The following is a 144,179-nucleotide window of genomic DNA, read 5'->3' as shown; positions in this document are numbered from 1 at the left end:
CACACACTGAGTAGCCCCATTCTCCCGCATTACCCACCAAGTATATCCAGGTCCCTGAGCAAAAACAATCCCACGAGTGGGCTTGCCTTTTCCCGAGGGAGGAGCAATCCACACTGCCTTCCCCATCCATTTCCCTGTGTGTACTACAGGGACCTTATCTCCTCCCACAGTATGAAGGGGTTTGGTTTGGGCAGGACCAGGACGGTTAACAGATCCTCTGGTGTTAATTAGCCAAGTGGCTTCTGCTAAATTTATATCCCAGTGCCTCCATCCCCCATTGTCCAATGCTCTCAACATAGTCTTCAACAGTCCATTGTATCTTTCAATCTTTCCAGACGCTTGTGGGTAATAAGGGATGTGATACACCCACTCAATGCCATGTTTCTTTGCCCGGGAGTTTATGAGATTATTTCGAAAATGGGTCCCGTTGTCTGATTCGATTCTTTCAGGAGTACCATGTCACCACAAAATTTGCCTTTCAAGACCTAAGATGGTATTTCGGGCAGTGGCATGATTTACAGGGTACGTTTCGAGCCAACCAGTAGTTGCTTCCACCATGGTGAGTATGTAGCGCTTGCCTTGGCGTGTTCGTGGCAATGGTCCAATATAGTCAATTTGCCAGGCCTCACCATCTCGAAAACTCAGCCATCGCCCTCTGTTCCAGGGAGACTTTACTCGTGTGGCTCGCTTGATTGCAGCACATGTTTCGCATTCATGAGTGACCTGTGAGATGGCCTCCATGGTCAGGTCCACCCCTCGATCACGAGCCCATCTGTACGTTGCATCTCTCCCGAGATGCCCGGATGTTTCATGGGCCCATCGAGCTACAAATAGCTCACCCTTGTGCTCCCAGTCCAGGTCCAGCTGAGCTACTTCAATTTTAGCAGCCTTGTCTACTTGCTCATTGTTTTGATGTTCTTCGGTGGCACGGCTTTTGGGCACGTGGGCATCTACATGACGTACCTTTAGAGCCACGTTTTCCACTCGGGCAGCGATGTCCTGCCACAGTGCAGCAGCCCAGATGGGTTTACCTCTGCGCTGCCAATTGGTCTTCTTCCACTCCTGTAGCCACCCCCACAGGGCATTAGCCACCATCCAGGAGTCAGTGTAGAGATACAGTACTGGCCACTTTTCTCGTTCAGCAATCTTCAGGACTAGTTGGATCGCTTTTACTTCTGCAAACTGACTTGACTCGCCCTCTCCTTCAGTGGCCTCAATGACTTGTCTTGTGGGGCTCCACACAGCAGCTTTCCACTTCCGATGGTTTCCTACCACACGACAGGATCCATCAGTAAACAGAGCATACCGCCTTTCATCTTCTGGTAACTCGTTATATGGTGGTGCTTCTTGGGCACGAGCCACCTCCTCAGGCAGTGCTCCAAAATGTCTACCTTCTGGCCAGTCCATGATCTCTTCCAGGATTCCTGGACGGTTGGGTTTTCCCAGTCGAGCTCGTTGCGTGATTAACGCTACCCATTTACTCCAGGTAGCACTGGTTGCATGGTGTGTAGAAGGGATGTTTCCTTTGAACATCCAATGTAGTACAGGCAATCGCGGTGCCAAGAGGAGCTGTGCTTCTGTACCAACAACTTCGGAAGCGGCTCGAATCCCCTCATATGCTGCCAATATCTCCTTTTCAGTTGGAGTGTAGTGGGCTTCTGATCCTCGATATCCCCGGCTCCAAAATCCTAATGGTCGACCCCGAGTTTCACCTGGTATCTTCTGCCAGAGGCTCCATGTGAGGCCATGCTCCCCAGTGGATGTGTAAAGTACATTTTGCACATCTGGTCCTGTCCGAACAGGCCCAAGAGCTACCGCCCGAGCTATCTCCTGTTTGATGTGCTCAAAGGCTTGTTGTTGCTCAAGACCCCACTCAAAATGGTTCTTCTTTCGGGTTACTTGATAGAGAGGGCTCACCAGCTGACTGTAACCTGGAATGTGCATCCTCCAAAATCCCACAAGTCCTAAGAAAGCTTGTGTTTCCTTCTTGTTGGTCGGTGGAGACATAGTTGCTATCTTGTTGACAACCTCCATAGGCACATGGCGGCGTCCATCTTGCCATTTTATTCCCAAGAACTGAATCTCCTGTGCTGGTCCCTTGACCTTGCTTTTCTTTATGGCAAACCCAGCTCTCAGAAGAATCTCGATTACTTTTTGTCCTTTCTTGAACACTTCTTCTGCCTTGTTGCCCCACACAATGATGTCATCGATGTACTGTAGATGTTCAGGGGCATCACCCTTTTCCAGTGCAGTTTGAATTAGTCCATGACAAATAGCGGGGCTGTGCTTCCACCCCTGGGGCAGTCGAGTCCAGGTATATTGGACACCCCTCCACGTGAAAGCAAACTGTGGCCTGCACTCTTCTGCCAAAGGAATTGAAAAGAATGCATTGGCGATGTCGATTGTGGCGTACCACTTGGCTGCCTTTGACTCCAGTTCATATTGGAGCTCTAACATATGTGGTACAGCAGCACTCAGTGGTGGCGTCACTTCGTTCAGGCCACGATAGTCTACTGTCAACCTCCACCCTCCGTCAGACTTTCGCACCGGCCATATTGGGCTATTAAAAGGCGAATGTGTCTTACTGATGACACCTTGGGTCTCCAGTTGACGGATCAGTTCTTGGATGGGAGCCAGAGAGTCTCGGTTCATGCGATACTGCCGTCGGTGCACGGTCCTCATAGCAATTGGCACCTGTTGTTCTTTAACTCGCAACAGTCCTACAACAAAAGGATCTCCTGAGAGGCCAGGCAGATTAGACAACTGCTTGACCTTCTCTGTGTTCACACTGGCCACACCAAAAGCCCATCGGTATCCTTTTGGGTCTTTGAAATACCCCCTCTTGAGGTAGTCAATGCCCAAGATACAAGGGGCTTCTGGGCCAGTTACAATGGGATGTTTTTCCCACTTGTCCCCGGTCAAGCTAACCTCGGCCTCCTGTACTGACAGTTCTTGACATCCGCCTGTCACTCCTGAGATCCAGATAGGTTCTGCCCCTCTATAACTTGATGGCATTAATGTACACTGTGCCCCGGTGTCGATTAAAGCCTGGTACTTCTGTGGATTTGATGTGCCAGGCCATCGAATCCACACTGTCCAATACACCCGATCATCCCTTTCTTCCTCCTGATTGGAGGCAGGGGCCCTCTATTCCTGTTCTTGGTCAGAGTATTCACTGTCTGACCCTTGCCGTGCCAGGCCGGAAACTCCTTCATCAGGGCCAAGGGAGGTGATCTCAGTCTTCCTGTATCTGGGAGATCACTGATTACTTTCTTGCGGTTTCACACCAGCTACATTAACAACCTTCTTAGATGTCTTCTTCTTGGCAGGGGTCTTTCCTCGCAATTCATGTACACGAGCTTCCAACTTGAAGGTGGGTTGACCATCCCACTTCCTCATGTCCTCCCCCTGGTCACGCAGGAAGAACCAAAGTTCGCCACGTGTCATGCGCCTAGGTTTCCCTTTCCCTCTGACTGGGGTGGAAGAGAACTGATTTCTTGGGGTGCTCCTGACATCCAGGGCGCTTGCCCATAGAGATGAGGAGGTACCAAGACTCTCTTCAAAGTTCTGAAGCCAGGAAGAGACTGCCTCCACAGTTGGCGTACATCTTAGTCCTTCTCCCATATCCATTTCTGGATAGTACATCGCAGCCAAGCCGGCAGAATACGAGGATGGCGCACCTTTAATCACCTTCCTCCACATGGCCCGTGTGCACAGGACATCCTCTGGATTTTTAGGGGCTTCATCATTATCTGGATCACCATAGATGACTTCCAGCACTGCTAATTCTCTCAGGTACTGGACACCTTCATTTGCAGTAGTCCACTTCCCTGGGGAGTTGTCCATAAGATCTTCCTTGAAAGGATACCTTGCTCTAACACTTGAAAGGAGTCATCTCCACAGACTGCAAATTCCTGTTTCTTTTCCAATTCCCCTTTCAATTCCTCGATCTCTAGCAAGGGAACCCAGCTGTTGGGCTTCCTTACCTTCCAGCTGCTGAGCATCAGCCCCATTATCCCAGCATCGAAGCAGCCAGGCAGCAATCCGCTCACCCGGCTGGCGGCTATAGTCTTTCCGCAGATCTCGCAGTTCTGATGACGTCAGGGACCGGGTAGTTTCTGCCTCCTGTTTGAGTTCTGTTATTCCCTCTTCTGACCCCTTTGCTGAAGGACCCGCTTCTTCCTCTTCTTTCTCGTCCCTTATTAATCAAGGGTATAGGCCTGTTGTTCTCCTTGTCCACTGTTTCTTTTTTACTACTGGGGCAATCTCTGCTGTTGTTGTTATTGTTTGAGTTCCCATCTCCACCACAGTCCTTTGAGAGCACTGAACTGCAGCTCGATAAGCACAGGCCAGGCCCCAGTACAGCGCTAGGAGTTGCTGATTTTCACTGGGATAGACAAGGCACCCTTCTATCAGGTGTTGTGTCAGTTTTGCGGGGTTGCTTGCCTGTTCAGGGGTAAGATCCCAGGCTACAGGAGGTGATAACCGTCCTAGGAATCTGCCCAAATCCTTCCACTCCCCCTGCCACCCAGGGACAGGCCGCCTCAGGGCACATTTTGGTATTCTCTCACCCAAAATTTGCTTTCTCTTACACCAAAAACCTACCGAGCTCCACACAGCCCACAATAGGCGAATAGCATTAATGAACAGTATCAAAGAGCTAACATAAGGATTAATAAGTACTTCGGGAGCCTGCAGAATAAAACCACTCATGATGTTCCCAATTTCTTCCAGCATGTTCCCGAGCTTAGCAAAATAAAGATAAGCAGAGCAATAAACAAACCCGTGACCAGCACAAGAGCTTGTCGCTTACTAACTGCTATAGCTATAGCACAATTAATATAAAACTGCCGTTGTCCCGCCCCGCGTTGGGCGCCAAAAAAGACTGTGGTGGTTTGACCTTGGCTAAATGTCAGGTACCCACCAAGTCGCTCTATCACTTCCCCCCCTTTCCCCTTTTTTTCTCAATAGGGCAAAGAAGGGAAAGAAAATAAGATAGGACAACAAAACAACCCTTGTGGGTAAAACAACCGCAGTTTTAATATAAGCAAAGCGAAGCAAAGGTCCGCGCGCGGAAGCAAAAAAAAGAAAACAGATTTATTCTCTACTTCCCATGAACAGGCGATGTCGGGCCTTCTCAGGAAGCAGGGCTCCAATACGCGTAGTGGTTGCCTCGGAGGACCAAGGGTGACCCCACCCCCTTCCTCCTTTCTCCCAGCTTTATACTGAGCAGACGTCATATGGTCTGGAATATCCCTTTGGTCAGTTCGGGTCAGCTGTCCTGGTTGTGTCCCCTCCCAAGATCTTGCCCACCCCGTCCCACTGTGGGGGGGGGGGGGGGGGAAATGTCGGAAAGAGCCTTGGTGCTGTGTAAGCACTACTCAGCAGTAGCCACACCACCAGGGTGCTATCGACACCCTGCCAGCTCCCAACATAAAACACAGCACCATGAGGGCTGCTACAGGGGAAAACCAATTCTGGCTCAGCCAGACCCGATACATTAACCCAAGAATTAGCCCTAAAACCGCTTTTAGCTGTACACGATGAAAAAGCGGCGCCAGCATTTACAGGAATAAGACAGGGACCCACGGAGCCCTATCCAAAATTTATTGATAGACTACATGCTGCTAGTAATGGTAATCCTGACTGAAATGATGAAATGAAAGCTAAATTTCTTGATATGCTTGTTTATGATAATGCTAATGAGAAAACTAAGAAAGTCTTAAGTGTCTTACCTGCCTGCAGCCGAGCCCGGCACCGCGCTCTCAGCTTGTTTATTTTACTACAGCTCCCCCTAATAGTATACCAAATAGCTGGGGTGACTCAGGATTTGGATCAGCACTTACTCCTCAAACATTTTGAGCTCAGACAGGGAGACAAAGTCGACCTCTGATAAAATGTGCCCTCACTAAAGCCGAAGAATCTGTTGAACTGACAGGCATTTTACATACTGGTGCGGATGTGACTGTAATGTCTGCAACCAGATTTGCTGTTAGCTCGGGTAACTCGAGTGCTTTTCGGGGTTGGTGGTCACGCTGTAACATTTCAAAGCAAAGATCTCATTCAGGTAAGGGGCCCACAAAACCGGGTAGCAAATATTCATCCATTTATATTGGAAACCCCTGCTACATCATGGGGTCGTGACTGTATGGCTCAATGGGGAACTCAAATTGGATCAAATTTGTCTTAATGGCCACTGCAGCACAACCCACCCCTAAACCCACCCTGCAACTAACCTGGAAAACAGAATCACCTGTGTGGGTGGGTCAGTGGTCCTTGCCAATGGAACAGTTGTGCCACCTGAATGATTTAATTCAGGAACAATTAAGTGCAGGACATCTCGTACCTACCACCAGTCCTTAGAACTCGCTGGTGTTAATTATTTGAAACAAAAGTGGTAAATGGTGACTTTTACATGATCTCCGACACATTAATGATGCCATGGAGGATATGGGTACGTTACAGCCAGGAATGCCCTCCCCAACAATGATTCCCCGAAACTGGCATCTTGTAATAATTGATCTAAAGGATTGATTTTTTTTACCATTCCCTTGCATCCGGATGATGCACCTAAATTTGCCTTTTCTGTTCCCAGTATTAATGTTAGTGAACCTGCAAGACAGTACCACTGGGTTGTTTTGCCACAAGGAGAGAAAAACAGCCCCACGATGTGTAAGTGGTTTGTTGCAAAGGCTTTGAGCCCTGTTAGAATGCAGGTCCCCCAGGCTGTTATATATCATTATATGGATGACATCCTTATAGCAGCAGAAACACAGGAGATCATGGAAAAGCCTCTTGCTTTACCCAAAGACTCAGTATCTCAAATGGGGTGACAAATAGCACCTGAAAAGGTACAGCGATCATCACCGTGGCAGTACCTGGGGTGGAGAATTTGTGAACAGACCATTGTCCCCCAACACCTTAAACTTAAAACTGATGTTAAGACTTTAAATGATTGACAGAAACTGTTGGGAGCCATAAATTGGATACAGCTGTTGTTGGGCCTAACTAATGATGATCTGCATAGCTTGTTTGATATTTTGCAAGGAGATCCTTCACTGACATCACCCAGAGTACTTACAGAGAAAGCAAAACAAGATCTCTACTGTGCAGCTAATGCCATCTCAGAAACACGGTAAGCACGGCTTTCACATGCATTTTTTCAACCAAAACGCCAGGGCAATACAAAACCAGTTTTCTTTATCAAGGTGTCAGGCTAAAGACATCATCGCCACTTGCCCTGAATGCCAGAAGGACTCTCTCTCTTCAACAGCCAGTGGTGTCAACCCTCGGGGACTCACCTCCTCAGAATTATGGCAATCTGACGTCACTCGCTTTGCTGCATTTGGATCATTAAAATAGGTGCCGTCAATATTGCATCACTTCTCATCACAGATACCAGATCAACAAGAAGTCCAGGGCAAGGCTCAAGTGTTAGCAAAAACCCTGGAAAGTGGTAACTGGGAAGGACCATATCCTTTAATAACCTGGGGAAGAGGTTATGCTTGTGTCTCCACAGGTCACAGTCCCGGTGGTTACTGGCAAGGTGTGTGCGACCACACCTGAGGCGTGAGAGGCAGCTTTTGGTGGACACTCAGGAGCCGGCTGTGGGTGCTGTGGGTGCCCCTGTGCCGACAGTTCGTGGTCTCTTCAACTGATCATTTAAGCAGAATGGATGGGTAATGCTTGCTACTGCAATAGGACAAAATACACTATCTCTGTCCTTAATCACACTACAGTTGCCAACTCTTTTAAGAGAAAATGCTAACAGTAATTGCAACTCCTTGATGAAACATATAGGCTTACTAGTCACTAGTGAAAGATGTAGCTTAGACAAAATGTAGTTATTAATAAGGATGAAATGCTATAAGAATGTGTGTATTCAACTTTCCTTGTTTAGCAATATTAAGAATTAAGAACCGAAGTGTTTAACCTTATTAGAAACTCCCTTGGTTTTCCCCCCTGAGTGGTGGCCAGGCTTTGGGTGGAACCCAACAGGAGGATGAAATCAGATGTTTCCGCTCAAAGAAAATTGCCAGTTATTTTGGCCTGCTGAATTAGATATATGAGGCTGGACCTGCTTGCAGCGATGTTGGATGCCTCACCTACGGATGGACGCATCGCGTAGGATTTCCGGTTTGCGAGGAAGGGTGCTCTAAATTCTCGCTGCATCCAGGGTTCCCCAGCAATTGCGGATCTGAATGTTAGTACCCCATTAAGTAAGTGTGCTATTCTGTATTTTCCTTACTGTTTATTTTTGTAGTATTTAGTCATATCCCGCAAAGTAGTGAAATTAGCCTACTCTTTTAACTAGTAACTGTAACTGCTGTTTTGTTTCTAGCCTTCTGTGGAACTATTTTAAGTATGCTGTGTTTTTTGAAGTTTGCCTAACCCTTAATTGATAAAGTCTCGAAATAAGTGTTGCAGGTGCAGCTGCAAAACAAAGAAAGGGGAGATGTGGGAGGCATTGGCCTGTCAGCCTTACACAGCCTCTGAGCAATAGCTAGGCTTTGATGAAGAACAGGCCTTGGAAGACAGATAACAAACTGCTGAGCTGTGCCAAGGGGGCAGGCAAAACCAGCGGACAGCTGTAACACTGAACTGTGAAAAAGCACTAAGCTGTGAGAAGTTACCATCGCGGTAGGGTGGAATGCGCCAGGTGTGGTGGTGCAATTCTTACCCCCCTGCCCCCCGCCCCTCTTTGTTGGGCTGCTTGGTGCTAGGTGCGATTCCACCCACATCCCCCAAGCTATACACCAGTCTGTGGAGATAAGGACTGACAATGTTAACGAGCCTGGCTCCTGCCCCTCCCGATTGCTCGGAAACAGCTATAACAGTCCATCATCTCCTAAGGGCCTGGCACACCTGTGCCTGGGATGTGGTCAAATGGGAACAATAACAGAGTCGCACATTCATCAAATTCTTGTGCAACTGCTGGAAGGCACAAGAAGGTATCTGACAAAAGTCAATTATCTTGGACCCTGTTATTGATTAATTGTAATTTAGTGGGAAATAACCACTTCTCAATTTTTAGTGATCAATAATAAATTTATTAGCAAGCGGCGAGTGAGCAAAACAGCGCTGGGTGTGCCGGGAGTCTCTGCTCTACCAGGACACACACCTGACCCGGCAGAACCGAGTCCCTTTCTAGTGTAGGCTTCATCCATATTCATGATGGGCGTACCCTGAGGGGTCTGCAAAGGTGTAAATAAGTTTTCCCGGGCTTTTCTCCCGTTTTCGCAGGCTTTTCTCAGGTTTCCGTCACAGAAGGGGGGATGACTCAGCACAAGTGGTTTTGTAGTGGCTTGAAGATGGGGGCCATTTTAGCTCCCTTCTAACAACTGATTTTAACAATAGAAACTATAGACATATATCTTATTTTCTATTTACATAAGAGAATTACAAAACTGTTTGGCCACAACATCCTGACTACAACTTCTTTTTCCCCTTGAGATTTGAATAACAAATACCATATATGTTTTATTACAGACCCTATAAACTGTGACCACCAGGGAGACCCTTTGAGCTCTCCTGGATCGCAGTGGGCCTGTGACCAGCATCTCCCCTGAGCTGGGACGCCTCTCAGGTACCAAACCCTTAAGGTGTCGTCTGCTCCAGACAGAAGGCCAGGGCGAAGTCCCCTGCTCAAGCCTCAATTATTGCCCATTGAGGAATGCCAAGGCATTGTGAGTATTTGCTCTAAACTCAAGAGGGAAATTTTCTTTGAGCTAGCTTCTCTTTACTGGTGTGTGTATGTGTGTGGGTGTAATAAAACAGATCTGCAGATCTGCAGCTTAATCTGGCTGCCTGTTCTTCAAGCAGGCAGCTCTCTTACATCATTGGCAGGAGTTGAAAAAAAAAAAAAAAAACACAGAATCAGGGTTCTAACATACAGGCAGGTATATGGGCTGGGGAGCCAAGTTCAAGCTAATTTGCCCCCAGACCACATTCTTTTGGAGCTGCTAATGTGGTTTGTACTTCTTAGCCAAAAGACAGGGAACTGACATAATTGTAGCACACTGACTAGACAGCTCATAAATGTTGTGTCTTTTCCAAAGAAGGAGGATGCTGCTGTGCCCTTTGCAGACTTTCTCCTCAACAGGCCATGGCCTAGAGCTTGCCAGTTTTGTAATTTGTGATGTGCTATGTAAACACCGCGCAGCGCATGTGTGGTATAGCTGCCCAGATGCTTTATTTGATTGCATCTGGAAGTACATGGGCAACAGTCTTGGTAGATTTAAACTACCCTTGCTCTAAATGTCTAGACCCAGGAGTAGGAGTTTCAGGTTGAGAGGAGGCAATGCAGAGTGTGTAACAGCTCAAACATGCAGCAAACTGCATTATTTTAGCCTGAAAACTGTTCTGTGCATTCCCCAGTGCCTGCATGTAATAAAGCTGTGCAGAACATGGATGTTTTATGTGATGATTACCTGGAGACTATGGTTTCTTTGGGATCAGAGATTTTCATTCATTGAATGGTTCTGCCTGCTTTAATATGAAGGAAGTGGAATGTTTTTATTGCAAAAGGAAGGGGCATGTGAAGAAGGTTTGTTGGAGGAGAATCCAAGGTGAGAAAATGTTTTCTGAAGATTAGTGGGGTCAGGAACTCTATGTGCTGGGAACTCAAAGAACAAAGAGCCCTTGATAAAACTTAAAGTGGGTCCTCAGCGACAAGAGGTAGAGTTCCTTGTGGACTCAGGAGCCGAAAGATCTACCATTCAGGCTCTGCCTCCAGGCTGTAAAGTATCATCAGAAAAAAATCAGTGTAATAGGGGCTAAAGGTGAACCGTTTGAGGCCCCGGTTCTTCATGATGTGATTGTTGAATCAAAATGCAAATATGTGATTGGAACATTTTTATTATTACCAGAAGCAGATTATAATTTACTTGGACGGGATCTGATTATAGAATTGGGAATTAATCTGGAAGTAGAAGAAAGAGAACTCAAAGTCAGATTATGCCCCCTCACAGTGGCGGATGAAGAAAAGATTAACCCAGAAGTATGGTATACCCCAGAGACAGTGGGTAGATTGGATATCACCCCCTTCGAAGTCACCATTAGGAACCCAGAGATCCCGACTAGAATCAAACAGTATCCCTTACCGCAAGAAGGCAGGAGAGGCTTAAAGCCTGAAATAGAGAGACTCCTTAATCAGGGGCTATTAGAACCTTGTATGTCACCTTTTAATACTCCAATATTGCCCGTTAAGAAGGCAGATGGGAGTTATAGATTAGTGCATGACTTAAGAGAAATCAACAAAAGAACTGTAACCAGATTTCCTGTAGTGGCGAACCCCCATACTTTACTTAGTCAATTGAATCCTGAAAATCAGTGGTATAGCGTAATAGACTTGAAAGATGCTTTTTGGGCATGTCCTCTAAAAGAGGAGTGTAGAAATTATTTTGCTTTTGAATGGGAAGACCCAGATACCTTTAGGAAACAACAGCTGAGGTGGACAGTTTTGCCTCAGGGTTTTACTGAGTCCCCTAACCTCTTTGGACAAGCCCTCGAACACATCTTAAAAGATTATAACTTGGGGGAAGGTGTTACTTTAGTACAATATGTAGATGACCTTCTGTTAGCAGGAGGCAACCCAGAGATGGTACGAAAGGAAAGCATTAAGTTGTTAAATTTCTTAAGCCTCCAAGGATTAAAAGTATCCAAATCTAAATTGCAATTTGTAGAAGAAGAGGTGAAGTATTTAGGTCACTGGATTAGTAAAGGGAGCAAGAAATTAGACCCAGAGAGGGTAAATGGAATTCTTTCTCTCCAGGCTCCCAAAAACAAACGACAGGTTAGGCAGCTCCTTGGACTACTGGGGTACTGTAGACAATGGATTGAAAATTATAGTACAAAAGTTAAATTTTTATACCAGAAATTAACAAAAGACGGGTTGCTTAAATGGATCCCAGACGATGAGGAAAAATTAGAAAAATTAAAAACTGACTTAGTCAACGCTCCAGTATTGAGTTTACCAGATATAAGAAGGCCCTTTTATTTATTTGCCAATACTGAAGATGGCACGGCATTTGGGGTATTAACCCAAGAATGGGCTGGGAAAAGGAAGCCTGTGGGATACATATCTAAATTGTTAGACCCCGTAAGTAGGGGATGGCCAACATGCCTCCAGGCGATAGTGGCAGTGGCCTTGTTAGTAGAAGAGGCTAATAAAATTACATTTGGGGGGAATCTGAAGGTGTTGACTCCTCATAACATTAGGGGAGTGCTTCAACAAAAAGCGGACAAATGGATAACAGACGCCAGGCTCCTCAAATATGAAGGAATATTAATACACTCACCAAAGTTAGAGATTGAAGTAACTAGTCTTCAAAACCCAGCACAATTCCTATATGGGGAGCCAAGCGAAAGTTTAAACCATAATTGCCTCCATACCATTGAAGAACAGGCAAAAATCAGGCCAGACTTAGAAGAAACAGAATTAGAAGAAGGGGAAAAGCTGTTTGTGGATGGATCCTCTAGAGTGGTAGAAGGAAAAAGAAAATCAGGTTATGCAATTATTAGTGGAACCCCACCCTAGAGGTAGTAGAATCAGGACCACTGAGTCCTAGCTGGTCGGCTCAAGCTTGTGAACTATATGCAGTACTAAGAGCGTTACAGATTTTAAAGGAAAAAGAGGGAACCATTTATACAGACTCTAAGTACGCCTTTGGAGTAATTCACACTTTTGGAAAAATTTGGGAAGAAAGGGGACTCATTAATTCACAAGGAAAAGGGCTAATACATGAGTCTCTAATTATCCAGACTCTCCAAGCATTAAGAGGTCCTAAGAAAATAGCAGTAGTGCATATAAGAGGACACCAACAGGGAACCTCACTACAGATCAGGGGAAATATTCTAGCTGATCAAGAGGCAAAACGGGCTGCACTACTAGCATTGATGGTAACAGAATCAAACACAAACGAAAGAACAGACCCCACCAAATTAGGATTCACGTTTACTAACCAAGAGAAAGAAAAATTGAAACAAATGGGAATTAATGAAAAACAAGGGGAATGGGAATTACCTGATGGGAGGAAGGTTCTCCCGAAGGCAATGGCTTGGAGAGTTATGAAGGATTTCCATACTAAAACTCACTGGGGAGTACAAGCATTGGTAGACCAGTTTGCTATTAAATACATGTGCATAGGAATTTATAATGTTGCTAAGGGAATAATAAAAAGCTGTTTAACTTGCCAGAAAATTAATAAGTACCAATTAAGAGAAAAGATTCAAGGGGGACAGGATTTGGCATACAGACCATTTGGAAGAATTCAAATCGATTTTACAGAACTACCAAAAGTAGGACAGTACAAATACCTCCTAGTGTTGGTAGATCATCTCACTCATTATGTGGAGGCCTTTCCCACTGCTTGAGCTACAGCAAATACTGTGATAAAAATACTCTTGGAAAACATCATCCCTAGGTATGGAAATATAGAAGTAATCGATTTGGACAGGGGTCCCCACTTTGTGTCTAAAGTAATCAAAGAGACATTGACTTCCCTGGGGACCAAGTGGGAATTCCACACTCCCTGGCATCCACAAAGCTCAGGAAAAGTAGAAAGAATGAATGGAGAAATCAAGAAACAACTTACCAAATTAATGTTAGAAACAAAGATGTCTTGGGTTAAGTGCTTACCCCTAGCACTTCTGAATATCCGGACCCAGCCCCGAACTGATACTGGAATATCCCCGTTCGAAATGCTATATGGTATGCCCTATGATATGGAATTTCCCACTGATCACCCAGTATTGGAAAAAGACAATTTGCAACCATACTTAATAAACCTCATGAATAGGAGAAAAGAACTACGCAAAAAAGGGATGGTAGTACAGAGACCTCCATTAGAAATTTGTATGCACTCCATAAGACCTGGAGACAAGGTGTTAATAAAAACTTGGAAAGAATCCTCTCTTACCCCTCGTTGGGAGGGACTGTTTCTTGTTACACTCACAACAGAGACTGCTGTCCGGACTGCTGAAAAGGGATGGACTCATGCTACCAGAGTGAAAGGACCCTTAACGCCTGATCACTGGGAAGTAGCTGAAACATCAGGAGATCTGAAGCTAGTGTTGCGAAGGAAGAAGGACTAAATGAGTAATATAATATTTTGTAAAACCCCTAACTGTGTTTGTTATCCTTTTGTGAGTTTTAAATGCACTATTTGTGAGGAAAGTTGGTGGGCGCACTGCGTCCACGGCTATTCCCCAAAGGAATACTGTGACCAGTGCTATAAAAGAGAAAGAAAATTAACCAGTCATCAACAGGAAAAATTGCGTGCATACCAATGAACCTAAGCCCCATAACGTGAATATAGTACAAACTCTTTGCAAATTCCAAATACTCCAAGTGCCCTGTACGATCCCACAAGTGAAAGCCCGGAACTGGGAGGCGTTTAGGTGTCGACAACGAGACCCTAACCCCAAAAAATACGACTGCTGCCGAGAAGATGGAAAGCCCCGCTGCTCTAAGGAATGGAGTAGGCGGAGGAGGCAGAGACGTATGGAGAGGGGAAAATAAGAAAGGCCTCGAAGCAACCAGTTCAGGTGATTGTTGTGGCAAGGAGAACTGGAAAGCATGGGGAAGGAAAAGATCTGAGCATGCAAATCCTGTCGCAAGACAGAAAGGGGACACGTTTGTACAATTAGCTAGTAATTGGAAGATGAACCCACCAACTCTCCTCACTATAGTGGTCATTTGGGCTGTGGGGAGAATCGCAATTTTGATGTTAAACCTCCATTTTATGAAACCCCTAGTGTTATTATTAATTGGGTTAACTTTCGGACCATGTATATTTAACAAGTTTGTGATGTGTTAAGATTTGAAAAACAAAATTAGTTAAAAGAAAAGGGAGGAATTGTAATAAAACATATATGGTATTTGTTATTCAAATCTCAAGGGGAAAAAGAAGTTGTAGTCAGGATGTTGTGGCCGAACAGTTTTGTAATTCTCTTATGTAAATAGGAAATAAGATATATGTCTATAGTTTCTATTGTTAAAATCAGTTGTTAGAAGGGAGCTAAAATGGCCCCCATCTTCAAGCCACTACAAAAACACCTGTGCTGAGTCATCCCCCCTTCTCTGATGGAAACCTGAGAAAAGCCTGCGAAAACGGGAGAAAAGCCCGGGAAAACTTGTTTACACCTTTGCAGACCCCTCAGGGTACGCCCATCATGAATATGGATGAAGCCTACACTAGAAAGGGACTCGGTTCTGCCGGGTCAGGTGTGTGTCCTGGTAGAGCAGAGACTCCCGGCACACCCAGCGCTGTTTTGCTCACTCGCCGCTTGCTAATAAAATTTTATTGATCACTAAAAATTGAGAAGTGGTTATTTCCCACTAAATTACAATTAAACAATAACATGTGTATGTACCCTTGTTTCTGTGTGTGTATGTCCACTCTGTGTTCATTCTATTGAATCCAAACACCTTTGTTTCTGTATGTTTGTCCATTTTGTTATGTGCATGCATGTGTATATGTATATATAGGTACCGTTAAGTAAGTTAGTGTGAATCTTGTCATTTTAGAATCTGAATAAGTCGCTTTTCTTTCTTTTAGTATCTCTGAATTATTTTATAATAATAAATTGCTGTTAGTTATTAATAAACCTAGATTTCTTACTAAATATTACCGTGTCAATACTTTCATCCGCGACAAATTGGCGTAGTCGGCAGGATGACAAGCAAAATCACCGAATACTTACAAAAACACGGTATCCAACCAAATCCCACCTTCCCAGAAGATTGGGCTTATAATAATTGGCACAACTGGGAAGAGGTAGAAAAACAGTTAACTATTGCTAGAGGTGCAACTAAATTTAGAAAAAAATAAAGGTATGACTTTTAAAATGTTGGGAGTGTCTGGAAGCTGCCTGTCATGAACGAGAGAAGGTTAATCGTAAAATACAAAATTTACAAGATGAGATTACAGGTCACAAATCCACCAATCTGCTGTTATGGATTAAAATCGAGCAGCTGCAACAGCAACTTAAGGAATCCCAATTGAAACAACAAAAGCTGGGGGAACGCGTTGAAATGATGCTAATGCAGTCTCCAAACCCCCCCGATATCGTTCAAATCAGAAAATTAATTGTGTCCCCTGAAGACTGGGATGGTAACATTTGGAGTGATACACATAATGACGACTCAGACGAAAATAATTATTTGCAGCCGCCTGAGTCTCCCCCTCTTGCAGTCAGACCAATTATTAAAACAGAGGAAACAACAGGACCTCGGGGTGGTGTGAGAAGTCGCATCAGCAAAACAACCCCTTTTGATCCAATTCAAATAGCCCATTTACAAGATCGTTAGGGCCGTAAGCCTGGAGAAACTGAAACTGAATACCTATGGAGAGTTTCTCTAAACGGGGGAGATAGAATTTTACTAGATGGCAATGAAGCCAGTGGATATTGGGGTCCTGGTGTCTTTTTGGATGCTGGTCCCAACCCCCCGAATGACCCCCACTCACTAACAAGCAGAGTGGCATATTGGGCTGGTGGCATTGATGCCTTAGAGAGAGGAGAACCTCTGTTAATACCTATCAAATCTCTAAATGACCTCTCCGCAGCTTTTACAAAAGCTGCCTGTATTCAAGCCATGCATCAGCGTAAACCTACTGATGTTCCTCTTTCGGCAACTGTAGCTCCTGCTATACTTAAAGTACTGATAAAAGGAGCCCCTGCCATGCTCAAACCTTTTCTCATTGCAAAACGGGATGAGATCCAGAGAGACTTAAATTATAATGAATTGGTAAATCTAACACAAACTGTTGGAAATAGTGGGGAAGAAGAATTAGAACCAAGAGTATTACCCACTTGGGCAACTTTAGTACATGAAACTGTAAATCATGCCCGAGAAAAGGGATGGGATGAAATTCCCAATGAAACAAAGAATATAGGTCGCACTGTTAGGCAAATTAAACAATTGCATCAAAATAATTCTCAGGAACAAAAACCCTCTGACCGACAATCTAGGGGTCAGGAGTGGAGAAATGAACTGTGGAAGCAAGCATTGTCACTAGGAATTCCTAGAACCGCGATTCAGAGACAGCCTACCGGCGTCATTCTGAGTCTGATTCAGGCATTTCAAAAAGGTATCGCTCCAAATGCTCCAGCTCCCCCGTCGCCAGCTCCCAGAAAAAAAAAAGATAACCCTTTTCTCCCTCAAGAGGATCAGTTGCAAAACACAAGATCAAAAAACTGATAAGGTCCGGACGGCAACTGGGCCTGCCAGTCCGGCAAGTAGAAGCTTATCAGTGGATAAATGAGAACGGCCCTTACATTTTAATTCCAGTTGGTCCTCAACAACAATTAATAAAATTTTTGATTGATACTGGTGCACAAATTTCAATAATTACACAGCGAGATGCCAATAAGCTAGGCATACGACCTGGCTAGTGAAAGGTTAAAATTACCGGAGTTACAGGAACTAGCACTGTGTGCCAGACAGCAAAAGTTAATTTACTGCGCCCTGGCGAAAAACGTGTAACATCTCTTCGCTTTGCGATCAAGGAGCATTATGAAAATATCCTGGGTTTTGATGCACTGAACGGCCGGACCTGGCGTTTGCCAGACGGCAGTCTGTGGTCTTTTGGTTCAATTGCCAACCCCAGCCCTAATAAAAATCAACAAACTGCCACAGTGCGTGTACTCCGTGCAGCTCCAGCACTTCCCGAATCAAAAATTACTAATGTCCCACAGTATCCAATTTCTGCTACAGCACGAACTGGAATTTCTGAAGTAATTGCGGACTTAGAAAAACGGCAGATTATTTCCCAAACTCCCCATACAATTCTCCTGTCTGGCCAGTCCATAAACCAGATGGGAGGTGGCGTTTAACAGTCGATTATCGGCGTTTAAATGCCAGTACAGCCCCATTGACAGCGGCAGTCCCCAACATTGCAACTTTAACGGCTACACTGCAAGCCGCTGCACATCCTTGGATGGCAGTGCTAGATGTAAAAGACATGTTTTTCATGGTCCCTTTAAAGGAAAAAGATAAAGAAAAATTCACGTTTACAAGGGAAGGTATCCAATATACCTTTAACAGACTCCCACAGGGATATAAACACCCACAATTGCCCATGCTGCACTTGCTGAACTTTTACAGACAGTTTCACTCCCTGCAGATGTAAAACTATATCAGTATATAGACGATATTCTAATTGGAGGACCCTCTCCTAACAAGGTGGGAGAAGTGGCAGCAACAGTTTGGCAAACATTGCATGAAGCAAAAATTGAAATTCCACCTGAAAAATGTCAGGGACCAAGTAAAGAAGTGAAATTCCTGGGCACTTGGTGGATTGCTGGAAGTGCAGCAATCCCACCAGATACTCTAAATAAAATAGAACAATCAGAAATGCCCCAATCTAGAAAAGAATTACAACAGCTAATGGGCACTTTAGGATATTGGAGAAAACATGTACCTGGATTCTCCATCATTGCCCGCCCACTTTATTCACTTTTACGAAAAGGAAAATCGTGGACATGGGATTCAGAACATGAAGAAGCAATTAAAACTCTAATACTGGAATTAAAAACATATCAATCCCTAGGACCTGTTCATCCTCGTGACCCTATTATAGCAGAATGGGGTTTTGCAGAACATGGTACTTATTGTAACTTATTTCAAATCGGCCCTGATGGGCCAAAGAGACCTTTACTGTTTAGCTCAACTGCATTTAAAGAGACTGAACAAAGATACTCAGAGTGGGAAAAGGGTCTTTTGTCTCTAGTCCGTGCAGTTAAACAAGTTGAGAAAATACGTCAAGAACAAGCTGTTCAGACCAGAGGTCCCTTTAATTTATTAGACACAATCCTAAAAGGGACTGCTCCCCCAGAGGGAATTGCACAAAAACCTACAATTAGGAAATGGTATGCCTATCTAGTGGGTGTGGCAGATGAAATGCAATTAAGTGAAGGACACACAAAAGTTTCTAAATTGCAAATGCCCATTAATACTGACCCCCTGGCATTACAACAACCATTCAAACCTTCACCAATTTTAGATGCACCTCCCTTCACTGAAGATTCACCAACCGAGGGTGTCTGGTTTTCTGATGCCTCGGCAAAAAGAGTGGATGGTAAATGGCAATATAAAGCTGTTGCATTAGAAATCAAAAGAGGCAAACAAGTTATTGAAGAGGGTGAAGGCAGTGCTCAAGTAGGAGAGTTAAGAGCAGTTGTTTTAGCAGCACAAAATGAAGCAAAAACCATTTATGTAGCCTCTTATGCTGTCTGGGCAGGTGCCACACAGTGGCTTTGTCAATGGGAAGCCCTAAACTGGGAGATAAATAAATCACCAATCTGGAGAACTGAAGACTGGCAATTACTATTAACCATGGCCAGAAAAACACCATTCCAAATAGGATGGGTAAAAGCTCACGCTAATGACAACAAACCAGCTACAAATTGGAACCAAAGGGTGGATGAATTGACAAAAATTAGGAAAATAGACATTGAAGATTCCTCAGACCCCACATGGTATCGAGTAGGAGAATGGTTGTGGGGATTCAGAAGGAGTCCCTGCAAGAAAATGGACGTGTGAGCAATCCTGTGTATGAGCGAGGATGTGACGAGGGACTGACCCTGGAAGAATGAGGAAGAACCCAGGAAGGTAAACAGCTTCAGGGTGTTGGTCTTGGCAGAAAAGAAGTTTGTAGAATGTCGATGTGGCAGTCCTCATCCAACCAGAAGAGAGCCTAAGGAGCATGTGCAAAGCTACCTGTCAAATCAGAAAGAATTGTACCATGTGATTGTATCTTGTGATTCTCACCTTCAGGATAAAAGGCTTGTCCACCATATTAAAGAGGCATTGCTTAATCACTGTGTGATGGTTTGCATGCGTTTAACTCCCGCATCAATCTTCTGCGTCTGGCGCCCGAACAGGGACCAAATCAAATTAGCACAAGTCCAAAAGGGACTTGGTGAAGTATTATCGCGGGAAGGCCGGTCGAAATTCAGCCAGACGCTGCCCCGGTGTCTGAAGGTGAGAATCAGCGCGCTGTACCCTTAAGGAGCCGCGAGAGGCGGCAGCCGGGGAGGAATGGGGTCTACGCTTAGTAGAGACGAGCAAGCAGTAGTAAAACTCCTCCAACTAATCCTCTCTGTGAGAGGGATAAAATATGACAAGTCCGCGTTAGAAGGCTTATTAAAGTGGAGCCGAGAGAAGGGACTTATCCCCAGTACAGGGCGTGTATTTGAAGCCGCTACCTGGGAAGCCACAGGGAAACAGCTATGGGACTCGGTCAGTGATGGAGGAAAGTCGGCAAGAGAAGTGAACAGCTACACTGCGCTATGGAAATTAATCCGAGAGGCGTTACAGGAGATGAGTAGTGAGCGTACGGCTGCGGCGTATGCCGCTGCAGCTCTCGGGCCGGCCCCTAATCTTGATATATCAGCCACGGCGCCGCTGCCGCCGCTACCGCCCTGCCCCGACCACGGCCGGAAGGACGGTCCGGCCCCTTCCCCCCCCTCAGCCCCCTCGCCCCGGAGCGATGAGGGAGGGGGGGCTCTATGCCGCTTGCAGCGCCCGCCGCGCTGGGTGAGCTGAAAAATCCGTTTGACTTAATGTTTGTGCCGCCGGGGCCGCGGCGAGTGGCGGGACCTAAATTCAAAACTGCGTCATCAGGGGCGGGAAGCACCGGAAGGGTGTGTGATGCCAACCGGAAAGCGACTGAGGAGAAACCGAAACAGACCAAAGACGCCAGTAGTGGGCGGGACCCAGGCGAGGGTGGGGATACAGAGGACTTGTGCCCGCCCCTCCCACCCTCACAGAACAACCCCTCGGGAGAAGAGAGCCCCGCCTCACAAGCCGGCTCTGCAGACATTGAAACCTTACTCCTGCACATTGTAGACAAGCTTGATAACTTAACTGTATCACAGGCAGAGAAGAGGGAGCAGAAATCATATACCTTTTCGTCAAATACGAGACCACAGCCATCTGCTCCTCCGGATCCATCACTCGAGTATGCAGTTCCTGTGCCTGCCACTGCGCCCTCATCATCTCACCCTGCAGCTTCGCATCTTTTTTCTTCACAGGCGCAGAGTGCCTCTGTAGCTACGCGCCGATGGAAAGGAGTTCTTAAAGATGCTATAATAGAAGGGTCTTTTCTCCCAGAAACCGTACAAGCATTTCCAGTTTCCTTTAATACTGTTACTAACGCCAGTGAGTGGGATCCCTTCGATTGGAAATTTCTTGAAAAGGCTAGGGCTTCAGTAATCCAAAATGGTCTTCATCACCAATTGACCAAACAAATCATTCACTATATCTTCTCGTCATCGCTGTTAATTCCAAAAGATATTGATCAAATAGCGGCAGTTATTTTAACTCCATCTCAGAAAATGTTATTTGAAAGCGCATGGTCGAAGTTAGCTAATGAAGAGCAGGTTCGTCCGGGCCCACAGGGTGATCCCCTTCATCTTGTCCAAGCACAAATGCTATTGGGTACAGGGCCCTTCACCGCAGTAGATCTACAGGTCAATCTCTCTAATGAAGTGTTACGGCTATCACAGTCAATAGCCTGTCAGGCCCTACTGTCTGTACCTGACACAGAAGGCAAGAAACGGGACAAGTTTGTAACAGTAAAACAGGGACTAAATGAACCTTTTTCAAAATATGTAGACCGTCTTTATCACTCCCTAGAACAACAATCTGACATGACCCTAGAGATGAAAGAAAAGATGTTCAAGTTAATGGCCTTTGAAAACGCTAACCCATCTACCCAGCGCCTGCTAGCGACCCTCCCACATGGAGCATCTGTAGCTGATATGATTGAGTTAACCAACCGAGGAATGCAACAGTCTAATGTTGCAGCCTATGCCGGTGCAGTGCGTGAAGTGGTTGCACCATGGTGAACGCTATAAAACAAGGGGGAATTTTCTGGACGCACCACATAATCAACTAGCAATGACTTTATATATTCTTAATGGTGTTTTGATCTCTGTAGTGTTTGTGGTTTTATGGTGTGTGAGTGATAAGTGTAAGAGGCCTCTTTGTATGATTGTTCTGCGTGTGTCAGACGCAGCCCAGCTGCAGCCATAGACACTCAGGAACCAGCCGCAGGTGCTGTGGATGCCCCTATACCAACAGTTTGTGATTTTTTCAATTGATCAATTAAGCAAAATGAAGGATGAAATGCTATAAGAATGTATGTATTCAGCTTTCTTTGTTTAGCAATATTAAGAATTAAGAACTCAAGTGTTTAACCTTATTAGAAACTCCCTTGGTTTTCCCCCCTTGAGTGGTGGCCAGACTCTGGGTGGAACCCAACAGGAGGATGAAATCAGATGTTTCCGCTCAAAGAAAAGTGCCAGTTATTTTGGCCTACTGATTTAGATATATGAGGCTGGACCTGCTTGCAGCGATGTTGGATGCCTCACCTACGGATGGACGCATCGCGTAGGATTTCCGGTTTGCGAGGAAGGGCACTCTAAATTCTCACTGCATCCAGGGTTCCCCAGCAATTGCGGATCTGAATGTTAGTACCCCATTAAGTAAGTGTGCTATTCTGTATTTTCCTTACTGTTTATTTTTGTGGTATTTCATCATATCCCGTAGTTGTGGGTACTGCAATTACCTTACTCTGGTAACTGTAACTGCTGTATTGTTTCTACCATTCTGTGAAACCTTTTTAAGTATGCTGTGTTTTGGAGTTTGCCTAACCCTTAATTGATGAAGTCTCGAAATAAGTCTTGCAGATGCAGCTTTACACAGCCTCTGAGCAATAGCTAAGAAGAACAGGCCTTGGAAGATAGATAAGAAACTGCTGAGCTGTGCCAAGGGGGCAGGCAAAAACAGCGGACAGCTGCAACACTGAACTACGAAAAAGCACTAAGCTGTGAGAAGTTACCATCGCGGTAGAGCGGAATGCGCCAGAAAATATGGAATATTAGTTCAACTGACCCGTGAAACTAATAATGGACCAGCCTATACCTCTCAAAAATTTGGTTTTTTTTTTTTTTTTGTTGTTGTTTGTCAACTCTGGGGTATACATCACATCACAGGTATACCACGTTCCCCTACGGGGCAAGCCATAGTGGAGAGAGCACACCAAAACTTTAAAGGCGCTTTTGCAAAAACAAAAAGGGGGAGAGAGCTTGGCTGTTGCAGAATGACGTGCAAAAGCAGTGTATGTGTTAAGTTACTTACGGCTCACAGGTGATAGGGAGGAACCACCAGTAGTAATACATAGTATGGGTCTGAAATCCAGTATAAGCCAGTGTGGAGATGGTGCTTTTGCTCAGTACAAAGATGTTGCTATGGGAGAGTGGAAAGGACCTGTGGAACTAACAATGACGGGTCGAGGCTATGCCTGCGTTATTACTGATACCGGCACTAGATGGGATCCATCTTGCTGGGTGCGACCTTGGAAAAGAGATCAAGGTTGTGATTCTAAGCCGTGTGATGGTTCTGACAGTGATTAATGCTCATCCAGCAAAAGTAGTGTTTCCCTGACCAGACATATGGGTAACTATAGCTAAAGAGACAGGTCAAGAATCCTTCTGCCTTTCGATGGCTACTCCGTCGGACCCATTCAGAACATGCTTATTGAGATTCCCTCACTTTGACCCACAAGAATTCATTGGGTTTGTGTCAGACGATAGTTGGGAAAAATGAAATTTTCACAGGCCAATGCCATTGCTCAAATTACCCAGGCAGGCACCAACACCACAACCTTTTGGCAAGGTCAACTTATTACGAGCAAAGAATTGTGAAAAGGAGTAATCATTGTAATTATTGCGATTATTGTGCTTGCTATTATTTTGCCATGCTTAATTCCTTGTGTTAGACAATCGCCGCAAAAAGGGCTTAAAAGGAGTCTGGATTGCTCAAAAACAAAAAGAGGGATATGTGGGGATTCAGAAGGAGTCCCTGCAAGAAAATGGACATGTGAGCAATTCTGTGTATGAGCGAGGATGTGACGAGGGACTGACCCTGGAAGAATGAGGAAGAACCCAGGAAGGTAAACAGCTTCAGGGTGTTGGTCTTGGCAGAAAAGAAGTTTGTAGAATGTCGATGTGGCAGTCCTCATCCAACCAGAAGAGAGCCTAAGGAGCATGTGCAAAGCTACCTGTCAAATCAGAAAGAATTGTACCATGTGATTGTATCTTGTGATTCTCACCTTCAGGATAAAAGGCTTGTCCACCATATTAAAGTTGGCATTGCTTAATCACTGTGTGATGGTTTGCATGTGTTTAACTCCCGCACAAATCTTCTGCAAATGGTTACATCAAAAATTAGGCCACACAGGTCGAGAAGCACTTTACTTTTCAGCCCAAAGCCGGGGATGGCCCCTCAGTAGGAAAACATGTGAAACCATCCTCACTGAGTGCCCCCAGTGTAAATTAAAATTGCAGATGGACCACCCTGCCAAAGCACCACCTTTACACATTAAAGAGGGGAAAACTTTGTGGTCTACTTGGCAAATTGATTACATTGGTCCTTTAAAATCCTCTGCTGGGTACAAATATATTTTAACAGGTGTAGAAATAATATCTGGACTCCTTACAGCTACCAAGTGCCAAAAGGCTAATGCACAGAATACTATCCGAGGCCTTTCCTCATGGTTCTCAATTTTACCTGTCCCTGATTCTATCCAGAGCAACAATGGCTCACACTTTACTAGTAAAGAAGTACAGGAATGGGCAAAGCAAAAAGAAATAAAGTGGGTATTTCACACACCTTATTACCCACAATCTAATGGTATAGTTGAACGAGCCAATGGACTGCTGAAAAAATATCTTAAACCACATGAAGGACAATGGGACAGACGTCTTTCTGAAATTTTACAGCAGTTAAATAATCGGTATGGTCCCTATGGAAGTCCAATTACTCGAGCCTTCTTAACACTTTCTTCAGAAACAAACCTAAATAATGAGCACAGCTGGTCCTCAGTGAAAGCAGGACAGCCTGTGATGGCAAAAATACCATCTGTAGGAACAATACCAGTAATCCTGGTCAAACCACGAGGATTTCTAGCATGGGATGCTATTGATAATAATGGAATAAAACATAAAATCAGTACTAGATGGATTTATCCAGCATCCTAAGGGGTAACCTGTTCAGCCTTCCCCCCCCCGAGACCGTTCTCTTTTCTTTCCTTTTCAGAAATAACCGACTCCACCAACGACAATGTGGAAGCAGACACCATACCCAGCAAGTCCACCAGTAGCACTGTGGGAACAACCCTCATCTTCAGTATGAGACTCTTTGCAGCATTGCACCTACCCTTTCTCTCCCTCACCATCATACCTCGATTGCTACAACAATGCTGTCTATACGGCTCTTCTTCTCTCTTCCTTTTTCTGCTCATGAGAGTAAAGACACTTACAATAGCTCACACATCAAATCCTTGGGATCTTGCATTACTGAGATACACTGGAAGCATCAAAACACTACAAGGCAGGTCTAATTGGTCAACTTTCCTCACTACACAGAAGGTGACAGGATTATTGCATTTGTCCTCACTATACGCAATGCTTCAGTGTACAACATACACCCAATCCTTGCATTAGGACTAAATCACAATGGAAACATACTCTGTCCCTCAGAACATAAAGTATGGGCCCACCAGAAGGAGGGGAAATGGCAAAATTTGATGTAAATGCATGTACTGTGCGAGAACAACGAGGCTTCATTTGTGAAGGAAATACTCTTGAGAAGACATTTGTCTTGATACTGAACAAAACATTTGTCACTTTGAGATCCACCCAAACTAAACCCCTGAAAGCGTAGTCATATATGTTGGAAAAGGATGTGTTTGCATGCGAACACGATGTGATTCCTTATTAATAGATGGTACTGTCCATACGACTCCTCCAACATCCTGACTTAATCGACCTCCTGCAACAAGCACAGAAAACTGGACAAAAGACTCTTATCACGGTCCAACATGATATAGAAAAAATACATCAAGTGTTAACAAGAGTCAAAAGGGATGGAGAACATCAGTGGTGGGAAAGCTTATTTGGATGGTCACCAACCGCAACAGGACTGTTTAACTCCATGTTCCACCTGGTCATGATTTTCTTAATTCTAATTTTAATATGTTTACTGCTCATAATTGTATTGTATATTAAGGTTTGGAGGATGGTTAAACAGATTACTCAGTTACAAAAGTATCCCCGTGTGTACACCATCCCAAAATAATTTTTTTTTCTTTTTGAAGCAAATCAAACACAAAATTTCCTTCAAATGTAATTGGATTATGGCATCCTCTGTTTATAGGCATAGAGGCAATAGGCAACCACACTGCCACTCTATGGACAAGATAAATTGACTTTAGTCACGGGGTGGATTGTGGTGGTGCAATTCTTACCCCCCTGCCCCTCGCCCCTCTTTGTTGGGCTGCTTGGTGCTAGATGCGATTCCACCCACATCCCCCGAGCTATACACCAGTCTGTGGAGATAAGGACTGACAATGTTAACGAGCCTGGCTCCTGCCCCTCCCGATTGCTCGGAAATGGTTAAAATGGCCCATCAACTCCTCAGGGCCTGGCACACCTGTGCCTGGGATGTGGTCAAATGGGAACAATAACAGAGTCGCACATTAATCAAATTCTTTTGTAACTGCTGGAAGGCACCAGAAGGTATCTGACAAAAGTCAATTATCTTGGACCCTATAAACCGCGACCACTAGGGAGACCCTTTGAGCTCTCCTGGATCGCAGTGGGCCTGTGACCAGCATCTCCCCTGAGCTGGGACGCCTCTCAGGTACCAAACCCTTAAGGTGTCGTCTGCTCCAGACGGAAGGCCAGGGCGAAGTCCCCTGCTCAAGCCTCAATTATTGCCCATTGAGGAATGCCAAGGCATTGGGAGTATTTGCTCTAAACTGGAGAGGGAAATTTTCTTTGAGCTAGCTTCTCTTTACTCTGTGTGTGTGTGTGTACGTACCCTTGTTTCTGTGTGTGTATGTCCGCTCTGTGTTCATTCTATTGAATCCAAACACCTTTGTTTCTGTATGTTTGTCCATTTTGTTATGTGCATGCATGTATATATGTATATATAGGTACCGTTAAGTAAGTTAGTGTGAATCTTGTCATTTTAGAATCTGAATAAGTTGCTTTTCTTTCTTTTAGTATCTCTGAATTATTTTATAATAATAAATTGCTGTTAGTTATTAATAAACCTAGATTTCTTACTAAATATTACTGTGTCAATACTTTCATCCGCGACACCAGGGAATATGGGGAATTAGTTCAATTGACCCGTGAAACTCATAATGGACCAGCCTATTCCTCTCAAAAATTTGCTTTTTGCCAACTCTGGGGTATACGTCACATCACAGCTATACCACATTCCCCCACGGGGCAAGCCATAGTGGAGAGAGCGCATCAAAACTTTAAAAGCGCTTTTGCAAAAACAAAAAGGGGGAGAGGTCTTGGCTGTTGCAGAACCACTTGCAAAAGCGGTGTATCAGTTTAGCAGTTCCTGTCGCGATAACATTGAATTTTGGAATCCAGGAGAAATCATACCGACCTCCGTGTTAGCACCAGGAGTTGGCGTTGCGAATGCTTTAACTACTTTAAATAAATTAGGGTGTTGGCTTAGCAAACAAACTAATGCTACTTCTTTGGCTTTAAGTGGTCTTTTAACTGATGTTGATAGTGTCAGACATGCTACGTTACAAAATAGAGCTGCGATTGACTTTTGCTTCTAGCGCAAGGACATGGTTGTGCTGAATTTGGAGGAATGTGTTGTATGAATCTATCCGATCATTCAGAATCTGTTTTTAAAAGCATTCAGCAATTGAAGGATGGAGTCAAACGCTTAACAGAAGATGATGGCTTGGACTGGCTGACAAGGATGTTTAAAGGTTGGGGATTATCTGGTGGGTTGATAACATTAGTCAAAACTCGGAGTAGTCCTTTTGATTGTAGTGACTGTGCTCTCAACGTTGCCTTGCCTTATAGGCCTTCTGCAAAGGGCCCTGCAGAGGACTGTCGGTGCAATGTTTTTAGCACAGGAACACAGGGGAGTCTGGATCGCTCAAAAACAAAAAGGGGGATTTGTGGCATCGCTGGAGAACAACGGACATGTTGTGAGTGATCCAGACCAAGGGGCCTCGCTGTAACAGCAAGCTGCAGCTGTGTTCAAGGACATAAACAAGGCCGAGATAGATTGAGAAACTACATTCCTGGGCAAGAGATAAAGAAGCTGGACTGTTGAAAACAGGATGCCTACCTAGTGGGAGAGCAGCACGTGGACACCACACTGGGACCAATCATCGAGGGCAGAAGGGCGCGTGAACAAGTAGCTTTAGCCTATTAGCAATAAGATAGCGGCGTGTGAAGCTTGAGATAGAGTATAAATTGCTGTGTAGCCTTTAATAAAGTGGCACTAACTTGATCACATTGGTTGTATAAGTTGTGTCCAGGACTTCCGTGTCAGCAATACTCTAAAAAACACTCTTAAAACTTTTGCCAGAAAAAAGACTCACAGTAACAACAAACAGACATTGTCATGTGGCTTTGCCCACATTAAAATTTGAATCATACTATCAACAGAAACCTATTAAAAATGCTTGTCTGGCATAGCTGTGTTAAGCACAATACTTAATAGCAATTTCAGGACACCTAAAAATACACCTGATGCTACGGTACTTTGAAGCACACTATTGAATATCCTCCCCCCTTCATCTCGATTAGTGTAAGGAATTGTGCAGCTGGTTAACTGAGAATACAATAGTCTTGTATTTGGACAGAAATAATTGCAACACCAGTTGTTTGGAATTGATCAAACTTTAAATCAGATGAAACTTGGTTTTCTCAAAATCACTTTGTACTAAAGGTAGTTTATTCAAAGTGTTGAAAAATTCAGGTTCAGAAGGGTATAATTTCGGTTCAGATAGCAGCATGATGTAGGAGTCACACACTAGGTGCTGTAATGTTTGCACAAACATTTACAGGAGTATTTCTGTTCTTGTTCACAATATCAGCATGCAGAAGACAATTTAGGCAGCACTGGGTGAGATCACTTTGCAGTGGTTTAGGTTATTCAGTCCACAGAAGACCCAACCTTTTACACCCAGCAATTACTAATCCACCCCACACATGTGGTTCCATAGGGTTTCATCCTATCACTAGTGCAGTTCTGCATTGATTAGGTATGGCTCTGTTTAGGCATGCTACAATCAATGCAGCTGAAAATCTTTCACTATATCTCCTTTTGCACTGAATTTGGATTCTGTAGTTTCCTTGTTTTCCCAACACCAACCTGAACTGAGATCATGTCTGAGAACCAGCAGATACAGGCTCAAGAAAAATGATATTGCAAGGCAGAAAGACCACAGAGCAACTCCTGGAAGTTTGCAAACCTATTCTTCACTGGCTTACTAACTCAAGATCTTATTAAATATCACTTCTTGGAGACCATCCAGGGATAGGAATGACTTGGAGTACTCCCTACCTTAAAAGTTCTGGTGCTTGACCCATTTCTTACAAAACAAATATGACATCAATTGAATACCTAACCTTACATTTCAGCTCACTAGCAACAGAATGCTTGTGGCTCTCAAAAAGCTTTGGCTCTTTAAAATGTAATAATCCATCCTGTCAGCTGAATAACTGCTACTTCCAACAGCCCTGGTTTGTAAGGTTAACTAGGCCTCTCATGTATGCAGTTTCCAGGTTAGCAATGGGATCCACATGTACTGAAGTGCCACATCCTTGGCAGCAGCAGCTCACTTCTCTCCAGGCAGCTTGGGTTCTTTTTGGAGACGCTCCCCAGTAGTTGTTTCAGTTGCTGCAAACTTGTCACCTTTTTAAAGTGTTGGACTCAACAACAGGTCAGGCTGATTGGGTGCTACCTAACCCACTTCTTAGTGATGAAGTGTACACTCCACCACAAGTCCTGTTCAGAAGGCAACTACTAGCCTTTAAGAATGTGATTTTAATTTTTTGCTGTTTTGTTTGGTAGAGATCAGTGATGTATTTCCTTTAACCACCTTTAAGAACAAATCACCAACATCTGAAAAGCCTGTCCTTTATATTTTTATGAATGAAAAGTTACGCATGTCCCAAAATACAGAAGTTACTATGAAGACTATTCAGTGCTTCTTGATAATGTGATTTTGAAAAACTGATATTTCCTTGCAAGTTTTTGTTCCTATAAGTTTTTTAGCAAGATATAATAGCTCAAGAGCTGATGGCATAGCTTTTCTGCTGCATGAGAAGAAGCCTATCTGAAATTTGATTTTAGCTGAGTGATTTTCAGACTAGTTTTCAGCCAGCTCATAAATGTTACATTTACCTAATATCTGCTTTAAATCATACCAGCTTGTCCCTCCACTGAGAACAACCAGGCTAATACCGCTTCAAAGACCTTGGCCTCTACAGTAACGTACCTGAAATACTAGGACTCTCAGCCTCCTTTGGCTGATGGGAAATTTTGAATCCATGTTTAATTCTCTAAGCCTGGAGATATATATATATACACACACTGTCACATCTTCCTTGTTTAAATTTTTCTTTCATGCAGTACTGAAGACAAAATTGGATTGCTGCTTACATTCATCCACTGAAAATTTGTTTCCGAACACCTAACAGAAAGGGACTACATTTCCTCCACCAACATAGTCTTTGCTTGCTTGGCCACTTCTACATGGATATAATCAAATCTTCCAGATAATTTCACAAGTGCTTTGATCTGATGCCTAAATTTACAGTAATAGAAAAGAATGTTGTTCTCTGAGATGTACAGCATACATCACCTTCAGAACACAGATATGGTCATTCCTCTGGCTGCTGAGCCATAATTTCCTTCTTTTTTCTAACATCTGTGACTTTGGGTATTAATAATAATAGACATAACTGTGATTCTCCTGAACATACAAGGTTGCTTTGTTAATGACCAGAGAATGTTTGGATTGCCAGAGGCTCTCCTCAAATACTCTAGCTTCCAAGGACAGGATGCTAGTCAATACAGTAACTTTAGAAAAAAAGCTATGACTCACTCTGCTTCTCTGGCAAACTCAACTGAGAGTGTTTTATTTCCCCAGTGCTTCCTCTAATTTGGAGCAGGACAACAATATCACAGATAGGCCAATGCATATTGTCTACTGATCTTATTTTGATGCAAGTATTTCAGGATCATTATAGTAAGAAATATTTTTTCATTTATACAAGAACAGAAATAGAATATCTTGAAGATCACCAAGAAACCAACCATTGGCCTTAGAATCTCAGGTGACTAATCATTCCCTTCAGACATGCTTATGAGAGTTATTTATGATGGCTTACCTATGTGCTCTGCAATACACTTGGAAACCTCCAAGAGCACTGCAGGCATTGCCAATTCTTAAGTAGGACAGGCCAACATGAGCATAAAATGTTAATTTATAACAAAAAGTTAACTTCAGTTATAAAATACAGAATTGCCCCAAACAGCTATTTTAGACTATGCCCTCATCTCCAGGTCTTGTCACAGATGCTGCACTCTTTTGCAGCCTAACCACAAGTACAAACTTCTGCTGCATGGCATACCATTAGGTGCTCTTGATAATCGATCTTTGAAATACTTTGGTTCAATCTCTAGTCAGAATTAAGTCATGCAACTAAAGCTGCTGAAGCACCACATCCTTTCCTGTAACCATGCATAAAACTGCTTTAGGGAACATGAAAAGCAGAAACAAATCCTCTGCACATATCACTTCCCTGTGAGAGGATTTGTTGCCTTCACAGACCTCCATACTTAAAAAAAACCCTAGTAGCTTGGGGGCAGAGGCCCTGGAAAGAAGCACTAGCTGGCTGCAGGCTAGTAGAGAGTGGTCAAGGGAGCTGGTGTGCAGGGCTACAGAGGCCAATAGGCTCCACCGGTGTGACGGGCTGACAGGGAGTTAACAACAAGGCCAGAGCCGCGGCAGGGAAAGCCAGCGCTGCCTTAGAAGCTGCCCGAAGCAGAGGCTGCTGCCCCCCAGCCTGCCCCCGAGAGCCACGGTACAATAGAGGAGGCAGATTTCACCCAGAACAGCCCGCTTCCGCCAGGCAGCCACCGCTCAGCTAACCCCAGGGGAAGTCAGATAGCAGCAGTCCCATTCTCTTTCCCTCCCGCAGAGCCTCCCCTAACAGCCGCAGCCCAGCACATACCCTTCCCAGCATGCAGCACACAGCAACCAAACAACCGCGTTGTACATCCAAGGGAAGAGGCGGTGCCCTAACCACCACGGGACAGCGAGATGAAAAAGCAGGAGATCGCGGGCGTGGCCGGCAGAGAAGGGATGAGGCGGAGCACGAAGCTCCGTCCACTCCCCTCCGTCGAGGGAACCAGGGCGACAGCCAATGGGGAAGACGCCCCGCGGGATGGAAAGGCGGAGCTTCAGGAGGCCGTGGGGCAGGGCTGGAGCTGAGTTGCTGCAGCGTTACCGCTGCTTGTAAATAGATCTCGTCTCTCGTGACGTATCTCTGTGGGGGTATTATCCGTTGTGGTGGTAGGTTAATGATCCCAGGCAGCGGGCGCCGAGCAGAGAGGAAGTGATTCCTCTCTGTTATTTCTTCTCACCTCTGCCGTCTCGGTCGGGATCCAGCATATCCTTCCCCCCTCAAGTGCCTTCCCCGTCCCTCCATCGTTAAGATGGCTGATGGTGGGCAGTGAGGCGGGGCTGTGGAGAGCTGTTACCGGCCGGCGCGCGGCAGGGCAGGCAGGGGTGGCTGACGGGACCGGACAGGAGTAGGGTGTGTGTGTGCGCGCGCGTGGAAAGCCGTGCAGCACCATGTCCGCCTTCGACCTGGAGGAAACGTTGGAGGCCGACTGGGTAGCCGTGAGGCCTTATGCCTTCCAGGAGCGGGATAAGCACAAATTCGTTTTCATCGTGGCCTGGAACGAGATCGAGGGCAAGTTCGCTATCACCTGCCACAACCGCACGGCGCAGCGCCAGCGCAGCAGCTCCCGCGGCCTTTGCCGCGGCGGCCCTGCCGGCCCTGAGGCTAGAGCCGCCCCCATGGCCGACATCACCACGGTGAGTAGGGTCCCTGCCTGGGGCACGGACTCCGGCCTGCCGCGGGGCACCTCGCGTCCCCGCGCCGAGGCGTGGCTGCGGGGCTCCGAGCGGGGTGCGGTGACCGAGGCGCTGCTGAAGAGCCCGCTGCGCGCCAAGAGCAGCCCGGCTCGGAGGCCGCTGTGGGGCCTGGAGGCGGCAGGTGCCGCCGAAAAGATCGAAGCGCTGAAGCTGGGGAAGGAGGAGGCGGCCGCCGCGCTGTCGCTGCCGCCCTCGCCGCTGCAGGCAGCCGAGCCGGCCGCTCCCGAAGCGGAGCCCGCGGGGGAGGAGTGCAGCTGGGCCGGCCTCTTCTCCTTCCAAGACTTGCGGGCTGTGCACCAGCAGTTGTGTTCGATAAACTCGGAGCTGGAACCCTATCTACCTGCCTTCCCCGAGGAGCCCTCGGGCGTGTGGACGGTGCTATTCGGAGCCCCCGAACTATCCGAGCAGGAGATGGACGCTCTCTGCTATAAACTGCAAGTTTACTTGCGCCACAGCTTGGATACCTGCGGCTGGAAGATTCTTTCGCAGGTGCTCTTCACTGAGGCTGGCGACCCCGAAGAGTATTATGAGAGCCTGAGTGAGCTGCGACAAAAGGGGTACGAGGAGGTGCTGCAGCGGGCCCGCAGGCGAATCCAGGAGGTGAGGCTACTGCATGGTCCAGTGTTACCTTTTCCTTACTCTATGACATCTTATTTAATTGTTCTCTCCAGCTGCTCCCCTCTACCTTTGCAGAATTAATCGATCCATGGGACAAAGAAAAGTACAGGAAAACTGCCTAGTTATTAAAAAAAAAAAAAAGCAAGCTTTGAGAATCAAAGTAAGAAAATGAGGTTTAACCTTTTCAAGGTTTTTAGGGTCAGGATTTAAGAAGGTGCAGATTTTCCTAGTCAGCTAAGTGTGGCTCAGTACTTTATTCTGTGCAATTGAATGTAGATGTTTGTGAACGAGAATCTGATGGATTTGGTAAGGTTGCTCACAGATTTTTGTTGTTGTGTTCCTTTGCCACCAGGATGTGTTGTAGTTTGAATTTTTCCGTTGAATGGGAGCAGCAACATGTGTTTATTTTGACAGTACAATTTAAGCATTTGAGGCTAAAAAGTTCTAGGTTCCTACAGGCTCTGGGTGCTGAATCTGCTATTTCAGGTGAGATGATTTTTTCCATTGGAATCGGAGTGACTACAACTTTTGTTCAGCTGGTAAGTTCTTAGAGTTGGGATTTTAAAAAGCAAGCTATCTAGTCCTAGCGAGTATTTACTGCATTGCCATTGCTAGTGTCTGACAAGACTTGCATGTTTCAGAACATGCCATCTCTTATACCATATACTGTTTAGACAAAAGTAGTTATCAAAAACTCCTCCTCCTGTGGACCGAGGTATATGAGGACCCAGATTTTCCTAGTGAAAAAGGAGAATTTTGCACTTGTTTTCATGTTTCGGTGGCCTTGGTCCAGAATGTACCTGGATCTAAGTGCAACTATGTGTATGAGTCATGGATTTTTTATTTTTGCAAACACCATCTAAATTCTATTGTATGGATATATATCAAGTTTGGCTGCTTCAGCTGCCCACATATCCTATCGATATTGTCTGTTCAAAAATGTGTGGTGGTAAATGTTTTGGTTTTTACTTGATGGAGTATGTTTGCTGTTTTTGATGTCATAGTTTTGAGTCTTTGTAGGATTTGGGCCCAGCTTTTCCTTAGTGACTGGAGTTACAGAGTATGAGAAAATTGGGGTTTTTATCAGTGATGAAATCATGATAAGGGCATCTCAATGTAGCATTGTCAGGTAGAAGTTTATTTCCAAACTGTTGTGTTAGGATATATCATTGTGACTTTTCTTTTTTTTTCATGGCTGTTTAAAGGGCTGAATTAATCATTAATTTTGGTATACAGCCAGTAATTTATCTAATAGTCTTCTGCAGTAGTTTTAGTCCCGAGAATATGAAAGCATGTTGTCATCCACTTTTTGACTGCAGGAATGCTTGGGAGTGTGTGCTTAGATTCACTTGGCCTTCAGCTCAGCAGTTTTCATAAGGAGCTGAGCAGGACAAGAGAAGTTCCTGTTAAGCATGTGGAGTTTGGAATCCGGGTACCTAACTCGGTGCATGGTGTTTCTGAGGAAACTAAGTCAGAATTACTGTGTAGGAACTATTTGTTTCTTGGAGAATCCCAACTTCTGTTTTGCTGATAGTACTGGTGCTAACAAAACATAAATCGGTTATCAAGAGGCAACGTAAGCTTTATCCATCAGGATCTCTTAAACTACAACATCTTATTCTCTGTTAACATTCAGAACTTGGTACAGACAAAATGGCAGAGTATATTTGTGTATTTGACTACAGTACAACCTTCCTTTCCCATGATAACCAATCCAGTCATGTACCTAAAGTCAGTACAGCTGTATTACTGTCAGTTGTGTAAATCAATTCTTCTTTAATTAAAGGTAGTTTATGTTTAAGAAACCAATAGGATGATCTGCTCTTTCTCTTTTGGCTCTTGAATTTCTCTTTTCCTTATCTGTTAAGGGTTTACTTAGTCCACAGTGAACGTCTTTCTTTTAAGCAAATACTGATATTGTTTGTCACTGCAATTCTAAGCAAACGAAGCAATGGATGATGAGTATTGCTAGGTATTTCTGAAGTAAAGGTTTTTCATACTTTCAAGAAAACCTACTGAATCAACGTTTCATCTCTCACTTTAATTTACTTTTCCATCTGTACTTGAAGTCTGCCTGTTAGCTGTTGGGAATGTTGTATTCCTGCAGTTTTAAATGATTTTACCTCTTATTAGAACTTTTGGGGAAAAAGGGAAGGCATTGAGCAGCATTGGCAACCAAAATAGTATCAAGGAGCATAATGAATATGGAAGGATTTAATTAATATAAAATTGTGCAAAAAAACCCTAAGTTTAAAACTCTAAGACTTTGGCTTAACATTTCAAAATATGCTTCTGCGGTTTATAACTATTTCATATATCTCTTTTTCCAGGACAAATTCCTCTGTGCAGTTAGAATATTACTTGAGAAATGCTTGTGGTTTCTGTTGATATTATGTTCTTTGGGGTGGAGAAGCAAAACAAGCAACAAAACCTCCTGTGTTCATTGTTTCAGCATCTCCTACTTGGCCATCTGTTGCTTTCCATAAGTTACACACAAACCAGTTTATTTTCACAGCTGTTAATTGCTGCTCTTTGTAATAGGCTTTTTTTATCTTTGTCTCAATTATAAACCTTTAATAAGCCAGAAGAATGTTGCAAGTAGAAACAGATCCAAGATGAGGAAGAAAAGTAGTCGTAGAGGAACTGTATGACTTGGAATTAATTTCTACTGCACAATTTGCAGTTTTGAGATGGCACATCTTATTTTTTCAAATAAAACTATTAATTCTGGAATAACTTCTAAAACAGTTAATTTATGTTAAAGTGAAAAATTGTATCTAAAGGAGTAAATATTGTTCTACCTCATTTTTGAAAACTAATAAGCACTTGTTTGGAGCCCTTGTTCATTAAGTTTATGCATGTTTAAAAAAAAAAAAAAATCATCAGGTGCTCAGCTAGAGGTCTGAGCTCCCAAATAGAGACATGATACAGAATCAGTTAATGACCAGATAAAAAGATGTTGTTATTTCAACAGAGAGGATGCCACTGAATCCTTATTTGGGATTCCAGCTTCTTGGCCAGTATTTCTAAAATCTTAAACTTTGCATCTAGAAGGCAGAAAAAGTTATCTTCTGTACTCTTGTTACAACCATAATATTTATCTAATGTGCAGCTGGAGTCATTAGCAGTTATTTCTGGTTGCTACAAGTCCTAGGTTAATAAATATTTTAAAGGCTTGGCATTTTAAGCGTTGGAAGTTCACACCTGACTCCTACAAGCATCAAACCCAGTAGTAAGGATACTGCAATACATTTTCAGATAAGCAGAAATAAATGTGGAGTGGTTACCCCCCCCCTTTTCTGCAAATAATAAAAATCCAAGTCACACAGATATTTTGTTTTCAGATTGTTTCAGTGAGTTTCTGAAATGTGTTATGTATATGTAAATACATGTTACAAGTTAAATAATTATGATGTGATACTCATGGAAGACGTGGATGTAAGGTAGAGAGGGCTACCTTGACTTGAGGTTCTTGGACCCTTATAGCAGCAAGGATAATTAAATATGCAACATCTTAATCACATGGTGGATTTATAGTTGTTGAAAGTCTAAGGTGTGATTACATACCATTTTAAAATACATGCTTTAAAATGGCTTCTAGGAATTCAGTGTTTAAAGGACATTAGACCAGATTATCGCTGTATTTGCTTCTTTCTTTAGTCTGTGTATTAAAACCTTCTAAGTCCTAAGCAAAATAACAGTTTACCTTTTAATTGGAAGTCTTTTATCTTTTATCCCTCTTCCATTTGATATCTTCTTGAGTAAATGTTTGTTTTTTTTTCTACTGCCCTTCCCCTTTAATTTTGTTTTATAGGTAGCTGCAAATTGCTTCAGAGATGTATAGTCTTGTGATTGTGGGTTAATTAGATTTTTGGCTACTGCCTTTGTTTTTGTCAATCTTTTTGTGTTGTCTCTTTTCCAGTCTCAGTAGGATGCGTGTTTTGGATTTGAAGTAATTTTTTTCTTTTTTTTTTTTTTTCCCCTTTCTACAATGCACTTACAGCATACATATGTAGATAGACTTCATATATTCTATTAATGCCTTGTTAGTTTGAAAAGAGCTAGCTGAAGATGATGAATACTGCTGCTGTATCTGAAAACAATAGAATGCTTAAAATAATGTACATTTCTTCAAAAATGTACAAGTTATATGTACCCAAGGAAGAGGACATCTACTTGAAAAATTAGGTCCTCCTTGACAGAATTTGTCTTGCATGAAAAATAAGAGTACATTCTATAGAATATATCAATACTGTTCAATATGACTCTTAGTCAGTAAGTTTAGACTTAAATTTTAGAAACTCAAAACTGAGACTGGCAAGCTACTTAGTTCATTTCCCTATCTAAATACCTGGGAGGAAAAAAAGGAAATAAAATGCAATATATGCTCTATTTAACTGTCTGAACTGGGATTGAGGAACCATTTTTGTCTTCTAGTTGGGGGAGTATTCTGATGATGAGATTATTTTATTTGATATTCCTCTTCAAAATTGTAATTGTTTCTTTCCCTAGATGTAGAGATAGACTTTCCTCTATTTTTCTTTTCAAGTTCTTCTAGTCGATATGCAGTTGCAGCATCTTCACGTGCCAGAATATTTTGAAGAGGTGTGTACCACCTACATAATAAACACTCTAATCCATTGTGCTCCTTTGGATTCACAGCCCACTTCATTTCTTAGCTTTTAGAGATGATGCTGGGTTGTCTTTTCTTCATGTTTCACTTCGTTCTCCTGCATTTTTTCTCAATTTTTTCAGCATTATTTTCTTTAATTGAATCGAAGCCTACCTTCAAGGCTTTCAAGTCAATGTCTTTTAATATTGCTTTCTAAATTCAGTAACTATTTTTTCCCTCCATTTCTGGCTGAGATAGTATTACACGTGCAGTTTTAGAAGTTGAAAGCAGATTCATTCTAATCATTGCATCTTTTTGCACTTCTTTCTACAATATGACAGGACACTGCTTACAGATGATCGATGAGGGTTATGTTGTTCTTTATATATGTAAATATTGCTACCACAGAGCTGAAGAAGCTACTGAAAAGCAGAGGTTTTCAGAAATAGCTGCACCTACCATTTTTCCTCTTTAGGGAGGTGTCTTGAATCCCTTTTTAATATTAGTAGAAAGATACCATTGCAGTGCACCAGGAAATTGCTGTTATTGGTGAGAATTTCAAAGTGGGGACTTGATCCAACTAAAGATACATCTGTCAAACTTGTTTATTTTTTCAGGAGATGAAAGCTTAGCCATAAGGAATATGGTAGGGAGAGAAGAAAGATAGGATAGGAGGAGAGGGAAGGAGAACGATGATATTCTTAAGATACGTATTGAATAACTTGGTGATGTTATGTGTATATCTGAACTGTTGCTTAGAATGTGTGGTGGGTTGACCCTGGCTGGACACCAGGTGGCCAGCAAAGCTGCTCTATCACTCCCTCTCCTTAGCTGGACAGGGGAGAGAAAATATAATGAAAGGCTTGTGGGTCAGGATAAGGACAGGGAGATCATTCACCAGTTACCGTCACAGGTAAAACAGACTCGACTTGGGGAAAATTAATTTATTACCAATTAAATCAGAGTAGGATAATGAGAAATAAAACCAAATCTTAAAAAACACCTTTCCCCCACCCCTCCCTTCTTCCTAGGCTCAAATTCACTCCTAATACCTCCTTCCCCTGAGTGGCGCAGGGGGATGGGGAATGAGGGTTGCAGTCAGTTCATCACATGTTGTCTCTGCCGCTCCTTCCTCCTCACACTCTTCCCCTGCTCCAGTGTGGGGTTCCTCCCACAGGAGACAGTCCTCCACAAACTTCTCCAACATGAGTCCTTCCCACGGGCTGCAGTTCTTCACAAACTGTTCCAGCGTGGGTCCTTTCCACAGGGTGCAGTCCTTCAGGAACAGACTGCTCCAGTGTGGGTCCCCCGCGGGGTCACAAGTCCTGCCAGCAAACCTGCTCCAGTTTGGGCTTCTATCTCAATGGGTCCACAGGTCCTGCCAGGAGCCTGCTCCAGTGTGGGCTTCCCACGGGGTCACAGCCGCCTTTGGGTGCATCCACCTGCTCTGGCATGGGGTCCTCCATGGGCTGCAGGTGGAGATCTGCTGGGTGCAGGGGCACAGCTGCCTCACCATGGTCTGCACCACAGGCTGCAGGGGAATCTCTGCTGTGGTGCCTGGAGCACCTCCTCCCCCTCCTTCTTCACTGACCTTGGTGTCTGCAGGGTTGTTTCTCTCACATATTCTCACTTCTTTCTACTGGCTACTATTCCGCCATAGGTTTTAGTTTTTTATCCCCTTCTTAAGTATGTTATCACAGAGGCGCTATCACTGTTGCTGAATGGCTCAGCCTTGGCCAGCGGTGGGTCTGTCTTGGAGCTGGCTGGCACTGGCTCTGTCGGCTGTGGGGGAAGTTTCTGGCATCTTCTCACAGAAACCGCCCCTGTAGCCTCCCCTTCTACCAAAACCTTGCCACGCAAACCCAGTACAGCATGCTATCTGTGAAACAGGAGTTGGCAGAAGAATAAGGTTGCATTGTGGGATGTTGAGCCTGTTGCTTTAGCAGTTGAGGGTATCTTCTAAATAGAATCATAGAATATGTTGACTTGGCATGGACCCATAAGGATCATCGAGTCTAGCTCCTTCCTCTTCCTCCTTTATTTTCTCCAGAGAAGAATCAGCTATTAAGATTTGGTGATACAATAATTGTACTATGGGTGATTCTATAATGCCACGATGTATAATTTTAGTGCTGTACAAAAGCAAGAGAAGCAAATGAGCATGTATTGAACTCTGTACAGGAACCTGCACCTAGAACGTATTTTGCGATATTTGGGCAACTGGAATACTCAGGAGTTGCCATGAATATAACAGTTACATTGTTTCTTCTTTCTATCCCTGAAAAAAAAAACCCAAACAAAAAAACCCCCAAAAAACCCAAACAAAAAAACCAGAACAAAAACCAAACCCTAGCTAAAATCAATTAAGTTCATTTTTAAAAATTTGTCACAAGTTGTTAATTTACTATGTAGTAAAATCTTATAAATAAGATCTGCTGCTGTTGTAAACATTTTACTGTGTTAAAAATGGAGTGTCCAGAAGTTTTGTCCTGCTACTGGGGCATATGAGTCTAATAGCAACTGTAGGTTTAACCATGTAATAATCATACTAATGTAGATTAGTATGATTGAGAGTTTTTGAGGAAGGGAGCCAAAGTTAATATACATTGGAACAATTTATTTGAATTGCTCATGTATCTTGCATAGTACAAACATCACTGTAACCATTCAGAACAAAGATCTTTGATAGTTCACTGAAAATCCCTGCTTTAAGTGCAGTACTGTTTAATAACAAACATGCAAGAATGTTTTAAAATGGTGAAGAAAGAATTGTTGTGCTCTTACAGGAAGTAATAGTATAATCTCATCAGAAATCTGGTGGTGATATCTGCTAGAATACAGGTTAGTCTTTAAGAATAATTGTTAAAACCCTTGCATAATTTGAAACAGGATTATAAAAATAAAGAAAATAGTCCAAATTTGTTGGACTGGAGATTAGATGATCTCACAGTATCTTCCAGTCATAAGCTGTATAATAAGGGAAATGTAGTTTTGTTTTAATCGTTTTTTTTGTTGAAACTTGCCCAGTTCCCATTTTCTGAATAACTTGGGCCTGAAATATAAACCAAACTGTTACTAGTTTGTCTGAAGCCTTTATGAAGAATTCTAATGCACAGTGCTAGATTTTAACTTGGAATGTCTCCACAAATGTCTCCTTGTTTACTAGCTCTTGTTTGTCAACTGTGTCCTTCATTCCTAATAACCTCTTATTTGAGACTTATGTGCAGTTTGGATTTTACTTTTGGATTAACTCTTCTAGTCGTAGGCAGAAAGCCATTTTAATGTGAAGACAGCTTCCATGGCAAGCTAGTTTTTGAAAATCATCACCTGGAGCAGTTCAGAGTAGATGTAAATAGAATGCTGGTGGTGTATCTGCCTACAACTCAGCTGACCAGTTGCAAACATTTTGGCCGAGGTGGTTTTCAGTTAAAACCTCTTACTGGTAAGACCCTATCTCTGGATTTCCTTTCTTTCTATTCTTTTCTGTTTGTGGTATTTGTATGGTAAAAGTTATCAAATGTATACAATTTTCTTTTGTTGTTACATATGGGGCAGACAAACATTACTCATTCAGAAAAATTTGAATGCTTAGTGTACTATTTTTTGTAAATGAGTTGCTCCTGAAAAGGTGTCATAAAACACTTCTAGTCGTTCAGCAACCTTTTTTATTGTTTCTGAAAGTAAATTGAGTACCTCTGCTTTCTGAAGTGATACTGAAAATTGTTTGTTTTATACTTCTGTTATAGTACTTTTACAAATGCATTTGTAGACAAATGTTTATATGACCTTCTTTTGGAAAGAATGCTATGATATTGGTGTGAGGGAACTGGATGTTTCTTTTCCTTTGAAAAAAGTTGTTTGAATAATCAATTAGCATTTATTTGTGATGACTTGCAGACAATTTATATGGGTCATCTAAAATGAGCAGTAGCACAACTTTTCACATAACAGCATTGCATCATGGCTTGTTTTCAGCTACTTTAGGGGAGAGAGCATTATAAAGATTTTTTCAATAGCTTAGAATCATAGATTATTATGTTGAAGGAACCTCTACAGGTTTTCTAGTGGAACCCTATGCTTAAAGTAGAATTCATTTAGATTAGGGCTGCTTTTCTTAAAACCCAACCTTAAATAAAACTATGCTTTATATCTGTTTTAGGAAAATTTAAAAAAAGAAAAATAGTCTTTTGAGGAAGAAAATCTGTAGATAAGTTTTAGAAGTTTCTTAAAGTTTATAATTTTTCTACACATAGCACTGTGGCTTCAGAGTCCAAATTCTTCAGCCTTCAGTAGTGTGATATTTGTTTATAATCATCAGATGTTAGAATTTTAAATTGTACTATCTTGTTACTTCAGAGTAGTATAATTCAGCAAAAAATCCATATGCGGGAGGAGTTTAAAAAAATCCCTAACTACTTGCAATATTGGAGCAGTTGCAGAAGAGTTGAATTAATAGGTAAATTTTATGTATTATTTCAACTGTGTTTTGTTATGCTGCTTTATCATGCATGGATTTTATTTCTCCATAATATTTAAGCTGTGTATCCTTTCTCTCTCATTTCTCCATGAAAACAGGAACAAAATCAACCTAAGCAGGTAACACCACAGACTACAAATCTGTGTACACCTGATACTAATTTAAATTGCTCTCTTCTGAAATGTTTGTGCTGTTATGAAAGTGATTTAATAGTTTGCCATTTACATGATATTTGCTGTTAGAGTATGAGGAAAAAAAGTGTGCATGATATGGGATTCCAGGAATTCCTTGATGTTTCTTTCCCACAGCCCTAAAACTTATTTCTGTGTTACTAACAGCAGAAAAAAGCCTAGGACACTATATGATGAGCAGTCCTATACAATTAGCCCTCATTTGCTATGATTCCTGTAGCTTATTTGTGGCTGTGCTATTCCAAGTAATATACTAAACTCAAACAAATATATGTGTTTTTGAGCACTCATTTGGCATGAGTGTAACTCAGGAGTGGCACAGCCAAGTCACATGATAAGGTAAGGTGATCAGACAAGTACTATCTTAAAATAAAAGCAACTTTACCATGATGTTACACATATGTTTGTCTTGTTTACAGAAAAGGAGATGCATAGTTTTTAATTGTTGACATCTCCCTCGAGCTTTCAGAAGAGATCTGGTGTGTCGTACATTGTTGTCAGAGCTGGCAGCTTTTAAGTCTGAGCCTTTTGATATTCCAACAAGTTTTTTTTTATATATATATACACACACACATAAAGTTCTGCTGAGACTTCTATTTAGAATTTTGTGTGGGAGGAGAGAAAATGCATTGTTCAGTAATGTGTACATGGAAATAATGTTCTGGCTCACTTGGCTACATTAAAATACTACTTCAGTTATTCTTACCTAGTAGTTAAGTTCTTTTCCTTTTCTGTGAACTTGTATTACATTTAAGGTGCATTTTGGTAGGCAGTGTAAATGAACTTGGCAAAAGTAGTTGTTACTGTCCTAGGAGCTGTTAACCTAAACGTAAATGAAGATAACTGATATGAGTGAAAGGAGGCCAAGATTGCCAATCTGCAGTTCTTAGCCTTCTGGTGTGCTCTCTGCACTCAGTTACTTGGGTATGCAGGCTATCTGCATGCAGATAAAAGATCGTCTTAAACAGGGTTTAAAGAGGAATAATGTGGCTCATTTGATATGAGCAGCTCTTCACAGGTCTAGAAGATAGCATGAAACATCTTATGAAAGTGTTCCTTTTTATTTCTTGTGTTAAACACCCTGTGTTTTACTTCCCAATATCTTTTTTTGGTTTTGTTTTGTGTGAGTATGTTTACTGTTTGTTTCTTACAGTAACTGCAAACTTTGAACTTGTTCATTATGTGTGTTTTATGTGTACATTTGGTTTGATTATTTTAATTAGCTCAGTCCTGCAAACAGCAATTCAGAAAATCCTGCCAAAATCCAGACAATAATCTTTTTTATGCATTGGCATACACTTCAATTCCCTATCTTCAAAAGCCTGGTTGAAAAAACTGAACATTTCTGTCCACTCAGTAGGTGGATGATTGTTTTCTGTACCACTTATAAACTGTACGGTTTCCAAATGAGTTTAATATGTAACTTAATTGTATCTTCTTTTAATCTTAAGAGGTTAGACAGATATAGTGCTGATTCCAGCACTTATCATACTGGGCAGTATTACCTTATTTGTTTATGTTATCCCAACTCTGTGTCTATCTTTTGTATTCTCTTAGATGATTTCTGTCCCAACAGTAAAATATATCTTAGATTTGTATTGGAGAGTCAGGCTTTGGTCCATTACTGGGGCATTCATCTTGCTACAATAATGCAAATGGTCTTTTTATACGACAAAGGTAAGGATGTTGATGGCAATGCAGTCATGCAAACAAAAAGCTAAATGTTCTCGCAAGGCTGATCATCTAACCATAACAGGTGAAACTTAAATATAGGACCATGCATGTAAGAAAAGTAGAATCATAGAATATCTCGAGTTGGAAGGGACCCATGAGGATCATCAAGTCCAGCTCCCTGCTCCTCATAGGACTACCTAAAACTAAACGATATGATGAAGAGCATTGTCCAGACACTCCTCAAACTCTGACGGGCTTGGTGCCGTGACCACTTCCCTGGGGAGCCTGTTCCACTGACCGACCACCCTCTCATTGAAGAACCTTTTCCTAATGTCCAATCTGAATTTCCCCTGACACAGTTTCATTCCATTTCCACGTGTCCTATCCCTGGTCACCAGAGAGAGGAGATCAGCACTTCCCCCTCCGCTGCCCCCCTTGAGGAAGTTGTAGACTGCAATGAGGTCACCCCTCAGCCTTCTCTTCTCCAAGCTGAACAAGCCAAGTGACCTCCCCTGCTCGTCATAAGTCTTGCCCTTGAGACCTTTCACCATCTTGGTCGCTCTCCTCTGGACACACTCTAATAGTTTGATGTCCTTCTTATATTGAGGCACCCAGAACTGCACACAGTACTCGAGGTGGGGCCGCACCAGTGCCATGCAGAGGGGGACAATCACCTCCCTCGACTGGCCACCTATGCTGTGCTTGATGCACCGCAGGACATGGTTGGCCCTTTTGGCTGCCAGGGCACGCTATTGGCTCATGTTCAACTTGCCATCAACCCAACCCCCCAAATCTATTTCTGCAGGGCTGCTCTCCAGTCTCTTGTCCCGCAATGTGTATGTATAACCAGGATTACCCCGTGCCAGGTGCAGAATCTGGCACTTCCTCTTGTTAAATTTCATATGGTTGGTGATTGCCCAGGTCTGTAGTTTATCCAGATCTCTCTGTAAGGCCTCTCTACCCTTGAGGAGGTCCACAGCTCCTCCTAGTTTAGTATCACCAGCAAACTTACTTAATGTACATTCGATTCCTGCGTTCAAATCATTTATAAAAACATTGAAGAACACTGGCCCTAAAACTGAGCCTGGCAGAACTCCACTGGTGACTAGCTCCCAGCCTGATGTAACCGCATTCGCTATAACCCTTTTAGCCCAACCCAGTGTATTGTGGACTTGTCTAGCTGTATGCTGGACATACAAGTAGTGTGCCTGTAGTACAGATTTCATGTACTTGAGACTCCTGCTCATTACCAGGACATGTGGGAGTGTGTGTATTTGTTTTTAACAAGATTTGTTTGTTTGTTTAAAGATAGCTTAAAAAGAGAGAGTATAGAAACAATTTTAAGCATGTTCTAATATAAGAACTTGCAGTCTAAGTTCAGTTGCCAAAATTTTGCCTTCAGTTTTTATGTACTCTGGAGCTTTACTTCTTTGGCAGTCATTGTCTGGAGCTCATTGCAAGTGTATCAGCAGGAGGATTTTGTATTTTGTACTTAGGACTGCTGTCCAGTGGAAAGGATGGAATATCTAAGAACTATTCTATCTGCAGTATTCATCTTTGAAAACAACTAGACTTAGTTTTACTTGTGATCTTAAATATGCTTCTCCAATTAAAAATCTTTAGAATTCTTCCTGGAAATGACAAGTAATACTATCAGGCTTCCAAGAACCTAAATTCATAGGAGAATAGGGTATTCTGTAACTACTGTTTTTCCAAAAATATTAAAAAGCTTAGACGGAGACCGAAAAATATCTTTATGGCTTGTTTTAGCTGAAAATGGATGTGTCATGTTGCAATACTTTTATAAAATACACAAAATGAGAATAACAATGAAAGTTTTGGGAATAATAGCAAAGGAAATGTAAGACTTGACTCTTCACTGATTAAATCAAGCTTTGGATTATGCTCCCAACTGAGGGCAACTTGCACATAGTTGCACTTTTCTCTGTAATGCTTTTAAAGCTTTATGGACAAAATATATATTTTTTTTCTTTTTAAAAATACTGAAGACCAAAATAATCTTTGTTATATCAGCCCAGCTGATTGCAATGGATGCCAGAGCAGTGTGAGGAGCGCCAGCAGCAGTAAGCAGCAGCAGAGAACACAGGAGGGATACATGTAGACAAGGAGAGGCTTGTCTGAACAGGGAGCATTCCCTGAGCAACTGACCCTAGACCCACTGATTTGACAAGACAGCAAGGGGCAGAGCCTGTACCTGTCAGTGTGGGAGATTTAAGCAGGCTAAACCAATCAGCCCAGTTGATTGCAGTGGATGAGCATATATACTTCCCAGCAGGCAGGTGTGTGGCAGTGGATAGCATGGTAACTACTTGGTAAGAAGCAGTGTCCTTTGCTTCTTCTGAGCTTCTAGCACCTGGTAGAACCAATGCAGTCACACAGACAGAGCTCCTGTCAAAGCATGTGACCACTCAGATTTCCAGCTGTGGGATGTGTGAAGGGATATTCCTGGAGGTGGAAAGTGATAGTGAGCAAGCCTGTGGGAGGTGTGACCAGATAGATAAACTGCTCTACTTGGTGGCCAAGCTGGAGAAGGAGATGGGCAGACTGAGGAGTATTCAAGAGTCTGAGAAGGAGATTGATCAATGGAGCTGTACTCTACCATTTCTGATGCATAGAAGCCAACTCAGTGTGGCCACTATGGAGGCAGGATCAGGCTCTGTTTTGTGCCAGGAGGAAGGCAGTGTCACAAGAAACAAGGAGGGGTAGAAGAAGACTACAGCACAGAGCAGTAAGAGAAACTTCTCCTTACCCTCCAAGATAGAAGAGGAACCGATGTAAGCGGTCTTGCCAAGGTCAGAGAGACCAACCCCTCACAACAAAACCTGCATTAAGACCAGCGCTAAGAAGAAACAATGGCAAGTTACGGTCATTGGTGATTCCCTCCTGTATGGAATGGAAGCACCTATTTTTTATTGGGTTTGTGTGTGGTGGGGTTTTGGTAGCAGGGGAGGGGCTACAGGGGTGGCTCCTGTGAAAAGCTGCTAGAAGCTTCCCTGGCTCCAAGTTGGACCCACCTCTGGCTAAGGCCGAGCCAATTAGCGACAGTAGTTGTGCCTCTGTGATAACATATTTAAGAAGGGGAACGTAGGAGGAGGAGTGAGGGAAATAGATATGCAGACACTGAGGTCAGTTGAAGAAAGGAGGAGGAAGTGCGCTGTAGCAGAGATTCCCCTGCAGCCCTTAGAGGTCCATGGTGGAGCAGATGCCCACCTGTGGAAGACCCCATGTCAGAGCAGGTGGCTGCACCTGAAGAAGGCTGTGACTCTGAGGGAAGCCCATGCTGGAACAGTCTGTTGCTGGGAGGACTGCAACCCATGGAAGGGACCCATGCTAGAGCAGTTCATGAAGAGCTGCAGCCCTATGGGAAAGAATCATGTCAGAGAAGTTTATGGAGGGCTGTCTCCCATGAGAGGGATTCCATGCTGGAGCAAGGGAAGAGTGTGAGGAGTTGTCCCCCTGAGGAGGAAGGAGCGGCAGAAACAATGGGTGATGAACTGACCACAACCCCCATCCTCTGCTCCCTGTGCCACTGTGGGAGAGGAGGTAGAGAAATCGTGAGCAAAGCTGAGCCCAGGAAGAAGGGAGGGGTGGGGGGAAGGTGTTTTTAAGATGTGGTTGTATTTCTCACTGTCCTACTCTGGTGGTTTGTTAAGTGGTGGTGGTGTTCAAATCAAATTGATGTTCTTTTTCTTCCCCAATGGAGTCTGTCTTTTGCCCATGACCATAATTGGTTGAGTCATCCCTCCCTGTCCTTGTCTTGATCCCTGGGCCTTTTGTTTTATTTTTTTCTTCCCTGTCCCACCAGGGATGGGGAAGGAGTGAGGGAGTGGCTGTGTGGTGCTTAGTTGCCCTTTGAGCTTAAACAATGACATGTTTGCAGACCAGACCTTCTTTTCAGGGAAGTTTGATGCCTCCCTAGGGCCTGAATTAGGGATGTCACCACAAGACTGAAGAGTTTAGTACAACCTTTAGACTACTGTCCATTCCTGCACTTTCGCATGGGTACTAATGTTGTTGTAACAAAAAGTCTGAAAGATATTTCAGAGCCCTGGGAAGAATGCTAAAAAATTTAGGAGCAGGGGCAGTGTTTTCTTCAATCCTCCCAGTAATGGGGGGAGACTTTGGAAGAAACAGGCAAGCCCAGTATATCAGTACCTGGCTTCAGGACTGGTGCCTCTGCCAAAACTTTGCATTTTTAAATCATGGAAGAGCCTTTGAGAGACAAGGTATGTTGGAGCATGACAGAATCCACCTGTCCCAATGGGGAAAGCAGGTTTTTGGGCATAAGCTGGCAGGACTGATTGAGAGTGCTTTAAACTAGAATTGATGGGGGAAGGGGATACCAACAGGATTGCAGTAGGTAAGCCAAGGGGTTGGCATGGCATCGCCTGAGGGTGGCAGTGTTAGTGGGAACATTTACACTGCTCCAGGGAGCATGGAGGGCTCAGGAGCATATCTGAAATGCTTGTACACCAATGCATGCAGTATGAGAAGCAAACGGGATGAACTGGAAGTGTTGGTTAGCTCCCAGAGCTATGATATAATTGGTATTAGTGAGACTTGGTGGAATGAGTCCCACAACTGGAGTGCTGGGATGGAGGGCTATAGGCTGTTCAGGAGGGATAGGCAGGGCAGGCGAGGGGGAGGAGTTGCACTGTATGTAAAAGGGAGAGGTTTGATTGTACAGCCCTTGCAGTTAGGGATGATGTGCTTGAGAGCCTCTGGGTGAGGATTAGGGAGATGGAAAACAAAGTAGATGTTGTAGTGGGTGTCTGCTACCGATAGCCCAGCCAGGATGGTAGTACTGATGAGTTATTTTATAGGCAATTAGGAGAAGTTTCTGGATCGGTAGCCCTTGTCCTTATGGGAGATTTCAACTTTCCAGACATCAACTGGAAATACCATACTGCTGTGACAAGCAGGTCTTGGAAATTCCTGAAGTTTGTAGGAGATAACTTCTTGACACAAGTACTCAGGGAGCCAACTAGGAAAGAAGCTCTCCTAGACTTGCTAATTGTGAATAGAGAAGGACTCGTGGGAGATGTGATGGTAGGTGGCTGTCTTGGCCGCACTGATCATGAAATGGTTTAGTTTAAAATTTTCAGTGTAATGAGAAAAAAGGTCAGCAGAGTTGCTACCCTGGACTTCAGTAGAGCAAGCTTTAAGCTATTCAGGGAGCTACTTAGCAGAGTACGCTGGGAATCTGCTTTTGAAGGCTTAGGAGTCCATGAGTGCTGGTCATCAGCAAGTTTGCTGATGATACTAAACTGGGAGGTGCTGTTGACTCTCTTTAGGGACAAGAGGCCTTGCAGAGAGATCTGGATAGGTTGGAGCATTGGGCTATGATTAATGGGATGAAATGTAACAAGTCCAAATGCTGGATTTGGCACGTGGGATGGAGTAACACTGGACACAGTTATAAATTGGGAGAGGAGTGGCTAGAGAGCAGCCCTGCAGAAAGGGATCCAGGGATGCTGGTTGATGGCAGCCAAGAGGGCAAACCACATATACTGTGCATCAAACGCAGTATAACCAGCCAGTCAGAAGAGGTGATTATCCTGCTTTATTTAGTGTTGATGTGGCCTCACCTTGAATACTGTGTGCAGTTCTGGGCCCCACAACTTAAGAAGGATGTGAAGATCCTTGAATGCATCCAGAGGAGGGCAACAAAGCTGATGAAAGGGCTGGAAGCTGTGTCCTGTGAGGAGTGGCTAAGGACTTTGTCCTTGTCTAGTTTGGAGAAAAGGAGGCTGAGGGGTGACCTCATTGCTCTCTACAGCTTCCTGAGGAGGGGAAGTGGTGAGGGAGGTGCCAAGCTCTTCTCCCAGGTATTGAGTGACAGGACACGTAGGAATGGTTCAAAGCTGTGCTGGGAAAGCTTAGACTGGACATTAGGAAGCATTTCTTTACCAAGAGGGTGGTCAAACACTGGAACAGGCTTCCTCGGGAGGTGGTTGATGCCCTAAGCCTGTCAGTGTTTAAGAGGCATTTGGACAATGCCCTTAATGATAGGCTTTAACTTTTGGTCAGCCCTGAATTGGTCAGGCAGTTGGACTAGATGATCGTTGTAGGACCCTTCCAACTGAAAATATTCTATTCTGTGTCATCCCCCAGGACAGATACACAAAGGATTACTTTGGCCCACAGGCATTTCAAGAAATACGTATCCCTCTCTTCGAGGAGGCCTGAGCTATATAGTTCAAATATATGTCCTGTTAAATTGACAAAAATGTGTTTCCTGCTGGCTAGAGTCTATCTGCACAATAATTGCCTAAAATATATGGACTTGTTCAGTCGTGAACTATGTAACATCTGTGAAACATGATTCTTGAATAAATGCAGTATTCAATGGGTAGAGCACTAGTCAGGTCTCTAGAGGATATTATTCTACCCCCCTCCACACCCTTCTTTAATATAAATAAATTAAATGTGTTCAGCTCTGGGGGCCCCAACATAAGGACAATGGACCTGTTGGAGCGGGTCTGGAGGAGGCCACAAAGATAATCAGGGGGCTGGAACACCTCTCCTGTGAGGACAGGCTGAGAGAGTTGGGGTTCTTCAGCCTGGAGAAGAGAAGGTTCTGGGGAGACCTTATAGTGGCCTTCTAGTACTTAAAGGGGGCTACAGGAAAGCTGGGGACAGACTTTTTAATAGGGCTTGTAGCCATAGGACAAGGGGTAATGGTTTTAAACTGAAAGAGGGTAGATTCAGATTAGGTATAAGGGAGAAATTCTTCACGGTGAGGGTGGTGAGACACTGAACAGGTTGCCCAGAGAAGCTGTGGCTGCCCCCTCCCTGGCAGTGTTCAAGGCCAGGTTGGACGGGGCTTTGAGCAACCTGGGCTAGTGGAAGGTGTTCCTGCCCATGGCAGGGGGGTTGGAACTAGATGATCTTTAAGGTTCCTTCCAACCCAAACCATTCCATAATTCTATGATATGATTCTATGAAAAGTTGTGAAAGTAAAAAAATTCACACCAAGACTGTTGAATTAAATGAATAGTAACACTGAATATCTGTATTGAGAATTAATCATGAATGGGGCATAACATGGCACAAAAATTATTCATGTATTTTATGGTAGCACCTTGAAAACTGCACAGTTTTAACATACCGGGTTGGTTTAGACATTTGACCAGATTAACCAATATCTCCATTTTACTAAAAGGTGTTAGCTGAATTTTCATGTTTCTAATATAGCATATCATCTAGGTACTGCCCATGTGAAAATTGGAACATACACAGTTTTAAACTACCTGTAAGTCAGTAGAGGGCCTGGTTTGCCTTATGACATTATTAATTCAGTGGATTCTGTGCTAGGCCCAGCATTATTGTTATCTGATAGTCTGAATACTGTCTGGATGGCAGCCAGCTAAAATAAAAAAATGCTTCAGCTGACTTTGATCCAGAACAGGAAAGCTTCCATCAGACGACTTTATAGAGCAAAGTGGGAGACATCCTCTACACAGCTAGCTTAGCACCATCTGTTTCCTATGTCAGTGGCCCATTTAGGACTAGTAGCACTAAAGCAGCCTGGACTCTTCATCAGACTTACAAGGCTCTGTCTGGAAGCAGAATTGAAGCTATCTGTTCATACCACACTGTATTGGCAAAGACTGTTCTTTTACTGGTAATGACATCAGTTCCAAAAAGTGAGAGAGAATAGTTTGACCCTTTTGTATTCCCTTAACCATTGTATATCGTAACTATAATTTCAAATGTATGTCATAATTTCTCTGTGTTGTTTGTTTTTTTTCTTTTCCAAAACTGGAATTTTTCATACTTCTTCTGACTCTTTATCTCATGTAACTTTTAACCCAAGTGAAATTTGAAGCAGCAATTTTATGGTGTTGATCTGTGTGGTGGTTTGACCTTGGCTAAATGCCAGGTACCCACCAAGTCACTCTATCACTTCCTCCCCTTTCCCCCTTTTTTCTCAACAGGGCAAAGAAGGGAAAGAAAATAAGATAGGAAAACAAAACAACCCTTGTGGGTAAAACAACAGCAGTTTTAATATAAGCAAAGCGAAGCAAAGGTCCGCGCGCGGAAGCAAAAAAAGAAAACAGATTTATTCTCTACTTCCCATGAACAGGCGATGTCGGGCCTTCTCAGGAAGCAGGGCTCCAATACGCGTAGTGGTTGCCTCGGAGGACCAAGGGTGACCCCACCCCCTTCCTCCTTTCTCCCAGCTTTATACTGAGCAGACGTCATATGGTCTGGAATATCCCTTTGGTCAGTTCGGGTCAGCTGTCCTGGTTGTGTCCCCTCCCAAGATCTTGCCCACCCCGTCCCACTGCGGGGGGGGGAAATGTCGGAAAGAGCCTTGGTGCTGTGTAAGCACTACTCAGCAGTAGCCACACCACCAGTGTGCTATCAACACCCTGCCAGCTCCCAACATAAAACACAGCACCATGAGGGCTGCTACAGGGGAAAACCAATTCTGGCTCAGCCAGACCCGATACAGTCTCCACCCCTTATTCCATACCATTTACGTCATGCCCAGGTCCCACATAACACTCATTTATCCATTCCGTAAGCTTTCTTCACTCCTCCAGATGTTCAGTGACTTGGCTCCCATCTGTCAAGATGGATGTTCAGGACAGGAGCAGTATGTTTGACTGTTGGACTCCAGCACCGGCTAGGTTTGGGTCATCATCGCACGTATTTGGTTCACTCTTCGTCGTTCCTACTTCCTCCATCACTTCCTGCAACATACAACTCAACCCACAGATTATTTCCCCCCAAGGTTAAATCTCCTTGAGGCACACACTGAGTAGCCCCATTCTCCCGCATTACCCACCAAGTACATCCAGGTCCCTGAGCAAAAACAATCCCACGAGTGGGCTTGCCTTTTCCCAAGGGAGGAGCAATCCACACTGCCTTCCCCAGCCATTTCCCTGTGTGTACTACAGGGACCTTATCTCCTCCCACAGTATGAAGGGGTTTGGTTTGGGCAGGACCAGGATGGTTAACAGATCCTCTGGTGTTAATTAGCCAAGTGGCTTCTGCTAAATTTATATCCCAGTGCCTCCATCCCCCATTGTCCAATGCTCTCAACATAGTCTTCAACAGTCCATTGTATCTTTCAATCTTTCCAGACGCTTGTGGGTAATAAGGGATGTGATACACCCACTCAATGCCGTGTTTCTTTGCCCGGGAGTTTATGAGATTATTTCGAAAATGGGTCCCGTTGTCTGATTCGATTCTTTCAGGAGTACCATGTCACCACAAAATTTGCCTTTCAAGACCTAAGATGGTATTTCGGGCAGTGGCATGATTTACAGGGTACGTTTCGAGCCAACCAGTAGTTGCTTCCACCATGGTGAGTATGTAGCGCTTGCCTTGGCGTGTTCGTGGCAATGGTCCAATATAGTCAATTTGCCAGGCCTCACCATCTCGAAAACTCAGCCATCGCCCTCTGTTCCAGGGAGACTTTACTCGTGTGGCTCGCTTGATTGCAGCACATGTTTCGCATTCATGAGTGACCTGTGAGATGGCCTCCATGGTCAGGTCCACCCCTCGATCACGAGCCCATCTGTACGTTGCATCTCTCCCGAGATGCCCGGATGTTTCATGGGCCCATCGAGCTACAAATAGCTCACCCTTGTGCTCCCAGTCCAGGTCCAGCTGAGCTACTTCAATTTTAGCAGCCTTGTCTACTTGCTCATTGTTTTGATGTTCTTCGGTGGCACGGCTTTTGGGCACGTGGGCATCTACATGACGTACCTTTAGAGCCACGTTTTCCACTCGGGCAGCGATGTCCTGCCACAGTGCAGCAGCCCAGATGGGTTTACCTCTGCGCTGCCAATTGGTCTTCTTCCACTCCTGTAGCCACCCCCACAGGGCTTTAGCCACCATCCAGGAGTCAGTGTAGAGATACAGTACTGGCCATTTTTCTCGTTCAGCAATCTCTAGGGCTAGTTGGATCGCTTTTACTTCTGCAAACTGACTTGACTCGCCCTCTCCTTCAGTGGCCTCAACGACTTGTCTTGTGGGGCTCCACACAGCAGCTTTCCACTTCCGATGGTTTCCTACCACACGACAGGATCCATCAGTAAACAGAGCATACCGCCTTTCATCTTCTGGTAACTCGTTATATGGCAGTGCCTCTTGGGCACGAGCCACCTCCTCAGGCAGTGCTCCAAAATCTCTACCTTCTGGCCAGTCCATGATCTCTTCCAGGATCCCTGGACGGTTGGGTTTTCCCAGTCGAGCTCGTTGCGTGATTAACGCTACCCATTTACTCCAGGTAGCACTGGTTGCATGGTGTGTAGAAGGGATGTTTCCTTTGAACATCCAATGTAGTACAGGCAATCGCGGTGCCAAGAGGAGCTGTGCTTCTGTACCAACAACTTCGGAAGCGGCTCGAATCCCCTCATATGCTGCCAATATCTCCTTTTCAGTTGGAGTGTAGTGGGCTTCTGATCCTCGATATCCCCGGCTCCAAAATCCTAATGGTCGACCCCGAGTTTCACCTGGTATCTTCTGCCAGAGGCTCCATGTGAGGCCATGCTCCCCAGTGGATGTGTAAAGTACATTTTGCACATCTGGTCCTGTCCGAACAGGCCCAAGAGCTACCGCCCGAGCTATCTCCTGTTTGATGTGCTCAAAGGCTTGTTGTTGCTCAAGACCCCACTCAAAATGGTTCTTCTTTCGGGTTACTTGATAGAGAGGGCTCACCAGCTGACTGTACCCTGGAATGTGCATCCTCCAAAATCCCACAAGTCCTAAGAAAGCTTGTGTTTCCTTCTTGTTGGTCGGTGGAGACATAGTTGCTATCTTGTTGACAACCTCCATAGGCACATGGCGGCGTCCATCTTGCCATTTTATTCCCAAGAACTGAATCTCCTGTGCTGGTCCCTTGACCTTGCTTTTCTTTATGGCAAACCCAGCTCTCAGAAGAATCTCGATTACTTTTTGTCCTTTCTTGAACACTTCTTCTGCCTTGTTGCCCCACACAATGATGTCATCGATGTACTGTAGATGTTCAGGGGCATCACCCTTTTCCAGTGCAGTTTGAATTAGTCCATGACAAATAGCGGGGCTGTGCTTCCACCCCTGGGGCAGTCGATTCCAGGTATATTGGACACCCCTCCACGTGAAGGCAAACTGTGGCCTGCACTCTTCTGCCAAAGGAATTGAAAAGAATGCATTGGCGATGTCGATTGTGGCGTACCACTTGGCTGCCTTTGACTCCAGTTCATATTGGAGCTCTAACATATGTGGTACAGCAGCACTCAGTGGTGGCGTCACTTCGTTCAGGCCACGATAGTCTACTGTCAACCTCCACCCTCCGTCAGACTTTCGCACCGGCCATATTGGGCTATTAAAAGGCGAATGTGTCTTACTGATGACACCTTGGGTCTCCAGTTGACGGATCAGTTCTTGGATGGGAGCCAGAGAGTCTCGGTTCGTGCGATACTGCCGTCGGTGCACGGTCCTCATAGCAATTGGCACCTGTTGTTCTTTAACTCGCAACAGTCCTACAACAAAAGGATCTTCTGAGAGGCCAGGCAGATTAGACAACTGTTTGACCTTCTCTGTGTTCACACTGGCCACGCCAAAAGCCCATCGGTATCCTTTTGGGTCTTTGAAATACCCCCTCTTGAGGTAGTCAATGCCCAAGATACAAGGGGCTTCTGGGCCAGTTACAATGGGATGTTTTTCCCACTTGTCCCCGGTCAAGCTAACCTCGGCCTCCAGTACTGACAGTTCTTGACATCCCCCTGTCACTCCTGAGATCCAGATAGGTTCTGCCCCTCTATAACTTGATGGCATTAATGTACACTGTGCCCCGGTATCGATTAAAGCCTGGTACTTCTGTGGATTTGATGTGCCAGGCCATCGAATCCACGCTGTCCAATACACCCGATCATCCCTTTCCTCCTCCTGGCTGGAGGCAGGGGCCCTCTATTCCTGTTCTTGGTCAGAGTATTCACTGTCTGACCCTTGCCGTGCCAGGCCGGAAACTCCTTCATCAGGGCCAAGGGAGGTGATCTCAGTCTTCCTGTATCTGGGAGATCGCTGATTACTTTCTTGCGGTTTCACACCAGCTACATTAACAACCTTCTTGGATGTCTTCTTCTTGGCAGGGGTCTTTCCTCGCAATTCATGTACACGAGCTTCCAACTTGAAGGTGGGTTGGCCATCCCACTTCCTCATGTCCTCCCCCTGGTCACGCAGGAAGAACCAAAGTTCGCCACGTGTCATGCGCCTGGGTTTCCCTTTCCCTCTGACTGGGGTGGAAGAGAACCGATTTCTGGGGTGCTCCTGACATCTAAGGCACTCGCCCGTAGAGATGAGGAGGTACCAAGACTCTCTTCAAAGTTCTGAAGCCAGGAAGAGACTGCCTCCACAGTTGGCGTACATCTTAGTCCTTCTCCCACATCCATTTCTGGGTAGTACATCGCAGCCAAGCCGGCAGAATACGAGGATGGCGCACCTTTAATCACCTTCCTCCACATGGCCCGTGTGCACAGGACATCCTCTGGATTTTTAGGGGCTTCATCATTATCTGGATCACTATAGATGACTTCCAGCACTGCTAATTCTCTCAGGTACTGGACACCTTCATCCGCAGTAGCCCACTTCCCTGGGGAGTTGTCCGTAAGATCTTCCTTGAAAGGATATCTTGCTTTAACACTTGAAAGGAGCCGTCTCCACAGACTGCAAATTCCTGTCTCTTTTCCAATTCCCCTTTCAATTCCTCGATTTCTAGCAAGGGAACCCAGCTGTTGGGCTTCCTTACCTTCCAGCTGCTGAGCATCAGCCCCATTATCCCAGCATCGAAGCAGCCAGGCAGCAATCCGCTCACCCGGCTGGCGGCTATAGTCTTTCCGCAGATCTCGCAGTTCTGATGACGTCAGGGACCGGGTAGTTTCTGCCTCCTGTTTGAGTTCTGTTATTCCCTCTTCTGACCCCTTTGCTGAAGGACCCGCTTCTTCCTCTTCTTTCTCGTCCCTTATTAATCAAGGGTATAGGCCTGTTGTTCTCCTTGTCCACTGTTTCTTTTTTACTACTGGGGCAATCTCTGCTGTTGTTGTTATTGTTTGAGTTCCCATCTCCACCACAGTCCTTTGAGAGCACTGAACTGCAGCTCGATAAGCACAGGCCAGGCCCCAGTACAGCGCTAGGAGTTGCTGATTTTCACTGGGATAGACAAGGCACCCTTCTATCAGGTGTTGTGTCAGTTTTGCGGGGTTGCTTGCCTCTTCAGGGGTAAGATCCCAGGCTACAGGAGGTGATAACCGTCCTAGGAATCTGCCCAAATCCTTCCACTCCCCCTGCCACCCAGGGACAGGCCGCCTCAGGGCACATTTTGGTATTCTCTCACCCAAAATTTGCTTTCTCTTACACCAAAAACCTAACGAGCTCCACACAGCCCACAATAGGCGAATAGCATTAATGAACAGTATCAAAGAGCTAACATAAGGATTAATAAGTACTTCGGGAGCCTGCAGAATAAAACCACTCATGATGTTCCCAATTTCTTCCAGCATGTTCCCGAGCTTAGCAAAATAAAGATAAGCAGAGCAATAAACAAACCCGTGACCAGCACAAGAGCTTGTCGCTTACTAACTGCTATAGCTATAGCACAATTAATATAAAACTGCCGTTGTCCCGCCCCGCGTTGGGCGCCAAAAAAGACTGTGGTGGTTTGACCTTGGCTAAATGCCAGGTACCCACCAAGTCGCTCTATCACTTCCCCCCCTTTCCCCTTTTTTTCTCAATAGGGCAAAGAGGGGAAAGAAAATAAGATAGGAAAACAAAACAACCCTTGTGGGTAAAACAACAGCAGTTTTAACATAAGAAAAGCAAAGCAAAGGTCCACGCACAGCAGAAGCAGAAAAAAGAAAACAGATTTATTCTCTACTTCCCATGAACAGGCGATGTCAGGCCTTCTCAGGAAGCAGGGCTCCAATACGCATAGTGGTTGCCTCGGAGGACCAAGGTGACCCCACCCCCTTCCTCCTTTCTCCCAGCTTTATACTGAGCAGACGTCATATGGTCTGGAATATCCCTTTGGTCAGTTCGGGTCAGCTGTCCTGGTTGTGTCCCCTCCCAAGATCTTGCCCACCCCGTCCCACTGTGGGGGGGAAAAATGTCGGAAAGAGCCTTGGTGCTGTGTAAGCACTACTCAGCAGTAGCCACAACACCAGGGTGCTATCAACACCCTGCCAGCTCCCAGCATAAAACACAGCACCATGAGGGCTGCTACAGGGGAAAACCAGTTCTGGCTCAGCCAGACCCGGTACAATAGTATTCCTAATCTATGTTAAGTTTAAATAAACTTGAACTGTAAATATATGTTTTTGAGATTATATTTTTAAAGGTCAAGAGATTTTGACTTTGAAAATTACATAATGGGGAATTAATTTCAGATAACCTTGTATTTGTAAATACATCAAGTATTACATGTCTGTTTTGTTAAACAGTTGGATATTTTTTTTTTTTAGAAATGGTAAAAGATTTCCAGCAGCATGTGAGGTCTACCCAGGGAAATGCCCCAAATAGATGCAAAACAAACATATAAATTAAAAACATATAGCAAATTCGTACAAATGGATTTTTGGCTTCATAAGAACTAAAGGAAGAAATGGACACATGTTGTTGTGTTTTCTTATATGAATTAAAATATTATTTTCTTTAAAATACTTCAAAGCTTATAATATTTAGATAATTTCATTTAAAAATTAATGGAAACTTTGTGGATTTGAACTTTTATGCCTAAACTCTAGGGAAAAATAATAAAATGGAAGACAAAAGTACCAGAAATGCAGATCACTGTTTTGTTTCACATAGATTCTTGTATTTGTCTGGAGCTGCACTGGTATAATGGGGCTGTGTGCAGCTTCAAAGTACAGATAAGCAAAAAAAAAACAGAAAAAAAAGCCTAGAAAGATCAAAATGTGACTTTTCCTTTTGTTTCATTTCCTATCACTACTTCTCTCCTCATACCTGAAAGTGGGAAATGTGTGAAGTAGCTTATCTGATTGTCTGGTTTGAGCCCAGAGGGCAACTGAGCACCACACAGCTGTTCACTCACCCCTTCCCTCCCAGTGCTGGGAAGGACAAAAGTGAATCAAAAGGCTCAGGAATGGAGATAAGGATAGGGAAGGGTGACTCACCTGTTATGCTCACAGGCAAAAGACAGACTCGTTAGGGGAAGAAAAAAAGGACATCACTTTAATTCAGAACACTAACAAGAACAACACTTAACAGACAGAATGGGACAGTGAGATGTGTTACCGTGTCTTAGAAAAAACCACCTCCCCCACCCCTCCCTTCTTCTTGGCTCAGTTTTGTTGATAACTCTGATATCTCTATCTTCCCCCCCCCAGCAGTAGAGGGGCAGGGGATGTGGGGTGCAGTCAGTCCTGCTGCTTCTTCCTCCAAGGTGGGGGGGAAGCACCCTTCTGCATTCTTCTCACTGCTCCATGTAGTGTCTCTCTCATGGGAGACAGTCCTCCATGAACTTTCTCCATCGTGAGTCACCCCCATGGGATGCATTCTTCTCAGGATGCTCCAGCGTGGTGATTTGTGGAAACAGACTCTACAACTCGAAATAGAGTTATACAGCAGGTATGTTTACTCCGGCTGGGGTGCAAGGGGATTTTTCCACAAAGCTTGCACACCAACAGCACATTTTACCAGAAACTTATAGAGTGTGGATATACATATCCATTGGATTACATAACACAAACATACATATGCATGAGTGAGGCTGGGTTAGTTCTAGAGGCTGGTGTCAGCAGTTTATGTTCTCTTTGCGCCTGCGCATTGCCTCCTGGGGGGCGTCTTCGGGGGGCTTTGGGAGGAAGGCTCACAGTCTTTCTCACCTTGTACTTTTCCCCGGAGCATGTGCAGATTCTCTTGGCCAATTTCTTGAACAACAAGAGTGTTTTCAGGTGGTTTACTCATTCTATCTTATCTAAAAGTACCGGTGTATCCATTTCTACCGTCCATATATGGCTATCTATTCATTACAAAGACTAAACTAGTTAGAGCACACCTGTTCCCCAAGGACAAAAACATGGTATTTTGCTGAACACTGCAGTTCTTGTTAGGTTTCCACAGTAAACTGCTTTGTTTTGATGGACACAGTAGTCCTTGGTAAAATTCCACAGAACAGTCTGGGCAAGCAGGATTATTAATCAAAATTAGCAATATTCAAAAATGCTACAAGTAATACTATAAGTTGACTTGCGGAAACACAACTTCACAACCTATAAGGTTATAAAGTAGGTGTGTTTATTCAGCGCTGAGACACACGGGGGATCGCTCCACCACAAACGTGCGCCCCTCTCGTGGCACCTTGTCTTGGCTTTATGCTACAAAGCATCACATATTCATAATACGCCCATACATATGCATGACCTATTCCCGCTTCGCATTATAATGAGCCTGAAAGTCTTTTTCATATGTTCCGCCCCGGTCTCCTCCTAGTTGTGTCTGCACAGTGTGTCCCAGTGGTCATGGGCTGGGGTCGCAGAGATGAAGGAGCTCCTCTTCCTCACTGTTGAACTTTTTACCTCCGTTCCTTGCGCAGTCTCTGTCGCCTCCTGGACTCAGGCCGGACCATAGGGTTGGTTTTGACCAGTTTTTAGGGCTGTCTTCCTATTCCATCAGGAAGCGTTCCCTCACAGCTTCCATTAATCAAGGTTTCCATATTGTTCTGCTCTCTGGCCCATCGACTATGATCTATTATCCTATTCCATCTTAGTTATCTTTTAACTAATGGGCCTCTAGCCCCTAGCCTGATCTCTAAGTCTTCCATCTTTATCTCTAAACTCAGTTATACCTTCATTTCTTGAGTGCCTGATTTCTATATCCTATTTTAATTTCCTAGCTCCTCATCTCAAGTTGCTATAAGTAAATAAGTTGCAAAGCAGTTTGCTATAAGTGAGTCTCAAAGCAAGTAATCATTTCTCTGTATCAGTGGGTTGCCTCCATGTGTTGCAGTCCTCCCAGCACAGAGCTAGAACAGTGGGAGCTGCTTCTTCCCACAGAGTCCTGGCCTCCTTTAAGTGCAGATGCCTTCTTCAGTGTGGGGTCCTCCACAGGGCAGCCTCTGCTCCTCTGGTGACCTCCATGGTTGGGGGGGGGGGGCCCTGCCATCTCACTAGGGGATACATGGGGGCTCTTAGCTCTGGCACACCTCCCCCCTTTCCTCCTCCTTTCTTCCACTGACCTTGGTATTCACATAAGTGTCCTTCTTGTAATGCCTCCTCACAAGTCCCCAACCCTTTCCCAGCTTGCCTTTCTTAAATACATTATTGCAGAGGTGAAGCCACTGTTGCTAATTGACTTGGCCTTGGCCAGAGGCAGGTCAAATTTGGAGCCAGGGGAGCTTTGAGAATCTTCTCACAGGGGGCCACTGTTGTAGCCCCCTCCCCTGCTACCAAAAAACCTACCACACAAACCCAGCACATTGATTACTATGTTATAGATTCTTGTACTAAGTTGCTTTTTGTGCTGTCTTTGTCCTCATTACCTTCCAAAAATTTTTGAAAAGAAAAAAATAGGAGTGGTGCACATTTTGAGTTAAGCTTATCAGAGACATGCTCATGCTTGACTGGCTAAATTCATGATGTCGGTGGGGTTTAATTTTTTTGTTTGTTTGTATGTCTGATGGTTTTGTGGGGTAGAGAAGATAATACAAAAGGTTAGGCTAAGAAACGTTTGGGGTTTTTTTAAATAACTTATTTTTAGCAGGAATGTTTGAGTACATTCACTAAAATTAGTACTTTTTTTACAGCTTCTGGAAAAGCATAAGAACATGGAAAGCATGGTAGAGCTGCTTGAACTGTATCAAATGGAAGATGAAGCCTACAGTATTCTTGCAGAAGCTACTATGGAGCTCTACCAGTTTTTACTACAGCCATTCCGAGATATGAGGGAACTTGCAATGCTTAGAAGACAGCAGATAAAGGTATGGTAAAGGTAACTGAACTTCTTATTTTATTTATGGGGAAATCATGCTTTTCAGTTGCTATTTACTATTTTTATTATGCAGTATATGCAGTGATGGTTTCTCCAAATGTTGACCCTATTTTTCTGTTTCTTTCACTTAGAGGAGTGCTTTTGAAAACTGAGAATGTCTCTGATATGTAGCTAACCATCAACTGTTTAATTTACTATGTTTGACTGTTAAAATTAATTGTTGAATTTAATAGGTAAAATTTACAGTTTTGTGATTACTGGGAATACCGTCTAATACATAAAACAGACACATTGTACAGTATTTATGCGATTGTTAATTCTTTTAAAAGATTCTGCGGGAAGTTACTTTACATTCTAGTTTTCTGAGATAATCTGACAAACCATGAGAAGTCAGTAGCTTCTCATCTCATATTGTGAAACACTTAAGCATGGAATCATATTAAAAGTACGTAATTTGTTGTAACACTTTAACAGTATATTTTCCAAAGAGCTAAAAAAATATAGCTAGCTGAAGAATACTACATTTTGGTAAAACTGTTTTATAATGCATGTTTGTTTCATTTAAAAATAATTCTATTTTTAAATACTTAACAAAAAATAACAAATTTCATCTTTATTGCATCTCAGAAGTACTTCTGATAAAATCAGCAGTTCCTATGCAGATTAAGACCGTAGCATTGTGATTCTTTTAAAATACATATTGTAACATAGAAACTAAAATGGATTTGTTCCGTTTAATCTGTATTGCAAATGTCAGTTTATCTGTTTGATACCTTATTCAGCCAACATTATTTTTACTGGTTTCAATTTAAAAATATAGTGTTTTTCTCTGTGTTTGAGTATAGAATGAGGAAGGCAGGCAAGAGGATTTATGATTCCAAAACTAGTTTTATTTTGAGCTATTGCTGTGTCTATAAAGTAATTTTTCAGAAAGTTCAGCAATCTGAAACTAACTCTGTGAGATAATGTAATGATATTTGAACTGAAAGTACTTTTTTTTCCCCTGAATGATAAATGTTGCTGCATAGAGAATTGGGCTGAATTTTGTTTTCAGATGTATTATACTGCTGAAGATTATGCACAACAGATTTAATAGAAAGCCTTCTTCAGCATGATGAAATAGTTCCCATTTTATCTGAATATGTAGCTGTAGCACAGGAAAAGATGAAATTTTTTTTTTTTTTTTTGTCAAACGAGAAGATAAATATCGTATTGACTATGGAACATGAATTAAGATTTTCTCTTTTTTAAACCTCATTGATCCCTTGGATTTCAGTTTTAAAATACGTCATTTTTTATTTTTCCTGAAAGAATAACCTTGGTAAACTTCAGAGGCATGTTCTGTGGTTAATTACTTTAGTCGTACATAGTTGCATCTAACGTACATTAAGCTCTCTTCCTAACTTGGCAATTTTTGAGTTATAAAACTTGGTCATCTGTATTATGTGGTAGAGAAAGATGCCATCTTTTTTTTTTTTTTTCCATTTCATTGTTTGAGAGAAAGCAGTACTTGTATCTATGATGACAAAATATATATTACACTGGGTGGCTAGGTTAGAGGAATTGGTTTATAAATAAAAATTGTGCATGTGATGGTTTGTGTTAACTTGCTGCATATGTTTTTCTGGAAGGCTTAATAATGGAACAAAGATCCTTAGGTTTCTATAAACCCTTATGACAGGGATTAGCTCCATTTTCGTGCAGGATTATTTCTGTGCTTACTACCTCAGTGAAATGGGAGTTGTGAACACATAATACTGTTTAAATATAAAGACTGACAAGGAGAAAAATAAAGTTTGGATATAGGGCAGGGTAAGGATGGAAGAAACTGCAGAATGAATTACTAAAATGAAAAAAAGTTACAAGGATAATTAAGCTTGAATACAAATATCAGTATTTAGTTACTTAACATTTTTAGAGTTTTTCTGTATTAAGTATCTGTCTTTGATTTGTGGGGAAGTTGTTTTAGTTTTTTTAAAGAATTTGGGTTTTTTAATAAATATTTTATTTTAATAATTTTAATTTTGTTTGTTTTCAGAATGAGAGGAGGAAATTAATTGCTTTGCCTAGAATCTTTGAGAACAGTGTTTAGTGTTCTCTTCTTTTGGAGCAAGACATAAAAAATGGAAGATGAATCATCTGGGTGTTAAATTTCTGCTATTGCTGTGAAACTTTAGGCAAGAGACAAGCCTACAGGAGGGAAGGGAGAAACGAACACCAAATTCTGTGCACTCAGTGGAGGCTTATTAGAGTAGAACAGCTGAATTCTTTGCAGATTCCTTCTTTGAAAAAAAAAACCACCACAGAACAGAAGTTCATAACAAAGTTTAAAGCATTTAGAAGCTTGAAAATGCAGATTAGTGTTGTCCATGATAGAAGTATCTTCTTTCTTTTTATCTTTTAACTTGATTGTATGCTAGATTTTCAGATGTATTTTGCCTCATTTAGTGTGAAGGATGGATCATTTAGTATGGATGAGGAATCAAAGCTGTACTGTGAAGCACTTAAATATTGCTGAATTTGGAAAACATAATGGAAAAAGGTAGAAGATTATACAAGGAGAAAAGGATGGCTTATTATGAAATGGAACACAATTCTGGAAAACTGACTTCTGCCAAAATTTCTATTTAATTATGTACTAGTCATCTGACCCTAGAACAATGCGTTCAGCAGTGATGTTTCTCATTTTTTTGGGGCTCACAGCTTCAGAAACCTAGTTTTGTTTGTAGAAATGCTTAATATTTCTAAGTGCTGCTCAAATCCATAGGGACCTTCTTCTAAACATGGCAAAATGCTTACCAGATATCGTGAGTTATTGAAAAAAGTAGACATTGCAAACACAGCAGTGTTTGGGACCTACCTTTTTGGTTTTTAAATAATATGGGAATAATCCTGCTTACCACAAGGCCTTTGGGGGGGACACAAATAAAAGACAATTTGTAATGAACTGTATTATCAAATTAAGAAATGCTCATCAAAGAAGCAATTCTGTACCCGGTTCAAGATTAAAAATTCTTCACAGGGAAGTGATCTTACCCCTGTACTCGGCACTGGTGAGGCCGCACCTCGATGACTCTGTTCAGTTTTGGGCCCTTCACTACAAAAAGGACATTGAATGACTCGAGCGTGTCCAGAGAAGGGCAACGAAGCTGGTGAAGGGTCTGGAGCACATGTCGTAGGAGGGGCGGCTGAGGGAACTGGGGTTGTTTAGTCTGGAGAAGAGGAGGCTGAGGGGAGACCTCATCGCCCTCTACAACTACCTGAAAGGAGGTTGCAGAGAGCTGGGGATGAGCCTCTTTAACCAAGTAACAAGTGATAGGACAAGAGGGAATGGCCTCAAGTTGCACCAGGGAAGGTTTAGACTGGATATTAGGAAGCATTTCTTTACAGAACGGGTTGTTAGGCGTTGGAATGGGCTGCCCAGGGAGGTGGTGGAGTCCCCATCCCTGGAGGTGTTCAAGAGGCGGGTTGACATGGCGCTTGGGGATATGGTGTAGTTGGGATCTGTCAGTGTTAGGTTAATGGTTGGACTGGATGATCTTCAAGGTCCTTTCCAACCTAGATGATTCTGTGATTCTCTGAAAATGTAAGATACACTTACTAGACATATTCTGTATGTCTAGTATGACCATATTTTGTATAGTAGGTGTGAAAAGTTGTATTGATAAGCCAGCCAAACACTCAGAACCATAATTATGTTCATGGAATGCTAGAGAAAGTATAATAAAGGAATAGAAGACAGTATTGTAATTTATATGCACATAAAAGCTGTGCTGAATTTGTATAGGCATTTTTAAATGTCACTATTTCTGAACTGTTACCGTTTTGCATGTAATAATACATAAAGACATTCAACCAGTGATTTTTAGCATGTTAATTTCACTGTTTAGATTACTGGTCTATTTCTTCTGATTTCAGACTCTCAGATGTAACATAGGCATCAGGCAAGTGAAGCTTGATATTCAAATGCTGTATTATATGTTTTGGGCTATCTGTATATTTCCCTCAAAATTCTGAAGGCAAGTATCAACTTAAAATCAGAATGCAAACAATATTTAGAGATTATTTTATCTAACATTTTGAGTTCTAAAGGGATTTTAAGATGCTCTTTGCTAGAAATCAGACTTCTGATGAACTAAAAAAAGCTGTAATATTTTTGGTCTTATAAATGTTTCACATTTATACCCACAAATTTTTCATTTATCAAAATGGATCATTTCCCTGTGAAAATTCAGCAATTTTTTTGTATGTTAAGAATACACATTGCTATAGCTGGAAAATGGTAAGTAGTAGGCATCAGCAGCATGTAGCTTGATAATTCATTTTTTTTAAATTTTAGAATGCTTTATTAGTCTATGTTGTGCTTCTCTTTTAAGCTCCTTTAAGCAGATCCTAGTGCAGCTAAAAATCTAACTGTGGCTCAAACATGTATGGATTTATTTCTTGGTTTAATACTTGGTGGTAAAGTGCAGTAGTGAACCTTATAGGATCATGAAATAATAGAGTTCTCATGAATAGAGAGGCCAGGAGAGGGGGCAGAAGAACTACCATCCTGGACTTCCAAAGGCCTGACTTTGAATTGTTTAGGCACCTGCTTGACAGAATCCCTCCTGAAGGGTATAGGGGTCCAGGAAGGCTGAACACTCTTTAGGAAGGAAGTCTTAATGGCTCAGGAGCAGGTGGTCCCCAGGTGCTGTAAGAGAAGCCGGTGACAGAGAAGGCCACCCTGGCTGAACGGGGAGCTTTGGCTGCAACTCAGGTAGAAAAGGAAAGTTTACAGCCTTTGGAAGAAGGGACTAGCCACTCACAGTGATTACAAAGAGGCTGTGAGGCTATGCAGGGCAGAAATCAGGAGGTCTAAAGCCCAGCTGGAAATTACCCTGGCTTCAGCAGTCAAGGACAACAAGAAATGTTTCTATGTCAGCAGCAAAAGAAAGACCAGGGAGAGTCTCCATCCCCTTCTAGATGCAGGAGGAAACATGGTAACAAGAGAAGAGGAAAAGGCTGAGGTCCTTAATGCCTTCTTTGCCTCAGTCTTTAATAACAAGACTAGTTGTACTGAGGGAATCCAGCCTCCTCAGCCAGAAGACAGAGACTGGGAGAATGACCCTCCACAATCCAGGAGGAGACAGTCAGTGACCTACTGCATCACATAGACACACACAAGTCTATGGGACCAGATGGGATACACCCGAGGGTGCTGAAGGAGCTGGCTGGGGTGCTCGCCAAGCCGCTTTCCATCATTTACCAGCAGTCCTGGCTGACCGGGGAGGTCCCGACAGATTGGAAATTGGCCAATGTGACGCCCATCTATAAGAAGGGTCAGAAGGATGATCTGGGAAATTACAGGCCTGTCAGCTTGACTTCGGTGCCCGGGAAGCTGATGGAGCAGCTCATCCTGAGTACCATCACACAACACATGCGGGACAACCAGATGATCAGGCCCAGTCAGCATGGGTTTATGAAAGGCAGGTCCTGCTTGACAAACCTGATCTCCTTCTACGACAGGGTGACCTGCTTATTAGATGAGGGAAAGGCTGTGGATGTTGTCTGCCTTGACTTTAGTAAGGCCTTTGACACCGTTTCCCACAGCATTCTCCTGGCGAAACTGGCTGCTCGAGGCTTGGATGATCGCACGCTTTGCTGGGTAAAAAACTGGCTGGATGGCCGGGCCCAAAGAGTTGTGGTGAACGGAGTTAAATCCAGTTGGCAGCCGATCACGAGTGGTGTCCCCCAGGGCTCGGTTTTGGGGCCACTCCTGTTCAACATCTTTATTGATGATCTAGACAAGGGGATCGAGTGCACCCTCAGTAAGTTTACAGACGACACCCAGTTGGGTGGGAGTGTTGATCTGCTCGAGGGTAGGGAGGCTCTGCAGAGAGACCTGGACAGGCTGGAGCGATGGGCTAAGGCCAACTGTAGGAGTTTCAATAAGGCCAAATGCCGGGTGCTGCACTTGGGCCACAACAACCCCCAGCAGAGCTACAGGCTTGGGGAGGAGTGGCTGGAGAGCTGCCAGTCAGAGAGGGACCTGGCGGTGTTGATTGACAGCCGGCTGAACATGAGCCAGCAGTGTGCCCAGGTGGCCAAGAAGGCCAATGCCATCCTGGCTTGTATCAGCAATAGCGTGGCCAGCAGGGACAGGGAAGTGATCTTGCCCCTGTACTCGGCACTGGTGAGGCTGCACCTCGATGACTGTGTTCAGTTTTGGGCCCCTCACTACAAAAAGGACATTGAATTACTCGAGCGTGTCCAGAGAAGGGCAACGAAGCTGGTGAAGGGTCTGGAGCACATGTCGTACGAGGAGCAGCTGAGGGAACTGGGGTTGTTTAGTCTGGAGAAGAGGAGGCTGAGGGGAGACCTCATCGCCCTCTACAGCTACCTGCAAGGAGGTTGCAGAGAGCTGGGGATGAGTCTCTTTAACCAAGTAACAAGTGATAGGACAAGAGGAAATGGCCTCAAGTTGCACCAGGGAAGGTTTAGACTGGATATTAGGAAGCATTTCTTTACAGAACGGGTTGTTAGGTGTTGGAATGGGCTGCCCAGGGAGGTGGTGGAGTCCCCATCCCTGGAGGTGTTTAAGAGTAGGGTTGACATAGCGCTGAGGGATATGGTGTAGTTGGGAACTGTCAATGTTAGGTTAATGGTTGGACTAGATGATCTTCAAGGTCTTTTCCATCCTAGGTGATTCTGGGAATATTTATACTTTTGGTATAAAAAAATGTTTTTGCAAAGTATGAAAAATTCAAAGAAAACATAAGTTTAGTCCTGTTTTGCTGATCAGGGATATCAATTAAACTCAGACACCAGAGTGAAAAGAGCAGGTGTATTTTACTAGAAATAACTAAATAATATAACAGAATAATACAAAAACATACAGTAGGAAAAGACAGAACAGTGCACTTAAACAAATAGGGAAATACAGGATAATGCATCAAATCATTACTACAAGAGAGAGAGAGAATAGTGATTAAGAAAGATCCATCACCACTTGCATACTTTACCATCATCCAGACCCGCAGTCGCTGGGCAGCCCCGGTTACAGCGAGGATTTGGAGAGCCTGTCCCGGCAAGTGGGAAATCCTACGCGGTGCATCCACCCGTAGGTGAGGCTTCCAAAGTCGCTGTGAACGGGCCCAGCCTTATATACCAGAGATCGACAAGCCAGAATAGCTGGCACCTTTGTTTTAAGCGGAAATATCTGGTTTCCATCTCACGTTAGGTTCCCCCCAGAGCCTGGCCAGGGCTCAAGGGAAAAGCTAAGGGAGTTTCCCTGCTTATCTAGTTGATTTATGAGCAAGGTCACACATCTGGTCACAGGGCCAGACAACTGCCTCTGTGGCCCTGTTATCTTGCTCACACACACAAAGAAGGATACATTCAAGATAGACATGTTTTATGATGTTTTAAGCTACATCTTCTATGCATAGTTCATTAATGACTACATAGTGGGTTAGCAGTTTTGGTTCAGGGCCTGTTGCTCAGGCTTCAATACTCCCACCTTTTACATCAGACTAGGTGGTTTGCTATAACTTAGTATAATACCTATTAGCACAATGGTTATCAGTTATAAAATATACAGGATTCATATATAGGTCAACTCTGGCTTGGGCCTATTGTCCAAGCCTTAGCACTTCAAGTCCTCCCCCTGGTCACGCAGGAAGAACCAAAGTTCGCCACGTGTCATGCGCCTGGGGTTTCCTTTCCCTCTGACTGGGGTGGAAGAGGACTGATTTCTTGGGGTGCTCCTGACATCTAAGGCACTCGCCCGTAGAGATGAGGAGGTACCAAGACTCTCTTCAAAGTTCTGAAGCCAGGAAGAGACTGCCTCCACAGTTGGCGTACATCTTAGTCCTTCTCCCACATCCATTTCTGGGTAGTACATCGCAGCCAAGCCGGCAGAATACGAGGATGGCGCACCTTTAATCACCTTCCTCCACATGGCCCGTGTGCACAGGACATCCTCTGGATTTTTAGGGGCTTCATCATTATCTGGATCACTATAGATGACTTCCAGCACTGCTAATTCTCTCAGGTACTGGACACCTTCATCCGCAGTAGCCCACTTCCCTGGGGAGTTGTCCGTAAGATCTTCCTTGAAAGGATATCTTGCTTTAACACTTGAAAGGAGCCGTCTCCACAGACTGCAAATTCCTGTCTCTTTTCCAATTCCCCTTTCAATTCCTCGATTTCTAGCAAGGGAACCCAGCTGTTGGGCTTCCTTACCTTCCAGCTGCTGAGCATCAGCCCCATTATCCCAGCATCGAAGCAGCCAGGCAGCAATCCGCTCACCCGGCTGGCGGCTATAGTCTTTCCGCAGATCTCGCAGTTCTGATGACGTCAGGGACCGGGTAGTTTCTGCCTCCTGTTTGAGTTCTGTTATTCCCTCTTCTGACCCCTTTGCTGAAGGACCCGCTTCTTCCTCTTCTTTCTCGTCCCTTATTAATCGAGGGTATGGGCCTGTTGTTCTCCTTGTCCACTGTTTCTTTTTTACTACTGGGGCAATCTCTGCTGTTGTTGTTATTGTTTGAGTTCCCATCTCCACCACAGTCCTTTGAGAGCACTGAACTGCAGCTCGATAAGCACAGGCCAGGCCCCAGTACAGCGCAGTACCCAGTACCCAGTACAGGGGAGGGACTCTTTGTCAGGAAGTGTAGTGATAGGACAAGGGGTAATGGTTTTAAACTGAAGGAGGGTAAATTCAGATTGGTTATAAGGAAGAAATTCTTTACTGTGAGGGTGGTGAGAGACTGGCACAGGTTGCCCAGAGAAGCTGTGGCTGCCCCCTCCCTGGCAGTGTTCAAGGCCAGGTTGGACGGGGCTTTGAGCAACCTGATCTAGTGGAAGGTGTCTCTGCCCATGGCAGGGGGGTTGGAACTAGATGATCTTTAAGGTCCCTTCCAACCCAAACTATTCTATGATTCTATATAAAACTTAAGAAAAATCCTGTAGTTGCAGGCCTGTTTCTCATGTCTTCTCACAGTAAGCTTACTTTATTCTCATCAAAATTCAGCATAACAACAATCTGAACTTTTCCAGAGAAGAACGTTTCTGTGCTCCAGTTGAAGAATCTTGCCTCTCTGATTCATTCTCACTTGCTCACAGGCTAGACTAGGGACCTCCTTTCAGTTTGTTTCCTCTGAAGAACAAATTGGTTTTCTTTTGGAAACATATCTATATGCTATAGAACTGTGTTCTTTTATGTTCTGTTACTGTGAAGAAATAGCTGATGGAAATAGATGTTTACATGATATGTTGAAATTAATGGCTTCTGCTGTTTCTTCCTCTTCTTGTGTGCTTTCGAACAACCACTTTTTGTGGAAGCTGTCATAATTTTCTTAGTTTCAAAGCATTATCTGAAGTAAATCTTGCAAAACATGAAAGTCTTCAAAGGTGAGTCTCATCTTCACACACAGAAAAAATAATTTAATCTTAGCTAATTTTACCATGAGGCTTGGTTTCTTCTCAAGGAGAATATAGGAGATTTTTTAGGAATAACTAGCTGGAATGGGCTTTTTGAGAAAATGATTACTAGAAGGGAAACTGTAGATTTGGCTATGCGATCTAGTTGTGAGATGAGAGGTTTTTCTGTTAGATCACACTTTCTCCAGAAATTCAAGTCTAAGTGAGAAACTTCCAGACCAAGAAGTGAGAGTGAGAAAATGTTAGGGAACTGAAAAGCCTTTTAGGTTAGAAAAAATGTCAACTATATCAGAGTTTCTTAATTTTTAACTAAAATAATTTTTTACTGATTTGAAAGTAGATACGTATGTTTAAAAGAAGTATCATTTAGATGTCAGCACTTCTTAGGTTTCTTTCCTCCCTCTGTCCATTTAAGTTTTCTGGTGCCTTTTCTTTATCATGTCTAATGTGGACAATAGTCATTCTAATAATATGTTTCTGTTTAGTTTATAAAATGACCTATGCTCTTTTATGGACTATAAAAATAAAAGGTGCTGGCATCATAAAAGTACGCAGTGAACAAAATAAGGCATAAACATGTTATGCATGCATTGCAAATTGTAATGGAATGTAGAAGCACGTAAGAACTTTATTTCCATAATGAGAGTTATTGTCTTCAGATATATTTATTAAAGGTGATTAATTATTGAAGAGAATATAGAAAACAAAGTCTTCAAAACTCACGAGCCTGTTCATGTTGCTATTTAATGGTCCACATCTGTTTTGCTTTTCCTCTTCAAATTCTCAGCTAGGATAAATTGTAGGTTTGAGAGACTGGTCTCTTCCTCTGTTTCATGAAGGTGGTGTAGGTGGGGAGGCAAGCTGCCGTATGTTCTTCATAAGCTGCAACCTTCAGAGGTGGGTTCTCTCTCTTTCCTCCCCAACTTTTCTCCTTATTGCAGCTGTGGTCTTCTCTTTAATTCAACTACTTTGTTTTTTTCCATAGGCTTACTTTCTTGTTCCTATGATAAGATACAACTCTAAATAATTTATATCTCCTATATAAATATACCCAAATGATATTATTTAAACTGAATATTATGACTTAGTATATATTTGTATATATTTGCTGTAGTGGCACTGTACTGGGCTAAGCAGAATCCACTGTCATGGAAGGATAGTGTAAATGAAGGCACTGGGACATAATGCTCAGCCAGCCATTTGGCAAGGGTGACCATGTATATTTTACCACTATGTCTCAGTGGTTCATCTGTTTCTCTCTGGTGATTGTCTGTACTGCCCTGGAAGGATGATAGGCATAAATTTCGTTAATGACTGAGAGATTATAATAATTTTCTAAGTAGGTTGCACTTGAAAACCGATAATTCTTCTCTCAAGTGATTGGTAATTGTCAGTATTTACATTCACCTTATGGCTATCTGTTTTTTCTGTGGTTTTTTTTCCCCCATGTTTCCCCAGAGTGTGCCAGGTGCATGGCCAAAAGTGGCTGTTTGCATGCCCTCTATCTTTTCTTTTATCACAGTTATTGAGCTTAGATTATGAAGAATTATATTACTTTTGGAAAGGTTGCTAGCAGCATTTTCTTTTACACTGGTTTTTTTTGTTGGTTTTTTTTTTAATAACTCAATTTTTCTTTGTTACATTCCTTGATGGAGAAATTGAATCAGGTGGAATACATTGGCTGGATGGGAAGAGATTGCTTTTCCCCTGGGGAGCACTGGAGCATGTTCAGGTCAATGGAGAGGCTCTCAGAGGCCATGGAGTGTATATGTCAGGCAAGCCCAGAAAAGGAAGCCTTGAGCTTGGGCAGAAACACCACTTCGGTACCTTGGAAGTTGCAGTCTATTCTGTTCTATTAGGTCAGTGACTTTCTGAGTGGTTTGCAACTTCCAGGGTACCAAAGTGATTTGCTGCCACTCAGAAAGTCACTGACCTAATAGAAACAAAGATGGGAAGCAAGGACCTGCCTTTAAGAACACAGTGCAGCGTGTATTCATTGAATACCTTTCTGGAGTCTCCTGACAGTCTGCTTTCCACAAAATGAGATCTTCTCATGAAGTACAATATGAAGGTAACTTGACTGCTTTCCTTCCTCTTGCATGTGAATATCTCTGGCTGCTCTAGGTAAGACTATTTATATTTGTAATACACAATGCCAAGCTTCTGGCATGCTGATAAACAGTTAACTTCCCTGAATTTTGTTTGATTCATTTGACTCCTACTGCCCCATGAGTGGTCTGAGATGCCTTCTGCTGGCAGCAAGTGGCCACAGTGTGTTATGCTGAACTTAACTAGACTATCCAAAGAGTGACAAAGATCTCTGTGGCTGAAGACTCTTACTCCAGGCATCAGCGCAGGAGCCTGGATCTTCTGAGCATTTGTGGCTCTTGATTTCCAGGACTCCTGTCCCTTATTCTTGAACTTTCTCATTCTGAATTTGTCACCTTGAACCTCAGTTGCCTCTGGCTTGCATATCTGTTAAATGATTGTTGGGATAAGTAGTGTACTCTGGTCTCCTGTCATGGATATCCTAAACAATAGCAATAAGGACTAAACTTAGCATTTCTTTATGGTCCAGGTTCTTTTCCTGTTAACCTAGGCTACTTGTCAGATGTGAAGGAAACAAGCTTTTCACTTTTAAGGCTCATCATCAGCTCCTACCTGGCCACCTTTCTTAAGGAAGCAGCTGGGGTTTTTCACCCATCAAAGACTGTTCCCCGCTGGTGCTTAGATTCTGTCTTCACTTATCGAATGGATGTCCCTTTGAAACAATGAGAGCCTGCTCCTTCCTTTGTCATTTAATGGCTTCAGAGTCAGGAAGTTAACATTGTGTGTGTGTGTGCGCCTTATCCAAGCTGCAGAATACAAAGGCCGAAGTGTCCCTCTGTATTGTCCTTGCATATCATGAACATTTGATGTGCTTTGGTCTTTTGCTTGTACTACAAGACACTTCAAGAAGAATCCTTATCTATTCATGTTCATGGTCAATAATTCTAAGAGTTTGACTGTCTTGCTAGATAACAAGCTGTGTAGGTATAGGCTATAAGACTGCTAAGCATCAGGACAGGTCAGCTCAAGCAGCGCTAGGGAAATACTTCTGTCCTGTGTATCTTTCTGGGGCTCTGTTCAGGCTTTTGTTAAGCATGCCACTATTGCTGCAGCTTCAAGGCATGATGTTGGTCTGTTCTTGTTAATGCAACTTACTTGGGGACCTCCTTCCAGACAGTAGTCATTTGTGGAGTATGCTGCTCAGTATCTTTTAAATGTGAATGTGTACATGAACAGATGCATAAAGGGAAAGGGAAGGTACTCATCAGTAACTGTATCACCTTGAACTGGTCCATCCTCATAACCATTTACAGCTCCATCTTCTTCCTGTTTTCCCAGTTCCTAAAGCTTTGCAGGACTGATCATCTGCTTAAGGTCGCACATAAATATGCATAATTGTATGGTTACTGCTAAAACAAAGGCTTCTTGGGTTTTCTGTGCCTTGCCATATGAATACCCTCAGCATAAATGACTATATGGATGACATACATGGGATTGCAGTTAATGAAAAGGTGCTTGCCTTTTTTTTTTTTTAACTTGTAAATATTTGCTCTAGAGAATGAAGATACAATTCCATTGTGCCTTCATAAATCTCTCTAGCTCGCACTGTGTGTGAATAATGTTTTGTCAGGCAAAAATTTATGAAGAAATGTTACTTTGAAGCTTCTTATTCTCTTAGAAATGATGGCTAACAAGAATGTTGCTCACATTACTCAGTGATCCTATGTCAATTACAGTATCAAATTACCTCATCTTTACCAAGGAATAGAAAAGTGTTCTGGCTTAGCCAGGATAGGGTTAAGTTTCCCCAGCAGTGGTGGGGAAGCTCTACCCGGGTTATTCAGATACCATGCAGACATCACATCCTGGCACCATATTGTGGACCGGGAGAATCGGTGAGCGCGTGTGTTATGCGATTTTCTCTGCTCTCACTGCTGTATTGGTAGATATCTTGCTCTGTTCATTGCTACTACTGTTACTGTTATTGTTGTTGTTTGTTGTGTTGCTATTGCACTGTTGTATTAAACCTTTCCTTATCTCAGTCTTGGGCTTTGTATTTCACTCCCTTTGTGGGGGAGGGACAGCGGCCGTGTGGTCTCAGACCCCGGCAGGGGCTAAACCATCACAACTTTTGGCGCCCAACGTGGGGCTGAGAGGGCTGAGATAAGGACAAAAGGAGAAGGTGTGTTAGAGCCATCTGTTAGGTGTAATTTTTCTGTTTTTATTTGTATTTGATAAGAAACGTTTGCAAAGCTGACCAATTTGCTTGCGAGGTGGGGCTGCATTAATCCTCATCTCCACTCTGTGCTCCTAGTGCTGGTGTTTGTTCTCGGTGGAAAATGTGTCAACGGTCTTGTTTTGCTGTACTGGCTGCAGACTGCTTAAAATGTGCTTGTATCACTGCCTGTGGGGGTGAACCGGTACCTGTTTGCTGCCTGGGCTTTTGTTTGGGGTCTCACCCCCTCTATGGGTGAGCCAGGGGAAGAGATCCTCTCGGTTTTTGAGAGTTTCAGCTATCCCTGGAGCACCCAGGCCAGTGTGCTTGCGGCTCTGTGCTTTCTGAGTGTCTGCCAGATCTTGTTTTGGGCCATGCGGTACTTCTCCAACAATAGCACCACCCGGAAACCTGCCCTGAGGGCAGATAGTTATAAATGGCAAGGTGTGTGGGAGAAGATGGGCAAGTACCTGAGTCAGTGGTCACCCCCAGTGCTTTGGGATTTCACTCCTGAACAAGTGCAGAGTCCTGATAAACTGGTGGAGTGTTTGGAAAAGGTGTGCTGCCAATCTGACAAACCCTGGGAGATGCAGCTCGCTGCGATGTGCTGGGGGCTTGCCCATGCTTACCGCATCGCCCTTAACACTGATCACTGCCCTCAAGGGGGAGAAAGGGCTGCAGGGTCTGAAAGTGAACCTGCTGGTACAGCAGCTGGGCCAGGGGGACAGGCAGCGCCAGTACCGGTCACCTCCACCAGCACAGCAGCTGGGCCAGAGGGACAAGCAGTGCCAGTACCAGTCGCCTCCACCAGCACAGCAGCTGGGCCAGGGGGACAGGCAGTGCCAGTATCAGTTGCCCTGATACGGAAAACCAAATATACCAAAAAATCCCCTCGCAGTGCACAGGGTGATGATGAACCAGGCCCATCACGAGAACAGGAGGAAGAGCCGGAGGTAACCATCCGATCTCTATCCCTCAGTGAGTTGTGAGATATGCGGAAGGATTTCGGCCGCATTCCAGGCGAGCAAATTTGCACCTGGCTGCTCCGATGCTGGGATAGTGGAGCTGCTGGTTTGGAATTGGAGGGGAGAGAGGCCAAGCAGCTGGGACCTTTAGCCAAGCAGGCTGGTATTGACAAGGCAATAGGGAAACAGGCTCAAACCCTCAGCCTTTGGAGGCGACTCCTGCTCGCTGTGAGGGAGAGGTACCCCTACAAGGATGATGCTCTATGTCGGTTAGGCAAGTGGACCGACATGGAGAAAGGCATCCAAAACCTCAGGGAAATGGCTGTGTTTGACATGGTCTATGGTGATCTGAATGATGAGCGGTCACCAATGGATCCAGATCAGGCCCCCTGCACACAGCTGATGTGGCGGAAGTTCCTGCAAAGTGGACCAGAGGCACATTCCAAAGCATTAGCAGTAGAGTCCTGGTGGCGAGACACCCAGACTCAGACAGTAGATGAAGTGATTATCCAGCTCCCGCACTATGAGGGAAGTGTCCCTTCCTCCCAACATGCTTTGGTTTCAGCCGTAGAGGAACTGTCTCAGAGGCTCCAGAAAGTGGAACAGGACATGTCCTATGTTCCGCCTGCACGGGCCGATGTCTCAGCCATTAGAAGCAGGCGTTTCCCTACCCAAGAGAAGGGCAGTGGAAGACACACACCACGGGGCACCCTGTGGTTCTTCCTCCGCGACCATGGGGAAAACATGAGGAGGTGGCGTGGACAGCCCACTCCCGCCCTAGCTGCACGAGTACAGCAACTGAAAGGGAAGACCACCATGAAAGGGGAGTCTTCCAAGGGAGATGCAGCTCCAGTGTCCAGTCGGAAATCCCCCAGACAGAATAGAATGGCCAACAGTATGCTTGACCCTCTTGAGGGGACCAGGAAGTCATTCCTGCAGGAGTCACTCTTAGATCAAGTGAGTGATGGTGAGCAGGATTAGAGGGGCCCTGCCTCCAGCCAGGTGGAGGAAAGGGATAATCGGATTTACTGGAAGGTGTGGATCCGATGGCCTGGCACATCAGAACCACAAGAATATAAGGCCTTGGTAGACACTGGCGCACAGTGCACCCTGATGCCATCAAGCCACAGTGGGGTCGAATCCATCTGCATCTCCGGAGTGACAGGGGGGTCCCAACAGCTGACCCTATTAGAAGCTGAAGTAAGCTTAACTGGGAAGGACTGGCATAAGCACCCCATTGTGACTGGCCCAGATGCCCCGTGCATCCTAGGTATAGATTACCTCAGGAGAGGGTACTTTAAAGACCCAAAAGGGTACCGGTGGGCCTTTGGTATAGCTGCCCTGGAGGAGGTTGAGCAATTGTCCACCTTACCCGGCCTCTCAGAGGACCCCTCGGTGGTGGGGTCGCTTAAGGTTGAAGAGCAGCGAGTGCCAATTGCCACCAAGACGGTGCACCGGCGGCAGTACCGTACTAACCGAGATTCCCTGGTCCCCATCCATCAGCTGATCCGTCGACTAGAAAGCCAGAAGGTGATCAGCAAGACTCACTCACCTTTCAACAGCCCTATATGGCCAGTGAGAAAACCTAATGGTGAATGGAGACTGACCGTGGACTACCGTGGCCTGAATGAAGTTACGCCAGCGATGAGTGCTGCAGTGCCGGACATGCTAGAGCTCCAGTATGAGCTGGAGTCGAAGGCAGCCAAGTGGTACGCCACGATTGACATCGCTAACGCGTTCTTCTCCATCCCAATAGCACCAGAGTGCAGGCCACAGTTTGCGTTCACTTGGAGGGGTATCCAGTACACCTGGAATCGATTGCCCCAGGGGTGGAAACACAGCTCCACCATTTGCCATAGACTGGTCCATACTGCACTGGAGAAAGGTGGGGCTCCAGAACACCTGCACTTCATTGATGATATCATTGTATGGGGGGACACAGCTGAGGAAGTCTTTGAGAAAGGAAAGAAGGTAATTGAAATCCTCCTGAAGGCTGGTTTTGCCATCAAGCGACAGAAAGTTAAGGGGCCTGGAAGGGAGATTCAGTTCCTAGGAATAAAATGGCAAGATGGGCGTCGCCACATCCCAATGGAGGTGATAAACAAGATAACAGCCATGGCCCCACCAACCACCAAAAAGGAGACTCAGTCTTTTCTGGGCGCTGTGGGGTTCTGGAGGATGCACATCCCAAACTACAGCCTGATTGTGAGCCCTCTCTACCACGTAACCCGCAAGAAGAACGATTTTAAATGGGGCCCAGAGCAACAACAAGCCTTTGAACAAATTAAGCAGGAGATTACCCAGGCAGTGGCTCTCGGGCCAGTCCGGACAGGGCAGGAGATTAAGAACGTGCTCTACACCGCAGCCGGGGAGAATGGCCCTTCCTGGAGCCTTTGGCAGAGAGCAGATGGGGAATCCCGAGGCCGACCTCTAGGCTTTTGGAGCTGGGGATACAAAGGCTCTGAAGCTAACTATACCCTGACTGAGAAGGAGATACTGGCAGCGTATGAAGGAATTCGAGCTGCCTCAGAAGTGGTCGGCACTGAGACACAGCTCCTCCTGGCACCTCGACTGCCGGTGCTGGGATGGATGTTCAAAGGAAAGGCTCCCTCCACACATCATGCAACAGATGCCACGTGGAGTAAATGGGTTGCGTTGATAACACAACGGGCTCGAATAGGGAACCTCGACCATTAGTGGAAATGATCATGAACTGGCCAGAGAGCAAAGATTCTGGGATGTCACCAGAACAAGAGGTGAAACGTGCTGAGGAGGCCCCACCATATAACAAGCTAGCAGAAGAGAAGAAGTGATATGCCCTGTTCACTGATGGGTCTTGTCGCATTGTGGGAAAACATCGACGATGGAAGGCTGCGGTGTGGCATCCCACACGACGAACCACTGAAGCTGTTGAGGGACAAGGTGAATCGAGCCAATTCGCAGAGGTGAAAGCCATCCAATTGGCTTTGGAGATTGCTGAGCGAGAAAAGTGGCCGAGGCTCTATCTCTACACTGACTCGTGGGTGATGGCAAGTGCCCTGTGGATGTGGTTGCAGCAATGGAAACAGAACAACTGGCAACGCAAGGGCAGACCCATCTGTGCCACTGAAGTATGGCAGGACATTGCAGCCCGGGTGGAGAACCTCGTTATGAAGGTGCGCCACATGGACGCCCATATACCCAAGAGTCGGGCCACTGATGAACATCAACATAACCAGCAGGCGGACCAAGCTGCTAAGATCAGAGTGGCTCAGGTAGACTTGGACTGGCAGTGTAAAGGTGAACTGTTCATAGCCCGGTGGGCCCATGAGACCTCGGGCCACCAAGGCAGAGATGCAACATACAGGTGGGCTCGAGATCGAGGGGTGGACCTCACCATTGACACCATCGCAGAGATCATCCACGGATGCGAGACGTGTGCTGCAATCAAACAAGCCAAACGGGTGAAGCCCCAGCGGAATGAAGATCGATGGCTGAAATATAAATATGGAGAGGCCTGGCAGATCGACTACATCACACTGCCACAGACCCGCCGAGGCAAGCGCCACGTGCTCACAATGGTGGAAGCAACCACTGGGTGGCTTGAAACTTATCCAGTGTCCCACGCCACCGCCCGGAATACCATCCTGGGCCTTGAAGAGCGAGTTCTGTGGCGACACGGCACCCCAGAGAGGATTGAGTCGGACAATGGGACTCACTTCCGAACTAACCTCATAGATGCCTGGGCAGAAGAACACGGCATCGAGTGGGTCTACCACATCCCCTACCACGCACCAGCCTCCGGGAAGATCGAGCGCTACAATGGACTGTTAAAAACTACATTGAGAGCAATGGGGGGTGGAACCTTCAAACACTGGGACACACATCTGACAAAGGCCACTTGGTTAGTGAACACAAGAGGATCTGCCAATCGAGCTGGCCCGGCTCAGTCAAAACTTCCACGTGTTGTGGACGGGGATAGAGTCCCTGTGGTGCGCATGAGGGACCTGCTGGGAAAAATGGTCTGGGTTAGTCCTGCGCCGGGCAAAGGCAAACCCATCCACGGGATTGTTTTTGCTCAAGGACCTGGGTGCACCTGGTGGGTGATGCAGAAGGATGGAGAGGTCCGATGCGTGCCACAAGGGGACTTGATTGTGGGTGAGAACACACCGTGAGTTATACTGTGCTTTTGTTAATTTTTCTTTGTTAATGCTAATTGCTGAATGGCAGCTGGATGTGACGCACATGGTATAGAATAAAGGGGTGGATTATGTCCTGGTTTAACCAGGATAGGGTTAAGTTTCCCCAGCAGTGGGGGGGGAGCTCTAGCCGGGTTATTCAGATACCATGCGGACGTCACATCCTGGCACCATTAGCCCGAGAGAGTCGGTTAACACGTGTGTTATGCCATTGCTCTGTTCCCACTGCTGTATTGGTAGATATCTTGCTCTGTTCATTGTTATCACTGTTACTGTTATTGTTGTTGTTTGTTTTGTCGCTGTTGCACTGTTGTATGAAACCTTTCCTTATCTCAGCCCCTGGGCTTTGTATTTCACTCCCTTTGTGGGGGAGGGGCAGCGGCCATGTGGTCTCAGACCCCGGCAGGGATTAAACCACCACAAAAAGGAAGACTTTTAACTGTATTATTTTTATCCTGCTTCTCAAAGCAACTTGCTGTTTTGGAGTTCTGCATAAATGGAAAGCGTTAACTTCACCAGTCATTGTTCACCGGTACATACATACAGTTTGACATTTATTTGGAAATTCTTGTCTGTCCATTCATAAACATTCCATATGGAAATCACCGTACATATGTGCTTCATCAAATTACATATTACAACCTATCTAGTAAAAGTATTATTCACTTATCATTTGTTCACTTTTTTCTTTGTTTTTTGGTTGTGGGTTGTGGGTTTTTTTATTACCTGTTGCCTTTCTAAGGGTTTTGGAAATATATAAGAAGTAGATTAAAATACCTTATTAAACTACTTTAAACATTTTCCAAGAAATTAACAATTACATAGAAGGCATCTATATATTTTTACTTTTAAAAATCAGCCCTCTAAGAGATGGGCTAAATGAATATGCAGAGGTAGATCCTGAACAGTCAATTTTAAAGTACAGACAGTAGGTTTTTCTAGAGTGGAATGGCTCTTTGAGACCAGATTGAATCTTTGTGAAATGAAGATGAATATTTGAGGCGTTAGAACTTCAGGTTAAAATATCTGGTGACATGGAAGATTATGAACACTTGGGTTTGGGGGTTTTTGTTTATACTAGTGAGGTGTCATCTTGACCGATGTAAATTAAAAATTCGTTCTGACTAAAGAGCATTCATTTACTTCAGAATAGAATCATAGAATATCTCAAGTTGGAAGGGACCCATAAAGATCATAGAATCACAGAATGGTTTGGGTTGAAAGGGATCTTAGAGATCACCTAGTTCCAACCCCCCTGCCATGGGCAGGGACACCTTCCACTAGATCAGGTTGCTCAAAGCCCCGTCCAACCTGGCCTTGAACACTGCCAGGGAGGGGGCAGCCACAACTTCTCTGGACAACCTGCTCCAGTGTCTCATCACCCTCACAGTGAAGAATTTCTGCCTTATACATAATTACCCTCCTTCAGTTTAAAACCATTACCCCTTGTCCTATCACTACACTCCCTGATAAAGAGTCCCTCCCCATCTTTCCTGAAGGCCCCCTTTAAGTACTGGAAGGCTGCTGTAAGGTCTCCCTGCTCCTTGCAGGACTATCTAAAACTAAGCCATGTGACTAAGAGTGTTGTCCAGACACTCCTCAAACTCTGACGGGCTTGGTGCCGTGACCACTTCCCTGGGGAGCCTGTTCCACTGACCGACCACCCTCTCATTGAAGAACCTTTTCCTAATGTCCAATCTGAATTTCCCCTGACACAGTTTCATTCCATTTCCACGTGTCCTATCCCTGGTCACCAGAGAGAGGAGATCAGCACTTCCCCCTCCGCTGCCCCCCTTGAGGAAGTTGTAGACTGCAATGAGGTCACCCCTCAGCCTTCTCTTCTCCAAGCTGAACAAGCCAAGTGACCTCCCCTGCTCGTCATAAGTCTTGCCCTTGAGACCTTTCACCATCTTGGTCGCTCTCCTCTGGACACACTCTAATAGTTTGATGTCCTTCTTATATTGAGGCACCCAGAACTGCACACAGTACTCGAGGTGGGGCCGCACCAGTGCCATGTAGAGGGGGACAATCACCTCCCAGGTGAATATTTCAGGCTGGAAGAAAGCCAGGATGAAGCATGCTTGTTATCTGAAGATAATAAGATATTTAACAAAAAGATACTGGCAGGTCAAATTTACATTTGAGTTTGTTGTGCTTCCAGTAAGAATAATGATGAAACCGTGGATTTACTTTTTCAACAGAAAGGAGTACTTCAAAGAGTTTTTTCTGTTTAATAGAAGCCATGGTGATTTTCTGGTAGTTTTCTCTCCTTTATGTTTTTTCTTTCTTTCTTAGCCACCCTGAAACTGATTGCCATTGACAAAATAGCAGCAATTAATTGTGTTGTTGATTATAGACTGATTTATTTTCAGATCTCGGTAGAGAATGACTACCTAGGCCCCAGAAGAATTGAGAGTCTGCAAAAAGAAGATGCTGATTGGCAGCGAAAAGCCCACATGGCTGTGCTTTCTATTCAAGATCTTACAGTTAAATACTTTGAAATAACAGCTAAAGCACAGAAAGGTAGTTATTTTCTACTATCCTATACTTCAAATAACAGATCTTTAAAAGTTTATTTAATGTTTACCATGTTCTGTATTGTACTGTGCTGTTGATTTATTTTTTTCATTGGTCCTCCGTGAGGAAAATGCAGTTGTCATTCCCATTTGTTTTTTCTTCTGTGTCTATTTGAATTTTTCATAAATAAGCCTTTTCAGAACATCATCAGAAGTGGGCAGAATAGAAAATTTTAAATATGGTTTCACAACCACCTTCTCAATGTGATTGTATTAGCTGTACTGTATATTTGCAAAGGATTTGGGGAGCATAGAGTCCCTGATTAATTCTGTCTTCTATACTGGATATGGCAGACCACCATTAGTAAGTGTTTGTTTACCTTTTCCTGTCTCCCCAGGACTCTCTTCAGTAATTTTTTTCATAGCTCTAAATATTAATCGGTGACTCAGTTTAACTAATCAGTGAAAGCTGCTCTGTTGTTCAGAAATCTTCATGGATATAACCTTGGCATTTCTATACTTGAAGAATGCAGCAGTTTTACTAAAGAGTTGGTGCAGTTAAACTGGGTCATAGGACTTGCATATTCATCTGCAGTCTCATCCTTGCACCTTTTTAACCTAAATAATCAGTTCATTAGGGAAAACAAACCTGAGGATGTGGTTTCATGTCACCTTTTTTAGTTTGACTGTGGGCTACCACTGACAGAGCTTGTCCCACTCTTCCCTGCCTGAGTGCAGGTTCCTGTTTGTTTCTTTGCCTTGGTGATAGTGATTGTGCAACCAGATAAATGAGCTGTACCCCTGGGAGAAAATCTTTTTTGATGGGTAGGTTTCCTGTCATTCCCTGCATGACTGCTAGATCTGTCTCAAGAGAAGCGGTTACTGCAAAATGATTCCTTTCAGTGACAACCCAAGTTAAGGATAACGCAAAACCACCTTATTTTGAAAAAGTAACTAAACCAGTTCAAGCATGTTGGAATGAATTTAATTGGAACAAATTCTATATTTCTTTAATCAATTTGTTTCCTTTACTAGTATGACAAAGGCAAGTAAAATACCCCATTAGTTGATAGAGAATGTATATTTACAGTTAGTTTTCATTTTGTTTACATGCTGGGTTTATGTACAGCAGTCAGGATTGTGGGGAAAAACACTGAAAAATTAAATGCCTGGAGACTGTTGACAACCGTAGGCCTTTGGTGTACAGATTGTTTGCCTTTTTTGTTGTTTTGGGTTTTTTGGCCTCCTGCTGATCACAGGGTGGTCTTGCATACCAAAATATTAACAGATGACAGAGGAAAAACACATGAGAACAGCATGTAATATCTTCTAGTACCTAGGGACTGAATGCTACCCCTTTGGTTCTGTGACTCTCATGGCTTTTGCTTTGCAAAGCTAAGTGTACAGTATCATGTTGTCACCAAAATTGGGAATAAACCTCTTAACACCAGTGTAGCATTAAGAAGTAGGCATTCTCTTTATTGCAGCGCTAGATGCATGGGGTATCACTCCACCTAATGTTCATACCGAAAGACAAAGGCACAGTCATTACATACAAAAAAAGAAAGAAATATTAATGTAATTTCCGAGAAGTATCTGCCTGTTTCCAGGGAATCTAATGCATATGTTAATACATTGCACAAGCGTACCGAAATTGGGGAAGGGTCTCTGAGGGGCTTCCATGTGGGGGTCTTTGGTGGCCTGTGGTGGTCCCTAGTGGTTGCTGAAGAGGTGTCTCTTAGTGTCCTTTCCATGAACTCTGAGTCTTTCTTTCATATAAGGTCTTGTCTTGGCTCATCGCTCTGTTTGTAGAGTTTCTCGGGTTCTTTATCTTGATTTCAACAGGTTTCTGTTGGTTTCTCTGCCCTCCCCAGGATGTACCCATCACAGTTGCAAAAATTATGTCCTTGGGTGCATTCTTGCCCGAGGCCCCTTACAACAATGTGATTGTTCTGTATATTAAAAATAGTGAAAGTCTCATGTGTGTCAGCCTAGATGATGTCTGGGGCTCAAGAAGAGAAAGTCTGAATCAAGAAAGGGACTACTGCTACTCTGAACTCTTACTGAAAAGAGTCTCATTCATCTCTGCATATTAAGGGATGATTGTACTTTGTTTAGTTAATTTGAATTAATTTTGTAAAGCAACCTGAATTTTGAGGTAAAAAATTAGATGTTCTTATTTAAATTTAATTCAGTATTCCTACAGAATCGCATTTGAGGTCAAGCTGAAATTTTTGTTTTAAATTGTAGTTCTTAATTTACTCTGCAGATTTTTGTTAAACTTACTGATTGCACTGTAAGAGTTATCAAGGGAAAATGGAGACTTTAGTAGCTGATGATTGGGGCTTTCAGAAGCAGGGAAAATTTGGGATGTAGTTTAAGGCCCCATGGTAATATTAACCAGATATTTTTATTAAGTCAAGAGTTCTGAATGTGTGGTTCAAGTACTGTGTATTCAGAATGGTTCCTCTGTGGGTAACAAAAATTGGAATTATAATGATTAAATGATCAACAAATAGCTAATTGCATATTTACACAAAACCTAAGAATACTTACATCTTGGATATGAAGGTTAATGCTCTGTAGAATGACTACTCTCTGATAAGAAAACTATGTATGGTTTTGGATACAAATGTGTGCATGGTCTCTACAGTAGAATCACTAGTGATCTGAAGACTAGACTGGAAAGCTGTCTGCTTTTTCTTCCCTTCTCTAGCTGTGTATGATCGAATGCGAGCAGACCAGAAAAAATTTGGTAAGGCAGCATGGACAGCAGCAGTGGAACGTATGGAAAAGCTTCAGTATGCAGTTTCTAAGGAGACATTGCAGTTGATGCGTGCTAAAGAAATCTGTTTGGAGCAGAAGAAACATGCACTGAAGGAAGAGGTAATTTTTCATACCAATAAATAGAAAAATAAAACATGCAGAAAAAAACAAACCTTGAAGAATGTTGATGTACTTGGGTGGCGGGGACGCGACACACATGACAAAAAACAAAAAATGAAAACCAGCAGACTTGAAAGTCATTATTTTTCAGCTTTTAATAATAAAAGTCTGTATTTTAACTTTTACCACATTCTACCATGTTAGACAAATGGAGTTGCAGTGTAGGTGTGGTGGTTTTTGTGCCACTTAATTTATGTTTTCTGTTCACCTTTTCCTGGTTAGTCAACCAGGAAGACAGTTTTTACTGTTAATGTTTACAGCTATCCACTGAGATGAATAAAATGAAGAGAAGGGATAGGAACAGAAATCCGCTGCTGTGTAATATCCACACTTTAGCTCTTGGAGGCATGATTGCCTTTTTGGAGTAGTTTTGACATTCCAGATGGAAGGTATCTGAACATTAGTAAATATACAGATGACTAGCCTGTTGTACTGCACTCTCTTTGTCTCTGCTTACCCTAATTCTTAAGGCAGTCTTCCAGAGGGGGTTGTGCTAGCTACAGCTTTCCTGAGGAGAGTGCATGCACCACTGTGGGAGAGGAGGTAGAGATACGGGGAGCAAAGCTGAGCCTGGGAAGAAGGGAGGGGTGGGGGAAGGTGTTTTCGAGATGTGGTAATGCTTCTCATGGCCCAACTCTGCCTGTTAAGTGTTGTTGTTGTTAGTGTCTGTATTAAATTTATATTGGTTTTTTTTTCTTCCCCTAATGAGTCTGTCTTTTGCCTGTGCCTTAAAGGATGAGATCATCCCTCCCTGTTCTTATCTCAAGTTCCTGGGTCTTTTACTTCCCTCCTTCTCAGCGCTGGGGTGAAAGGGGGGAGTGAGCAGTGCCTTTTCTTTATTTTCCCCTTCTCAGCTCTGGGGGGAAAGGGGGGAGTGAGCGGCTGTATGGTGCTCAGTTGCCCTCTGAGCTCAAACCACTGCAATATTTTAAAAAAAACTTTTATGTATAATTGCTTGTGCGGAAACAGCATCTTCTGATTTTGGTTTCAATACAGAGTTTTCCAAGTACTGTATTAGTTTAGTTGGAGAAAAGCACAAAAATTTGCAACCTTGATAACTCCAGTTTACATAGGCTTTAAGAGCAGGCTGTGTTGGAAGGAACACTGTTGGATCAGAGTGTAGAACATTCGTTAGTGTAGCACAGCAAGGATCAACCTCAGAATCGTTCTTTGTGTTTTTAGTGATTATCTCTGTCTTGGTGTGAATGTATCTTTTGGATTAAAACTTAAGGAGCCATATTGGATATCATGTTGCCCCTGACTCTTGACAGGCATACAGAGACCTAGCACCACCTGTTCCTCTACCTTTCACTTATATCAGCAAATATCTGTAGCATTATGAAGATCTGGGACCAAAATTTCCCAAAGCCTCTAAAGCCATACCTCTTCTGGACATGCTACATCCTCTCTTCTGCTCTGTGCACCTGTTCGGTACAGCAGATACTTGGTCTGCCAACCAGCTGTACTGGGTGTGTACACTTCAGGGAGACTCAGTCCTTCTGTTTGGAGGAAATAGATATTTGTGAAGTATAAGAAACCCTGCTAGAAAGTGATGTGCAAAGTCTCATTAAAGGATTATATTTCTTGTGAAGTTATTTGCTTGGAATTACCTGTAGATTTTAGGGAAGAATAGCTGGTCTGCTGCTATTTGATTCTTTCAAATCTTCATGGATGCTTGGTGGATAAAATAACATAAAACTGCTGAAGTTGGCAGTTGAACTTTAAGAAGAGACCTCTTTTTAATACTCCACTTAATTTCTTTGTCATTGTGATAAACTCATAAAAAGTAAACCAAATAAATGTATTTGCTTTCTTTCATGTATAGGTTGCTTGAAGACTACTCCAGTCACATGTCAAAAACTGCTTGCAGAAGCTGTTCATGTCAATGACGGTGTCTTTTAAATAGTGATGGTGTCTTCTAAATTTTAATAAAATGACAATTTTAATATTTTGATTTATCTAGGAAAACTAGAGATTTTAATATATCACTAACGCATCTCCATATGTGGAAGGAGGTTAACTGCAAGTATAGTGTGATAAGGGTTTTAAGCAATTCAGGTACAGTAGGAGGAGCTGCATATGGGCTGTAACTTTGCATATGTAGATACTTGGAATTTGAGCAACATATTGTGAAGTCTGAATTGAGAGAAAATGAGGTTGCTTATTTTTTTAAATTTTATTTTTATGTTAGCCCTATGGTTATCTGTATTTAAAAAACCTAAAAGAAATAACATAAATTACATATTGTGCTTCTTTATTTTCCTGATTTGTACCTCTTAAGTTCCATCTGTTGTTCTGAATTTTGTTTGACAGGAATGATGAAAACTTTCCTTTTGAGGTAGACCAGAGTGCTTTCATTGCTTGTCAAGTTTTGTCCTCATGACAGTAAATGGAAACGTTAAATCACAGTGAGAATCCTTTGTAATTCTCTAATTATGTAAAATAGTTTGGACAAATGGGAGTGAGTGACTAGAGACTTAAATTCCAATGAGTCCCTTCTTGTGTATATATAGGATTCAGTAACTAGTTTTCTCTTTTTTCCTTTTAGAAGCATATGGTTTGGTTCTAAAGATACACTTCAAAAACAGTTTTTAAATTATAAATGTTCTGCGATATTTTCATAAACAAAATCATATTCCAACAAAGTACTGCTTGGGGTTTTTAAGAATGTTTTTCATAGTTTCATAATTCTAAGAGTATTTTCCTTTCCTGTACATTAAGCATGAATCAAAGATATAGTTGTTTCCAATGACTTTGAGTATTTAAGTATATCTTGGATTTCAGAACTGTCATTTTACTTTTGTCTGAGTTGGACACATCAGCAAAAATAGAATTTTATTAAGGATTCTATTCAAGAAGGCATGAATAGCTATTTCTGGAAAATTAATCTTCTGTAAGAAATGGACAGTGATTTTGGTAAAGATGCAACATTATATTTTTCAGAAAACTATGTTTCACCTTGATACCTTTCCTTGTCTTTTTTTAACTTTTTCTTTCTGTGACAGCTTTCTGGAAAGGCTAAGTAAGAAACTAAAATTGTGAAATCTTTGAATATTTGTTTAAACATACTTGAATTATTATTTTTGATAACAGATTAGGAATGCTTTTGTTTTCTTCACTTTCAGTGTTCAAATTGGCATACTAAAATTGGCAGTAAAAATGACATTTTTTCTTTAATCTTTGTGGTGGATTGACCTTGGCTGGATGCCAGGTGTCCACCAAAGCTGTTCTATCACTCCCCCTCCTCAACTGGACAGGGGAAAGAGAATATAATGAAAGGCTTGTGGGTTGAGATAAGGATAGTTTAAAAAAGCAAAAACAAAGGTCGTGCACAAAAGCAAGGGAGAACAGAAGATTTTATTCTCTACTTCCCATCAGCAGGTGATGTCCGGCCACTTCCCAGGAAGCAGGGCTTCAGTACATGTAGCTGTTGCTCCAGAAGACAAATGTAAATAACGAATGCCCCCCCCCCCCCAACTTCTTCCTCCTTTCTCTCAGCTCTTATTGGTGAGCAGACATCATATGGTATGGAATATCCCTTTGGTCAGTTTGGGTCAGCTGTCCTTGCTATGTCCCTGTCTCGTCCCATGCGGTGGGTTACGAGGGGGGTGAATCTTTTGAATTCCCCGAAAGCCTGCGTGCTGGTGGAAGAGCTGGTCTCTGCTCGGCAGAGCTCCAGGGTGGGCCGAGTCACCACAATGACTCAGAGGAACAATTGTGCTGGTGACATTATTAACTGACCACTTTAGTAAGTGAATGGAGACGATTTGGCAACAATCAAGTGATAACCAATTTGGCAACAGTCAACTGATAACCATCCAGAGAATAAAGACACTTTGGCAATGAGACCCATCAATGATCAACCAATCATGATTCAACTCCTACAAAACTTATACACATGAAGAGAGAGAGAGAGAGAGCAGAAAGAGGAAAGAGAAAAGAGAGGAGGAGGAGATAGGAAAAGGGGAATCACCACCCTTGGATCCTGCGTTGTCACAGAGTAGCCAGCGTGGTCCGTAGGTGGTGGGTCGACAAAGACACACGTGGGGTGTTGCCTTTATATAGCCTTTCTTACACACGCGCAGTAGGTTGTTCCAGAAGGTTCTCATTTTCTCTGGCTTGTACCTGCGCAGTTTGGCAAGTTCTGTCTCTGGGCAACAACAGGAGGGAGTGGGAGAGAAACGGCCCACCGCCCCACCTCTGCAGAGCTCGTTCTGCTTCTCCCCCACAGGGCTTCCCACTCGAGTTGTTTGAGACATCCTCTTTATGAACAGTCTCTTGTTTATGAACAGTTTGTGACAGTCCCCTCCCAAGGTCTTGCCCACCCTCAGCCTCAGGTGGTGGTGAGGAATGTTGGAGAGACAGCCTTGATGCTGTGCCAGCACTGCTCATCAGTAGCCAAAACGCTGGTGTGTAATCAACACCTTTCTGGCTACCAACACACAGCACAGCACTGTGAGGGCTGATATGGGGAAAAATTAATTCCATCTCAGCCAGATCAAATACAACCTTACATTAAATATTTGTGTAATATTCTCCAGTTCAATCAAAAGTTCAAAAAGACTTTGAAATAAAAATATTTTAAGTGATCCTTGTGTTTAAAGAAAATAAACCCCAGAAGGTTTTAAGGACCTTAAGTGAAGTAATGGGGTGCATTCTATAGGTAAAACTTGTAGTCAGAGTTAGGCTTTTAATAATGCAGCATGAAATTATTAGAAAATTACTCATAAAAAATGATAGCCTAACCTACTTTGGATATAGTTATCAAAATTCCACATAAGTTTGGGGTTTTTTTTAAATAACGTTATTAGAACACAATTTTTATACTGTTTTTCCCAGAGAATGACTGGGCCATCTAATTTAAAGCGTATTAAAGAGGGCAAACCCCAGCATTTGAAGATACTTTTTTTGTTTGAAGGATTTTGTGCATCACTGACATTTAGTTCCCATTTGCCAAGAGAAAAACGGACTCACTGCAGTGTTAGAAAATTGGAACTGAAATACCTTCTCGGGCAAACCATTTCTCTACTTTTTTCTAGGCATAGAAGATAAAAATGGGATATTCCTTTAAAAAGATTAATATTCTTGAGAAACTAATTTATCAGTAAGAGTTTGAGTTAAGAATTAATAGACTGAAAGAATTAAAATTCAGAGTAAAGACCAGGTCTGACTGTTTGAGAACACTGTCGGTGTTTAGCAGGTTGTCTATGGATTTTTGAACACTTAGTCTTGGAAAAGAAAAGAGTTTCTAAAAACAGTTGTACACCCTTTTCATGGGGGAAAGATGTTTCTTTTAGTGTCTGAAATTTTTCTGATCGCCCAGGATACTAATTATGAGTAATCATCTTGACCTCCTTTTTTATAATATTGTATCCTGTAGTATCATGGCCTGACTATAATTGACTTCTGATACTTAATTGGTTGGGGGAATACTTTTGTTCCACAAGTTGTTAGATATGAGTGAGAGCCTGCCTTTTATCAGTGGTCAGACTGTTTCTTGTTTCCCATAAAATCATTTAGAAATCCGTTAAAAATATTTTCTGGTGGATTTGAGGATGAGCTTCCGTATTCACACTTAAAGACTCGAGCTTTTTTCTGAATTTTATCCTCTTCTGATATTTCTCAGACAGCAACGGTGATGAATTAAAATGAATATTTGAATTAGAGAACAGTCAGGATTCACATGAGATGGATTGAAACATGACTTTGTATTCTATTTGAACAATAACAGATTATTTAGAAGACTGGATAACGGAAAATGTAATAATAGTTATTAATATGTATTGCTAGGGAAGAGTATTATAATTTTTTTTACTGTGAATTACTTGGTAAATGACAGCACATGAGAATGACCATAGTTTTATAACTTGGTAGCAAGATGATTGAGCCACCAATGCAACAGGGTGGTACAGCAGTAGATGCTCTCAAGTCTGTCAAATCAGGTATTTCCAGCAAAAGGAGAGGTGTTAGTGTGGACTTGTGAGATTTCTGCTATACCTTTCTTCCATGCATTTTTGATCTCCCAAGAAAGATTAGTTCTAACTGGATGCGCAGGGTTTGTGTGTCAGTTTTTTTGGTAGCAGGGGAGGGGGCTACAGCAGTGGCCCCTGTGAGAATCTTCTCGAAGCTCCCCCGGCTCCAGGTTGGACCCACCTCTGGCCAAGGCCAAGCTAATTAGCGACAGTGGCTGCGTCTCTGCGATAATGTATTTAAGGGAAACCTGGGAGGAGGAGTTACAAGGACACCTATGTGAACACCAAGGTCAGTGGAGTAAAGGGGAGAGGTGCATCGGAGCAGAGAGCCCCCCTGTAATCTCATGGTGAAATGGCAGAGCCACCCCCCTGACACCCATGGAGGTCCATGGTGGAGCAGATGCTGACCTGCGGTGTGTGGAGGGCCCCACACTGGAGCAGGTGGCTGTGCTTAAAGGAGTCTGGGGCTCTGTGGTGGTTTGACCTTGGCTAAATGCCAGGTACCCACCAAGTTGCTCTATCACTTCCCCCCCTTTCCCCTTTTTTTCTCAACAGGGCAAAGAGGGGAAAGAAAATAAGATAGGAAAACAAAACAACCCTTGTGGGTAAAACAACAGCAGTTTTAATATAAGCAAAGCGAAGCAAAGGTCCGCGCGCGGAAGCAAAAAAAAAAAGAAAACAGATTTATTCTCTACTTCCCATGAACAGGCGATGTCGGGCCTTCTCAGGAAGCAGGGCTCCAATACGCGTAGTGGTTGCCTCGGAGGACCAAGGGTGACCCCACCCCCTTCCTCCTTTCTCCCAGCTTTATACTGAGCAGACGTCATATGGTCTGGAATATCCCTTTGGTCAGTTCGGGTCAGCTGTCCTGGTTGTGTCCCCTCCCAAGATCTTGCCCACCCCGTCCCACTGTGGGGGGAAATGTCAGAAAGAGCCTTGGTGCTGTGTAAGCACTACTCAGCAGTAGCCACAACACCAGGGTGCTATCAACACCCTGCCAGCTCCCAACATAAAACACAGCACCATGAGGGCTGCTACAGGGGAAAACCAATTCTGGCTCAGCCAGACCCGATACAGTCTCCACCCCTTATTCCATACCATTTACGTCATGCCCAGGTCCCACATAACACTCATTTATCCATTCCGTAAGCTTTCTTCACTCCTCCAGATGTTCAGTGACTTGGCTCCCATCTGTCAAGATGGATGTTCAGGACAGGAGCAGTATGTTTGACTGTTGGACTCCAGCACCGGCTAGGTTTGGGTCATCATCGCACGTATTTGGTTCACTCTTCGTCGTTCCTACTTCCTCCATCACTTCCTGCAACATACAACTCAACCCACAGATTATTTCCCCCCAAGGTTAAATCTCCTTGAGGCACACACTGAGTAGCCCCATTCTCCCGCATTACCCACCAAGTACATCCAGGTCCCTGAGCAAAAACAATCCCACGAGTGGGCTTGCCTTTTCCCAAGGGAGGAGCAATCCACACTGCCTTCCCCAGCCATTTCCCTGTGTGTACTACAGGGACCTTATCTCCTCCCACAGTATGAAGGGGTTTTGTTTGGGCAGGACCAGGACGGTTAACAGATCCTCTGGTGTTAATTAGCCAAGTGGCTTCTGCTAAATTTATATCCCAGTGTTTCCATCCCCCATTGTCCAATGCTCTCAACATAGTCTTCAACAGTCCATTGTATCTTTCAATCTTTCCAGACGCTTGTGGGTAATAAGGGATGTGATACACCCACTCAATGCCGTGTTTCTTTGCCCGGGAGTTTATGAGATTATTTCGAAAATGGGTCCCGTTGTCTGATTCGATTCTTTCAGGAGTACCATGTCACCACAAAATTTGCCTTTCAAGACCTAAGATGGTATTTCGGGCAGTGGCATGATTTACAGGGTACGTTTCGAGCCAACCAGTAGTTGCTTCCACCATGGTGAGTATGTAGCGCTTGCCTTGGCGTGTTCGTGGCAATGGTCCAATATAGTCAATTTGCCAGGCCTCACCATCTCGAAAACTCAGCCATCGCCCTCTGTTCCAGGGAGACTTTACTCGTGTGGCTCGCTTGATTGCAGCACATGTTTCGCATTCATGAGTGACCTGTGAGATGGCCTCCATGGTCAGGTCCACCCCTCGATCACGAGCCCATCTGTACGTTGCATCTCTCCCGAGATGCCCGGATGTTTCATGGGCCCATCGAGCTACAAATAGCTCACCCTTGCGCTCCCAGTCCAGGTCCAGCTGAGCTACTTCAATTTTGGCAGCCTTGTCTACTTGCTCATTGTTTTGATGTTCTTCGGTGGCACGGCTTTTGGGCACGTGGGCATCTACATGACGTACCTTTAGAGCCACGATTTCCACTCGGGCAGCGATGTCCTGCCACAGTGCAGCAGCCCAGATGGGTTTACCTCTGCGCTGCCAATTGGTCTTCTTCCACTCCTGTAGCCACCCCCACAGGGCATTAGCCACCATCCAGGAGTCAGTGTAGAGATACAGTACTGGCCACTTTTCTCGTTCAGCAATCTTCAGGACTAGTTGGATCGCTTTTACTTCTGCAAACTGACTTGACTCGCCCTCTCCTTCAGTGGCCTCAACGACTTGTCTTGTGGGGCTCCACACAGCAGCTTTCCACTTCCGATGGTTTCCTACCACACGACAGGATCCATCAGTAAACAGAGCATACCGCCTTTCATCTTCTGGTAACTCGTTATATGGCAGTGCCTCTTGGGCACGAGCCACCTCCTCAGGCAGTGCTCCAAAATCTCTACCTTCTGGCCAGTCCATGATCTCTTCCAGGATCCCTGGACGGTTGGGTTTTCCCAGTCGAGCTCGTTGCGTGATTAACGCTACCCATTTACTCCAGGTAGCACTGGTTGCATGGTGTGTAGAAGGGATGTTTCCTTTGAACATCCAATGTAGTACAGGCAATCGCGGTGCCAAGAGGAGCTGTGCTTCTGTACCAACAACTTCGGAAGCGGCTCGAATCCCCTCATATGCTGCCAATATCTCCTTTTCAGTTGGAGTGTAGTGGGCTTCTGATCCTCGATATCCCCGGCTCCAAAATCCTAATGGTCGACCCCGAGTTTCACCTGGTATCTTCTGCCAGAGGCTCCATGTGAGGCCATGCTCCCCAGTGGATGTGTAAAGTACATTTTGCACATCTGGTCCTGTCCGAACAGGCCCAAGAGCTACCGCCCGAGCTATCTCCTGTTTGATGTGCTCAAAGGCTTGTTGTTGCTCAAGACCCCACTCAAAATGGTTCTTCTTTCGGGTTACTTGATAGAGAGGGCTCACCAGCTGACTGTAACCTGGAATGTGCATCCTCCAAAATCCCACAAGTCCTAAGAAAGCTTGTGTTTCCTTCTTGTTGGTCGGTGGAAACATAGTTGCTATCTTGTTGACAACCTCCATAGGCACATGGCGGCGTCCATCTTGCCATTTTATTCCCAAGAACTGAATCTCCTGTGCTGGTCCCTTGACCTTGCTTTTCTTTATGGCAAACCCAGCTCTCAGAAGAATCTCGATTACTTTTTGTCCTTTCTTGAACACTTCTTCTGCCTTGTTGCCCCACACAATGATGTCATCGATGTACTGTAGATGTTCAGGGGCATCACCCTTTTCCAGTGCAGTTTGAATTAGTCCATGACAAATAGCGGGGCTGTGCTTCCACCCCTGGGGCAGTCGAGTCCAGGTATATTGGACACCCCTCCACGTGAAAGCAAACTGTGGCCTGCACTCTTCTGCCAAAGGAATTGAAAAGAATGTATTGGCGATGTCGATTGTGGCGTACCACTTGGCCGCCTTTGACTCCAGTTCATATTGGAGCTCTAACATATCTGGTACAGCAGCACTCAGTGGTGGCGTCACTTCGTTCAGGCCACGATAGTCTACTGTCAACCTCCACCCTCCGTCAGACTTTCGCACCGGCCATATTGGGCTATTAAAAGGCGAATGTGTCTTACTGATGACACCTTGGGTCTCCAGTTGACGGATCAGTTCTTGGATGGGAGCCAGAGAGTCTCGGTTCGTGCGATACTGCCGTCGGTGCACGGTCCTCATAGCAATTGGCACCTGTTGTTCTTTAACTCGCAACAGTCCTACAACAGAAGGATCTCCTGAGAGGCCAGGCAGATTAGACAACTGCTTGACCTTCTCTGTGTTCACACTGGCCACACCAAAAGCCCATCGGTATCCTTTTGGGTCTTTGAAATACCCCCTCTTGAGGTAGTCAATGCCCAAGATACAAGGGGCTTCTGGGCCAGTTACAATGGGATGTTTTTCCCACTTGTCCCCGGTCAAGCTAACCTCGGCCTCCAGTACTGACAGTTCTTGACATCCGCCTGTCACTCCTGAGATCCAGATAGGTTCTGCCCCTCTATAACTTGATGGCATTAATGTACACTGTGCCCCGGTATCGATTAAAGCCTGGTACTTCTGTGGATTTGATGTGCCAGGCCATCGAATCCACACTGTCCAATACACCCGATCATCCCTTTCCTCCTCCTGGCTGGAGGCAGGGGCCCTCTATTCCTGTTCTTGGTCAGAGTATTCACTGTCTGACCCTTGCCGTGCCAGGCCGGAAACTCCTTCATCAGGGCCAAGGGAAGTGATCTCAGTCTTCCTGTATCTGGGAGATCGCTGATTACTTTCTTGCGGTTTCACACCAGCTACATTAACAACCTTCTTGGATGTCTTCTTCTTGGCAGGGGTCTTTCCTCGCAATTCATGTACACGAGCTTCCAACTTGAAGGTGGGTTGACCATCCCACTTCCTCATGTCCTCCCCCTGGTCACGCAGGAAGAACCAAAGTTCGCCACGTGTCATGCGCCTGGGTTTCCCTTTCCCTTTGACTGGGGTGGAAGAGAACTGATTTCTTGGGGTGCTCCTGACATCTAAGGCACTCGCCCGTAGAGATGAGGAGGTACCAAGACTCTCTTCAAAGTTCTGAAGCCAGGAAGAGACTGCCTCCACAGTTGGTGCACATCTTAGTCCTTCTCCCACATCCATTTCTGGGTAGTACATCGCAGCCAAGCCGGCAGAATACGAGGATGGCGCACCTTTAATCACCTTCCTCCACATGGCCCGTGTGCACAGGACATCCTCTGGATTTTTAGGGGCTTCATCATTATCTGGATCACTATAGATGACTTCCAGCACTGCTAATTCTCTCAGGTACTGGACACCTTCATCCGCAGTAGCCCACTTCCCTGGGGAGTTGTCCGTAAGATCTTCCTTGAAAGGATATCTTGCTTTAACACTTGAAAGGAGCCGTCTCCACAGACTGCAAATTCCTGTTTCTTTTCCAATTCCCCTTTCAATTCCTCGATCTCTAGCAAGGGAACCCAGCTGTTGGGCTTCCTTACCTTCCAGCTGCTGAGCATCAGCCCCATTATCCCAGCATCGAAGCAGCCAGGCAGCAATCCGCTCACCCGGCTGGCGGCTATAGTCTTTCCGCAGATCTCGCAGTTCTGATGATGTCAGGGACCGGGTAGTTTCTGCCTCCTGTTTGAGTTCTGTTATTCCCTCTTCTGACCCCTTTGCTGAAGGACCCGCTTCTTCCTCTTCTTTCTCGTCCCTTATTAATCGAGGGTATGGGCCTGTTGTTCTCCTTGTCCACTGTTTCTTTTTTACTACTGGGGCAATCTCTGCTGTTGTTGTTATTGTTTGAGTTCCCATCTCCACCACAGTCCTTTGAGAGCACTGAACTGCAGCTCGATAAGCACAGGCCAGGCCCCAGTACAGCGCTAGGAGTTGCTGATTTTCACTGGGATAGACAAGGCACCCTTCTATCAGGTGTTGTGTCAGTTTTGCGGGGTTGCTTGCCTGTTCAGGGGTAAGATCCCAGGCTACAGGAGGTGATAACCGTCCTAGGAATCTGCCCAAATCCTTCCACTCCCCCTGCCACCCAGGGACAGGCCGCCTCAGGGCACATTTTGGTATTCTCTCACCCAAAATTTGCTTTCTCTTACACCAAAAACCTACCGAGCTCCACACAGCCCACAATAGGCGAACAGCATTAATGAACAGTATCAAAGAGCTAACATAAGGATTAATAAGTACTTCGGGAGCCTGCAGAATAAAACCACTCATGATGTTCCCAATTTCTTCCAGCATGTTCCCGAGCTTAGCAAAATAAAGATAAGCAGAGCAATAAACAAACCCGTGACCAGCACAAGAGCTTGTCGCTTACTAACTGCTATAGCTATAGCACAATTAATATAAAACTGCCGTTGTCCCGCCCCGCGTTGGGCGCCAAAAAAGACTGTGGTGGTTTGACCTTGGCTAAATGCCAGGTACCCACCAAGTCGCTCTATCACTTCCCCCCCTTTCCCCTTTTTTTCTCAATAGGGCAAAGAGGGGAAAGAAAATAAGATAGGAAAACAAAACAACCCTTGTGGGTAAAACAACAGCAGTTTTAATATAAGCAAAGCGAAGCAAAGGTCCGCGCGCGGAAGCAAAAAAAAAAAACAGATTTATTCTCTACTTCCCATGAACAGGCGATGTCAGGCCTTCTCAGGAAGCAGGGCTCCAATACGCGTAGTGGTTGCCTCGGAGGACCAAGGGTGACCCCACCCCCTTCCTCCTTTCTCCCAGCTTTATACTGAGCAGACGTCATATGGTCTGGAATATCCCTTTGGTCAGTTCGGGTCAGCTGTCCTGGTTGTGTCCCCTCCCAAGATCTTGCCCACCCCGTCCCACTGTGGGGGGGGGGGAAATGTCAGAAAGAACCTTGGTGCTGTGTAAGCACTACTCAGCAGTAGCCACAACACCAGGGTGCTATCAACACCCTGCCAGCTCCCAACATAAAACACAGCACCATGAGGGCTGCTACAGGGGAAAACCAATTCCGGCTCAGCCAGACCCAGTACACCTGGTGATACAGAGAAATGATTACTTGTTTTGAGACTTATTTACTTATTTACTTATAGAAAACTGCTTAGCAACTTATTTCCTTACTTATAGCAAGTTATAGTATTACTTATAGTATTTTTGAATATTGCTAAGAATCCTGCTTGCCCAGACTGTTCTGTGGAATTTTACCAAGGACTGCTGTGTCCATCAAAACAAAGCAGTTTACTGTGAAAATCTACCAAGAACTGCAGTGTTCAGCAAAATACCATGTTTTTGTCCTTTGGGATCAGGTGTGCTCTAACTAGTTGGGCCTCGGTAATGAGTAAAGATAGCCATATACGGATGGTAGAAGTTTCATTGGTTCCCTTTGAAGATAGGATGAGTAAAGCGGCTGAAAAACATTTTTGTTGTTCAAGAAATTGGCCAAGAGAATCTGCGCATGCTCCGAGGAAAAGTACAAGTACAAGGTGAGAAAGACTGTGAGCCTTCCTCCCAAAGACCCCTGAAGACGCCCCCCAGGAGGCAATGCGCAGGTGCAAAGAGAACATAAACTGCTGACACCAGCCTCTAGAACTAACCCAGCCTCACTCATGCATATGTATGTTTGTGTTATGTAATCCAATGGATATGTATATCCACACTCTATCAGTTTTTGGTAAAATGTGCTGTTGGTGTGCAAGCTTTGTGGAGAAATCCCCTTGCACCCCAGCCGGAGTTAACATACCTGCTTTATAACTCTATTTCGAGTTGTAGAGTCTGTTTCTGCAAGTCACTGTTGCTGTAGTTCGGCATTGGGAGGACTGCGACACGTAGGGGTAAACCCACGCTGGTGCAGCCTGGGAATGGCTGCATCCCGTGGGAAGGACTCACACTGGAGAAAGTTCGTGGAGGAATGTTTCCAATGAGAGGGGAGCTACATGGAGCAGGGGAAGAACACATAGGAGTGCTTCCCCCTCCTTGGAGGAAGGAGCGTCAGACTGACCGTAACCACCCCCCCCACCCCTATTTCCTGCCCCTGCGCTGCTGGAGTTAGACATATCAGGAACAAAACTGAGCCCAGGAAGAAGGAAGGGGTGGGGGGAAGGTGTTTTTAAGATGTGGTAAGGCTTCTCACTGTCCCACTCTGTCTATTAAGTGTTGTTGTTAGTGTTTGAATTAAAGTGATTTTCTTTTTCTTCCTCTAACGAGTCTGTCTTTTGCCAGTGACCATAACAGGTGAGTCACCCTTCCCTATCCTTATCTCCATTCCTGAGCCTTTTGATTCACTTTTGTCCTTCCCAGTGCTGGGAGGGAAGGGGTGAGTGAACAGCTGTGTGGTGCTCAGTTGCCCTCTGGGCTCAAACCAGGACAGTGGAGCAGTTGCAGGGAGGGCTACCACAAAAAATGTCTGTTTCACAAGAGGATTTGAATTTGTTTCAACAAATAAAATGAAGGCTGAGATGATACAAAATTGCTCTCTATAAATATACTAAAGGGAATAATTATTAGTCAAGAAGAGTAATGCATGTTGCTGTTCAGTACTAGTGCAAGAACAAATGGTGTTATTTGATTGTGAATACACTGGAAATATGGAAGAAGTTTTCTAGCAGTTAGGAGGGAGTATATGGAATAGGCTTCCAACGGGAATAACAAGCAGAGTGTTTTGTGGAAGCTTTTTGTTTTGTTTTTGTTTTTACAAAAGCAGAGTAAGAACAATAACATGGAAATTATTTTAAGAACTCAGTTTATGAAAGCAGGTAACTTTAGATTTGTTGGAAAGCATACCATGGTGGTGGAAAGCTGGATTTGATGGCCCTCGGTTCTGTATTCCATGTTTGGCTATTTTCCTATTAATTTTAATGCTTGCTCTTTTAGTATGTCTTTATAGTTCTTGTTACAGGCTTTCTGTTTTAATCCCTTATATCTTTACCTGTGTGGGGGTTTACAGATTATACTTTTCTGCAGTAGAACTATTAAGAAAGCTAAGTTCCTGCTCAAGTTCTTCACTTACTATGAATGAGACAACAAAGACCTTAAACACTGTTACTTGAATTAGGGCCGGAGAGATTTAATTATTTGCTTGAGTTAATGCAGTAAGTTGTGGCGTAGCAGGAAATTGAACTCTGATCTCCTCAATTCTAGTTATTTGTCCAACTGCAAAACATTTCTTTCCTATAATCACATTCTCACTTTAAAGTTCTTGGTGTTTCTTTCACTGTGTTGATCAGCCTGAGACCTTTTTTACATGCGTATCTTTCCTACCAAGGATGCAGCAAATTACTAGTACAGATTAGGTAGCAATTTGTAACATTAAGAATTGAACCACTCTTAAATTTTTAACAAACAATGCTGAAACTTTCCTAAAAGTGATGATGTTGGTTTGAACTATCGCACATATATAGTATCTCACATAAAGTTTTAACATAAATGGTTGAAATTAAAGGTCCCAGTTTTTCTTTTTCATGAGGGGCTATTATGTAGCTAGGATATCTGGCTGAGGACCATATAACTGACTTGCGGAAACACGACCCCACAACCTATAAGGTTATAAAGTAGGTGTGTTTATTCAGTGCTGAGGTGCACGGGGGATCGGTCCACCACAAACGTGCGCCCCTCTCGTGGCACCTTGTCTTGGCTTTATGCTACAAAGCATCACATATTCATAATACGCCTATACATATGCATGACCTATCCCCGCTTCGTATTATAATGAGCCTGAAAGTCATTTTCACATGTTCCGCCCCGGTCTCCTCCTAGTTGTGTCTGCACAGTGTGTCCCAGTGGTCATGGGCTGGGGTCGCAGAGATGAAGGAGCTCCTCTTCCTCACTGTTGAACTTTTTACCTCCGTTCCTTGCGCAGTCTCTGTCGCCTCCTGGACTCAGGCCGGACCATAGGGTTGGTTTTGACCAGTTTTTAGGGCTGTCTTCCTATTCCATCAGGAAGCGTTCCCTCACAGCTTCCATTAATCAAGGTTTCCATATTGTTCTGCTCTCTGGCCCATCGACTATGATCTATTATCCTATTCAATCTTAGTTATCTTTTAACTAATGGGCCTCTAGCCCCTAGCCTGATCTCTAAGTCTTCCATCTTTATCTCTAAACTAAGTTATACCTTCATTTCTTGAGTGCCTAATTTCTATATCCTATTTTAATTTCCTAGCTCCTCATCTCATAACAATGTTAATTTCCCATTAATTGCTGTTGCAGCTGAAAAGGGAATATAGTGATGCTGTACCCCTAAAACAGACCAGGTACCTTGTAGCATCTGTAATGTATGCTTGCAGGGCTAAGATTTGGTTGTCAGACAGGTTCTTTATGAGGCAGATACTGGTAGAGCTGAATGAAATTTTGAGCTGCTGTAATGTGATTAGCTGATACTTCTGAAGATAGCCCATTTACGTCTCTATGCAGTCTTTATACAAAGTCTGTGGACTTAAATTTGGGAACATCTTTTTTAAAGAAAAAAAGAAGTATAAATTTATGTGAATTTCACAGTTCACTGAAAAAGCAAAAGTTCTTATGTGTGGTTGAAGTTTGAATGATGTTGCATTAATTTGAAAATTTTTTTTTTCCTATTTTTTTTTTTTTACGATGAGAAAATCCTTTGAAAATGCCAAAACCCAGGATACCCTGCCCGGCAAATGAAGATTATCATTCTCGTATTAAAAACTGGAAGGTTCCAGAGAATCAGTCCTTTTGTCTTGAAAACTAGCCTCTAATTCACTCCAAATATGCTGTCATTATGTCACTTACTGTTTTGGTCACAATTAGTAACTTAATATGGATGCAGAGTAATAGAATGGCATAGCAAGACATTTTGGTGTCACACTGGGCTGAAACATAAATTATACATTATTGATAGTAAGATTTATGATATTCATTTAAAGACATATTGATCCTTTCAGGCTAATAATTGATATACAAAAGATGCATTCAGTAAGTATACAATATAGTAAAATAAATTATAAAAATAGAAATTGCAAGACTTAATTCACAAGCTTTTTGTCTATCAGTCTCATTATGGAAAGAAGCCTAGAGAACCGTTTCCTTAAGTGTTTAATTAAACTGTGAAATCCCTGTCAAAGGATAATGATGCAGGTGCATTGTATGCTGTAAAAAAGGGATAGGACAACTTATGAAGTAAAATCCAGTAAGTCTATTTAGTATAAAAGGCAGAACTGTGCCTTAAGAAGTCTTGAGCTGCAAGCTGTGCTAGAGGCTGGTGAAACATTTTAGGGAAGTATCACTGCACTGCCTACTATGTTTCCTCTTCCTGGATATTTGCTGTTAACCTTTGTCCGAAACAGGGTATTGAGTAAGATGGATCTTTGGTTTGATTCAATACAGATATCTTTCTGGTTTAGTATAATTATATTTAAGCATATGTGATAAATAAAACCTAGGAAACCCATTTTTACCCCTTGAAGTAACCACCATAATGTAAAAATCTACTAGCAAATATTTTTTTAAATTTATAGTTTGCTAGGTCCTTTATTTCTCCTTGTTAAACATCCCTTTTTAATGATTGAATGTCTGTAATATAGGAGCTGGATCCCCTTTCATCAGAATGGTAAGGTAGATCGATCACAAATCTTCGGTACAATTTATAATTACTTTCATCCTTCATCTTGGAGAGACTATCAGAGATTCATTTTTTGAGAAGGTAGAGAACTTGGATGTGGCCCTAACTCTTCTCCTGCACACAGGTCGTAGAGCTGCATGGCTTTGAATTCCCTCCAAAGTGAGACAGCACATAAGATCCCCTTGCATATCAGTATTTCTTGAATATGGTCTGAATGGCCAACTGTATTGATTAGTTAATTCTTGTTTGGCTGAATGAAAGAGGATGATTTGAGTTCTCTTTGGTTATTTCTTGTGTTACTTTTCTATGTCAGACATATGATAAATAAGCACTAAAATATATATAAATATTTTAATCTAGATCTTTTTTCTCTTGTGAAAAACTCCAGAAACAATAATGCTGTAAAATTCATTACATTCTGATTAGATAGAACTTGGTGTTTTCTTAAATTTTCTTGTGTTGTTCCTTTCAAACTGCGGTGCTAGATAGAGGTTATGAGAATTTTGGAGGAAAAACTGGGAAAAGCAATATAAAGGCCTGTGGCTTGACAGATGTTCTGCTTTGTTAAGAAGGTTAACTATGCAATAAAATATATAAAATATGATAAAAAGCACTGATTTATCCCCTTCACTTTTTTTTAATTCATAGAGAATCTCCTCAGTTAAGTTGTCATTACAAGAGGATCAGTGCATGTAATTTCAAGTTCAACTTAAGTGACAATTTTAACTGTAGTTTTCTAGATGCTGTTAGCAAAACAGCTTTTAGACTTTTTGTATTGAAGATAAGAAAATAACTGATTTCATTATGTACCTTCAGAGAATCCAGTAGTAGAATAAAAGAGTGGTAGGGATGTTTCACATTACTCACTATGACTTGTCACTTTGACAGTCACAAAGAGTAATCCGATGCCATGGATTTTTTTTTTTATTACCATGTGCAGAAAAAATGTCAAGTATTAAAGATGTCTGAAAGTATGTGGCTGATCAAAACCTTCTCTTGATGTGTTCAATTTTAACACGTTATATTTAGTGTACTGGACTGTATCTAGCTGTAATCATAAAGTCTGTGGTTTTGTTCTCCTTATTATCCTGGAGTTGTATGTTTATTTTTTTTCTTTCCATTTAGATGCAGAGTCTGAAAGGTGGTACAGAAGCCATAGCCCGTTTGGACCAGTTAGAAGCTGATTATTACAATGTACAGCTTCAATTATATGAAGTGCAGTTTGAGATCTTAAAATGTGAAGAGCTGCTGCTGACAGCACAACTTGAAAGCATCAGAAGACTGATGTCAGGTGCTTTTTATGCATTTTAATTAAGACATAATCCGTAAAAGATAATTCTCTTCCTAAGAGTCTAGTAAAGCCTGTGGGAATTAAATGAGAACAGTTTCTTTTTCATGTGAAGAGCTGGATCTTCTAACATAAATACTGTTAAATTAAAATTACACCTGTTCATAAGGTGTATACATACACATACAGAAGTTTTGGTCTGGTTCTCATTGTCTGTTTGGAAGTAAGCATATAAGATACTATGTAAGGTTTGGAAAACTAAATTTAGGGAGGAGGAAATGTTTTAATTACTGGACTTGTCTCATTAAAAAAAAATGCATTGGCATTATTCATTTCTTTGAAGTGACTGGTTTTTCAAAAGGTATTCCTGCAAATCAGAATCCTTCAGCTAAACTTTGAAGCTTGTTGTATTGCCATGTCACTGATTTAGAGCAGTGATGCAAACCTTATGTTTTGAGAACCTACTATATCCTGTGTACTTACAGACTATGGAAATGGTACAGATAAATCATACAGCATTTTGAATGTAGTTCTGTCCTTTGGACCTTTTTATGCTTAATGCTTTTATTCACACAAACTGTTTTATTGTTTAGTGCATAGGGCTTGCATAGCATATTTTGTTATGGGTAGAAAAGTCACAAGAAGAGAGACTTGAAGCTGGGTTGTATTGTGAGTTGCCTCTGGAAAAAGAGAAAACACAAGTATAACAGGTTCTTCTCATCGTTGTGTGAATCTCCTCTCAGGCCTGTGATGGCAACATTAACTACATGTATGGAGGATGAGGATTGAAAACTCTGAATTACTTCAAAGAAATGTGGCAGCTTTACCTCTGTGGAGAGCTAGTGCTTTAGATAGATATTTGTACTTGGGAAATCAGACATTTAATTTTGGTACTGAAGGCACTGTATAGCTTTCTTACCTGCAGACCAAAGGAAATCCCTTGAACAGGAGGCTGAGAAGAAATGTGTATCAAAATCCTTTCTCTTTGATGTAGGACAGTAAAACCTAAGGGCCCTCAGAGATTAAGCTTGCTGTAAAAACACCATAGGTCATTATGACTTGTCACTAATATTTTCTCCAGAAATCTCAGAAGAACCCCCCAACCTTGTTGTCCCTCAAACAGGTTTCATTGCTCAGTGTGCAAAAGCCAATCTCACGCACAGAGCCGAGATTTCAGTTTATTCCATAGCTGTGCAAAGATGGGTGCTAGGTGGTAATTCCACAAAGCTAGCACACCGCACAAAGGAACTACAGCCTATTTATCCTATTACATGATTAGTAAAAACCTATCTAAGTTTACACTCATTGGTTCATAATTATCATTCCACTTGCTATTGGATAGTTCTATTTAAATTAGCCTTGCTTGGTGTGTAAATTAGCACGCGGGTTCCTTACAGGTGTGGGGGAGGCAGGGATCTCCCTCTGCCACCTTTACTTCTCCCCCAGTTTCCACAGATTTTTGCTGACTTCATGCTTCTTGGGCAATCACCCAGCTTCTGGCACCAGCTGCTCACCTCTTATCACTTCACTATTGAAGAGGTGATAAAGAAGTCGTTAGCAAGGCCTGGATCCCATCAGGTTTACACAATAGAGCCACAAAGTATCTGGCTTACACAATGGAGCCGGTGATTTAGTGGTCCTTGTGCTTGATGAGAAACAGGTAGGGCTACAAGGCTACAACCTGACTGAAAATAAAACCCCCAGTCAGCTAAACAACCCTCTCCTTCCCCCATGACAACAAAATAGTTTACCGTTCTGGCTTCCTTTGCTGTTTTAAATTTCTTAATTTAAAGCATTAATTAATACAAAATCTAAAAGGATTTTTTTTTTAATCAAAGACAGCTGTCTATATTAGAAGGAATTACTGGTTTTTAACAACTCTCAGTTATATCTCATAGGACAAAAAATGAAAAATACATTTCCTAAATTGTATTTTCTTCAAGGGATGAAATTACCTCTTCACACTTTACTTGGGCAGGGGGAATGGAACAATTAATCTTGTGAAGGATGTGACACTGAATTGGCTACATCTCTTCAAGACTGTTCTGTACCTAATCTGAATGAAAGCATCTCCAAAATGCAGTGGTCTTTTAATATCTGTTGTTTCCTATGGAGTCAATTAGTAAAGAATGGTTTGTTGAATCTTCTGTTATGCTTCCTTTTTAAGTGTAATTGTAGTCAGTAAAGTAATAGCCTTTTAATTGAGCACATCTGTATGATTTGAACTCCATGTATCTTAGTGACTTCTAGTTGCTATTCTTTACTCTTTGACTGTATTGGCTCTGCAGAGATATTTCTGAGAGTTTTGGATTCTGTTATTTGAGGGACATCTACAGAACTACTAATGAAGTCCCAACTGAGAATTTTTTGAGAGCATAATTTGATTTGACTGACAGTTTGAATTTGCAAGGTCATAAGCTAGAAGAAAAACATTTTCTTTTGCAAATTCAGCACATTAGATCTGAAAAGGATCAAATGATAATAGATTGTCATATTATAAACAACAATAGTATTTTTTTACTGTCATTAACCAAATACCTGCACTGTAATTCACAAAATGTTAATTTATTTGGTTAGAATTTTAAAGGGTCTTATCCTATCCATACAAACTATCCATACATCCTTGTACGATGGTTTTTTGTGGTGGATACATTGCTATCAACAGAATGTGATAGTTGGTTCCTGCTTTGGTTGGGGGGTGGGTTAAACAAGTGCAAATGGTGTGGATCCTATCAAAAGAGGAATCATTCTAATTGTTTTATTGTAAGTGGTGGAGTCATTAGAAGCTTAAGCACTTGCCAAATTTATAGACATTTGAAAAACACAAAAGCTGTTTGTAGAAAACTCTTGGAATGTTTGATGGAGGTTGCAATATGGTTGCCAAGTTTTTTTTTCAAACAGTAAAACATAATTTAGCATTATGTTTTAGAACTGGTAGATTTGACTTGTTTGCAGTTGAGATCTTGGAGTTTTACTTGTAAATTCCTATCTCTAACTCTGCATAAAAGTGTTCTAAAACAAAATTTGCATGCGAATTCTTCCATTTTATAAGTGTGTAGCAAAATATAGTTGTTACCCATGAGTTTTGGTTTTACTCACTGATGTCTCAAAGTGGGTTCTAATGACTTGCCTGTTTTATGAATGGATGAAATTTTATGTATTTATGTTTTTTAACTGAGTACTGAAGTAAAGACTCAAGTAGGTCTGTTTCTATTAGTTTTTATTTTAGGGTTAATACAATGATGTTCTTTCTGGTCCTGCCATATCCTGTGCTGAGCTGAAATTAGCATGACACAATCAGAATTTTGGTTGCAGCAGAGACCTTACAAATAACACAAAGTGACAACAGCTTTTAAAATGGACAGTGTTCTGAAGAAAACCCTGCCCCTCTCCCCAAATAATCTAGTAGCAGAAGTAGGAGGAAGTTACAGTCTTCCTGAAAGATATTTGATGAAGATAAAATAAGAATGTTTGGTGGTGGTGCTGCAAAGTAGACACTTAACAGTCATGCCAGCTGTATATACCAGTTTCAGCCAGCAGTAATGCATATCCCTCTTAGTGTATTACAAAAATATTCTGCTTGGTATGCCAGTGAAATAAGGAACAAGAGGAATTTGCTGCTTTTTCATCCCAACATTCTGCAAGGATTTATAATCATCACTCTTTCTTTCTTGGCAAGAGATGAGAAGGCAACATTCAGAAATGAGCTCAGTGTTATACTGAATACTTCACTCAAGAGGCTAAAAATGATGAGCGTTGATACAACTATTAGTAATGACCTCCTTTTCAGGCCTGTAATGCTTTGAAGGATTGCCTTGAAGTTACCCTCCCACTGCAGCCTCTGAGCAGTAGCAGTGACTGTGAGTGAGGTCAAAAACCTCCTAAGAGAGGATCTTTGGTGTTTTGTTGCCTAATTCCTCTTTCATGAAATTAATAGTAGGTTGTGGCAGAAGAATCCCATGCCAGAGATTTGAGAGAGTCTGTATATCTCAAGCTTTGTAGTGAAGACCAGAGGATATTGCTGGACATTGTGGGTCCCTTGTATTAGTTAAGAGACCCAAAGACATGTCTGGACATTGTGATCAAGTTAGACTACAGGCACAAACATGTATTTACAGTTGCATTTGTTCTTTAACACTGAGCTTACCTGAATACCAGGCTGTGCTTCATTGGTATTGATTTCTGTTCTTCATATACACTTTAAAGCCCTACAGTGCTTTGCTCTTTAGTGCTTTTCCTCTGACCTTTTGATTTTGCTCTTCCTCTGAAAGGACTATAGCATTCTTGTACATTAAATCTTGCAACTCAGGGGGGGGGGGGGTGTTGAACAAAACAAAATGTTAATCAAATACAAACTATTGATTTGACGTTTTCATTGCTGACATTTTTAAAACAGAGAAGAGAGATGAAGTGGTATATTATGACACTTACGAAAGTATGGAAGCCATGCTTGAAAAAGAGGATATGGCAACATCTGTACACTTGCAAAAAGAGGAGCTGCAAAAGTTACAACAAAAAATCCGCCATCTGGAAGCAAGGCGTGGCCATGTTTCAGCCAAGAAAGCCTACCTCAGAAATAAGAAGGTATTATTAAATTGCAAATTTCTAGCATAATTAGCAAATTTCATAAAACTTCAAAAGATTTTATTTCAGATACAACTTCAAGTCTCTCAGAATTTTCATGGATTATATTTACTTCTTACTAAAAGTTGTTTTACAGAGTACCAAATACAATAGCATGTGATATTAAATGGATGTATTTAAGATTCAGTTTACCTTTTAGCTTTAAAGGAACCTTTAATCACTTAGAAGTCAACAAATAAACTTTTGTCTATTAACTAATCAGAATACTTTCATGTGGAAAGTACATGCTAGAATGCATGTTTTTACAGGGAGTAGTATTTGCAGAAGAGAATCTAGGGTGTTTTCTCACTAATGCGTTCTATTTTCATTCTCTCACCTCATCCTTTCAAACTTATGTAATGTGTCATTGATTCTTTATATTCAGGAAATATACATGAAATCCAGTATATATTTTTAATTTGTAAAACTAGGTGTGTTATTTAGGGCCACTTTTCTTTATTTGTTACATGGTTAGGATGTTGTACAAAAAAATTGTTTTAATATAGCTAATATTTTGAAATTGTGTATCAAATGTAGGTAAATATGTTCATTCCTTTTTTCCAGAATGACTTGTTTACAGTTCCCTACCAGTTTGCAGCTACTTCAATATGCATTATTAATGAGCGAGATAGCTTAATGAGTAGAATAGATCAAAGTTTTGTTAAAAAATAGGTTTTCACCCCATGCTATATACTATAAGGCTATTTAGAAGTCTTAGTTGAGATGTCATTCTAAATTAAGATCAGGGGTTGGAGTGGTTGTATGTTCCCAGTCATGTCACTTGATAAGGGAGATGACACCTTTATATAAACAGTTCTAGTAGGTTGAGGGTAAAACATTCAGATCTTTCCTCTCCTTCATAAGTAATATATCTATTTCTATACCTAAATCTGAAGCAAAACAGTAGTTGATACATCTTATATTTTGGATTTTTTATATTTCTTCAGTCACTGTCTTGTCTCTGATTAACACAATATGGAGAAGACTGTAAATAAATCATTATAAAAGAAATGTCTCTTGTTAGCCAGTTATGGAAAGTAGTTTGCTCAGAGTCATTGAGTTTGTTTTATGTGATTCTGTAAAAAGAAAAAAGTATCAAGAAGCTGGGCTTTTTAGTACTTTAAGGAATAGATCCTATCTGTCATGTTATGCTAATTAATATAGGCTACATCATAATAGTTATGCTATTTTCTCCTGAATATGAAAAGACACTACTGGCACCTTATGGAGTACACAAACCTGATTAAAAGCAACAGGCTGGTTGCTGTTCCTTACTTAACTTACAGGAGTTAACAAATTGAGAAACGACCCTGAAGCAGGATTAGAGATTTTCTTCGCATGCCTTCTTATCTATATAATTAACTAGTCACCTTCAAATGGCTCATTTGTTTCCAGATTATGCTATGATAAAATACCTTGTTTAAGATGAAGGATTTCGTTATTCTAGGCTGTAACACTAGTAGCATGCCTACTTGTGTGCAGAGACATGATGCAGAGATGCATATGGTAGTAATGCTCATCTGGGTCTGCATGCAGGAGTAATATAGTCATGCCTGCTCAACATTATGCTGGAAGAATGTGGCTATATTGCTTTCAGGACCTGAGGCAATGTGTCTGTGTGGAACTTCATTGATGGACATCACATCATGGACATCACAGCGTGCTCAGAACCAGTTCCAGCTCTCTACTGATTTCATTGCAGTTGAGTGCTGCAGTGAGATACTTAGCTTTCAGCTACTAAAGAAATGACAGATTAGAATAACATGTATTTAAACTTGCAGGAGGAAAACAAAGATTTTGATTTGAGCAAAAAGAATAGGTAGAACTGGTTGTTCTGTGCCATTTTGCAGCACTTGTTGGGGAGAAAAGAACATAGCCATTTTGATGGATGTTTATGTTAGAGGTATTTACTGTAGCTGTTCTTAATACTGCTGAATAACGTGGAACCCTACTAAGCTTATGTGGTGGGTTGACCTTGGCTGGATGCCAGGTGCCCACCAAGCCACTATCACTCCCCCTCCTCAACTGGACAGGAGAGAAAAATATGACAAAAGGCTCGTGGGTTGAGATAAGGACAGGGAGATCCCTCACCAATTGCCATCATGGGCAAAACAGACTCAACTTGGGGAAAATTAATGTAATTTATCACCAATCAAATCAGAGTAGGATAATGAGAAATAAGAACAAATCTAAAAACACCTTCCCCCCACCCCTCCCTTCTTCCCAGGCTCAGCTTCACTCCTGAATTCTCTACCTCCTCCCCCCAAGAGGTGCAGGGGGACAGGGAATGGGGGTTGCAGTCAGTTTATCACATGTTATCTCTGCTGCTCTTTCTGCCTCACGCTCTTCCCCTGCTCCAGTGTGGGGTTCCTCCCACAGGAGACAGTCCTCCACAAACTTCTCCAACATGAGTCCTTCCCACGGGCTGCAGTTCTTCACAAACTGTTCCAGCGTGGGTCCTTTCCACAGGGTGCAGTCCTTCAGGAACAGACTGCTCCAGTGTGGGTCCCCCGCGGGGTCACAAGTCCTGCCAGCAAACCTACTCCAGTTTGGGCTTCTATCTCAATGGGTCCACAGGTCCTGCCAGGAGCCTGCTCCAGTGTGGGCTTCCCACGGGGTCACAGCCGCCTTTGGGTGCATCCACCTGCTCTGGCATGGGGTCCTCCATGGGCTGCAGGTGGAGATCTGCTGGGTGCAGGGGCACAGCTGCCTCACCATGGTCTGCACCAGGGGCTGCAAGGGAATCTGCTTCAGTGCCTGGAGTACCTCCTCCCCCTCCTCCTTCGTTGACTTTGGTGTCTACAGAGTTGTTTTACATGTTCTCACTCCTTTCTTTCCAGCTGCTGTTGTGCAGCGGTTTTTCCCCTTCTTAACTATGTTATCCCAGAGGCACTATCACTGTCGCTGATTGGCTTGGCCTTGGCCAGCGGCAGGTCCATCTTGGAGCCAGCTGTCATTGGCTCTATCGGACATGGGGGAAGCTTCTGGCATCTTCTCATAGAAGCCACCCCTGTAGCCTCCCCTTCTACCAAAACCTTGCCATGCAATCCCAATACAGCTTATGATTAATTACCTGAAAGTTCAAGACTCTTGTGTCTTTGATTCAAGCATATGGAAGCATTGATCTTGAGTGTTTATTAACAACATTTTGCAATAGTGATATTGCAAAATGTTGTTAATAAACATTACTTATAGTGCCTGATATGGATCGTTGTACTTTACAAACCTGTGAGGAAAAAAGGGTTCATACTATAAAGAGTTTGCAGTTTAAAGCATGCAGAGCAACAAGCCAGATTGGATGCAAAAGTAGATTCTAGATGGTGAGAATGAGCGCAGTGATGACTGAATGCTAAGTGGAGAAAAAAATTATTTTTTTAGGCTGGATTTGGAAAGTACATACCATGTGGTAAAACTCTTTCTGAAGGTCAGTCAGTTGGTCTGTCTCTCTCAGTTAAGAAGCATTTATTGCTGAACTGAGATGAGAGTGCTTAATGATTTTCAGATTGTGTTCCTGACACCACCACTACTCCTCCTCCTTGCAACTGAAGATTCCCTTTGGAGAATGCCTCCTTTCTAGCAGCAGATATCATGATTAAGAAAACAATAGAAAACAACTCTCTATTGTTGGTTTTTATTTTTCAGAGGAGGTAGTTTCATCATCTGGGTATTTGAAAATCTTGTCTGTTGAGGAGATAACGCAGTGAAAGGGAATCAGTTACTGTGTGTAGAATAAGATTTTATGTAATATAAACTTCTGTGACTATAGTCTCTATTAGGCGAGGTGGGTCTCAGTCTCTTTTCCCAAGTACCAAGTAATAGGACAAGAGAAAATGGCCTCAAGTTGCACCAGGGGAGGTTTAGACTGGATGTTAGGTAAAATTTCTTCACTGAAAAAAAGGTATTTAAAAGATGTGTAGATGTGACACTTAAGGACATAGTTTAGTGGGACTTGGTAGTATGAACTTTATGGTTGGACTCGATGATCTTAATGGTCTTTTCCAACCTAAATGATTCTATGAAAGTCAGCACCAAATATGTTTTGGTCTGATTTAACCTCTTTCTTTTACATGCTTAGAATTTAGAATATCTTTCATTATTACTCTTAATCAAAAAGATTTAAATATTGATGCTAAAGAGAAAATGTTTCAGAAAAGTGTGCCCCCCAAGTATTGATGAGAGTATATTCCTGTAGTTTGCATATTAAAGTAGCTTACATGTTGGTTTTATTTCTTCAGTCTTGCCAACCTGTTAAAACAAACAAACAAAAAAAACCCAAAAAAACCCCAAACCTTAACATATAGTGTTTCTTGTTACTTTAAATATTCTTTTAATCGAATTGAGCACATAAATAGAGAATAAACTATAAAGGTAAATCAGTAATAGTATTGCAAAAAGTCTTTCAGATTCTCTAATAATGTTCCAAAGTTATTGCTGTGTCTTTGAAATGTAGAAATTAAGTAGTTTGTACTTTTGCAGTTACAAATTAAATGAATTAACTTTTCCATCTGTATTCTTTTCATCAGGGGAAAAAAAACCCCCACAAACAAATATAAAACCTACCAGAGTGTTTATATATATATAAAAAAATAGATATATACACACACACACAGAGCCTTCTGATGAAGCTGGGACAGTATTTCTACATAAACCTGTGCTCTTGTTGGAGTGTTACCCGTATGCAGTAGCAAAATTGATGGTCTTACTATTTAGAAACATTCAAGACAGCATGGTATTTCTTTCCTATACAGGAACCCTGATCGCAGTATGTCCATAGCTTTTAGGAGAACGTAGCTTTTTCTGCAGTTCCCAGTATCCAAAATTGTGAGCTTTTTTTATCCCTCCCCTCCTAGTTTTTTGTGTCTTTCTGGTACTACTGTAGTATCTTGCTTGATGGCTGATACTCCATCAGCTGCCCCAAGCAATAATTGGGACAGCAAAGCTCCTATCTGGCCCCACCCAGTAAATCAAGCTGACTGATGCCTGGAAAGCCCATTACTTTGGTGTTCTAGCTTCAGTCACGCTCCAAACTGTTTTCTAACACTGCCCTCTCTTACACAGATGTGAGTTCTATTTCTAACTGTACATCTGACCTTGTTCTAATTCTGTCTGGTGCTTTTACCAGGCCTAATTTCATTGCCCATACTGTCTGATTTCCTGGCCCTCAGTATTGTCCTATGAGCTTCTATGCTACTATAAATTTCTGCACATGCCTTTTCTTTGCAACTGATAGTTAATTCAGTTGTTTTTATATAATCTACCTTAACTTTGAGTGTCATGCTTCTTCCTGTCATCTATTGTAACATGTCCTGTTTTCTTTTTAACCTGTTCTTATTCACAGGCAATGTAATAAATGCTTGTTTTTAAACCAGACGTTACAGATGTGAACTCAGTATAATGTGAACCTGCTTGTGTATGCATAAAATTGTAACAACTTTATTAATGTTTGTGCTTGAAAATTGTACATGCAAAAGATGAACTGATGCTTGTAAATGGGAAGCTGCCTAGTTGCCTAAACAGAAATACATAGTATATTTGAGAGTTAGTTATTATCCATGTATACAGATATATGGAGTTGTATAATGGTTTTATGGAGTATTTGACAAATTGGTATTTCTTGCCACTTTTGTACTAGTATTGTAGAATAAACTTTTCAAGCAGCAGTTACTTGTATATGTTCTTTTGACAGTTAAAAGTAATAGGTTTGGGTTGGTTTGTCTTGGTTTTGTTTCCATTTAATGCTTTTATTCTAAGTTAAATTAGCTTGGTTAAATTAGCTTGTCTGAGATGGGCTTTGTAATTTTTATTTTTCTAATTCTTAGTGCTGTTTGCTAAATGTGACGTTATACACTGTAAATTGATATTGGAAATTTATATTTTACAGATAACATTTTATGTCTCTACAGGAGGTCTGTATCGCAAAGCATAATGAAAAGTTCCAGCAGCATCACCAGAGTGAGGAGGAATACAAAATGCACCATACTGTTCAGCTAGTAAGTTTGAGTTTTCTGCTGTTGAGTTTAGCCTTTAGTTAATAGCTTGCATTCCTCATGTCGTGGTTTGAGCCCAGAGGGCAACTGAGCATCATGAAGCCTCTCACTCCTTCCCCCTCAGGGATGAGAAGGAGAAAATAAAACAAAAGGCTTGGGAATCGAGACAAGGACAGGGAGGGATGACTCACCCATTATGGTCACAGGCAAAAGACAGACTCCATTGGGGAAGAAAAAGAACATCAATTTAATTTGAACACCGTCACCACTTAGTTTTCCAATCAGAGTAGGACAGTGAGAAGTATAACCACATCTTAAAAACACCTTCCCCCTACCCCTCCCTTCTTCCTGGGCTCAGCTTTGCTCACGATTTCTCTCCCTCCTCCACCACAGTGGTGCAGGGGGGCAGGGGATAGGGGGGTGCAGTCAGTTCATCACATGTTGTCTCTGCCATTCCTTCCTCCTCAGGGGGAGGACTCCTTGCACTCTTCCCCTGCTCTAGCATGGGGTCCCTCTCACGGGAGACAGTCCTCCATGAACTTTCTCTGACATGAGTCCTTCCCACGGGCTGCAGCTCTTCATGAGCTGCTCCAGCATGGGTCCCTCCCATGCATTGCAGTCCTCCCAGCGACGAACTGCTCCAGCGCGGGCTTCCCTCAGAGTCCTGGCATTCTTTGGGCGCATCCATCTGCTCCGGCATGGGGTCCTCTATGGGCTGCAGGTGGGCATCTGCTCCACCATGGATGTCCGTGGGCTGCAGGAGGACAGCCTGCCCTCTCACCATGGGCTGCAGGGGAGTCTCGGCTCTGGTGCCCCCCCCCCCCTTCCTCCTTTCTTCCACTGACCTCGGTGTTTGCATAGGTATCTCCCTCACAACTCCTCCTCCCAGGTTCCCCTTCTTAAATATGTTATCACAGAGGTGCAGCCACCACTGCTAATTGGCTCAGCCTTGGCCAGAGGCAGGTCTGACTTGGAGCTGGGGGAGCTTCGAGAAGCTTCTCACAGGGGCCACCACTGTAGCCCCCTCCCCCACTACCAAAACCCCCACCACACACACGAATCCAACGCACTTCATTATATGTTAATTAGTAGAGCATTCGAAGTGATAGCTGTTTTAAAAAGATGGTGTGTATCCTTGACCTTTGGACCATGAATTTCTGTATCATATTATGCTGGTAAGGGGGAGTATATATCTCTGTCAGGATGACATTAAACCCAAGCAAATAAAACAGTTCATTAATACTAGGTTCACAGTCTTAAGTGATTACTGCTAGGGTTAGGCTGCATGCAGTTTGTTATCATGTGCACATAGATGATTCTGGACATCTCTGAGTACAGTGTCAGATATGCTGAAATGAGTAAAGAAACCATACACATTTATTCTTGAATCTTAATAAGCTGTTTCATTATTTTTCTTTTCTCTACAAAAGTAATCACTTGAATTGTGTTGTATAAAGTATGTAGTTCCAGCTGTATGCTCCATGATTTTCTGCACAGTCTTATTGCAGAGAATAGGCTAGCTAGTCTAACTGTTGTGTTAGACTTTATCTAGTGATAGTTAGACTTTATCTTGAATATTCAAATACTGGGCTAGGTTTTGGGAGCTGATATAGTATCAATATTTAATAAATGTCACTGACAATGATGCATTGAAATACAAGTCTTGTTAATTCAGGCTTCAATTAGATTAGCAAAAGTGATTCTATTTCATCCTTATAAATTTTTAACATTGATACATTTGTCTAGGAACTCAGCTGCATAATTTATTTTATGAAAAGGCTACTTGTGAAAGACCACACGTATTGGTGTACTCTTTCAGGAAGTTAGAAAAATAGATTTTTCAGTTCTTACAATAAGGCAAAGGAATTTGCTATGTGGATTGCAGTCCATTTATCACTCTCTTGAAAATAAGACGACAAAGCTGAACGACTTTTTGGTCTCTAAAACACTATAGGGCTTTTTGATTATTTACTTCATGGAGTTGCCCACTTGCACTCTTATAAAGTACCTTATGCTAATTTTTTTGTCTTTTTTTCTGTTATTAATTTGACTGAAAAATTCTGCTATTATTGTAAAATAGATTTTCAGCCACTGGTTTTCATGAAGAATTTTGAAAAGATAATCTCAGAGGTGTCCAAACCTGAAACCAAATAAGAATTTCAATTTCATTATTCTTATTTAAAAACTACCCCCCCCTCAACAACCCCAAAACCAAAACACACCACTTCCCCCTCAGCAACAACAACAAAACCCAAAACAAACTAACCCTCGAGTTTGAGACTGCTTCAGGAGAAGTTTGAGACTATCCTTTCTTCTTGCTATAATCTTTTCTTTATGCTTCTGTTTTAATTTCTTTGCCCCATTGCTCAGTTACTTTCTTTTCACCACATCCTTTTAGTCCTCTTCTCCTTTTCCTGTTTCCTGTCTTTACCGTTTTTCAGACATGTCCTTGTCCTCCTCTCCCTAATGCATCTATACTTATCTCCCTTTAAATCACAGGAGCTGGCCCTTTATAAAGGACATTTTTTAATGATGATCATCATCATCTTTTAGAAGTAATACTTAATGCTGTGAATCTTTTAAGAATTAAAGCTACTGTTTCTGCTCAGGTTTTCTTTATAGTCACCTGTTCTATCACTTTTCCTGATAACTTCTGAAGTTATACATACAGTGACTTTTGCCATCTGATAACTAGTGTCCACTTTTAATAAATTTGACTGAAGCATAGTGTTTTGTTTCAAAGATGTAGTAACTTTGCTGAAGTTTTGTGAAAATGGATGACTATTTAAAGGAGGTGGATCCAAATGTGTGTTTTCACTGAGGCAAGATCCCCAAACATGAAAAAATATAGCTGTCTTATCTGCAAGGAAGAGCTTCAAACCTTTATTTAAAGATTACAGAAAATCAAGCTGGATGAAATAATGACAGCTTAAGTTAATTATATACAAAACTTTAGTTTACTAGTGTAAACTATAATGAAAATGCTTACTTAATTTGCTCAATATTGAATTCAAAACTTTGTGGCATTGAGTTCTGTGATTTCTTGCACTGTAAAAATTTTAATATGACTTGTTTTAAATGTGCAACCTTGCAATTTGAACTGTCATTTTGGTTTTGGAATGAGAGAAAATGGATACTGGTTTGCTGTCTGGCTAACTTACACAATTTTAAATTTATGGGATTTTTTTTTCAGTATAATATTCTGTTACATCTCTAGTTATTTATCATCTTTCAAGGTAAAAAGTTCCAGTCTTTAAAGTGATCCAGTTCCAGATGGAAATCTTTCTTTATTGAGTTTTGCATTTCTTCAAGGTTATAAAACATGAAATGCATATTTTTTTAAGGGGAAGACAAAGGCCAAGTTTTGAAGGTCAGAAATGTGTTTATTTGAGAAGTAGATTGTTAGGTAATTCCTAACAATTAGTAGAAGAGTTATTTTAATTCAGGGTTTTTTTTATGCTAACCATAGCATCGGATGTAATATTTACATGTTTTCCATATATTTTCTCAGAAGCAAGATCAACTACAAGATGAAGAGGAAAGAAAGAGCTCCTGGGTTAGTCAGGAACGACAGAAAACACTGGACAGACTTCGCACGTTTAAACAGGTAACAAAAGAAGAGTTGTTCTTTTCCACCAATTTCTTTGCAAAGAAATTTGTCCTCATTCCAGGACTATATTATGCTATTAGTTATTCTCTGTCATTGTATAGTTAACTGTTCTTTGGAAAATGTACAACAAAATATGGCATTGGTGGTAGCAAATTTCTCTGGCCGTTGCATTCCCAGTGTCGTAATAAGCTTCTGTTTGCTGTCACATCTACACATTGTGACAAGACACACAGCAAACTTTCCCAAAAGAAATATAATCTAAATGGTATTTCATACAAAGACCATTATCATCTGACATACCCTCACTACCACTGATTGCAATAACACCTGCCTGCCCCTTCCTATTACAATGTAAGTATCAAAAAATGGATAGAAGATGCAATGAAGGGGAGAGAATAAGGAAAGGGATGAAAGTGCAAGAAAAGAGAGACTGTATTAATTGGTGAAGACTTTGTTTTGGGGTTTTTTGCTGAATACATAAAAAAAATATAGATATGAGAAGTTTCTTTACTGGAAAGCTGTCTTGCTTAGCAGTAGTCTTCATATCCTTATTGTTTGGAAGGCTTTTGAATTGCATAGCTTCTGTAAATTAAAGCAAATTTACTTATTTTAACCAGCACCTGTTAATGCACTGACTTTATGTATGAGCACATTTATATTGATATGATCTCTATTGCTTTAGTCCTGCCACAATAGTCTAAAATGTTTTAGGCCTGCATTTCAGATGCAGTTTTTACTGTTGCATAAAAATGGCCATGGATGAAGCTAATTTGAAAAGACAGATACTGAAGCAGCAGATTTAAGAACTAAATTAAAAACACTTTGGAAATTCTTAAAATGTTTGATATTTTCAAGAGATACCTTTTTAAGCAGTATGATTCACATCTAAGGCCAGCATATTAGGTTAGAGAAGACTTTGCAGCAGAGAGTGCCACTGACCAGTTTTAGAAAAGGGAAGCAAGATGGAAATTTGAATTTTAGTTTTCAGAAAAAACAGTTTTAAATGTACAGTCTGGTTCTTAGTGAAATCCTAACTTTAACCTATGTGTATCCCTGACTAAACCAATCACATGTAAATGATGGCTTAACCAAGAATAACAATTAAGAAAATGGATCATTTTTGCATAAAGGTGAGGATATATTTGCTTTGTTTTTATGCCCAGTGCAAAATGAATGAAAATAGTAGATGAATTCTACTTCTCAGAAAGGCAAACCCTAATGACTAGTACTTAGTATCTAAAATAGTGTGTTGCATGTACTTATCTAATTGTAAATAACTTCTTCACTTTAGCGGTACCCTGGGCAAGTAATACTTAAATCAACCAGACTACGACTGGCTCATGCAAGAAGAAAATGTGCAGCCAGCTCAGTGTCCTGTGTAGATCAGCCTCAATCTTTGCCAGCAACCATACAAATCCAAGACAAAAGTGAAGAGGTGGAATTGGAAAATGCAGTTCAGCCTTTGAAAGTGCAGGAATCCACAAGCTTAGAACAACTTCAAGATATCTTATTACCTCCCAATGGTGCTACTTCTGAACTGCCTCATGTTAGTACTTCTCCACTCACCAGTAATGAGCTTCAACCAGAGACTGTTATTGTAGTACCGCTTCCACCCCCTTTGCCTCCACCACCTCCGCTTCCACCTTTGTCCTCCAAGGAAGATGACACCAAATCCTTAGAGAAAAGTGACAGATTTGTTAAACATCAGAGTGAGAAGGGAGTCCAGCCCTCTTCCAGTGTCCCAACAGCACATCTGTTTGACAGCAGTCAGTTAGTCAATGCCAAGAAGAAGCTTAAGAAGACTGGTGATCTGGAGGGTTTACACAGGAAGAGAGGTAATGTTTTAATTTCTATGTATTTAATTGTAATGCACATCAATTCCTCTTTTGAATTGCTATATATAGAGAAGTGTATGCTGTGATCTATTTATAATTATTAATGGGAAAGTTGTTAAATCCTTTTCAGTTGGCAACTCAAACAAATGTTAGGACCTGTATGACAGTGTGTGGTATACTTGTTCAGTTAGACAGAAAACACTTGTGAAACTGATCCCATGATATACCACATTAGACTAGTTGAAAAATGGAGTTGTCTAAAAGATTCTTTTTTCCTATCTTTTTTACAGCTAGCACTACAAGTATTATATGCTTCACCTGAGGGCACAGTGATTTTTTTTTTTTTTAATAACAGAATTTTATGTAATTTATGACCTAGTAAAATGAATACTTGTCTTGGGTCATAGGAAACCTTGAGACTGCTTTCTTCAAGGTTTCTTCAAATTTTCATACAAAAATCCACAAACTCTCAAGTCCCCTTGAGAGCTGAGTAAGAATATATACATTTAACTACAATTGAGCATTAAATCTATAATCATTTAGCAAAGCATGTTGATAAATAGTTAAAAGATCGAAAACTTATTTTGGAAACTGAGGCAAGTGAATAGAGAACAGGGCTGATCTGGGAGATGTTACAACTTCACTGTGATTCTGGGCTACTTGTTTTTAACTGTTTATCCTTTATCCCATATATAAAATGGGGAGAATGGCAGCCATGTTTCAACAAAATAATCTTGATGTTTCAATGAAACATGGTATATTAGAGCAAAGTTTTTATTTGAAAATCAGAGATGGGATTTTAAAAAGCGCTCAGCTGAACTGTTTTACTGGAAGTCACTGAGAAAAAAGTACCTCGGGTGGGCCTTGGTTCACACTACTGTAATATGGTTGTAAATAACCTTTTATTAAAAGTTCTGTCTGGCTCTGTCAGTTACAACTACAGAAAACATCCCTCAACTGGCATTTTCCCTCATCCAGATAAAATCAAAATTAGAACTCTTTTCGTCTATCAGGCAGTAACAAGGAGTGTTTCTTCTAGAATTGTCCTTGAATGACTGAAAAACCTTGAAGCGACTGAATAGTTATAGAATTTTTAAGCTCTTACGAGTCTTGCAAGTCACAGGTACAGTGTCTTAAGTTAATTATTGATTTTGATGCTGCTGTGCTCCATGTTTGTAGTGCTAGGGCCTGAATAATAGGCCCTGAAACAAAGTTGACCTCTAGATGAACCTCACAACCAAATGTTATCCATTATTAGTATCTCCTAGTTAGTAAAATCTGTATTACCATTAGCGTTTATTAATTAGTATCTGATCATTAACAAAATATGTATGCTCACTAGCGAAAGATGTAGCTTAGACAAAATGTAATCAGTAGTGAGGATGAAATGCTGTGAGAATGTATCCAACTTCCCTTGTTTAGTCTTGTTCAAGGCTGAGAACCCAAGTGTTTGGCCTTGTTAGAAACTCCCTTGGTTCCCCCCTGAGCCCTGGCCAGGCTTTGGGTGGAATCCAACAGGAGGATGAAACCAGATGTTTCCGCTCAAAGAAAGGTGCAAGTCATTCTGGCTTGCTGATTTTTTGTATATAAGGCTGGACCCTCTTGCCGCGACTTTGGAAGCCTCACCTACGGGTGGACGCACCGCGTAGGATTTCCCACTTGCCGGGACAGGCTCTCCAAATCCTCGCTGTAACCGGGGCTGCCCAGTGACTGCGGGTCTGGATGATGGTAACGTATGCAAGTGGTGATGGATCTTTCTTAATCACTATTCTCCCCATCATGTAGTAATGATTAGGTGCATTACCTTGCTTATTCTTATTTTCTATAATTAACTGTATATAGTAATAATTAAGTGTACTGTTCTGTATTTTTCTTATTAGTTATTTTCTGTATTACTTGGTTATATCCTTTAATTATTAACAGTAAAATCAGCCTACTCTTTTCACTCTGGTGTCTGAGTTTAATTGGCATCCTCGATTAGCAGAACAATGTTTAATTTTCTGTAGTCCTATTGTTTATTTTTCTGATACCCATTTTGTTTTTCAATTTTATATAAAACATGTATTGTGTGTACAACTTGATTATACATCATAAAATGACAAATATAAAATCAAATTATATCTTCCCTCTTAAGAGTATCATTAATATCTGCAGCTGTACTCTACCTGCTGCTCTGTATTCCCTGAGATGTTCTGAGTCTCTAACTGGCTTCAGAAATTTGTGTCTCTGATAGATGAGTATTTTACAATCCTTCCTTCCTCTTTCAAATGTGCAGTCCTGTTTTCTTCTTTTATTTCTCTCTTTCTCGTGTCTATTCCTCTTGTCTGGGACATTACTTTGATGGACAAAGTCAACTCAAAAATGCAAAATGGGTTTTAAAAATATACAACAAAAACTGTACGTAGTATGTGCTAGTGTGTGGGAGCTATCTTGGATTGTTGTGCTTTATTATATTGCATTCTCTGACATAGAGATCTTACCTACTTGTAGCTCTTCAAAGAGACAAAGCCTGATTTTTATTTCTGCAGAGAACTAGTTTCAAATTGATGATAAAGGAAGGATTTGTGATAAAGTATTAACTCTTACTTCTCTGTCTTCATTAATTATAAAGGAAGATAATTTATATAGGCACACTGTGACTAGGTGCTGATACATACATGAATCCAGAGAAGCAGGAAAATGCATGCTGTTGCAGTTGACTGTACTGCTGCTTCCCTCACTGGCATGTAGTAATAGTCATACAGTAGGTAAAATCAGCCACAAAATGCAAGTGCTGAGAATGTAGGCTCTGTGCTTGCATTTCTGTGACTGCACAGTCCAATACTTAAGATGCATACTCATTACCTGAGTTTCAAAGTCAAGAAATATAATGTAATATACACTTTCATTATGTTGGATTCATTGCAGCTGTCTTGATTTTCTTGAGTGCAAACAGGAAAGCCATCTTGTTCAAAAAGTTCTGCTACCTGCCTTTATAGGAGGTTACTTAGTTTCAGAAATTATAATTGTCTATATAATCCAGTTTTGACCTGGTAATAGGGAAGATAAATTTGGAGGCTAAAACAATAATAGAGCTACAGAATGATAAAATTGAAAACACTACAGTCTCCTTTATACTTATGGTATGGGACTATCACATTAATTGCATGTGGCTACTTTTTGGTCTGTAGGAAATAAAGAAGACTGAATAAATTTAGTAAAAATAATACTGAAGGTCTTTTGATTTTTCTGCAGTGAGTTCCCCAATGGATGAAGTGCTGGCTTCCTTGAAGCGTGGCAGCTTTCACTTAAGAAAAGTTGAGCAAAGAAGTCTTCCTCCTTTTCCCGATGAAGATGATAGCAATAACATCTTAGCACAGATCAGGAAAGGGGTCAAACTGAAGAAAGTGCAGAAAGATGTTTTGAGAGAATCCTTTACAATTCTGCCTGATACTGACCCTCTGACAAGGAGCATTCATGAAGCACTGCGACGAATTAAGGAAGCATCACCTGAATCAGAGGATGAAGAGGAGAGTTTGCCTTGCACAGACTGGGAAAATTAACCTGTAATTAACCTACGTTTTTAAAAAAAATATTTCTTCCAACGCTTTTTGTATAGCAATAGCTGCTAAACCTCAGGTTATACATTCTAGGAGACTTAGTATGAATGTGACTAAACTGACGTCCAACGTGATAAAACATGCACGTAGGAATTTAGTATCACTGACTTCAAAGGAATTTAAAGTTTATAGTAAGGAAAACTTTTTTTAAGCAACATCTTAGCCTCTTATTGTTTGAATACTTTTGCTGAATAGTGACAGGACTGCTCTTATAAAAAGCTCTATTTTATTTAGTAAATTTGAAGGGACTGTTTGCAGCTTACCAAAATGCTTTAAAAAGCTTTTAAGTAACAAAACACACAATTTCTCTTGGACACATCCTATACTTATTTTCTAATTACTTCTGGCCTTGTAAAAATTTAGCATGCTTATCACTTCAGACTGAATAGCTCCAAGTGAGGGACAATTATATTTGACTGCTGAACACATTGAAATCTCATTGGTTACCCTGTGTGACTGAGTTTTTGATAGCTTGGTTTCAGTCTGTAAACACTCTGACTTAATTGAATTTCTAGACTATAAACAGTAAATATACAAATATCATTTATATTTCTGCTACTCATGCGAATCCCATGAACTTGCATTATACTAAGCTACAGTGCCTGAAAGTACAGATATTAGACTTCAGCAGATGATGTTAATGATTTCAGAACAAACTAGAAATTGGCAAGAGATTAGTTTTCAAAATTAAGGCTGCATCAGGAGCACAAAGAGATTCTTGATTATACCACCATACAGCACTATTCTTCTGCGGTGGTTCTTTTCTGCTACTGGCATATGGATGAACATAAGTCTGAATAAAAGGTCCCATTAAACTTATTTGCAAGTATTTAAAATTTGGAGAGGTATGACAATTTCTAAAGGATTTAAAAATTTGTTTAGAAATCAAAGGATATTTCAAGAATATGGGAGATAAATATTTATAAACCTTGCAATGCAGCTAGCAGTAGAAAAAAAGATAACCTTTTTGGATATTTACAATCAGGCAATTCTATCCTGGTTAGTTATTACCATAGCTGGAGAGTGACTACTGATAAAGTGCTATAGCTGTTTAAAAACTGAAGTTGACTTAGCACATCATCTGTTGAATGTTGTTGTGATTATGAAATACTGTGTTTCAAACTGTTCCACTGGTATGCTATTTTCAAATAATTATATTTTAAAATGTTTAAAAAGGAAAATAAATGTTACCTTTATTTCTTCATGAACTAGCCATTGGCCACACTAATGATTTAATACTGTTTAATTATGGCATGCTCCTTCTATACCAAATGTACTGTTAGTTTTGGAGTTGAAAATCCAGGAGTGGAGGTGTACTTAACTCTTGCTGAAACTCAAAGTGAGAATAATTTTGCTTGGATCTAACTTTTTCTGTTATTTACATACTGAAAACTCCCACTATCACAGCCCTTCAGAAATCCAAGTGATAAGTATAAAAAAAAGACATGCCTTGGAATTTACTTGGCTTTTTCAGTGCAATTATTCTCTTTTCATTTCCTAGATAACTGAGCAAATTTAAACTTTGTGATTTGACTTTATGGTTTTAGTAAACCTAACTTATTCTTTGGGATCTTGTTTGCATTATTTAACACTATGGGTCATTAAAAAAAAAAAAAAGAAATTATCCAAGAGTGACTTTGAATTTTTTTAATCTAGTTGGTGAACCTCCTAAACATTTTCCATTGGAAGTGTATCCTCTTAGAAGTCTTATGTGTACATTGCTGTACAATATAAATAAATACATGTGTTTTTTCTCTGCTGTCTTTTGCAGCCCTTTAGAAGCAGTTCAGAGTGCACATTGAAAATCACTGCCATGCAGTCAGTATCTGTAGTGCACCAGTTGTTGTCTCATTTTTAACAGTCTACAGTTATGGCATTTTCCCTTTTTAAGGATGCGCTCCTGTCAAATGCTGGGGTCCTGGGAAATCACTTGGACCTAAAGCAGGATGCAGTGTCAGAGCTCTGAGTGTGTGCTCCTTGAAGTTTTTCACACACCTGGGACCTGCTTTCTCTTACCAATACCATATTTTACTATGAAAACAATATTGTTTTCACAAGGTGAGACTGTTTAACAAATAGTACATATTTGATTTGAAAATGGTTCTACAAAATAGCTAACAGCTCAGAAAGGAAAAATGGGCCCCTGCTATGGAAGCGTGTGAAATAACCTGAGACAACAGAGAGATTGAAACAAAGCCCTCGTGAAATTCAGCTGAAGAAATACTTTTCACATAGATGAGTGTACTTGCTTGAACATACAGACTGGTTATCCAGTAGTTATTACACAATAATAAAATCTAATAAAAGTCTGTTGTAGAAATTGCAGAATAGTATTCTTCATTATAAGGTTATCAGTTTAATAGCATGCTTTATTAAAAAGATTGATCTATAACTAAAATGATTGATTTATAACTAAGCTCTGCACATCCAAAAAAACAGTTACAGAGATTTTAGGTTGAAAACAACAAAATACAAAAGTTTATTAGCACATATGTAATGCAATTATTTGTCTTAGGAATGAAGGCTAAATCTGATATAATGATGTATGTTTATCAAGTGCCAAAAAGTGTCTTAATGTATGTGCAGCAATAGTATTAAAGTGCACATTGAAGTGATTTCCTTAATTGTTGAAGTTTCAAGACAAACTAATAGTAACTAATTCCTGTAGGAGATCTAGTCATCTCTTGTATTACCTGCTTTATGAGTTAACTTGTGTGTAAAGTTACGACTAACTTTTTTTTTCTTTTTAAGAGCAGCTCCTTCCTTACGGACACTCTAACCCATGTACAAAAATATTGAGGCATTCTGTATATCTGAAGTACAGCTGAACAAGTAGTATAAAGATGCAGTAGCTTCTGTATGAAAAAACCAGAAGATTATTGGTTATCAAATGTATCCCAAGCCTATCTGTGTGTATGTACATAATGGTACACATAAATCACTATAGTGCATTTAGAGTAATATAGTAATATAGTGCATTAGTAAGTAAAGCAAAACCTGGGTTCCTGGGAGTGACAGACAATGTAACTGGGTGAAGAAGCGAGCTTTTGCTCTCCATAGTCTTCTAATCCAGTATTTTGGGCCTCTTCAAGCTCTAATCTGTCTTCATTGCCAATAATGCCAAAAGGCAAAAAAAGACTTGGTCATACTCTGTGTGTCCTGGCTCCAGAGTTTAGTATCATTACTCTGGGAGCAAAGAGCATCAAGGCTTTTAAAGACACTGCTCAGTATTGCATGTTGGAATTGCTGAATATGTTGATCAGAGAGTATTTGTACAGCCATTTAGCTTTTCAGATGTTCCTTGCCTTCCCCCCCAAACAGGTGATTCACAGCCACTGAAGTGAGAAAAGAAACCCCGGTTGAAGATTACTTTTCCTCTTCATTTCTGAAAATTCGGAGTCAGCAGTTTTGACCATCAATTCCATAGAAGACTATTTCTTTGGCAAAGAAAATAGTCTTTCTTTGGCAAATGATTCAGTATATGGAAAAAATGGCCTGAAATGTTAATTTTTCAGGTCACTTCTTTAATTTGTTCCAAAAATTCTGGTTTTGGCAGAAAGTTAATTTGTTTGGATGTGCGTTTTATATAATCAAGAATGCCCGATTATTAAGCACTTTTTATATTTGCATTAGTAATGTGTGGCCAGTTAAGTGAGGGGGGCATTTTGAGTTGGGAGAATACTTGCTGTTAGAGTAACTTTGGGATTCGGCTGAGACATCAAACCAGCTATAAAACCTCCCTTTTACTGCACTGAATAGATCATCTGCTTGAAAAAACAATTAAATAGCTCCTTGCAGAGAAGCTTGCTATGTAGCAGTGTGATGTTCCAGAATGAGCAGAATTCCTAGTTGCGCTACAGTAGCTGAAGTTCAGTAACGTGCAACTAAGATTTTTTTTTTTCTTCTTAGTTTGAAGAAGTGTATGTCAGTATGAAAAATAAGAAGTGATTACAGCATAATGAGAAATAAGAGTTGAAGTAAGAGTTGAATTCAGTACATGTTAAAGAATGTGTTTGTTTTCAGCATGGTTCATTTAGCAAGACATACTGCAGCACCTTTTTAGAAGGTTATTTATAGTCTTACACCTTTTTAAAGTAGACATTTCATACTTTTTAAAAATAATATTTAGCTATGCTGAACTAAATTTGTTATACTTTATCATTTGTTATAAGAAGCAATATTTTTTAATTTCATACTTAAAATAATTTCTCTTTTGGATTAAAATGGCTTTTGATTACTGTAAACAGCCTTTAAAAAAAGATCAAAACACTTATACATACTGATACTTCAGTTGTGAAAATCATGCTTCTCTTGCTGTTTTTTACTATTGCCTTTAGTGGCTGCAAAAATATTTGTATTTCATACCCAAAAGCTTATTGGCTGAAAAAAAAAAAAATCCTTTTTGATCCTCTCTTTTGTTTTTTTTTAAAGGAGAGTTACAACTTCCTCTGCAGTGAATACTTAGAAGTAATCCTGAACTTCATGACTAATGCCTGCAGGCAGCTACTCTTTTGATATCACGGTACTAAGAGTTATGTCAGTACAGAAATACAAATAGCCTTGTACCATCTAGAAACTCCATGCAATATTATGGTAAAGTCAGCCTATTACAATTCTGAGAAAACTGACCTTTCACTAGTATTTTATTTTTACTAGCATGACATACACTGTGAGAAATACACGATCCCTGTCCTTTGTGTAGCGTTTTCCATTTATCATTCCTCTCATGAAAGACAAACTACTGTGTTGTGTTTTTTTAAGTGGAGTTATGCATTGCTGCTGTCATGTAATAGATCACATACTGTGTTAACTTTTATAACAGGAGATTTCACATCTTGCCATTTACTTTTATAAATAGGAACAGGAGAACTTACCTTAGCAGTAGGCTATGTAACCTAAAGGAGCTTCAGCTGTTGGACCCTTCAGCTGTTTTCCTGTGGCTGTCCTGAAATTAAAGCTCTATCAAACATCTCAAAAGGATGTCACTTTACCCTTGCTATCGACAGGCATTTTCTTAACCTTGTTGCCTTTATAAATAAGTTAGTGAACATTCATTTTCAAAGTATCTGTGAGCAATGCTATTGCAGTTGTATCAATTTTCTTGTATTAGTTTGTCAGGTCTGTATTCTTCTCTGCTGAGAAGATCAGCTCTATAAAACACCTGATACTGGCTTTCCAAGGACCTAAAACTACTGCACAATGTTTGTTTCGGGTTTTTTGTTTGTTTTTTTTTTTTCCCCTTAAACTGCTTCTCTGAACCCGGAGTTACATGGTGTGGTTGTAAACTGTCTAACAGTGTGTTTGTGCAGCAATAACAGCAATTTCAAAGTTTATCATAATCATTAGACATTGCCTGTACCATAAGCTGTGGTGTATTTTTACTCTACATTTGTCTGTACTTCCAGTCACACCACACTTTAAAACTGAGTTAAATAAATTTTTGGCTGTAGCACAAAGCAAAACTATGATGTAGAATGGTAATTCAGATTATACACAATCTGAAATTTAGTGCTAAATTAATAGTAGTGATTGAGCAATTTTATGTCTATTTTTTCCTATTTTCCAGCCTGCATTTTTATTCATTACAGTATACATATGGGACACTAGCAAAATTCCAAGCTGAGGAAAAATAGTGATTTATCTAAATAGCTCCATGCTGTACTGTACTAAATAGTTTTCACGTTTGCCACGTTATCTGTCCACTTTGCCTTGAAAATATGTGCATGATTGAGGAAAATAACTGTCCTTAATCTATTTTATATTTAGCTGAAATCTTAGATACCTGTAATAGTTTAGTTTATAGAAATGGAGTTTTCATAGGAACATATATTTTATGTGCACACAGAAAGTAGTTATTCTGAGCATAGCAGTTTATATCAGTTCAAAACTGCCATCTTCAATGTGGAAAGTAAAGGGTTTTTTTCCACATACTGTACTGCTAAAAAAAATTTAGATTTTAATCTTCCATGAGTCACTAGATGTCACAATTTCACATAATTTTCCACTTTTCTATGAAAATTGTCCATATGTAATTATGGTGGGTTGACCCTGGCTGGTTGCCAGGTACCCACCAAAGCCGCTCTATCACTCCCCCTCCTCAGCTGGACAGGGGAGAGAAAATATAATTAAAGGCTTGTGGGTTGAGATAAGGACAGGAAGATCACTCAGCAATTACTGTCACAAGCAAAACATACTTGATTCGGGGAAATTAGTTTATTACAAATCAAATCAGAGTAGGATAATGAGAAATAAAGACTAAATCTTAAAAACACCTTCCCCCCACCCCTCCCTTCTTCTCAGGCTCAACTTCACTCCTGAATTCTCTACCTCCTCCCCTCAAGTGGCGCAGGGGGATGGGGAATGGGGGTTGCAGTCAGTTCATCACATGTTGTCTCTGCTGCTCATTCCTCCTCACAGTCTTCTCCTGCTCCAGCGTGGGGTCCTACCATGGGAGACAGTCCTTCACGGACTGCTCTAACATGAGTCCTTCTCACGAGATGTGGTTCTTCACAAACTGCTCCAGCATGGGTCCCACACAGGGAAGACACTCCTTCAGGAATGGACTACTCTGGCATGGGTCCCCTGCAGAGTCACGGGTCCTGCCAGCAAACCTGCTCCAGCATGGGCTTTTCTCTCCACAGGGTCACAGGCTCTGCCAGGAGCCTGCTCCAGCATAGGCTTCCCATGGGGTCACAGCCTCATTTGGGTGTATCCATGTGGTGGTGCAATTCCTCCCGGCCTTGCTGGGCTACTCAGTGCTTGGTGTGATTCCACCCCCCTCCTGGGCCACACACCAATCTAGGGCAGTATGGATTGCAAATGGCAGAGGACCAGAGCGTTAAGGCACCCCCTTGATGTGCCTGGCTCCTGCTCTCCCTATCACTTGGGAGCGGTAATAACAGTCCATCACCTCCTGACAGCCTGGTACATCTGTACCTGGGACGTGGCTGGGGGAGGGTGATAACAGAACTGCACGTCCGCCAAGTTCTGGGCCTGTGTCACTGGTGGAAAACACCAAAATATTTAATCACTCAAGTTGGGCTGGAGAGGAAACGTACCTGTTGAAAGTCAATTATCTTGGACACCATAAATAACAACTATAAGTGAGACCCTTTGAGCTCTTCCGGATCACAGCAGGCCTGTAACCAGCATCTCCCCTAAGTGGGACGCCTCTCAGGTATCAACTCCTTGAGGTACCATCTGCACAAAGCCAACGAAGGGCAGGGCTAAGTTGACACTCTCAAGTCCCAATTATCGCCTGTTGAGGAATGCCAATTCTTGTGGTTTAAACATGGCCAGCAGCCAAACACCACACAGCTGCTCGTTCACCCTCCCCTGCCTGGGGGATGGGGGAGGAAAGTGGAAGACTAAAGGTAGGGAGACTCGTAGGTTGAGATAAACACAGTTTAATGATTGAAATAAAATAAAACAATAACAATAATAGAAAGTACAAATGGGTAATGCAAAATGCGACTGCTCACCACCTGCCAACTGATACCCAGCCCATTCCCGGCTAGCAATCCTGAAAAACCCAAAATTCCACAGTCACAACCCCGGAAGCGAGAGAGCAACCCCCTTCTTCCCAGCTGACCCTCCTTTATATACTGAGCATGATGTTACATGATATGGAATATTTCTCTGGCTAATTTGGGTCCGGTGCTCTGGCTCTGCTCCCTCACAGCTTCTTGTACACCTGCGCATGGGCAGGATGTGGGGAGTTGGAGAGACCTTGATCTCTTAGCAACAGCTGAAAACATCAGTGTATCATCAACATTCTTCTCATACCAAATCCCATACTGAATCCAAAACATAGCACTATTCTAGCTACTAAGAAGAAAAATTAACTCTATCCCAGCTGAAACGAGGACAGTCTCTACCTCTTATTCTATACCATTTACGTTATGTTCAGGTTCCCGATACGTTCTAAGTAATCACCATCCCTTTCCCTCATCTTGGATGTATATATACAGATATCGTTCCCTTAGTCTATGGGCCATCCCTCCAAAATGTGTAGTGAGTTCATTTAGTCCATAACTTTGGGTTCCATTTGTCATGACAGTCTTTTAGGGCAGGAGGAATGAGGCGGAGTTGGCTCAGTCGATGGAGTGGGTGACCTTGGATGCGGCAGGAGGATGGCCTGTAGTCTCTGCTACAATTGCAGCTCATAGCTGATGTATCTGGCATGGTCCATGCTTACAGTCTGTGGGACGAAGATGTTGATCTTGAGGAAGTTGCTGGGCACCAATCGCTGAAATGAGTCCTGAATCTATCAAAGTTCATTTTTTCAATAGTAATGTGATGCCATTAGTATAATATGTATCAACCATAGCGATGACAATATGCAATGACAGGGTTATTTAGCAATTAGCATCTTACAGTTTAATTCATCAGCTATTTTCACCCAAAATCAAATCTCCTTGAGGCACACATCAGACTTCTCCGTCCTCCTGCATTACCCACCAAGTGCACCCAGGTCCTTGGGCAAAAATAATCCCATGCACGGGTTTACCTTTACCCGATGCAGGAATAACCCAGACTGTCTTCCCCAGCATATTTTTAATGCACGCTACGGGGGCTTTATCCCCATCTACAGTATGTAGAAGGTTTGACTGGGCAGGGTCAGCCTCGTTGGCAGATCCTCTGGTATTGACTAACCAGGTGGCTTTTGCTAAATGCAGGTCCCAGTGTTTGAAAGTTCCACCACCCATTGCTCTCAGTGTAGTTTTTAGCAACCCATTGCACCGCTCAATTTTCCCAGAGGCTGGTGCATGGTGGGGAATGTGATATACCAACTCAATACCATGTTCTTTGGCCCAGGCGTCTATGAGGTTGTTTCGGAAATGTGTCCCATTATCTGACTCAATTCTTTCTGGCATGCCACGCTACCACAAGACTTGCTTCTCAAGGCCTAAAACAGGGTTCTGGCAGTGGCATGGGGCACAGCATATGTTTCAAACCATCCGGTCACTGCTTCCACCATTGTGACTGCATAGTGTTGGCCGTGCCGAGTTTGTGGGAGTGTGATATAATCAATCTGCCAGGCCTCCCTGTATTTGTATTTTAACCATCGTCCTCCATACCAAAGGCGTTTTAACTGCTTGGTTTGCTTGATTGCAGCACATGTCTGACATTCATGGATAACCTGTGCAATAGCATCCATGGCTAAGTCCACCCCTTAATCACGAGCCCATCTATATGTTGCATCTCTTCCCTGATGGCCTGAGGAGTCATGGGCCCAGCGAGCCATAAATTGTTCACCCTTATGTTGCCAGTCCAGATCTACTTGAGCCACCTTAATCTTAGCAGCCTGATCCGCCTGTTGGTTGCTCTGATGTTCTTCAGTGGCCCGGCTCTTGGGTACATGAGCGTCTACGTGACGTACTTTCACAACAAGATTCTCTACCCGAGCAGCAATACCTTGCCATAATTCAGCAGCCCAGATGGGTTTGCCTCTGTGCTGCCAGTTGCTCCATTTCCACTGCTGTAACCACCCCCACAGGGCATTTGCCACCATCCATGAGTCAGTATAGAGGTAGAGCACTGGCCACTTTTCTCAGCGATATCCAAGGCCAACTGGACGGCTTTCACCTCTGCGAACTGACTTGATTCACCTTCTCCTTCAGCAGCTTCAGCGACCTGTTGTGTGGGGCTCCACACAGGTGCCTTCCATCTTTGATGTTTCCCCACAATACGACAGGACCCATCAGTAAACAGGGCACATCGCTTCTCATTATTCGGTAGTTTATTATATGGCGGGACCCCTTCAGCATGTGTGTGGTGGTGCAATTCTTACCCCTCCCCGCCCCTCCTTTTGGGCTGCTTGGTGCTACGTGTGATTCCACCCACATCCCCCGAGCTATACACCAGTCTGTGGAGATAAGGACTGATAACATTAAGGAGCCTGGCTCCTGCCCCTCCTGATTGCTCGGAAATGGTTAAAATGGCCCATCATCTCCTAAGGGCCTGGCACACCTGTGCCTGGGATGGGGTCAAATGGGAGCAATAACAGAGCTGCACATTCATCAAATTCTTGTGTAACTGCTGCAAGGCACCAGAAGGTATCTGACAAAAGTCAATTATCTTGGACCCTATAAACCGCGACCACTAGGGAGACCCTTTGAGCTCTCCTGGATCGCAGTGGGCCTGTGACCAGCATCTCCCCTGAGCTGGGACGCCTCTCAGGTACCAAACCCTTAAGGTGTCGTCTGCTCCAGACGGAAGGCCAGGGCGAAGTCCCCTGCTCGAGTCTCAATTATCGCCCATTGAGGAATGCCAAGGCATTGGGAGTATTTACTCTAAACTCGAGAGGGAAATTTTCCTTTGAGCTAGCTTCTCTTTCACCCGTTCTCTCTCTGTTTATTGGTGTGTGGGTACGTACTTCATCCTACTGGATCCAGATACTTTCGTTTCTGTGTGTGTGTTTGTACGTTTTGTGTATGCGCATGTATATATGTATAAATTAAGGTACCGTTAAGTAAGTTAGTGTGAATCTTGTCATTTTAGAATCTGTGAATAAGTCGCTTTCCTTTCTTTCAGCATTTCTGAATTATTTTGTAATAATAATAAATTGCTGTTAGTTATTAATAAATCTAGATTTCTTACTAAATCATTACCGTGTCAATACTTTCATCTGCGACAATGTGTTACCTCTTCTTCTGGTGACATTCTGAAATCTTTGCCTTGTGGCCAATTTGTGATCACTTCCAGTATTCCTGGGTAGCTGGGGCTCCCTATTCGAGCCCGTTGTGTGATCAGTGCTACCCATTTACTCCACGTGGCATCTGTTGCATGGTGTGTAGAGGGGACACTCCCTTTGAACATCCAGCCCAGCACTGGCAGTCGGGGTGCCAGGAGGAGCTGTGCTTCAGTCCCAATCACCTCTGAGGCAGCTCGGACCCCTTCGTATGCTGCCATATCTCCTTTTCAGTTGGAGTATAGAGGTCCTCGGATCCTCTGTGTCCCCGACTCCAAAACCCCAGGGGTCGACCCCAAGTCTCCCCTGGTGCTCTCTGCCAGAGACTCCAGGTAGGGCCATTCTTCCCGGCTGCAGTGTAGAGCACATTTTTAATATCTTGTCCTCTCTGAACTGGCTCAAGGGCTACTCCATGAACTATTGCCTGCTTACTTTGTTCAAAAGCTTGTTGTTGCTCAGGACCCTATCTAATATCATTGTTTGTCCAGGTCACTTGATAGAGAGGGCTTACAATCTGACTGTAATTTGGAATGTGCAGTCTCCAGAAACCCCCAATGCCTAAGAAAGCTTGCGTTTCCTTTTTCCTAGTCGGTGGGGACACAGCTGTTATTTTATTAATCACCTCCACTGGAATCTGACAACAGCCATCTTGCAATTTTATTCTTAAAAACTGAATCTCCCGTGCAGGTCCCTTGACCTTACCACGCTTTATGGCAAACCCGGCTCTCAGAAGGATTTGGATTATTTTCTCCCCTTTCTCAAAAACTTCTGCTGTATTACCCCATATAATGATGTCATCAGTGTACTGTAAGTGTTCCAGGGCTTCACCTTGTTCCAGTGCAGTCTGGATCAGTCCATGGCAAATAGTGGGGCTGTGTTTCCACCCCTGGGGCAGTAGATTCCAGCTACATTAGACACCCCTCCAGGTAAAAGCAAACTGTGGCCTGCACTCTGCTGCCAATGGGATTGAGAAGAACGTGTTAGCATTATCAGTCATGGCGTACCACTTGGCTGTCTTTAACTCTAGTTCGTATTGAAGCTCTAGCATGTCTGGCACGGCAGCACTCAGCGGTGGCGTGACTTCATTCAGGCCACGCTAGTCCACTGTCAATCTCCACTCTCCATTAGACTTTCGCACTGGCCATATGGGGCTGTTAAAGGGTGAGCGAGTCTTGCTGATGACTCCTTGGCTCTCTAGTTGACGAATCAGTTCATGGATAAGGATTAGAGTCTCAATTGGTGCAATATTGCCGTCAGTGCACTGCTGCAGTAGTGATTGGCACCTGTTCTTCAACCCTCAGCAATCCCACAACAGAAGGGTCCTCTGAGAGACCAGGCAACGCAGACAGCTGTTTGATTTCCTCTGTTTCCAAGGCAGCTATACCGAAAGCCCACCGATACCCTTTTGGGTCCTTAAATACCCTCTCCTGAGATAATCTATGCCAAGAATGCATGGAGTGTCTGGGCCAGTCACAATGGGGTGCTTTTGCCAGTCATTCCCTGTGCCAACTGAGCCACAGACTCTCCACTGAAGTGCAGAAGGAAAATCCTTTATTATTAAAATGGTACATACGCTACCTTAGCTCTTACTTCATGATAAGCAAATGAACTAGATAGTCATCAATCCTCTCTCCCCAAAACAGTTCCATACTTTCTCCAAGCTGACTTATCTTTCTTCCAAGGCCTGCTTCTCTGGGCCAGCGCAGAGTAGAGCTGGCGCTTCTCCAAGCCAGCGCAGGACAGAGCTCCTGCCTGGCTTGCCAAGCAGAGTTCCCTTGAGCAGAGCTCTCCACCTTCACTGAGCTCCCCAAACTGAGCGCTCTGGCTGAGCTGACCAGCCAATGTCAATTTGGCTCTTAAGTATTGAATTTCCCACAGCTGTGCAGGGCTGACACTCTCACAATTCCCACTTAGGGGACATAGTCAGCTGTTGAGAACACTGTGTCACTCCTGAAATACAAATGGGTTCTGCCCCTGTAAAACTCAATGGCATTAGGGTGCGTTGGGCACCAGTGTCCACTAGAGCCTTATACTGCTGGGGGTCAGATGTGCCAGGCCATCGAATCCACACAGTCCAATAAACTCAATTATTCCTGTCCTCCACCTGGCTGGAGGCAGGGCCCCTCTAATGATGGTCATAGTATTCGTTATGGACAAATGTGTTAATGTGGTATGTGCGCGTCTCAGTCTCATCTTGGTCACTCACTTCTCATGAATACAAATCAGTTCCCCTCATATGATCAGGAGCAAAGTCAACCCTTCTGGTCTGTTTGGGCACTTGATTACTGGAAACTGGAGCAGCATTTCTCCTGAAAGAACCCTGTTTTGTACTTGTTCTTCCTTCCAACTCACATACCCACTCTTCTAGGCGGTAGGTGGGTTTTCCATCCCATTTCTTCATGTCTTCTCCATAGTCACGCAGGTGATGCCACAGGTTCCCCTGTGGTGTATACCAGTTCTCTCGAGTAGAGAAACGACTGCTCCTAATAGCTGAGATCCTAGTCCGTGCAGGTGGGGAGTAGGACATGTCCTCTTTAAATTGCTGGAATTCTTGAAATAGCTTTTCCACAGCCGCGATGAGGGGGGAAAGAGATTTTTTTCATATTGTCGTAGTCAGTGAGCCAATTCATCTACTGTTGGTCCCTCTTCGTCTCTCCAGTCCATTACAGCTAATGCATTGGCATATGATGAGGGTGTGCTCCGTACAAACTTCTGCCACATGGGCCGGGTGCATTGGACTTCATCTGGATCTGTGGGAAGCCGCGCATTGTCTGGGTCATAGTAAACCATCTCCTGCACAGCTGATTTCCTCAAGTATTGGATACCTCTCTCCATTGTGGTCCACTTACTTGGATGACATATAACATCTTCCTTCAAGGGATACCTCTTCCTTACGTTTGACAGGAGTCTCCTCCAGAGACTGAGATTTTGTGTCCTTTTTCCAATTGCCTTGTCAATGCCCCTTTCCCTAGACAGGGATCCCAGCTGCCTGGCCTCCCTACCCTCTAATTCCATGCTACTGGCCCCACTATCCCAGCACCGGAGCAGCCAGGTAACGAGTTGCTCACCTGGATGGCGGCTGAAATCTTTTCGCATGTCTCACAACTCACTCAAGGACAAGGATTGGGTGACTATCACTGGCTCTGCCTCCTCCTCCTGTTCTTGTGATGGGCCTGGTTCATCATCACCCTGTACGCTGCGAGGGGATTTTCTTGTGTATTTCTTCTTATGTATGGGAGCAACTGGCACCCTCATGTGTTGGTTCTCTGGTTCAGCTGCAGCGCCTGTCGTAGGGGTTGGATTAGCTGCAATACCCGTTGCCAGAATCGGAGTGGTTGCAGAGCTTGTCACGGGGGTTGGAGTGGCTTCAGTTTCTGTGGTGGGCTTTGGAGTGGCTGCAAGGTCTGTCATTTTGTTATCAGATCCAGAGCCCTTCTCTTCCTTTGGGGGTACTAAACAGTGTTTAATAGGGCTCGGTAGGCATGGGCCAGGCCCCAGCACATTGCAGTGATCTGTGTCTCTCTGGAATTGCCAGGGTGACAGCATACTTTTTCCAAATATTTTACTAGTTTTTTGGGATTTTGCACCTGTTCGGGAGTGAAGTTCCAATACACCAGAGGTGCTCACTGTTCTAGGTGCTTGCCCATGCTACTCCCACACCCCCTGCCACTCATAATTCTTCAGCCTTGGGGTAGATCTCTGGGTGATACTCTTAAATAGTTGCTTAACCCTGAACAAAGCCTGAACCACATGCAGGAACACACTGGCTCCTAGCAATAAGACAACCATGTTAGTGTCAACATTCCAAGGATATTCAGAATTCCCAAAATTCTCAAACACAATTGTAAGTAGCCTCAAGACCGACAACTTCATCATGCCATGAATCAGTGTCACATAGTACAGCAAAGCAAAAATCTTAATCCAACTCCCACAGGTGGTGAACAGCAGCATGAGGACTATATACAGCTAATGAGGTGATGCATAAGTGTAAGAACGAAAGCCATGATTCTAGGAGCCAAGCAGTCGACATTATGACCAGCAACTTATAAGCCAATATAATGAATGATTATAACAAATTCGTTATGACACACTGATTAGATCTGTCATTATCTCAACCCTTTGGGCCCCATGTTGGGCACCAAAAAGGACTGTCATGGTTTTAAGTCGGCTGGCAGCCAAACACCACGCAGCTGCTCACTCACCCTCCCCTCACCCGGGGTATGGGCGAGAATTGGAGGGGTAAAGGTAGGGAGACTCATAGGTTGAGATAAAATCTAGTTTTCAGGGCCTTATTGTTTTTTGGTATCGGAGTAAAGTGAAGAGCCTCGTATATAGCCTGTATGCGTCTGGTAAATCTCCAATTCCAGACATATATGGCTATAGTGAGAATTAGTAGGATTGCTACTGCTATTAGCAATGCTGTAATTGGGTGGAGAGCTATAGTAAGTATTCCAGTAGCTGTAGGTGACCACCCAAGGAGAGTATCCCACCAGTGGTGATCAGTGGTTTTCTGTACTTGTGTTAGAATCTCATGAACTTGTTCTGTATCATGTTTTACTACAACTAACATTTCTTTTCCTTTCCTTTTTACATCTTCTAGGATGGAGATTAAGTCTTTATGTTGCAACATTTCTTTAATCCTATCCAAATTCATTCCTATAGAGACAGGATCTATTTTTCTAATCAAGGTATAATCTGATTCTATTACCTGAGAGGTTAGTACTGGGATAGTATAGGTAAAATCACACCCTTCAATTTTTGTGAAATTACATACACAATGATTGGAATAGTTTCCTATCTTTACCTTAAAATAACCATCTATGAGCACACTTGTGCAAAGGGTACGAAGACATATGCACCCCTCTCCTATATATATCATAACTGTATCATTGTTTATGGATGACTGTATTTCAAAATGACACTCTTTCTGATGTGTGTCTAAGCACATGTCTTCGGCCTGTATGCCGTTCCCTTCACAAACGTATCCCTGCTGGCCCATATTAATGCATAGTTCTGTGTTGACGGTTTGCCATTTATCCCCTTGCTTCCATGCCCATCTCCCATGCCCTACTGGACTGATTATCATTCCCCCATGGTTTAGTCCTATAGAGGTAACAGGGTATATGCTATGTTGGGCAGCTTCTACAACTGTTAATACAAAGGCAATTATTTTGTCATTCTGTCTTTCATATGTAAAATTCACCAGTTTCCACCAGGACTGCAACTCCCTCTCTTGAGGTTTTGCCTTATCCCAAATTATCTTTCTAATCTCTGTTGGGAGGATTCCTTCTTCGCCTTCTCTTAAGATATCAGAAATGACAATTTGCATCCACATTTGTGCCTGGATGCAACTAAGGGCCCAGGATATGTCTTTTGGTATCATTTCCAATCCTTCTACTATCATCAAATGGTCCTTAATATTGTTTTTTTCCCAATCAGGGAGTAGTTTAGACGTCAGCCATTCGTGATTCCCTAAGGCTAACAAGGATGATATCAAAGGTTGTTTTAGTTTGACCAGCTCTCCGGTTGCGGATGCTAGCTTGTTCATTATTACTTCTGAGTCTATGCTGTTTAGTACTCCTAGTCCTGTTCCTAGGACCCCTGTCACATCCCTTTTTGACCTCATAGTGCGAGATTTTAACCACTCTCTCCATCCCTCCTGGGTTGCTTTTATAAATGGGAGGCATTTTTGGTGGACACCTGACATATCTAGTTGCAAATGTAATTCTATTTGCTTCAATGACCATTTAGGATTGTACAATACAATCTGCTGTCCTGTTTTCCAAATTATGTGTGGGCCTGTTTCATAAATATGGTATCCAGGGTATGGGGGAGCTATTGGCTTTACCATTGTTGTTATTGTTGGTTTAACCGTCGTTGTTGTTGGCTTTATTGGCCTTGTTCCATTTTTAATTCTAAAAATTATGTTTTCATCCGGACGTTTCCATATACAGCTGACTTCTACTGTCTCAGTTAATGAAAAACTCAGCCAAGTTGGTTCAGCTTGGACTTGGATCCGAAATTTAAATTTTAACCCATTTCCCTGTCGTTTCCATAGGCATTCCACTGTAACATTTTGTTCTAAAATGTGGTCGTGCCAACACTCAAGCTTACTACTACCACAGTCTGTAACAATTTTACCCTGTGAGGTTGAAATTGAGATCTGGGTGGACCCACTATACTTGGTTCCATCCACCATTCGACATCCTATGCTAATTTCTTCCCCGGATATCCCCCATATCTGAGGGATTCCTTCACCTTCATTCCATATTCCCTTTTTATACACATAACCTCCAGAACCCTCTTTGTACATGACCACAGTAGCTAAAGTTAGCCCTCGTATTTCTGATTTTTTTCCTATTGTCTCTGTGTATGCCAAATGAGCTTGTGACCATGGCCACTTGTCATTGCTAACACCTGGGGTGCTACAGCATCCCAGTTCACAGCATTTCCATAGATTGAACAATCGTTTAGAAAACCTTGAGATTTGTTTCCAACTAGGGGGCGGAGTTACAACACTTATAATACTTGCCGGTTCAAAACCGTTCCTTGCACACCCTACTAACATTCCTCCTTTTTTTGCCATGATCTCATACTTTCCTGTTTCCTCATCCCAGACCCATGAGTCATTCAGAAATGGAGTCGCTTGTATTGCTACTACTGCTAGATGTGGTTTTTGCTTATTTGGTCGAAACATATGCAGTGGTGACAAAAAAGAACTGCTTCCCACTGTCATATCTTGACTCAATATTATGACCGAGATAAGAATAATTTCCCTGGCTGGACTTGCGTGATTTTCCATTGGGACTTAGGTGCCTTCTTCACTCGTGAGTGATGAATCCAGGCGTTCTGTTCCTTGATTTTGATAGCCGTGTAAGAGGTCAGCAGTACTTGAAACGGTCCTTCCCACTGTGGTTCCAGGGTCTTATCTGCAAAAGACTTTACATATACAAAATCGCCAGGTGATATCTTATGTACGGGTCCATCAAGCCCCCTGCCTCTTGTACTGTATACATGTTTCTCAATCTTTCTGAGTTGTTTGCTCAACTCTATGAGGTACCCATTCATTATTTCCTCCCCTACTTGTGATGATATCCCCATCTTTACAGAATACGGTCTTCCATATAGAATTTCAAAGGAACTTATCCCTTCCTTGGCTCTGGGCCTTGTCCTGATTCGTAATAGTGCCAAAGGCAAAGACTGTGGCCAAGCCAAATTTGCTTCTTGTCCCAATTTCACAATCTGTTGTTTAATCAAGTGATTCATTTTCTCTACCTGGCCACTCGATTGCGGTCGATAAGGTGTATGCAGCTGCCAATCAATTCCTAACAGCAAACTCACTTGTTGAACTATTTTTGATATAGTGTGATCCTCTATCTGAGGACATTGCTGATGGTACACCAAACCTTGGAATGATTTCTTGTAGCAAGACTTTGGTGACCTCTCGGGCTTTTGCTGTTCTACAAGGAAATGCTTCTGGCCATCCTGAAAAAGTATCTGTTAATACTAACAAATACTGGTACCCCCCTTTCCTTGGGAGTTCCGAAAAATCGATTTGCCACTGTTGCCCAGGCAGGTTACCTCTGCCTATGTGTCCTACTTCGAATTTTGGGCCTCCTTTGGGGTTAGTCTGAAGGCAAAGATCACACTGTTGAGTTACTTGCCTCACTGCCGTATACAGATTTCTTGCAACAATCTTCCCAATTAAGTATTTATATAATGCTTCCGTCCCCCAATGACCCTTTCTATGTTCTTCCCGAACTACCGCCCATATCATGTGTGAGGGGACTATGATTTTCTTCTGTGAGGTAATAGCCCATCCATCCTGATTATATTTTCCATCTAAATCCTCTATAAGTTTAAGGTCTTCCTTATTGTAGTGGGGTTTTTCCCCTAGTGTGACCTTACCATCTGGGATTAGTGCTCCCTCGGTTACCTGTTCCATCCGTGCCACTCGTTTTGCCTCTCTGTCCGCGAGCTCATTGCCTCTTTCTATGTCCGATTGTACTTTCTGGTGCGCCTTTATATGCATAATAGCCACCCTTTCTGGTAATTGAACGGCTTCTAAGAGTTTCAGAATCTCTGTGGCATGTTTGATGGTTTTTCCTTGAGAGTTCAAAAGTCCTCTTTCCTTCCAGACGGCCCCATGAGCATGCACCACTCCAAATGCATATTTCGAATCAGTCCATATGTTGATTTTTAGCCCTTTAGCTCTCTCAAGGGCCTTTGTTAAGGCAATTATTTCGGCTTTCTGGGCTGAAGTCGAAGCAGGTAGTGGCCCAGAATCCAGGACTTTGCTGGTTGTTGTGACTGCATACCCC

General features: G+C 42.7%; 1 protein-coding gene across 3 annotated transcripts; it reads left to right on the top strand.

Annotated features, from left to right (window-relative positions):
* Nucleotides 1-30,423: 30,423 nt before the first annotated feature.
* On the top strand, nt 30,424-127,832 carry LOC141917856 (junction-mediating and -regulatory protein-like). Of its 3 annotated transcripts, XR_012621481.1 has the most exons (11): nt 30,425-33,614; nt 62,363-62,536; nt 83,750-83,900; nt 86,610-86,779; nt 105,349-105,514; nt 109,908-110,095; nt 116,038-116,124; nt 119,633-119,728; nt 121,023-121,566; nt 122,606-122,689; nt 124,801-124,891. XR_012621481.1 is itself a non-coding variant. In XM_074811450.1 (10 exons), exons 1-10 carry the CDS (start codon nt 32,709-32,711, stop codon nt 125,106-125,108), a joined length of 2,790 nt encoding a protein of 929 aa, XP_074667551.1. In that variant the 5' UTR covers nt 30,425-32,708; the 3' UTR covers nt 125,109-127,832. The 3 variants fall into 3 exon arrangements, 2 of the variants coding, with proteins under 2 accessions (XP_074667553.1, XP_074667551.1); XM_074811450.1 differs by lacking the exon at nt 122,606-122,689 and having other exon boundaries at nt 124,801-127,832; XM_074811452.1 differs by lacking the exons at nt 83,750-83,900; nt 86,610-86,779; nt 122,606-122,689 and having other exon boundaries at nt 30,424-33,614; nt 124,801-127,832.
* Nucleotides 127,833-144,179: the final 16,347 nt, after the last annotated feature.

Source organism: Strix aluco, chromosome W (genome assembly GCF_031877795.1).
Source record: "Strix aluco isolate bStrAlu1 chromosome W, bStrAlu1.hap1, whole genome shotgun sequence".
Lineage (NCBI taxonomy): Eukaryota > Metazoa > Chordata > Aves > Strigiformes > Strigidae > Strix > Strix aluco.
The sequence above is the reverse complement of the archived record's forward strand: the minus strand, read 5'-3'. Positions and strand labels throughout refer to the sequence as shown.

Coding starts and splice junctions, on each gene's coding strand:
- LOC141917856 (XM_074811450.1), top strand. CDS start 32,709: ATGTCCGCCTTCGACCTGGAGGAAACGTTGGAGGCCGACTGGGTAGCC. Junction 33,615..62,362: donor CCCGCAGGCGAATCCAGGAG/GTGAGGCTACTG, acceptor CTTTTTTTACAG/CTTCTGGAAAAGCATAAGAA. Junction 105,515..109,907: donor CATCAGAAGACTGATGTCAG/GTGCTTTTTATG, acceptor TTTTTAAAACAG/AGAAGAGAGATGAAGTGGTA.